Source organism: Electrona antarctica (assembly GCF_951216825.1).
Source record: "Electrona antarctica genome assembly, chromosome: 7".
In the NCBI taxonomy this organism is placed as follows: domain Eukaryota; kingdom Metazoa; phylum Chordata; class Actinopteri; order Myctophiformes; family Myctophidae; genus Electrona; species Electrona antarctica.
Window position 1 is genome coordinate 34,074,910 of NC_136812.1, and position 139,673 is coordinate 34,214,582.

Genomic DNA, 139,673 nt, shown 5'->3' on the forward strand with positions numbered 1-139,673 from the left:
ACTCTGACTCATAAATGTATTGATTTGTACTTTCCAGACATGACCTAAAGCTAAAGTCCCGGGTTAGCGTACTGTATTGTATGCTGAACCTATGGAGGCAGTGATGTGTTAGCCTGGTAAACCACTCCCCCTTGAAAACATTTCATTTCTTCCCCGCAGAATGAAATGAAAGTGTGTTGGTTGGAGTGTGTAGAACTTGATACTGTGGTACACTCTCTCTGCTCTTATACAGCATTTATAGGCCTACAAGATTTGTTATCAGGATTAGGCTGGTTGGCAGATGGAGTGATTGCACACTGACAGTTAATTTGTAACCTGCTTATCAGGAAGAATCGCAGGAGAAAAAATGGTTGAAAGGGGACTTCTCCAAAACCACCCTATTACTAATTGTGATTCCTGTTTTAAGTCATATTTTGTCACAGTAGTGTTTAGTCTACTGCATGTACTGTATGACTTGACTAGCCTTGGCACATTTGTTTAAATCAAATGTTCATCCTGTCTTGAACTAACTGAAATGTATCTTCGGTGTTAATGTCAAGGTGGTGCACCTGGTGATGTTGGCATAATACTATGCCATAATATTTCTGCACATGAGCAGAAATAAACGGGAGTCCCATAGCAGGGAATTCCTCAGGCATGTCCCAACAGCAGCATTTCTATTGTTAGAATAGACTGGGTGTGGGGCAGATTTGCAAGTACCAACATCTGCTACTGTATACGGTACCAAAGAAAAACGTTTAACAGGGTTACTGAGAAGGTGTGTGTTCAAGAGCTGTTGTCTTTCTGGTATGTGTAAATGCAAAGTTTAGTTTCATTGTGCTAAACACCAAACGTTGTAGATTTAACACGTTTATCTCATGCTCTGCCAGTTGTGCTCTTTTATTTGCATACTTAAAATTTCATATCATCACACCGAGTCAATGTTTTCTTTAGCAAAAGAGTCGGAAGGCCTAGTTCTTGACAAATGGCCTACTATTATGCTGATAATAAATAAAATTAAATATAGGCCTACTGACACGCCACAAAATGTAGTAACATTTTAAATAAAGAAATATAGTGGAACAAAAAGTACCATGTTATGAGGCAGGTAATGGTTATATAGGCCTAGATAATTTTACATAGCTATTTGTCCCCATATTGTGTATAATACAATAGGAAAGATTTATCCCCTCTATTGTGTTTAATACAATAGAAGAGATTCATCAAGTTATTGGCAAGTGCACACAATGTTCATGTATATTGAACCTCACATGCAGCTGATTGAATACTTTATTAGCAGTTTGCAGAAATAAAACACAGGAAAGTAAAGTTAAATACAAGGTCTGCTATAAGAGGATTTAAAACCCAAGAAATCCTATGTCTTGTGTCCATTGGGATCCTTCATATTCAATTAATTCTGAATGGGGAGAATACTCCTGGCTAAATTTGAAAAATGTTCCTTTTGTTTTCCTTTTTTTACACCCTGGTTAAGGGGGACCCTCAGGGTTCCTTTTGGGTGTTCCAAAATAGACCTTATAACTTGAGTGTACAAATGAAATGGAATTGGAACCAGGTCCACCCGACCCATTTGGTTCCATTTGTGCAGTGTTATCTCGCCTCGGTATTTGAAATTAAAATGTTTGAGAATCACTGGTTTAGAAAAACAATCTGTTATGTGGACCACATCATAGAGTTAAGCCTGGTCGAGGCGGGGACAGGTTTATCTCCGCCTTTAGACCACAGCATGAGTGTCCATAGAAGGAGACGTTGCCAGACTCCGTAGAATAGTTTTGCGCGTAACAGATTGACCTCAAATCTGTAGCCAAATTATAGCAGCTTCATTAATCAATTTGTAGCCAAATTATAGCAGCTTCATTAATCAAAGCGATGTTTTGAAGTATAAAAACATGAACAAAAATTGCTTTCGGACGTTTTATCGTTTAGCACGTTGAAGTAGGCTATAATAAAAAAGAGGGTAAGTTTCACTTTTCCAATATTATGATGCAATGTAGCCTACTAAATGTAGGTTATGCTCTTGTTATGCCGATACGATTCGATATCTAGACCAAGATAGCCTAATGTTGATCAAGCTGTTTTGTATGGCAATTGTTCGTTTATTCCTCGTCTAGCCTACTCTGTAAATGTTAATAGGCTACTTTCTGTTGCAGCTGCCTGCGGCTCATTGAATTTGAAGACCTCTGGAAAGCTGTCCAGAGATCTAAACCAGGTCTAGTCCATCCGTAGTCCGTGTGTGTTCTCATGCTGGACAAGTTGGACAACATTCTCTGAAAAGTCATCATCTGCCAAGGGGAGGTCTGGTCAGTGCTTGGTGAAGTGCGACCTCCATACACGGTGATTAAGGAGGAGTATAGGTCGTTCGGGGGGGTTGACCAATAATATAATGCACCGCTGAACGGGGCATGGAGATGCTGCGTCGCTCATCAGTGTTTGCGGCTGAAGTGATGGACGTATTCGACCGCTCACCCACCGACAAGGAGCTCGTATCGCAGGCCAAGGCTCTATGCAGGGACTACATCCACTCCAGACTGAACCGTGCTGGGATAGGCTGGTCCAAACCTGAGCACGGACTGTCCGCATCAGGTGGCACCATTGGAGAAATATCGTCGGTGCTTCTTTGGCTGGGTATGTGATCATGATTGGCTTATAGCACTGGTTAGCAGTGAGAATAACTTGATTGTTATTCTGTGTGTGTGTGTGACTGTGTGTGTGTGTGTGTGTGTGTGTGTGTGTGTGTGTGTGTGTGTGTGTGTGTGTGTGTGCGCGTGTGTGTCAGGTTTGGTGTTATAGCCTGCATTTTCAAAATCACACAGTTTTCAAGAGTTTTCTTCTTTTTTGGAAATATCACATCTACAAGCTCACAACATAGGCTACTTGTTGAGCTTGTAGATCAGCTATTAAACAGTGTAAACAGGCTTTGTGTTAACTATGCTGGGTCTGGGAACTCTCTGGGATCTTTGGGGGTCCCTGCCCTCCCTGGACCTTGGCCTATGTAGTGATGGATGGCCTTCATAAGCATATTCGCAACAGTTGACACAATCTTATCCAAGACTATAAGACAGCTTTTTTCAATATATAAAAACGATAACCTAATAAATAAGTTATATAACTCTATAATTTAAATATATGGAGAACTCCAGTACAGTATAGCTAAGAATGATACATTGTTAAATATATTTACTTATTACTTAGAATAATATGTAAACATCTATGAATAAGCTTTATAAAAAGCTTTAAGACCATGTCACCCAGGCAATGTAATATGAATATCACTTATATCAGCTCATAATTGTTTTGTTTTGACCAGGCGATGAGTTGGAGTACCTACGTCCCAACATTTATCGTAATGTGGCACGGCAGCTCAATATCACAGTGGCATCAGAAAGCGTGGTTTCTGATGCCTTCCTGGCAGTGGCTGCAGATATATTCTCCACAGGTATTTTCAAATATGCATGCAGACAGACTGACAAACTGACCAGTCTGGTTAAAACATTGTGCTTTCTGCTTGTGATGTGTAGGCTACATTTTCAAAGTGGCTGTGTGCCAGTGCATTTTTTTGTGTTTTTTTTGCCACTATGCTCATTTCATTTCTGGTTTGCGCACATTTTGAACTTAACAAATGCAGCACAGCCGATTGTGCCCTTAGAAGCTCATTGTTTTGCTTTAATTTAGACAGGAGAAACTGCAATCCTTCACCCAACTCCAGCAACAATACTGAATGTTGAGGCTTTAAGATGGACACAGTAATTCAGACCAACAGTCCTCAGAGTGGACAGCAACACCTCTTTGTTAATCCAACTCGAGAGAGGGGTAACATTTACCACTGTCTAGAGTTGAATTAACACAGAGGAATTTTGTTGTGTTGTTTATACTGTGTACTGTGTATACACAACACAATCCTGTGTTAATCCTGTGCAGTTCTCTTCACATGGACGTACTGTAATTGAGCCTAATGGTGGCTCCAGGGAGACAAACAAAATAGATCCCTTTTCTGTACACAGACAGGTTCAACGTTTGCTTTACATGGAGGAAAAGGAACAAACACATGTGCACACAAAGACACAGCTGAACAACACTTTATCCAAACTAAACCATCGATGTGGAAAGAAAGCTTGCATACTGCAATCCTGTGTGTTTTGCTTAACTATAGCCAATCTACAAACTTACAACACGCATCGTGGTGTTCCACCACGTTGTGTGAACAGATCTCCTATTTTGGGTGTGCGACACAATCATGCGACAAAGCACCAAATCAGGCTTTAGAGGGAAGTTTGTTCTGCTATTGTTCCCTTTGCAGGAAAAGAGCTTGTACAGTGAAGTGAGTGAACATGTCTGTCTTCCCCATATTAGGTTAAATATTCCCGGAGTGTGGTCATTACACACAGTTAAGTCCCCACCCAGTGAGTTCACTCATCAGCACACTCCTTTCCTCAGGGAATACAGTCACAAAGCACTCCTCTCCATGGGCAACTATACCATAAGCCTGGCTTATGGCATAAGGGGTGACTGCAAACCAAAGGGGACAGGCTGGTGTACGATGATACGAAATGCCATACAAAATATGACGTTAGAGTGGTTTTATGCATTTTTCACTGAATTAAACTAACCATAACTGCCTTCCACTTAAACCATATATAATTAGTTGACTGAGCCCCCCAGGCATCTATACTACGTCCGCCCCTTTTTTCTCTCAACACAAAATCTCTTCACAGAAAATAGCTGATCTACAAATTCATAATAAAAATCACACCTGTGTAGAAGTGAGTGGTGCAACTCCGTGTGGGGGTCCCCAGGGGGTCCGCGGAAGTTCCAGACCCACAGGAACACGGCCAGGGTGCCGGCCCGGTTCCGGCGAGCCGCCCCGCGTCCAAACCGGTCGAGAAATGACAGTTACCATGTGGGGGTCCCCGGGGGGTCCACGGAACATCCAGACCACCAGCAACGTGCCCAGGGGGCTGGCCCAGTTCCGGCGAGCCGCTCTGTGTCCGAAACGGTCGAAAAATTACAGAGTTACCGTGTGGGGGTCCTGGGGGGTCCCTGGGGGATCCCTGGCCAAATGACAGGTGTTACCAACCAAGCTATTTTCGTACTTGGACAGACAGACCCAGGGACAGACCCAGGGACACACATAGCTGTGTAATGGAGTGGTTGTACCACTCAACAACAGCTACATTGTGTGTTTGTAGATCGGTTATTTCTGAGCGGTGCTGACCGCTCCAACACGTGACTATGCATTCGTCTATTAGTCTAGCATTTTGTTAGTCTGCACGGTTACTGTGGTCGTCATCATACATTATCATCATGATAAAAAGGTGTCGCTCACTGATTTTTTGAGTGGTGCAAACCACTCCAACAACTGGCTTTGTACCCGTGTACCCGTGTTTGTACCAAAAAAATTAGCATGGTTACTATGGTCACTGACATTACGTCAGACCACAGCTGATCAGTCTATATAAGACCTTGCACCACTCAGTTCACACGGTTGTGATTTTTTATGAATGTTCTCCCCAGAATATAGGGACGCTATAGGGTTCATGTTGTTATATACCCAGCTTACTGACACATTCTTTCAACTATTTATAGTACTCTGTTTTATAGTACATGTTTGTACTATTTTATGCATAATATAGCCTACTGTACAATGGCAGTGGTTTAAATTCATACATTTGGATTGACAGTTTAGCTAAGCATAGAGTTCACCATCTAGAGAGGAAGTCCTGGGCAGGAGTAGATTATATAACCACAGACTTGTTCGATGAGAAAAACAAACAAACGTCAGTGTTTTCTCCACACTGTAATGTGTCCTTATGCATGGGCAACAGCAGAGGATGTCAGTGAATGGGTTATCTGCACCAATGCAGATAGCCTCATTATAACTTTGCAGCAAATTGCTGGTCTACATGCTCACAACATGCTGCATTGTGATGTGTTGTGAGCCTGTAGATCAGCCATTCCGCTGGATTTTCGCCCCCCCCCCAGAGTAGGAATGCTAGGGTTCAAGTGATTATGTTGAAATATGTTGAAAAATATGCGCAGTTGTTACTATGATGATGCCTGCTGTACAATATGTGCTATAATAAGTACTCAAACTTGAAGTTAACTCATCCACGTAGTATCCTGTAATGAGCACAGTGGAACCATCTGGTGTTAGCAAAGCAGAGATACATTTGGTATCAGTTACATACTGGCAGTCCTTGTAACAAAACGTTCAGACGAGGAATCTTTGAGTGAAAAAACATCTTCAAATTACTTTGTAAACAAGTCAGTTGAAGGTTGAAGCACACTAAAACAGAGGCATCACAGGCCATTAAACAAGGAGAAAACTAAGAGAAACAACAGAATCATCATTTATCTAACTTTGTGAACCAAAGGATGACTTCGAGGAGGAGGAGGATTCTAAATTATAGATGGAAATGAGACAATTTGTATGTGATGGACAATATCAGACTTGACCTTAGATGGTGTGTTAGATAAAGGCATTACTAATGTGGGTTCATTCTGGAAAAAATGACCTGATGACTGATCTAACAGAAGAATGCATTCTGGTTACTTCAAGCTTTGTTCCTGAGGTTTCGTCTTTGTCTCTAGAGAAAGGCAGGTTGGCCGCTGCTGGGGGTTATATAACTCTAAGACAGTGCTTTCCAAATCCTTGGAAGGCCAAAAGCTAAGACCCCCCATCATGTGTGCACACACGCACGTTTCTCGGACACGTTTAGATCAAACAATGTTAAGTACTTCACAATGATGTTCCAATAGCTATGTTTTGTTGTATTGACTATAAGTCTTGTAACTTATTGCATCTCTCATCTGTTCCCAGGTGTGACTTGGGGAAAGGTAGTTTCTCTGTATGCCGTGGCAGGAGCCTTGGCAGTGGACTGTGTCCGGCATGGCCACCCAGCCATGGTCCATACCATTGTAGACTGCATGGGGGAGTTTGTCCGCAAGAGTCTGACCTCCTGGTTGAAAAAGAGAGGGGGCTGGGTAAGGGGAAACTTTTCGCTTTCACATTTTCATTATTAGTTTAACTTCTTGAACCCTATAGTAGTGTGCCTATTCTGGGCATGTCATTATAGGTTAATATTAACATTTTCAAACTTCTCAAGCATTTTCAAAATTACAAAAAACATTGAGATTTTTCAAAATACATTTAAAAAAAGATACGTGCAATTTGTACATAAACTATTTACAAATAGCCAAAGTATAAAACAGGGCTTAAATGGCTATCCACACCAACACCATAATGCTAACTATACCATTCACTTTTGTCATTGTAGTTGTGGTGCGGACTTGAATTAGAATTATATTTAAAACAATATATTTTAATTCAAATCCTTGGTGTGAAAGGCACTTAAGAGTTACAGGGTAGTTTGTACAACCAGCTATAATATGTCTTACCCGCCTCCACACATAATCAGTAGGTCTTACCCTCCACACATAAAACAGAGGCTGTCCCCAATTTCAATTATATACAGTATGTGTTCAAATTAATGCCAGCTCATTGATCATCATTACTTTGGGCAATCTATAAGAAAGCAGTGCATGAACACCTGACCTTCATTTAGGTCTATTGGGCATTATAAGCCTAAAAACTTAATAAAACAACAACAACTTTAGTTGTGATCTTCAAAACTCAACCGTGGTAAATGAGAGGCGCAGGAGCTCAGGCAGAAAAGGACTGGAAAAGTGCCTCTCTCTGTCCATGTTCCGCTCTGTTGGCACTGCATAAAAGTGAACAAAAGCTCTTGTACTGATGCTTAAATGGTGCATTTGGGGGGAATGCACAAAATAACTGAAACCATTAGTCCACCGGGTGGACCGGGTGCCCTGTCTCTCTGCCTCATGTTTGTTTACTCTCGCAGATAATTAGGGTGTCACAAAATGGGACACAATGCCTTGTATAACCGACATCCCGGGTGATGAATAAGAGACCTATTTTCTGGGGATAATTATAATGTGTGATCTGTGAGCGCATGTAATGTTTGCACGTAAGAGTTGTGATGGTAGCACGTACCACAGTTACTTAACTAACAACTTGATGAGCTTAAAATGGATCATTTAGATTGGGCAGCTGGACAAAAGTTTTAGCACTTATTTCTCAGTACATTCTTCTTTTATATGGTTGTATCTAAAAGTCTCCCAGCCGTTTAGGTGGTTTTCTGAAATATGCTCTGTTGAGGTTAGAGTCAATACAGTCACTGGGTTACAGTGTTGTCTTTGGCGTTGGAATTGCATATTTGTGGACTAGTTGCATAGCCTTTCACACTGCTGTTAGGATGTTGTCAAAGTATGGATACATTTTGGATGTTTAAGCTCTTCAGACCAATATTTTTTAACATAGCCTACATTTAGTTTGTTTGCTTGGAATCAGGCAAATACAGTTGTGTTTGTCCTGCTGTTTCATTTTAGAGAAGCTATCAATGATGCATGACCTTCTGTACCTCAGTTCCAAAAACCTAGGACTAGAAGTTAGCTTTGAGTCTTGACTATAAAGTTTAGACCCCATATGTCGTTGCAATCTTGAAAATGTTAAGAAAAATATTCACCTATAAAAACATGCCAAGAATACGGAGTGCCGCCCAGGCGGTGGCGTAACCGTCTGGGCACCCGACTGGTAATCCAGTCGCAGTGTGCCGCGGGTTCGACTCCCGAGCCCGACACGGCCTTTACTGCATGTCTTCCCCCATCTCTCTCCCGTTTCCTGTCAGCCTACTGTCTGTCCCTTCAAAAACCAATAAAAGGCGTAAGCCGCAAAAAAATATCTTTAAAAAAAAAAAAGAATATGGAGTGCCAACTTGAAAGTGGTTAAGTCTGTGGGTTTTAATAAAATGTAACCAAAGAAAAGTATTAGCAATAGTGTGTGACTTAGCCGAATGCGAACGAAAATAATAGCCTGGGTACCGAGGCTACTTGTGACTAAATAATAACTATATTGGATCCATTGGAACACACATTGTTTTTTCCATTTCCTGAAAAGTAACAGCTGTTTCTGGCCGACTATATCAAATAATAACTCAATATGTTACCATTAAAATGCTTTGTCCTTGGCTCTGTCTACTGACCCACTTATGAGGTTCCACATGCAAAACTCTGCCATTGTATTATATTATTAATTATTAATAGAGGTGCTAAATGTATGCCTTTCCTTTGCCAACCCAGGTGGATGTAACGAAATGTGTGGTGAATACTGACCCCAGCTTCCATTCCCACTGGTTGGTGTCTGTTGTCTGTGCCTGTGGACACTACTTGAAGGCCATGGTGTTTTATTTCCTCCGGGAAAAGTGAAAGATGTGATTTGATAGGCTACAAACAGATTATTGGCCAGCTGTAGTCTCCTTCACCAGCATAGTACAACCCCGCCCCATTGAAGAAGTAACCACTGCCTTGGCTTGGATATGTTTACACTTGAGGACATTTGCACTGAGCCTACATGAATGATCACCCTTCACAGACAACATGGATTTAGCCTAATCTCCTCGGCTTCACATGCTAGACTAGAGTATGTATTTATTGTTAACAGTAATATTATGACACACTCACTCAATGATATTCAAGCATTAGTTCATTACGTCACATGCTCGGTGTATTGTGTGTCAGAGACTTTTTTAACTAGGCACTGAGAATCTAGGGCTATTCTCTTTTCCAGACTTTATTAAATTGGATACTGGCTGCCTGAAGCTGAGATTTGCTCTCCTAGTGGTAGAAATGGTAATTATGGGGAATGGTAATTAAAGCTTTTACAGCTTAACTTATAAACACAGAAACAATAAAAACAAGATTTCATACAATCTAAAAGTTAAAACAGCAATAATCAAAGCAATGCACAATACCAAATCAGATTAATAAACACACAGATATACCAGTAAGATGCCTAAGGGTTCTGACATATATCCATATATGGAGATCTAAGGGTTTGAGGTTTGAGGTCAGATGTGGAGTTGCTGGCCAATATTGATGACATCAGGGATAACCATATATGGGCTTAATTGCGACAGCAGATCGCATTTACTATGACATCAGATGTCATAGTGATGTCACGAGACCTGGGAACCATATGGGGCTTTCCCATGTACAGGTATGGGGATTTTGAGTGATACACTGACTGACTGACGGGAATTGCATGTTTTCATAGTAAATGTGACCTGTAGTAAGGGCATTTTATCAGGTATTTGACCAATCTGGGAACTAAATCGTTACCAAGAAATTTCTTCACCAATGTGTTTCTAAAGGTGTCTAATAACATGTACTAAAAGTTTGAAATTCAACTCCCGTGGGAAAGTTGAGTTATTAGCATAATATGTGACCATACCCATAACATCCTATATAAGGCAAAACAGTCAAAATTTCATCATTCTTTAAGTAGCATGTGACATATGAAACTAGGGTGATTTCATGATTCTGAATCCATTCCAAGCATTAGTTTTGCACAAAAAACACTCCTTGGGCTAAATTAGGCCATATCCACTTGACCAAATGTGCTGACCTCATCACGTTTGTGTGGCTGTTTTCCTCCCAAGGAGTGTTTTTTGTGCAAAACTAATGCTTGGAATGGATTCAGAATCATGCAAACACCCTAGTTTCATATGTCACATGCTACTTAAAGAATGATAAAATTTGGACTTTTTGCCTTATATAGGATGTTATGGGTATGGTCACATATTATGCTAATAACTCAACTTTCCCACGGGAGTTGAATTTCAAACTTTTAGTACATGTTATTAGACACCTTTAGAAACACATTGGTGAAGAAGTTTCTTGGTAACGATTTAGTTCCCAGATTTTCATAGATTTCTCTTACTACTGCAGTCGCAATAACAGTATAGTAGGAGTTATACTTGTTACTGTCAGGCCTATTGTATATCTGGCCAGAGAGCATACCTCGGTCTGGCACTGGTCTCATTTTGTCAGACACAAATTGATCTAATGAAAAGGAGACCAAGAAAGGTCACGTGCCATATTATTGATTGATTGATTACTTTATTAACAGTTTGCAGAAATAGTAGAGTTCAATACAAGGTTTGCTAAGAGGATTCAACCAAAACCCAAGAAAGCCTGGCTTGTTTCCATGACTTGTTTCCAATTCTTCTGAATCTTTAATGGCATACAAATATACAGTACTATGCAAAAACATCATATAAACGGTTGGAAATATAAAAAAAATAATATGTACAGTATTAAGGAAGGGGGGGTGACTTTTTACTGGGGCAGTTTCGAATTGCAGCCAAGTGCGGTTTTAAATTAAAAAATGATGTCCACAATATACTTAATGAGGTGTGTGTGTGTGTGTGTGTGTGTGTGTGTGTGTGTGTGTGTGTGTGTGTGTGCGCGCGCGTGCGTTCTGCAAAGTGTGTTTTCTGGGCCATTTGTTCATTTCTACGTAATTGTCGCCTTTGTAATTCTTGGGCTTGATGCACTTTTATTGTCTTTGATTTCATTTTACAAATAGAACATAATGTGAATACCGGTAATATCACGTTTTGTTTGGCATGCAGCACTGAGTGTCTTACGAAATAAAATAAAAAAATAGTTTAAAAAATGTGTCGGCCTTGTCGTGTAGCTTTTTGCTTTGTCATTTCGATGTCAAAATACAGAAGCAGCGGCGGGTAAACAAACAGTCATGGGATCATTGGGATGGAAGACACGTTGAAAGGGTTTGTTTACAGATGGTGGTCGCTGCCTGCTTGGCGCGATGCGCTGTCGCTGATCTATAGAACATGTGTGCAGCACAGGGCCCATTGGAGGACACACACTGTCACCGCAGGCATGTACACGTATCGTCTCGTGGAAGTGAACCCGATCACTCCGCCCAAAACAGAACGCCTGATTGGAAGTGACCAGAAAGGTCCCGCCTCCTCTACGAATTCCGCAAGAAAACGGTCTTCCCATTGGACAAGTGGCCAACGGCGGAGTGCATAACAAACAAGATAGGCTGAAGACCGTCGGGATGGATGCAGGTAGGATGCATTTGTTTGTTGGAAATAAGTGTTTTTTTCTCCCCTTTAGCTGCTAAGCTAACGCCCGAACTGTCCCACTATTTCGTATTTGTTGATTCTGTAACGAAAACACCTCCGGCAGCCGCCGGCAGTCCCACAACAGAACAGAACACACAATCCTCCCTGGTGCTTTCTTTAGCCTAGTTGCCATTAGCAGGCTAACGTTTTGGACCAAAGCTAAAGTGTGCTAGCTTGTGCTATAGCCTCTATAAAAGTGTGTCCTGCGGGTTTCTCGCATTGACAGCTAGTCACACAACTTAAATGTCACATATACGATTGACTGCCACATAGCGTCGTTGTTAATAGCCCCGTGGGAAGTTGTTATGCTGCGATTGGCTTTGCTGTGTGCCCTTGGTTGGATGGACTGGTCATGCTAATGTTACGCCCATGATGAGACAGTCAGTGCATTGTCACCATCAGAGTCATTAGGTTCGCACTGAGTCTGACAATAACTCTGACAAACTTCTGACATGTAGATACAAGTCAGGAGAAAGTTGATTTAGAAGTCCATAATAAATAAAGTCACTGACTATTCACCGGTAAGTTTAGACCTAAGCTAAAGCTAAATGGGATCCAAAACAAACTATATTTTGTGTGTTGCAACCTTATGAGCTAATGTTGAGTGCGTGACGTGTTTATGAACCCTCAAAGCACACAATATGTTTATTAACTACTTGTTGCCAAGGATCAAAGTTTATATCAGAGTGACTAGTCTATATTGTGCCAGGTGGTGTTGTTTTTTTGTACGAATTAAGGTTAGACAGCCAAGCATTGCAAAAAATAAGGTCCAGTCTCAAAAGGAATCCATGACAATCAAAACCAAATCAAATCTGTTGCTTAATCATATAATAATGTAACGTTCAAAAGACTCAACTTGTAAAAAGGAATAAGCTAACACTCAAAGGTGTTATTTAATCATATAATGTAATGTTCAAAAGACTCAGTCGTAAAAGCATTGAACACTCTTGTTTGTTTTAATCTTATAATGGTATATTGATTATAGGCCTAACTAAGCATGGTTTAAAAATATTGACATTATGAGACTCTTATGGAGTAATACTATACCCATTAGAGCTATGGACCAGAGCTAACCCAACCAGTATATACGACTATGTGCCTTCTGGCCAATTAACCCTTTCTCGCAAGAACATTATTTTAGTTGTAACATACCAGTAACTCCAAAGAACACAATTTGGTCGGTGCAATGATGCTGAAACAAAAGGATTTCAGACTCCAGTCTGAGCTGTCCTGACAAATGTAAGTTCAAAGGGTTTATGTTTTGGACAAGGGCTGAATAAGATGTGCTCATCGTTTACGTTTAGTGATGCATCATCCAGTGTTCTTTCCCTACTCAATCACGCTTAACCCCCCCCCCCCCCCCCCTCGAACCTCTCATAAAGTTGCCGTGCATGTTATGTCTGCAAAGACTACGGTATCTATAGATGTGTCATGTATTTCCTTACTTGAAACGAGTTCATGTATACCCCTGACACACACAGCCTGCATTCCATTCACTGAAGTGCCAAATTTAAACTGGCGATGAGCCCAGTAATCGTTCTAATTGCATTGAAGAAGTCATGTCAGGTCTACAGTGCTTAATTGTGATTGCAGGATTCCTCTTGCAGATCCATGTTGTTTCTTTATGTTTTGTGAAGCTCTTTGGGGCGTAACTATGAATATTGGACAAGATACATTATACAATATACACACACTGGTGACATTATTAAGGAAATCTAGGATCATACATCTGTAAAGCAGGTACTTAAGGACACTTCATCCTAAAAACTAGAAATGGAAAAAGTGAACAGCACAGCTAGTTGTCAGCTGAAGCTGAGGGCCGATGGGTAAGTAGGGCACTCTTCAAATGTCACTTGCCCTCATTCATGCTTGTGTATGCTTGTTTAATTTCAGCTACCCTGACATACGACACACTTCGCTTTGGAGAGTTCGAAGATTTTCCTGACACCTCAGAACCTGTGTGGATCTTGGGGAAAGAGTTCAGCGCACTCACAGGTAGCATGGCACAACAATTGGTGTACTAGTACTCAGTTAATGTGGTGAAAGGGAGAGAATGAGAATACCAGTACATTTATGACATGAGATGATGAGTGTGAAATAAGTGTGTTAAAGTATGGAAACCAATTCACATACAGTTTATGTGAAACATGAACATAATGCTGCATTCTGATTTATTTTCTTCCCTTTAGAAAAGGATGACATTTTGTCTGATGTTACTTCACGGCTCTGGTTCACATACAGAAAAAACTTCCAGCCAATTGGTAAGTTTTTTTCCCCCCCTTTCTTTCATGTTTCTGTTAAGTTGTAGCTTATATCATATGTGACATACATTGTATTACAGGAGGGACAGGACCAACATCTGATGCAGGCTGGGGTTGTATGTTGCGATGTGGCCAGATGATCCTTGCAGAGGCCTTGGTCTGTAGGCATTTAGGCAGAGGTACGTCTCAATACTGACATTTATTTGTTTTATCTGCTTTTGATACTGTCGGTCTATGCATGGCAGTAATCACCTAAAACCCAAACTATACATAATTACATGCTCGCTGAAAAAAATAAGTTGTTTTCTGTGGCTGACACCGTCATGGATTGAAGTACAAATTAGGCTTAAGTCGAGCTTATTTTTGCCGAGCCATTTAACTAAGTGACTGCACTGTCTGGCACAAAGTACTGTTCTATTCAGAGAATACCACGAGGAGCTTGCTTTAACTGATAACTGTCTGTTTGTCAGACTGGAGATGGGTTAGAGGGCAGAAACAAAGAGAAGAATACATCAGCATTCTCAATGCCTTCATTGACAAGAAGGACAGCTACTATTCCCTCCATCAAATTGGTAAACCCCTAACATATTAGCATGACATAGTCATACACGGATACTACTTGAAATAATGAAATTACACTTTAATGTGCATTTTGTTTTTCTCCATTTGCGCTGCAGCCCAGATGGGAGTTGGAGAAGGAAAGTCCATAGGGCAGTGGTATGGACCAAATACGGTGGCACAGGTTCTAAAGTAAGCACAGCTACATCCCAGACAGGTCACCCAGACATTGCATCAGGCCAGCACTGTGTTGTATCTTTTTTATCTGCCTGTATTATCCACTATCACAGGAAGATAAAGACAGTCATTGTCTATTCATTAAAACTTTAGTGAACTCAACTTAATGAATAATGTTGTCAATGGTGATAAATAATTGCGATGTCATATGTCTTATGTAAATTGTAAGTGTTGATTTTTCATCCATACTCAAATTAATGGAACCCAGTTGCGTTAAAAAGAAAACACTACTGACTACTGTATGCTTTGTGGGAGAAAAAGTGGCCAAAATTACTCATACTGTCTATACTGTATACTCAGGAAACTGGCAATGTTTGACACATGGAGCCGATTAGTAGTACATGTGGCGATGGACAACACAGTGGTGATCGAGGAGATCAGTGAGTATGATCACCTTTCTTTTTTGTTTTGGAGGAGTGGGTGGGTGGGGCATTTCACGCTTTTGATTTAGTTATGTCATTGACACTGTAGTCTAGACACTAGACAGACAGGCAAACCCACTACAGCTGTGGTTAATGTTTCACCCCAGTTATTGCACTGGTAGTAAAACAGTGAATGAATCATGTTGATGTAATGACAGCCATAGAGCATATGTGCCAGGCTACAAAGTGCATAATTGTGTTGTTTCTAATGATGATAATTGTGATAATCAACTAGATGAAAATTAATAGACAGGACAAGGATCTAATCAATTAGATGAAAAGCACATCAAATCAGGAGACATCTTAAGGTGCAGTTTAGAGTTGTAACTTAAAAGCACACCTCTGTACTGCATGCAATTATTTTTACTCGGATGGGCAAGATTTATGAAGAATTAATGAGCGTGTCCTCATGCTAGGGGTCATCCAATCACCAAACGTTCCAAACAAGGCAGGCACACTAAAGCGGATTTGAGCCAATGGCCACACTTTTGACTCAGCTGCATTCAACACCACCTGAGTTGTATACTAGTTAGAATCCAAAATGATACATTGATTGTACAGTAGTTATATTTTTTACATACAAACTCAAAGACAGCCTCCTCAGATAAGCCCTAACAAAAGTCAATATACCAAGACAAACAAATATAGTGTTAGAATGTTGATTTGAATCTTATTTTTGGTTCAGAAACGTCGACATTGTTTTTGTCCCCCACTAAATCAAAATTAAAATGTGATTGGATGACTCCAAACACAAGGTCAAAATGAAAAGCAATGTCATTGGATGGGCTGCCTGGTGACTCAGCCAGTTAGCGCACAGACCATATGCTGATCAAATCCGACCCTTGTCTTGTCTTGCATGTCTCTCATCCAGACAGGTTGCCCTGTCTGTTTAAACTAAATAACCCCCACACACACAGTCACACACACACAATGAAATCCTAGGGGAAAAAAATCCACCGCTATTCTGTCTTTTTTTTGCAGAACGTCTTTGTATGCCTTGGCTGGACTATGGAGGAGCCTGTGCTCAACCAGATGGTGCAGGGGAACTTAACGGTTGCATGGAGGGTGCCTGTGCCCTGGCTGAGGAAGAGACAGCCCTCTGGAAACCCCTTGTCCTGCTCATTCCTCTCAGGCTGGGCTTGAGTGACATAAACGAAGCCTACATCGAAACCCTGAAGGTGACACACAATCAACATATCTGGTTTATCATGAAACTAAATGGTCAACATCTCCATAGCAGTTAGAATCCTCCATGGTGCATCCTCCTTGCTCCCGCGAAAGGAGGATGCACCATGGAGGATTCTAACAAAATTAACTAAACTAAAACTCACAAAATCTAAAAACACAATTTGCACAATTTTCTGCACACATAAGCCAAATTCCAATACCCCAATTTCTGCCGCCTCCATCCTTCAGCATGGCAGTGTTACGGTGAAATTGGTTAATGTGACCATCTCATGGAGACATGGACTACACATAACGTCAATGTCCATTAACAAATCTATGCGGCTAATATTTATGTGGCCTAAATACCACATCTCGGCAGGTCAACAAACTGCAACAACGCCATTTGGAGCACGTCCTGGTGAAACTCCTCACTGTCTCGGAAAAATAAGTGCCTAGCAACTTCATGTGTAGAAACGTGTACACGTGTAGAAAGGGTACAATAACTACAATTCAAAGAAATTACAGGTCAATACAAAATCTGCTAAGAGGATAAAACCAGAAAAAGTACTAAGACTTGTTTACCTGAGGGTCCTCCTTTTCAATTCATCAGAACATTTCTATGTTCTGATGCAAAAAAATATATCCTCATATAGACTGTTGGGAAATGTGTACAGTGTACCTGTGAACAGTAACAGTTAATCTACACAGTCCCAAAGACCAGACAGTAGGGGTTAGCAGTGACCAGGACTATATGCATTTGGGAAATTGGCAATATGACAAAATTGGGAGACAAATGGGAAAGACAAATCGAGTGGTTTGTAACTAACAAATTGTAGCAAGCAACCTCTGCAATGCAGTATATGGAGTGATTCTTCAGCTTTCAGCTACTGGCTGCCAACACACCATTCACCAAAATGTACAAAGAAGGCAATATCATCAGACAAGTATTTTTTGGTTTATGCTTTCCAAATTACATGACTACATTGACTAGTTAACTATAATAACTTTAATGTGACATTTGAATTTACTGTAATTTCTCAGTTGATATGGGTGGACATCTAGTATCAGAGCAAGCTCGCCCACAAGAACTATTATCTGAATTAAAGCAATGCAATGTCAGATAAAACTTGGGTTTCAATACGCTCTTGTTGTCTGTTCACAGCAATGCTTCATGCTGCCTCAGTCCTTGGGTGTTATCGGAGGGAAGCCCAACAGTGCCCATTACTTCATTGGTTATGTCGGTATGTTCTGCTTGTTGGTTAGATTAACTACTGTGGTCACCGGTGGAACTTCCATCACAAGTAGAGCTACCCCTCATTTTTTTCAACCTTACAGGAGAGGAGCTCATCTATTTAGACCCTCACACCACCCAGCCTGCAGTGGAGCCATATGAAGATGGTCAAGTCCCTGACGAGACGTACCACTGTCAGCACCCGCCTTGCCGCATGCACATATGTGAACTGGACCCATCCATTGCAGCGGTAGGGACTCTAGGACGATTCAGATGAAAGGAAAACCTGAATAAAATGAGCTGAGAAATATAATAACCATAGCAGATGGTTCCTTATGGGTGTTAACAATCAAGCAGTTAAATCTATCATGCTGAGCAGGCCCTTGGATCAAGGAGGGAGAAAAAATCTAATTGACTTTGAAAATAAGGTTCATTATTTTGCCACACCAACTCTTCTAAACACTCCTGGTGGGAGTGGTCTCTGCCAGGATTAAAATGCCCCCATCTACAGGACACAAGATGTCACTGAATGCTTTGATGCATATAAATGAAAATCATATGCTGGTCTATGACTTTCATATTCACCAGATCTCAACCCAGTTTAACACCCGATAGATTTTGGACCGACATGTTATGACAGCGCTCTCTTCACTGTCATCAAAATGCCAAATGAGGCGATTACGTTTTGTGAATCGCACCACAAAGCATTGTGAGCTAATACATACATTTTGGAAATATTTAACAAATCTTGTGGGGGTATTTTCTGATGGGGGTCTATGGCCAAATACATAAACTTGGGGAACCACTGTGTTAGATAATGTTGTATCCCTCCAGTACAAGTTCCAGACACTTATACAGGCTGTCAAGGTTAACTGAAGCTGTTCTGTTAGTGTTCGACCTAACACCTAAGAGTAAGACACTTACTTATTCTTTTGTCTATTCTGTGATGCCTAAGCCTGTATACGTTCTTGTTGTCCTTTTCTAGGGTTTCTTCTGCAAAACCGAAGATGAATTTGATGATTGGTGTATGCGCATTCGAAGGGTAGGTCTGTCGTCATCTGCTTTCTATTATTTTTTAACAAAGGTTCAGTAAGAGGATAATTGACAATTAATCTGTTCTGTTTCCTAGCTCTCCTGCAAAAAAGGAGGCTTGCCCATGTTTGAGCTAGTTGACAGCCAACCCTCTCACATGGTCAGCGTGGATGTCCTCAACCTCACACCCGGTACATATTTTCATTTGACTGATTTGTATATTGTTTGTCAGGCAGAAACCTTGTATCTCCATAGTGAAGTTAGTTTTTTTTGTAAATGAATGCCCTACTTAATCGTGCAAGTGCCGTGCAAAGCATATAGACAATCTACAAGCTAACAACGCGCCATGGCATGTTGTGAGCTACATTGGATCTTTTGGAACCGATTTCCTTCCCCATTTCTTGAACAGTAAAGGGTTTGGAACTACAAGGTTTTGTACTGACAGCATCAATATGTCCCTAATACATAGATTATACAAACACATTTTAATGACCCGTTTCATCCCTTCCCAGATTTCTCAGACCCCGACAGGTTGGAACGATTCTTTGACTCGGAGGATGAAGAGTTTGAGATCCTGTCCCTGTGAGGGAAGGAATGAACAAACATTGTACTGTTTAAGTTGTGCCCTTAACAGTATGCAGACAATTCTTTGGATTTCTTCTCTGTATCAGGAGGGAAGCCAAAAAAGGGGAAAATGAAGATGACTGGTGACTCTGTCGAGCCAGTCCAGCACCACCATGGCGTAGTCATGTGTCACAGCGTTCTTCTAAACAGCCCCTGAATGCTCTGTATCAAAACAGAGGCTGCCTTGGTGGGAGGCAGTAGCAGGAGCTCAGGATAAATTCTGTATGCACATCTTCACAATAAGCATCTCCATTTGAGTCTTAACACTTTAAATGTTTATTTTGAAGTGATATGGTGCCTTCCCGTCTCCATAATAATTTGCCATAACAGTTTTGTTTTTAAAAAACAAATGGTTCATGACACATGGCTTTTCGCGGTTTTGTCACTAATATCTCAAGTCTGTAACAGCCTGTAATGAAACCAAATTAGTCGATTTTTCAGACAAAGCTGCATTAATTGTTCATGCAAAGGTATCCTTGTCCTGTCTAAAGATCTGTACACTAGTTAATTTGACAATTATTTATTTACTCAACATGTAGACAGATTAAAGAACTGTAGACGGATGTAATGGAAAAGAGATACAATAAAATGAAAATCTTATAAAATGTGTTTCTCCTGCATTATAAGATTAATCATGTGCGCCCTTGGTTGGTCCAAATGTATTCATTTAACCTGAAAGTGCAAAAAGGAAATCTGATCAAGACTTCCTTTGACTGAAAATACTATAAAATGTATATTTCTAGGTTGATTTCCATAGTTCCCCAAGTGGCTGATTCTCAGCTGTGTTGATGATATTTAAACTGTGGGTCCTGATGTTGGTGTGAACATCTTCAATGCTTTGGGAAGCATCAATTACCTAGAAGGCAACACATGCAATGTTAAATCATTAGATTATTGTTTTGTTTTTTTAGATTGTTCTCTTTTGCCTATATAAATGAATCCACATGTTTAATCGGTCAACCCTGATTCATACCTGCCAGTTGATTTCAGGGTCCTCCATCAGTTTCTCAAACTTCTGCTGGACTGTTCTTTGGAAGACACTGTTCTCATATCTCTCTTCTCCAAACTGCCCCCTGAGTGCTGCATCATTTGGATTAAGCTTTAGGAACATCACCAGGTCTGGCTTTGGCAGTCCCACGTCAGGGTGCTTGCACCAGTCCAGACAGAACCCCTGTAGAGGAGAAGGCAGAGCATCACAATAGCCCCTGTCTCACGAGCTTGTGGATGGATGAATTTGCAAAAAAGCTGAAGCACTCACTGGTTTGGCACTGGTGAATGCAACTCCAGAGAAGGCGTACCGATCTATAATTAGAGTGGTCCCTTGTTCCAACTTTTCCTTCATTAAAGGCCTGGGAATCACAAGGGAATTATACACTGAATAATATTCAGCCTTATCTGATCTACAAGCACAATGTGTTGTGAGTTTGTAGATCAGCTATTTCCAAAAGATTTGGAAGGCTTGTGAAAAAATGTTATGTTCAGAATTCATATGGGGGTCCGCGGCCACATACATACAGTACTAATACAGTAGGCTACTGCATGTATGTGGTCCATAGCCCTAATGCTCTTTAACAGTAGCCGATGAATTTGGTGGTTATTTATTGACACAAATGTTTGAGAACCACTGATTTACACTACGGTTAGTTAGCTAATGTTTTCTTACACGAGTTCCCAGCGATTTGCAGAAAACAATAGGTGCACTGTGTGGTCCTCCAAGTTGCTTTTGTTTTCAAGGTAGGCGCTGATCAGCTGTCCGATCTTAGTGGTTCTATCTGTCATGTCACACAAAACCCAGACGGTGGTATGGTGAGTTCAAGGTCATTTCCAGGTCCACAAAGAGCGAAGTGCATGGTTACATTGTGTTGTCTGAATATATCTTACCGGGAAATCTCATCATCTCAGCTGGCCGTCCACTTTGTTGCAGGGCTTGCACTAACTTGCTACATTGTGTCGTTTTCCCGGCCTTGTCTACTCCTTCCAGCACAATCAGTGCTCCTCGTTTGCATGCCATCGATCCAAGCAGTGTGGAGGATTGCCGTATGGGTATGATTATGCAGGTCTGGTCTATTGACAATCCAAATATATTCTGTAAACCGGCAGATTTTCCACCGATTGCGCGCTCTTTCACTGCAAAATGTCAACAAAGGAAGTGACATATGCACGCTTCCCTTTCCGGTATATTAGATTAGAATGTATTTTGTCCATGATTTTGGCACACATTTACTGTTTTGGTAGTTGAAAATGATGTGTGATCGTAGGGGTTTTCCCCAAAATTAGAATAAATAAATAAATAAAATGAACCAGCAATTTTACTGTAAATGTAAATCATGGACTCAGTCAATGTTTTTTCAAGTGTCAACACTTGTAAGCAGCATGGCTGCCACCTACTGTTGATAAAAGCCTACTGCAATGATTAATACTGGTTGCAAATATATATATATATGGGCTGTCAAACAATTCAACATTTTAATCAGATTAGCTTAAAATGAATTCACCGTGATTTTTTTTATTCAGCATAGAAGAGGGGTAGGCCTATAGACAGGGGAAAATGCAGTACATATGTTATGCTTCTTTTTCTATTTTTGTACATACAATTACATAGACAGAGAACACATTAATCATGATTAATCACCATTCGAACTATGTCCACAATATGCCATGTTTTTCTGGATATTGTTGTGGGAATGGTAAGATAAATGTCAGAAGGTGGATATATACATTTTACATACGTATGTATGTATGTGTGTGTGTGTGTGTGACTGTGACTGTGTGTGTGTGTGTGTGTGTGTGTGTGTGTGTGTGCGTGTGCGTGTGTGTGTGTGCGTGCGTGCGTGCATATGTTTGTTTCATTCTTTATAACAAATCCAGTGTAGCAGGATAGTCTCTCACCCCGATGACGTGCTATGTGATTTGAGCCTAAATTATGCAGCCTTTTATGGCAATAACCAACATATGTTGGACATCCAGATAGGGCTAGATAGTGCAGAGTTGATGGGATTATGGGATGTATGGGGCGGGTCATCCAAGCACAAAACATGTTTAATAGACAAAAAGACAACTAATTTTATTAGACATTGGTGTCTTCTTCACAACATGATAATTCAGGATGATTTTGGCATCATATGACAGTAGGGTTTACACTTTACTCTTATGGCAGTGTTTAAGAGCATCTTTCAATGCTCCAAGTACCATGTCAACATTGGCTTTGCTGCTATTGCAACCCATAAGTCCAACACGCAGCACCTGAGAAGAAGAAAAACATCTTGTTTTAGATAATATAGGATTTTGGACTTAAACTTCAAGTAATAAAATCCACAGTTTATATTTGGTTATCTTATTGTAAAGCCCCTTTTCTTACCAAGCCAACCGATGGTCCAAGTCCTCCAGAGATTTCTACATTGTGTGCTTTCATTATGTAACTTGTAATTTCTTTCCATTCATATCCCGGAGGAGCAACAATAGTTGTGACAGTGGGCAACCTTGCGCTCTGTAGAGAAATTACAATGTTAAAGATAGAATTTAGACAATATAACCAAGATCAAAGGTTGACTATGTATTATAGAGTGAATATTGTTTTTTTTTATTCCTAAATTTTTATCCCATGATTTTGTAACCCGTTTTTCACCCCTGTGTCAATTTTCTATTGTGATCCTGGGCTCTACACACCCTCTGCTAGTCTGGGGAGAGCAATGGACTTGAACTCATGCTTCCTTCATGCCTGAGTGTCCAAGTTGCTCCTTTGCACCTGACAGGGGGGAGTTTCCCTGGTTGGACGTAGCGCGTGGAAGGAACACGTTATTCCAACCAGTTCCTTTCCCCTCCATCAGGCGCCCCGGCTGGCCAGGGGGAGGCAGTTTAGTGACCAGGATTACTGCATGTTTTTTGTGAGGGTACTACCTACCCTATAGGGGACACAGGGAGAACATGCAAACTCCACACAGAAAGGCCCTTTCGCCAACCCCGCCTCGGGTATGTGCACTGATGACGCGGAGGCGAGGACACGCCGCCAGCGCCCACAGCGTCCCGAGCGGGAATCGAACCCAGGACCTTCTAGCTGTGAGGCGACAGCACTACCGACTGTGCCACCGTGCCCCTTTAGAGTGAATATTGTATACTTACTTTGTCCTTGACAAAAAGTTTGAGACCCATGCTCTCTAAGCCATTGTGGAAATACTCTGCTGCTTCTCTGTGTCTCTCCCAGGAGTTTTCCAGACCCTTAGAGCGAGGACAAGACAGAAACATAGTCAAAGCCTGAAAGACTACACACTCTTGTTGCAACATGAACATGTCTGGTTATAATACATTAACCACTTAAACACTATACTTAGTTGACCGGAGTTCCCCAGGGCTCTATACTAGATTAATTATTTTTCCCTCTAGTCTAGACCAATCTCTGTATGGCATAGGGACAATAGGGTTCATGGGGTTAAGAAGATTAAAAACAAAAAGACATACACTTCCCAATGTCCAATACAATGGATGCTGATTTGAGAAGAAAGATCTGCACACCAGCAGATCTTTCTACTCAAATCTACTGGTTATAATACATCTCCCACCTCTTCAGCAAGAATGGACAGGCTCTCCCGTAGCGAGTAAAACGCAGAAACTGGTCCTGTGTGATGGTATCTGTAATACAGAATAACCCGCTAACACACTGTTTTCTTGTCACAGATAATGTTTTGAATGTAACAAATACACACTACTAGTACTAAGTAAAGTGGCACTGATAAATGGTATCCTTTAGGTTGACTTACAGTCTTGTTGCCTTGCCATCACAACCCCAGTAGTTTGCCAGCCAGCTCAAATCCAAGAAGAACGACACTGGCTTTGTCTTTCGGTTGAATACTTTCTGACTGGAGATACACGTACAGTTTTAATTACACGTACAGTTTGATTGATTGATTGATTGATTGATTGATTGAATACTTTAATACTGTAGTCAGAAATATAAAGTTTGTAAACAGCACGTGGTACAGTCAGACATTAAAGCTAAAAGGATAACACAAAAAAGTTTTTTATTTTCACCTGTTGAAAGTGTTCAAGTCTGTCTTTGGGTTTTACAAATATTTACTCAATGAAAAGTATTAATAAGAGCTTATAACTAAATAATAACTATGTTGTATCAATTGGAACACAGTATCTTTTTTCCTGAAAAGTATTGGCCTTAGACATACAAGGTCTCAATTTACAATTTACAATTTAGGCATTTAGCAGACACTCTTAATCCAGAGCGATTTACATTTAAGAGGTCTCCACTTGACAGCGACAGTATGGCAGTAAAGCAGTTCTTGTTTTATCACAATTAATTATTAGATAGTGCAGTAAGGAGAGAAGAAGCTGAGCCTGATGTCATACGTATAACACAGGTCATCAGCAGAATAGGGGACGCAATCCAGTCAGCTACCGGCCCGACCCAAAAGTGTGTGATTTAGCAATCATTTGTATACACATTGCTTACCAGGCCCTTTCACTAAAGGATATAGGTGCTGTTCCAGGAGGAGCGTTCAGAACCTTTTGTGAGCCGGTGTACAGGATGTCAATCCCTGCAAAGTGCAAATCCAGTTATGAGAAATGACGATTGTGCATTGTTTTTGCTGCCATAGTTCAAGTGAAATTGTATGTGTTCACTTAACTCAAAGTCTCAAACTCAGAAGTACAAATGGATATTAATCTGAGGTACAATTGGATAAATTAACAAAGAGGATTTTACCATGCAAATATCCCAAAGTAAGTCTCCGCATAATGGACACACAGCTACCACATGATGACAGTAAAGACATTTGATCTGAATAGCAAATAGCTAATATCAATCATAATAATCAATAGCAAACCTTGCTTGTCCATGAACAGAGGAGCTCCTCCCATTGACGCAACACAGTCCACGAGTAACAAGCAGTCATACCTAACAGGACAGATTCAGGACACATAATCACAACACTGTCTGTCTGTTATCTGTGGCAGCAGTTGAAGCGAACGCAGTATCTTCTTACTTGTGGCAGAGGTCTGCGATGCCGTCTAAAGGATGCAGGACACCTGTGGATGACTCTCCATGGGTGACGAACAACACCACTGGCCTGTGCTTTGACAGAGCCTACAACCAAACAAATCAGAATATACACTGTAGTTCTCTCCATGTCAATAAAACCTTTTGTCTGGGGTAAAAAAAAAAACTAAGAAAAAAAGCGTATGTTCTTTAAAATAGTATTACCTGCTCAATTTCCTCATTATTGAAGTAGCCTCCAGGAGTTGCCACTATAGTATTTACTCTGGCACCTGTTAAAAACAAACACCATTCACTAATACACTAAAGCAGTGATTCTCAGCCTTTTTAATTATGTTTTTTTTTATTGGTAGACATTACTTGGTATGAATTTACTGTAGGCCTATATGTACTGAATACCTAAAGATAACAGTGAAACTCTGTCATCAAAATAGTCATCCTTCAATGTTCTGTAGGCCTAGTTGTACAATGTAATAATTGAATATTGTGTGTGTGTGTGTGTGTGTGTGTGTGTGTGTGTGTGTGTGTGTGTGTGTGTGTGTGTGTGTGTGTGTGTGCGTGCGCGTGTGTGTGTGCGTGGGGGTTGGGGGGGGGGGGGGGGGGGGGGGGGGGGTTGGTAATGTATTACCTATCCTCTCAGCCATGTCTGCTGCTCGTTCTCCCCATATGCCATTGACTGCAGTCAGAACACTCTCCCCCGGCTCCACTGCGTTGAAGATGGCACACTCCATGGCAGTGTGGCCGGTGCCACTCACAGCCAGGGTCATGTTGTTCCGAGTTTGGAAAGCATACTGGATCCCACTCTTGATGTCACTCATTATCTGTGATACGACATCAGAGATTAGATGACTGAAGCTGCTGACCACAAAAATATGGCCATATAGTTTGCAAGCAGACAAAATAATTTGGATTGAATGATTGTTAGGCCTAATGCTTAGCAGGAAATTCTTGCTCAGCGACAAGTGTAGTTAAACATTTACTATTACAAATGACAGTTTCTGTTCTGTTGACATAATACAATTTGGTTGTAGGCCTATAAGTGCAGTGCCAGAGGCTTTAGTTAGGCTACTGCACCACTCTCTATTCTAGCCTACAACTGCAAGACTTGGGAAGACATAACAAAGTGAATGCATTGCTTTCACCAAGAAGCACAGGTCAAAGTCTACATCATCATTCACCGTTTACGAAATCATTTAACCACTTTAACCCTGGCGCCCCCATTTCATCACATCTGGAATTATTCAAATAATTTAGCAGATTTACAAGCTCACGGCTTGTAGAGCATGTAGATGTAGATTAGCTTTTCTATATAATTTATAACATTTAACTACGTGACTATTCACTTAGCTCTAAGTAGCAAATTACCTCAAACATTTCTGGGTGCATATGACCGATGATAGGATTCGCCCCGGCATCCAGAATGCGTTGAGGCACATTGGACGGCCCCGGTCCAAACATGTGGCGGTGAGGAACAACAAACGGTCTCTGAAGGCATTTTGGTGGTGGCACAACGACAGACGACATTGCTGGTGCGGGATGACAGACAGATGAGTCTCGAGTCTCGACACAGTCGCGCAAGTCGCTGAACAGGACAAACTACCACGGTACGGTTGCGCACACTCCTCTGTTTGACAAGTGAGGCCCTTCTGTCCCTAAAGTCCAGTGTTGCTTTTTTGCATCATCAGTCATCATACAATGCCTAATTCCTCCTTTTTCAAAACGTTTGCAAATGTATTGTAGCCTATGTTGTAGTAGGTGTAACCTGAAATGTTTAGGACTTTATACTGGGGTACAATTAATTATTTAAAAGCTTTTGCAAAAAGTATTTAACCAACCAAACCAAATGTTAATTATTGACTATGCAGGCTATAGGCTGGACCGAATTTTGGCCAATCGATCACTTATGAAGTTAGACCTGAGCAGCTAAAAATCACACCCGTGTGAAGTGAGGGGAGCACAATCATCGGATTCGTACATCATGACGTAAAATAGACACTGACGTAAAATGTTCAATTCATTGTCAATGGGAATTTAATGTTTGTGTTAAATTGTGTAGGGATAGGAAGCCTTAGCTATGTGTATAGCATTGTGCGGAAGCGGGGATCGAACCCGGGCCTCCCACTCGCCAGACCAACGCGCAACCTGTCGTGCCAATAGGGCTGAGCCCAATTGGCAGGGCTGTTGCGGACTGGGTCTTGGCTACATAATTATGTTTCACCAGTTTCAATTGAAACGGGCCTCCACCCTCAGGGGGGCCTCCAAGCTCCAACTGAACGTCAGGTGTCAGTCAACCCCCGCCACTCTTGGCCCTCTCTATCTCGCTAAATCACTGCCTTGCTCTCTCCCACAATGTTAAGTTACACCTATTCTATGTTAATAACCTGGGTAAGATGTGCAGCATTGGGAGGTAAAGGGGAGACACTTTAATTGTGAAGGGACGACAGGATGAGGAGAGGTGTTGTTATTGCTAATTGTCGAGAGTAATGGCTGCGTGTGATATTGAACAGTCAAACTATTTGTATCAATACGGCTGTATCAACAAAATAATTATGTCATAGGTATATGGGGGCCTCATATTTGGTCTTGAAACGGGCCTCCAGATTCCTAAGGCCGCCCCTGTGTGTAGGACAAAATTTGTGAACGTGCACTAAAAGCTGGATGAATTTGTGCTTTTTAGATCTGTATTCAGGAGAGTTGATGGTTTTCACTGAAAACGTGCAGTTGTGCAGTGTGCACTGGCACTAATCTGAACTCCCAGAAGTTTTACACTGGAACCAGACCACCCATATAGAACCAGAGACCCAGATGGACAGTATCAATTCACTGCTCAGTCAAGTTGTCAAGAAACCTAAATACTTGCTTTCCTTTCTCCCCCAGCAGCCTCTTGTAAGTTGAGGGAGACATGTCTGTGCAACAGTCACTGACACCCCCCCCAAACACACACACACACACACACACACACACACACACACACACACACACACACACACACACACACACACACACACACACATTTATTACACCAAACAAAAAGCAGGTAAATCTCCATCTGAGCAATGAGCATTCAGTGTTTATTAGACAATATAAACCATGTGTACTGTTGATATCAGCAAAATAGATAGCCAACAAAATTATATTTAAAACTAAATCTCATGAGCTTTGTTGCACTTCAGTAGTGAGTCTCATAATTGTGCGTGCGGCCTCCCTTGGGAGATGAGGAGGTGCTTCCCCAGAGGCTGAGGAGAGAAAGTGCTTTGGCTGTACACCAGCCTTCCTCTCACGATGGTGGCACACACCTCTCCTTTTAAAGTAAGGCCGAGGTAGGGAGTGACCTGTCGATAGAGTCACAGAGAGAGAGAGAGAAAGAGAGAGAGAGAGATCTTTCATTGCAGATATTAATACAAATCACCTCTGTAACAATGTATCCTTTGTCTAAGTGTCAATGATTGTGCTCACTTACCTTGTTTTTGTGATGGATGCTTGCTTCTTTGACCTGACAAGCGTGACAAAAAAGAAAATCAATTATATTTTAATTAGATTGGGGCATCATCTGTGTACTATTCTTTTTTTGAGGGGCTCCTATATACAGGTTTAATGTTTGTTTTTAGTTCAATGTTTGTTTTTAAAACGCCATTGACAATAAAGAGAATTTAATAGCAACATGAGTTAGAATTCCCTCCTCGATGTTATAAGATGATAAGAGCGCCCCTCACTTCACACGGGTGTGATTTTAATATATACTCTCTTTTTATTCTTTTCTCATTCTCATTCAGTCAAATGAGTACCTTTCAGGTGTTTTCAACATTCATTGTGTTACAGGCTATTCAGTCCAGAAGAGAATAATCCTATATTAAAGCATCTTATTCAATACATCTTAACGGCATGTCTGCCAGTGCTTCCATATTGTACAATTGCTGTCAGATGACGATCACAGCTGACTGTGCAGATCAACAATTTTGAGGCATTTTCAAGCGTTGAAGTATGATAGTGATAATGGAGACAAAAATGGCAGGAGAGAGAGATGGGGAAGTACATACAGTAAAGGGCCTTGGGATTCAAACTCGGGTCATCTGCACTCAAAATAGTCAGAAGTAGCCGGAAGATTCACTGTTGATAATATTATGAAACATTACTACTTGCCTCAAATTCCTTCTCTGGGTCCCATATGACCAAATCAGCATCGTAACCAGGCGCAAGGCTGCCCTTCTGGTTGTCAAGGCTACTAAGCTGGGCTGTTTTCTGGCAGAGGAGCCTCACCACATCAGGCAACGTGAAGCCCCTCTTACTGGCTGAGGTCCAGAACAGAGGCAAACCTAAAAATTAATACAGTAGTCAACAGAATATTCCATTCACAAATTCAGAGTTGACAGAGTTGAGATTCTTTAATGTATTTTCCGCTGTGGCTCTGCAGGAGTCTAGCCATCTAGTTCTCAGTTCTTTGAAAGCATAGTCGCATAAAAAATTCACATTATTATTCTTGCCATTTGTAAACGTAGTGCACAGCAATAATAATCATGTTTCTTCTGAAGTGTCATGTTCTGACCGGGTCAGAATGCTATGATCAGACTGCCCTTTAAACTGGCCCTCTGGCATGTGTATTTACTTCCCCCTGGACTTTGTCCAGTGTAGATGAGCGTCGAGGGAGAATGAGTGTGTGAATGGAGGGAGGGGGACTGAGTGTTTGGCATGGCTGTTAAAAGATGGAGTGCCGTGATTCCCGTCCCCCTAAAATATGATCATCAGGTACTATGATTACACTAGGAGGAAGATTTTGTTCAAAAAAGTGTACAGAATGTGTTAAAGTGATGTTTTATGTGGCCACACCCACCAGTTCATAGTTCAAGTACATATATGCACTACAGTTTTCACCTTAGCACCACCCACCTGAACTTAAGCCTGGCCCCCAGCTGTGTGTTGTATGATAATGTGGCAGATGTAGCCTCTAGCTCCCCCAAACCCTCATTTTGTTCATTTAAACAGATATCCCTCTCAACCCTCCAGAACACAATAGCCCACATGAAGTCCACCTCCTGTCCCCTGGATCCCATTCCCACCAGGCTCCTGAAGGAGATCTTACCCACTGTCAGTCCCCATATTTTGTCTATTGTAAACAGCTCCTTATCCTCTGGATCAGTTCCTGCCCTTTTTAAGATTGCGCTTGTCTCCCCCTTGCTCAAAAAGACAAACCTTGACCCCTCCTCCCTGAGCAATTACCGACCCATATCTAAACTACCCTTTCTCTCTATGGTTCTGGAAAGGGTAGTGTTCACTCAGCTCGTGAACCATCTGAGTGGAAACTGCCTTTTTGAGAAATTCCAGTCAGGTTTCCGTGCTCTGCATAGCACGGAAACGGCTCTCCTGAAAGTGGTCAACGACCTTCTTATGGCCGCAGACTCGGGATATTGTTCCATCCTTGTCCTGCTGGACCTGACCGCGGCCTTTGACACTATTGATCATGCGGTCCTTATCAGCCGGCTGGAATACCAGGCACCGCCCTCACCGCCCTGGAGTGGTTTAAATCGTACCTCACTGGCAGACACTTTTCCATCGGGATTGGTGAAGCAACCTCATCTCTAGCCCCCCTACACTGCGGTGTCCCCCAAGGCTCCATCCTAGGCCCCATCCTCTTTTCATTATACATGCTCCCCCTTGGCGACATCATCCGCAGCCATAACATTCAATTTCACTTCTATGCCGACGACACCCAATTGTATCTCCCCATCAATCCTAAAGACCCCTCCAGTATACAAAAACTCCATGCATGCCTCGCAGACATAAAGAACTGGATGTCAATCAATTTTCTACAACTAAACGACTCTAAATCCGAGGTTCTCATTTTTGGTCCACCCCAAGAAAGAGCCATGTTAGCGCAAAACATGGCCTCTCTTACCCCAAATGTAAAGCCCTCCGTGAGGAACCTTGGTGTTATCCTTGACCCCGACCTCAATTTTGAAGGCCATGTAAAAAAGGTCATTCAATTATCATTTTATCACCTCAGAAATATTGTCAAAATCAAGCCCTTCCTATCCACCCCTGACTTAACGAAAGTAATCCACCGCATTCATTTATTCACGTCTCGATTATTGCAACTCCCTGTACTCCTGTCTCTCCAATAAATCCATCCAACGTTTACAACTAGTTCAAAATGCTGCAGCCCGAGTCCTGACCGGTACACGAAAATACGACCACATCTCACCAATCCTGGCATCCCTGCACTGGCTCCCAATATTTTTTAGAGTTGATTTTAAAATCCTACTTTTAACTTTAAAGGCCATTTCTGATCTGGCCCCATCCTACATATCTGACCTACTTAAGCCCTATGTCCCACAGCGCACCTTAAGGTCCTCAGACAAGGCGCTCTTAGAGGTCCCAACATCTAAGTTAAAAACAAAAGGTGACCGGGCCTTTGCACTCAGAGCCCCAACTCTCTGGAATGCCCTCCCCCTCGAGATAAGGCTTGCAGAATCCGTCCCCCGCTTCAAATCCCTCCTAAAAACTCACTTTTATAAAGCTGCTTTTAACACCTAAACGTTTTCTAAACATTCCCTATTGTTCTTATGTCCTACTGCATTTTTGTACATTGCCTGTTCTTTATTTTTATTTTTATTATTATTGTCTCCACCAGGCCGAAGGCATGGGGAGAGAGTATGTTTTGCACTCCGTCCGTGTGTGTGTGTGTCCGTCCGTCCTTCCTTCCGTCCGTCTGTTACCAGCTAATCTCCGGCACCGTTAACCCGGTCGATGCCAAACTTTGCACACACACTCCCTGGATGCCAACGATGAACCTCTGCCCCACATTTTCCAGAACGGCCTGTTATAGCGCCACCATGAGGCAGCTTTTCACATGTTTTACCTAAAACTGCACCGATCTGCGTGAAACGTTGCATGCACACTCCCTAGAGGCCAAGGACAAATCTTTGACCTGCATTTTCCGCATCTGCCTTTTATAGTGCCACCAGGAGGCCGACTTTTGTAAAACACATTTTTTGATATTACTCCTCCAGATTCTGTCCAAAAATCTCACAAATCGTTACACAGTATCTCTATGGTCATGTGCTCAAGTCGGATCTGTCCGATATTTAATATTCCATCCTAATTGGCTATAATTGGCTTTCACAGTTTGCAAGATTGCCCCGTTTTGAACAAAAGCCTCAAATCATGAACGCAGCATGCAATTTACGTGAAATCTTTCACACATTTTCTTACTAGGCTGAGGAACCCTTTTCACATTGGCCTGTTGCAAAACACATTTTTGGAACAAAATGCCTCAAATCATCCAATTGCCATTAAAGGCGTATGAAAAAATGGCACCCTTTTCACATTGGCCTATTATAGTGCCACCAGGCACTCTGCATTTCCTCAACAAAATGAAGAAAATTGCTGCAAAAAACTAACAAACAAAAAAACATGTTTATATTACTCCTAAACATTTTGCCAAACATCTCACACAGTCCTATCCTCCTGGTGGAGACCTGTGCCCAGAAGGGCACTTTTTCTAGTTGTAAACTGATGTTTTTGGTGTGCACTGCATTTGTTCTTATTTTATTTTTTGTAAAGCACTTTGTAACCTTGTTTTGAAAGGTGCTATATAAATAAAGGTTTATTATTATTATTATTATTATTATGTGGGGAAAAAAGTACAAAAATTACGGCATTCCATCTTTAAGAAATCAGTAGCAGACAGGATTATTTGCAAGTCCGCAACGGTAACAAGACAACTCACCCCTAAAGCCACTTTTGGTGAGTTGTCCAGACAACTCACCCCTAAACGTGAAGACATCTCACCCCTGCTTTTTTAGGGGTGAGATGTCTTCACTTTCCGGGGTGAGATGTCTTCACTTTTGGCCACTTTCGGGGTGAGATGTCTTCACGTTTAGGGGTGAGTTGTCAGGACAACTCACCAAAAGTCTGACTGAATATGTAGCCTTTGAGCTATACTTTACTGAATATTTCACAAGAATATAACACAAGAGTCAAATGTACGGTCAAATGTAATGTAGTTTATTTAAATATAGAAACATTGTAAACAAAGTTCAAACAGCAGTGTGTACAAAAAATATAAAAAAAAGGTAAACATCAAAAGTTTAGAAAAACATCAGTTTGTACAAAAAAATATAGAAAAAAGTTAAGTATAGAAAAAATGTAAACTAAAAAATATAGTAAAAAGTTGTCATAAAAAAAAAAAAAACATCAGTTTGCTACAAAAACACTAAAACGTTGTCATATCTACAAAAAGAAAGAAAAAAGTTGTGCTGTGTGCAGTGCAGTGTGCAGTGTGCTGTCCCATTTTGGTCAAAAGTTGTGCACTAAAAAGTTGTCATATCTACAAAAAGAAAGAAAAAAGTTGTGCTGTGTGCAGTGCAGTGTGCTGTCCCATTTTGGTCAAAAGTTGTGCAGTGCAGTGTGCTCATCTCCACACTGGGGCATTCACTTCAGAAGCGAGAGTTAGCATGTCCATGATGGTCAGATCGTTCCTTTCCAAGTCCTTCCACAACTGGGCCAGATTGCCCTGTGTAGCCTTGGTCTGCTTTCGCTGGTAGCGGCGTAGCTTGTTCTCTGACACCATACGCAGCTGGAAGTCGATCAAGGTAGCTTCCTTGTGCAGCAAATCAATGAGCAAATAAATCGGCATGTGGCGGATAAGGAGCTAAACACAGTTGGAGACGGAGAAGGGATATTCATTTTACGCAGTGCAAAGATGTCCCGTTATCATGTGACGTGGTCAAATAAGGAGACCGAATTAAGCCCTCATCGAAATATGAGGACGAGCACATTAATCTATTGCTTAAGGAAACACATAAAAAACACTGCAGTGTACAGAATATTCTGTCTGTCTGTCGTGCGTGTCTGTCTGTCACTGTGTGGGGATCCGAGTGGAGACTTTCTTCATCTTGTTTAAATATAAATACTTCAAAATTAAAACACATGTTTAGCTCAGCATGATCTATAAACTGTATAGCTAACATGGAATATGCATAATAATTGTGATCGGATCATCAATGGGACTCTGGGAGTAGGCTATCTATACTATTGTAAACTTCGGATCATTTTGCGCTCCCGTCTCCGCTGTGCCTCGTTCATGTGCCCAAAAAAAAGAACAGTGGCGCGCACACACACACACACACACACACACACACACACACACACACACACGGTAAGTCTCCGACGACACACTGCATCCGTTACTCTCACTTTACGTGAAAAGTCTATTTTTTAACATCGGCTTCTGAACACATTGATAAAATTCCCTGCTACGTTTCCTTGCTGCGCCTGACACAGCCAGTGTGAAGGCAAACCGCATCAAATTAAATATGCAAGAATCCAAATTCTCCGCCCATACGCATTTGAGTCTACCGAAGTATTAGGTGAGAATGTGACCTAATTAGCAACTTTGTACAGCCGTCAGACTCTGCCTTTGAAGCGCAAACATTATCCACAAACGACCCCCCCCCCCCCCCTCAATGCTGCATAGAGAGAGAGAGAGAGAGACGCTCTACTCCTTACAAGTGTTTCACCGGATTTTACTGTTAAATAAATAAATAATTAGCCGTGACTGCGCACGTCTGTAGGAACCGATAGTTAGATCCGAAATTGAATTATGCCTACTGTAATGGGTGCCACGGAAAGTACAGACAACTCACCCCGCAATGTCAGAAAGTGAAGACAGCTCACCCCGGAAAGTAAAGACATCTCACCGGGGTGAGATGTCTTCACTTTCCGGGGTGAGCTGTCTTCACTTTCCGGGGTGAGCTGTCCGGGGTGAGCTGTCCGGACAACTCGTATTCTCTGCAACAGGGTAAAAACTGAATTTCAGTGATATACAGTAATGTTATGTTATGTTTTAGAATGTTATGTTAAATGCCATGGTCTGTGCCTTAAAAATGGCGTACCAAACCTGATATCTGTCATAGTCCATCTCTCTGTTTTGTTCTCTTGTTGCAACCCTGTCTCTTGTCTCTTGTTGTGTCTCTTATTTAGCAGGAACATTGTTTTGATTATTTCCTGAATTATTTGTTGTACTTTGGTTTTACTTTACAGTTGTATATTTTGTATTATTTATTTTGTAGTAGTTTTGTTTGTTTCCTGTTTTCCTCATTAACTGTCTTGTCTCTCCACCTGGTGCGATTTTTAATTGACTTCATACTGTGTCCTGTTGACTTCTAGCCTGGCGCATCCAGACTTCATCCGCCCCTAATGCATATGCCCCGAGGGCGTATGCATTGACTTCAGCCGTATGACTTCAGCCAGTCATGTGGTGGTTGACTGTTATGTTAGGGGTTCCACTACTACAGAACTACACTATGAATATTGTATGCTATATAGGAATGTCATTGGTCAGTATTTACCAAACTGAAGGGAAGAGATTCCACCCCAAGCCTGAGTAAAGTCTCCACTGTCCAATTTCTTCAGATCAGGGGTGCAGGGAGAGTGATCAGATACGACCATATCAATGAGGCCAGCTTTCAGAGCTGACCATAACTGCTCCTGGTGGGGCAGAAGACTTCAGATGACACTACAATATGGTAACAGAATAAGACTGGTCCTTGTATTCTTTCACAACTGAAAGTTATCTACTTCTACCATATGGATAAAAACCTTTGATGCTTACCTGATTTGCGTGTCCTCTGATGGGAGGGCAGCACTTAAACTGTGTGGCACCTGCAGGGATGTGCTCTGCTGAGAGGCTCAGGTAATGGTGAGTTGTCTCCACCGTCAAAGGAGCTCCGGCCTCCCGCGCTGCCTGGATCAGCTCCAGGGGTTTGGCGGAGGACAGGTGAACTATATGGCATCGCACCCTGTACCAGGGAGAGGTAGGTGACATATCAGACAGGACAAACTCTTACAGTACTCTATATAAGCATCTTGCCACCATAATTCTACTGGTTAACATGGTGATGTGCTCACTGGTACTGGAGACAGAGCTCAGTGACGATGCGAATGGCCTCGACCTCCATGACATCTGGCCTGGACTGCAGAAAGGTGGAGTACTCACAGGGGTCTAACATTGCAGAAAGGTAGAGGCAGATAGAGCATTGGTGCAAAGCAATGTCACTGTAGTACAAAAAAAAAAAGTGATTGGCAATGGAATGATCCAGAATAGGGACTCGGGTTCATATGGTTAAACTATACTTACCTCCTATCGCCTCTGCTGTCTGATTAACCTCCCTCTCAGCATGGAACTGACAAAGACAGGCAGGATGTTTCATTTGCATGTTATTTATTCCCACGATGTAATAATAACGATAATTTTCATGAGATATGGTTCGCGTTATGAAATATATAATCATCATTTATATTTTACCAGCAGAACACTCCCTGTGCCTTGCAGCTGTTTCATGGCTGTGTGGAGGTCACTGTCGCTGACATGGGGAAACTCATCCACCCCACTGTGGATCAGGAAACACTTAAACCCAGCTACTCCGGCCTGGATCAATGGCCGAAGGTCAAGCTGCAGGACAAAGTATGTATAATTGTGCATGAATTTATTGCATTTATAGAGAGTATGCACGTGCATAACGTTTCCACTGGGACACTCCCCCTCATCTAGACTGAGTGGCAAAACATTGAGCAGCATGGAGCATTTGAGTTTGGAAATCACTCAATGGTCCTGCGTACCACATGTTTCTATATATGTCGATATGTCTTAGAAAAAATACCTGGTTTCCAGGTATCACACCTCCCCAGAAAGCTGTGTCCACAAAACACTTCCCCGTGGCTTCCCGTGTCTTCTCATGAAAATGATCAAGCGTGGTGGTTGGAGGTATGCTGTTGCTATGGGGACAACAAAAAACATTTCTAGCATTTTCTGACTTTTCCTTACAGCTTGGCTCCAATAGACCTTATGCAGACTGAGGCCATCTTGCCATTAAGTTAATGGCAGGGTGGCAACTAGCTGCAATTTGCCATTGACAAGTCCTATCTGATTGTATTAAACAATGTCAAACTCATTGCAGCTGTACGAAAAGCTTGAATTATACTCTTTCTCATGCAAAGTGTCTGTTTCATAAAAAATACATGGTAGATGTTATGAGCTACTTTCTGTATTCTGTAAGAAATTCCTTGCAAATGATTATCTTTTTAAGTGTTGCAGTTTGGAATTGCTTGTTGGATATCACTCAATGATCCTGAGTACCACCTATATACAGGAGGCAGGACGTTGACAGAAAGTAGCACATAACATGTCTATGGTGGATTTTTAGATAGAATGAGAATAATTCAAGCTTTTCATACAGCTAGAATGTTGGTGAGTTTGATGTATACAATCATATAGGACTTTTCTGTTTGGATGTATGGGCTACTGTCAATGCCAAATTGTGGCTAGTTGCCATGGCAAGATGGCCACGGAATGTGTGTGTGTGTGTGTGTGTGTGTGTGTGTGTGTGTGTGTGTGTGTGTGTGTGTGCGTGCGTGCGTGCGTGCGTGCGTGCGTGCGTGCGTGCGTGCGTGCGTGCGTGCGTGCGTGCGTGCGTGTTTCTGTCAAACTAAATATTGGTCTCTATGTTGCAAATGTGACCTTTAGCTGTGGACCTTGGGACACTGTTCTAGTGCAAACAGTTTGTTCTGTTCTGTTTATCTAATGTTACCACCTGGGGTGGCTAACATTAGGGCCAGATGGGCCTTCTGCCCCTCAAAAACGAATATGCCCTGAGGCCAGAGTTGGCTTTCTACCAGAAAAGCAGAAAAGGGGGTGCCAAAAACGAGCCCCTAAAATGATTAAATTCCAGGCCCGAGGACAGAATGTTTCCACCTTACAGGGGCATGTCCACTATAGTGGTCACTCCTCCGGCAGCAGCAGCCCGGGTGGCCGTCCAAAAGCCCTCCCATGTTGTCCGGCCCGGTTCGTTCACGTGGACATGGCTGTCCACGATGCCTGGCATCACCACGCTTTCACCCACATCCAACACCTGCACAGTGCACACACACAACCATGTTATAACACTTTAATTGTGTAATACATATGATATACAGTTAATTATAACCACATACAAATCATGATTCATGGCAAATATAAATACTACAGATCAGCGATTCCCAAACCTTTTCAGCTCGAAACCCAAAACATTAATTGCTGTCTACCTGGGACCCAGATTTTCAAAAATACATTATGAATAACAACATAAAACATATTTTAAAAATGTTTATTTTTATTATTATTATTATTTTTGTTATTAGCAATCTACAAGCTCACTTTGTGAGCTTGTTAGGGCAGGACAAATCAGTTCCTTCTTTTATCCAACAGGGGGAGTATTCTGCGCAAAAGGCCATACCATTTCCCCCTGTTTTCATAATGGTCAAGGGCCTACCTCACAGGGCGCATCCCCAGAAAAGTTGCAGTCTGAAACAATTTTATGGATTTTCCCATCCTTGATAATGATCATGGCAGGGCGGATGTCATTGTCAATCACTACCCTCTTACTCCTCACAGCACTAACTGATGATCCAGGCTCCATGACAGTCTATTTCTGTGGTGGTGACAGTACAGAGGAGTCCCTCCAGCTCTGCTTTCTGATCTCAGTTACTACTGCACTGCAGTTGGAGCTCCACCCTCTTAGTTAATGGGTAAATGGTTGCTGGTTTCTTGACCTCGAGAGTAGGATTCATAGGCCAAGCATGGATAGCAATATAAATGTAATTTTAGTTTAGAAGCCATTAAGCCAACCTCCAAAATTGATGCGTACATACAATTAATCCACTCAATTAATCCAAGTTTATTTTATTTCAATCATTTATTACACACTGCCTTGTTTAATGCTCCTTCCAGTGGTTTGAGTCTTAACTCGTTTGAGTGACTCAGCAAGCAGTAGGTTTGAACTGGAAAAACATGACACATTCACATGCGTTTCCAGTTCAAATCTGCTGCTGAGCCAGTCAAACAAATCTATGGGAAAATGATCCATAACAGTCAACAGGTATGGCACCTTCTGGAAACCTGGGATTGCAGTTTTGCACACTTGAACGAATAAGCAGAAAAAACTATTAGAGGCCATTAGTACAGAAACCACCAAATGCCAGTTGAATCCACTATCATTGCATTTCAACACCTGTTGAAGACACTATTTGCAGAGACTAGTTCAATCCATCATAAACAGTAACACCATAAATAACCAATAAAGACGGTAAAGACTGATACACATGTCTCAGTTTCCTTGTACCTCCATTAAGGTGTGTATATGTTTAAAACGATGACCAGTAACCCATCTGTAGGGTGAAATACTCCATGCCTTGAGCTCATACAGAATAAGGTCACAAGAATAATATGTTAATTGCATGTCTTGCATGAATACTGGTACTTTACCGTGCATGTAAATGCAGTTGAATCTGCCACAATGGTGGGGCAATGTGTGTGTCTAGAAAGCTTGTCCCATAATCTTGTCATACCTATGGAAAGGTATGATGTCATTATTTCATCATCATTTCCATCATCTGTTGTTGTCTATTTTAAAACATTTTAAAATAGTACAAATAGCCGATCTACAAGCTAACAACGTGTCGATGTAGATTGGCTAGTTGAACTATTTTTAAATGTTTTAAAATAGTAAAAAATGGCAAATAGGTTTAGGGATAAGGGGTAAGGGGTGGCGCAAGATGGAGCCCTAGATCTTTAAAGTTTAATGTTGATGAATTAAATAAAGCCATTGCTTCAGCAGAGGACCGGAGGATACATATATAGTGCATCAGAGAGAGATGACTCATTGACTCATTGCTTATGAATGAAAGAGTGAAGAGGCTGAATGATTCTACATGAATATGGAGAGAAAGCACCGCCACCTAGCAGTAACATGTCTGGATAGATAGAGGCTGTGTGAAGAGCAAGGTCACAAAACGATTGCATTGTGTTTCACTCAGGCTGAAACCTGATCTGCCCCAGCCAGTCTGACTATTCTACACACTAAAATGTAACTCTGAGAGTTTACATATAGAACCAAATGGACCCGTAAGCTATTTGGTTCCTTTGGATACTTTTGGAGTTAGGTCGGAGTTAGATTAATTTAATACTGATGATTTTACTACCAGAGAAGCCAGATACATGTTAGAGTCTAACTCTAGGCTATTACCTATCTACTGTTTTGCCAGTAAAGCCTGATTTGTAGTTACTATGCTGTACGACCATATGTTATGTTGGCCGCAAATACGATTTTCAAGTGAAAAGTGCATTGCCTCACAATGGACTTTCACTTTTCATATGCCATATGCCCACAGTATAGGCATATGACATCAACGTGCCACCTATTTTGCCCATTAGGACAACTCTACGCAACGTCATTTTAGTTTAGTGTGACTGCACCCTTACCCACTTTAGCTCTAATTTTCATCTGGTTTATTTATTCATGTTTGAGCGGTGCCTAACTGCTCCAACTAACAGCCATGTGTGTCTGTCTGTCCGTCCGTCCCAATGTATGTATGTTCTTTGGAGTACCGCTGGGTGACCTGTGGTGGCACTGTTGTCGGTGTGGCCTTGTGAACCTCCTGATTACGACGCACACACACACACACACACACACACACACACACACACACACATACACACACACACACACACACACACACACACACACACACACACACACACACACACAGAAACTAGTGTGAAGTGTCGTTGCACCTCTCAGTTCAGATGGGTCTGATTTTTATTTAATATTTTATTGACATTTTTAAAGGAATAGTAGCAACTTCCCTCTATTTACATAAAACAATACTCATCATTTCCCTCTACCAGCAGTTAGTTATCAGCCACTTGACGAGTGTGGTGGTGTTTGCCTGCAGAAACACGTTGCCCTCTTGCTGTATTTTGGTTCCCCCAAAATGTCCCGTCTACCAAAACAATCAGTAAAAACACCAGTAAAAGCCACAGGTCAATGTGCTTATTTTGATGATATTTTTGGACTTATTTTGCCTTTATTGATAGATTACAGTAGGTAGACAGGAAACGGGGGGGGGGAGACACACAGCAAAATTCACCGGGATCGGCACTTGAATCCGCGACACACTTGTCAAGATAGATTACCAGCCAAGGTGCCTGGACCGATAAGCCGGCCCAGGCCGTCAATGTGCTTCTGCAGGTAAACACCACCACACTATTCCAGTAGTTGGTATAAAGGGAATTATTGGCAAAATAAATCAATATGCATTGTTTTGTTATGTAAAAACAGGGTATACCTTAAAGCAGGGGTTCTCAACCCGTGGGTCGCGACCCCTCGGGGGGTCGCCAAATTACTTTGGGGGGTCCCCAAATTATTTTCAAAAAAAAAAAAAATGTTTTTTTTATTTTTTTATTTTTTGCAACTGAATGGCTGGAAAATGGAAATGAAGCGTTTACATAGTACACTTAGTACATGCATAAACTTTCCTTAATGATTATATCTGGTTTCAGTATTAATTTATGATATATTTTCTCTATTATTAAGGTCAGTTTGTATTGGCGGTGTGGGGAGGGGGGGCGGGGAGGGGGTCGCGAGACATGGCCAAAGCATTTCCGGGGGTCCCCGGCCAAAAAGGTTGAGAACCCCTGCCTTAAAGGAGCATTCAGTGATTTGGGTGATTTGGAAAAAAAACACGGCCCGCCCGGTAACAAGATGTGCACATGCACGCACTACAGTGGGGGGAAACGCGACAGGCCAACAGCACACACACCAAGGCCCGCCCCCGCTCGATCATGATAGCATATCAGTGAGCTGGATGCAATCCTGCCTGGAGGGGAGAGAACAGATGGTGGAGGTGAATGGAACGCTGTCCCCCCCCTCCCAGTGAGCTGTGGCGTTCCACAAGGAAGCATACTAGGGCCTCTACGTTCCTAATATATGTTAACGACATGACTTCAGCTTGTGACTGCAACTTGTTCCTGTTCGCAGATGACTCGGCACTGCTAGTCTCGGACAGGAACAAACTGCAGGTTGAAAAGGCCCTCAGCTCTGAACTCGGTAGAATCTGCACCTGGCTCGCTGATAACAAGCTATCTTTACACCTGGGAAAAACTGAATCCATTCTCTTTGGCTCTAATTGTAATCTCAGCAAGGCAAATGGCTTCTTGGTTAGAGTGGGTGACAATGTTATCACACGTAAAGATGAAATTACCTACCTAGGTTCCATCCTGGAGGCTAATCTTTCCGGTGATAAAAAGGTTTTTTTTACCCCCAGGGGTTAACTGGGGACAGGGAGGAACTCCTTATATGGTCAGCACACTCTATAGTAGGGGGGATTATCACAACAAAACAAAAAAGAAGTGATATTTGAATTAAGTGAATTCAAATCACTGAATATATACCTTTAAAAGTACAATGAATAGAATTAAAAATACAAAATAGATGCATGAGACAAAAAATAGGCAGGCTTGCTGTTTCCATTGTGGTCCATTAAACATACAACACTCAAACAACAGTACAAAATATACAATTTAAAACGGTTCATGATAACAACATGAAAGGGGACCAGTGATACATGAACAAGTGGAGGATGCCACTCACAAGAGACATACTGTATATCAGAACTCACCAAAGGAGTTTTACTTTATACACTCTCAGAAAGGTTTGTATTTCTGTCAAAGGTGTGGCATTAACCTAGCCTGGAATGGCCAGACTAATATCATTGTGTAGATATTAGTTTGGAATTGTGGGAGATTTATTTCCAAGGGGCGGTTACAAACAGATTCCAACGTTACAGCAAAAAAGTCTCACTTTGAATAGTGGGCTCTGATTGGTCACCCACAACTCTGGGGTGAGTAAAATGTAATTCAAACTGAGGAGTGCCAGACCAATCTCCCCAGGGATTTCTGGTTTCCAGACTATAGCATTAATAACCTTCTGGGCTTTAGACAAAAGATTGGATTCCATGTCCCAGCATCTGCCTAATATATAATATTTCAAGAGCAGATCATTTTTTGACAAAAATGTGAAAATCCTTGCCTTATTTGCTAGCATTATAGCCAGCCAACATTTTAATAAACCTTCTACACAGATGCTTTAGCAAAAAGGTCAAGGTTATGTTATTTGCATAAATACAGACATTACATGAATGAAGATGCAGTACACAGCTTTATTCTTCAAAATATACTTAAAATCCTTATTCAACACTTTAGGCTCAGCCACAGTTGAATCAATAAGGAGGCATGCAGTGAAATCCCTATTGGGTGCATTACATGGTTGGTCTTGCAATAGGATTTGCCGAAAAGAGAGCAGAGGGAGATTTTCACCCATATTTTGAAAAGAGAATAATTCTCCAAATCCCCAATAACCTCATAGCGCAACATAAAATTACATTCTTTCTGCATGAGAGGCCTACGCAGCTATATCAAAACACAAACAATAAATAAATAAAATACATTTGTGGCTAATGACCAACGCCACTGATAGTCCAATAATAGTGTTTCAAAAGCAATCTCTCCTCCCAGTAATGTCTTTGTGTTCTCCATGCATTGTGTGCTTAACTTCATGGTAATGATATGCATTGTCCCTGGGTCTCCTCAGAGCATTTACAGTCTACTGTATATGCTCACAGCTTGATCACCAGCTTGACCTACTAATCTTTAATTCACAACAAGCCTATTGTTGCAAAAATCATACCCGTGTGAAGTGAGGGGCGCTCTTATCATCTTACAACATCGAGGAGGAAATTCTATTGCTATGATAAGGTGATGTAATGATGATATAAACAAACGGTGTCAAAACAAATAAACAAAACAAAACAAATAAATTATCTTTATTGTTAATGGGATTTAATGGTTGTGTTAGGGACGAAACAAACATTAATTTCTCTTTATTGTCAATGGCGTTTTTAAAACAAACATTGAACTAAAAACAAACATTAAACCTATAGGAGGGGCTAGTGCCCCTCAAACATATCTGTAGGCTATTATGTGCTACTGAAGGCTATACTCAAAAATTACACTATTCATCAGTCCCTTCTCTATATGATTCCAAGCAAAGCTATACAATGTCTTTCCTCTCTAAGTTCAATTCAAATGGGCTTTACTGTCATATGCAATGGAAATAAAAATGAATAAATACATAAATATATAATGTCATTATAATTAAAGATATTGGCCTAAAGGATAGGCCTATATACTGTGTGTGTGTGTGTGTGTGTGTGTGTGTGTGTGTGTGTGTGTGTGTGTGTGTGTGTGTGTGTGTGTGTGTGTGTGTGTGTGTGTGTGTGTGTGTGTGTGTGTGTCAAACTCATTGCAGCTGTACGAAAAGCTTGAATTATACTCTTTCTCATGCAAAGTGTCTGTTTCATAAAAATACATGGTAGATGTTATGAGCTACTTTCTGTATTCTGTAAGAAATTCCTTGCAAATGATTATCTTTTTAAGTGTTGCAGTTTGGAATTGCTTGTTGGATATCACTCAATGATCCTGCGTACCACCTATATACAGGAGGCAGGACGTTGACAGAAAGTAGCACATAACATGTCTATGGTGGATTTTTAGATAGAATGAGAATAATTCAAGCTTTTCATACAGCTAGAATGTTGGTGAGTTTGACGTATACAATCATATAGGACTTTTCTGTTTGGATGTATGGGCTACTGTCAATGCCAAATTGTGGCTAGTTGCCATGGCAAGATGGCCACGGAATGTGTGTGTGTGTGTGTGTGTGTGTGTGTGTGTGTGTGTGTGTGTGTGTGTGTGTGTGTGTGTGTGCGTGCGTGCGTGCGTGCGTGCGTGCGTGCGTGCGTGCGTGCGTGCGTGCGTGCGTGCGTGCGTGCGTGCGTGCGTGCGTGCGTGTTTCTGTCAAACAAAATATTGGTCTCTATGTTGCAAATGTGACCTTTAGCTGTGGACCTTGGGACACTGTTCTAGTGCAAACAGTTTGTTCTGTTCTGTTTATCTAATGTTACCACCTAGGGTGGCTAACATTAGGGCCAGATGGGCCTTCTGCCCCTCAAAAACGAATATGCCCTGAGGCCAGAGTTGGCTTTCTACCAGAAAAGCAGAAAAGGGGGTGCCAAAAACGAGCCCCTAAAATGATTACATTCCAGGCCCGAGGACAGAATGTTTCCACCTTACAGGGGCATGTCCACTATAGTGGTCACTCCTCCGGCGGCAGCAGCCCGGGTGGCCGTCCAAAAGCCCTCCCATGTTGTCCGGCCCGGTTCGTTCACGTGGACATGGCTGTCCACGATGCCTGGCATCACCACGCTTTCACCCACATCCAACACCTGCACAGTGCACACACACAACCATGTTATAACACTTTAATTGTGTAATACATATGATATACAGTTAATTATAACCACATACAAATCGTGATTCATGGCAAATATAAATACTATAGATCAGCGATTCCCAAACCTTTTCAGCTCGAAACCCAAAACATTAATTGCTGTCTACCTGGGACCCAGATTTTCAAAAATACATTATGAATAACAACATAAAACATATTTTAAAAATGTTTATTTTTACTATTATTATTATTTTTGTTATTAGCAATCTACAAGCTCACTTTGTGAGCTTGTTAGGGCAGGACAAATCAGTTCCTCCTTTTATCCAACAGGGGGAGTATTCTGCTCATAAGACCATACCATTTCCCCCTGTTTTCATAATGGTCAAGGGCCTACCTCACAGGGCGCATCCCCAGAAAAGTTGCAGTCTGAAACAATTTTATGGATTTTCCCATCCTTGATAATGATCATGGCAGGGCGGATGTCATTGTCAATCACTACCCTCTTACTCCTCACAGCACTAACTGATGATCCAGGCTCCATGACAGTCTATTTCTGTGGTGGTGACAGTACAGAGGACTGAGAGGAGTCCCCCCAGCTCTGCTTTCTGATCTCAGTTACTACTGCACTGCAGTTGGAGCTCCACCCTCTTAGTTAATGGGTAAATGGTTGCTGGTTTCTTGACCTCGAGAGTAGGATTCATAGGCCAAGCATGGATAGCAATATAAATGTAAGTTTAGTTTAGAAGCCATTAAGCCAACCTCCAAAATTGATGCGTACATACAATGAATCCACTTTTGTACACCTGTAAAACTGTGATGTGACATTAAAGTATTGGATATTATCCTGCAATGGTTAAGGTTACATTGATTTCTCACAATGACTGCACGATGGGATGAATTTACCACAAATATGAATTTAGAATACAGGACGAATAACATATTTAGGTTAGGTTTAGTTGAAATGCAGTTCAGTGACAGTACAATTGTGTTTGTGCCTTGCAGCAGACAAAGAGATGAAATATATCAGTGGAAAAACACCCTACACTGAGGTGAGTTTGGAGAGGTTGACAATACCATCACACTGCCAGATTATGACATTAGGGGGCAGCATTGTGCTTGTCTACGCCAGCAAGCATACTTCAGTGGTTCTGTCAACTTCACAGTGCAGTTCAGTAGTAGTAAGCCATACCTTCTGAGCAACAGAGCAATAAAAGTTTATTTTATTTCAATAATTTATTACACACTGCCTTGTTTAATGCTCCTTCCAGTGGTTTGAGTCTTAACTCGTTTGAGTGACTCAGCAGTAGGTTTGAACTGGAAACACATGACACATTCACATGCGTTTCCAGTTCAAATCTGCTGCTGAGCCAGTCAAACAAATCTATGGGAAAATGATCCATAACAGTCAACAGGTATGGCAACTTCTGGAAACCTGGGATTGCAGTTTTTCACACTTGAACGAATAAGCAGAAAAAACTATCGGAGGCCATTAGTACAGAAACCACCAAATGCCAGTTGAATCCACTATCATTGCATTTCAACACACATTTGAAGACACTATTTGCAGAGACTAGTTCAATCCATCATAAACAGTAACACCATAAATAACCAATAAAGACTGATACACGTGTCTCAGTTTCCTTGTACCTCCATTAAGGTGTGTATATGTTTAAAACGATGACCAGTAACCCATCTGTAGGGTGAAATACTCCATGCCTTGAGCTCATACAGAATAAGGTCACAAGAATAATATGTTAATTGCATGTCTTGCATGAATACTGGTACTTTACCGTGCATGTAAATGAAGTTGAATCTGCCACAATGGTGGGGCAATGTGTGTGTCTAGAAAGCTTGTCCCATAATCTTGTCATACCTATGGAAAGGTATGATGTCATTATTTCATCATCATTTCCATCATCTGTTTGCCATTTTTTACTATTTTAAAACATTTTAAAATATAGCCGATCTACAAGCTAACAACGTGTTGATGTAGATTGGCTAGTTGAACTATTTTTAAATGTTTTAAAATAGTAAAAAATGTCAAATAAGTTTAGGGATAAGGGGTAAGGGGTGGCGCAAGATGGAGCCCTAGATCTTTAAAGTTTAATGTTGATGAATTAAATAAAGCCATTGCTTCAGCAGAGGACCGGAGGATACATATATAGTGCATCAGAGAGAGATGACTCATTGACACATTGCTTATGAATGAAAGAGCGAAGAGGCTGAATGATTCTACATGAATATGGAGAGAAAGCACCGCCACCTAGCAGTAACATGTCTGGATAGATAGAGGCTGGGTGAAGAATAAGGTCACAAAACGATTGCATTCACTCAGGCTGAAACCTGATCTGCCCCAGCCAGTCTGACTATTCTACACACTAAAATGTAACTCTGAGAGTTTACATATAGAACCAAATGGACCCGTAAGCTATTTGGTTCCTTTGGATACTTTTGGAGTTAGGTCGGAGTTAGATTAACACTCATGATTTTACTACCAGAGAAGCCAGATACATGTTACCTATCTAGTCTAAGCCTAAAATGTATTTGATTGATTCTGACATTTTCAATCTATGTCAGAATCGATAAAATACGAGAGTCTAACTCTATTACCTATTTACTGTTTTGCCAGTAAAGCCTGATTTACTATGCTGTACGACCATATGTTATGTTGGCCGCAAATACGATTTTCAAGTGAAAAGTGCATTGCCTCACAATGGACTTTCACTTTTCATATGCCATATGCCCACAGTATAGGCATATGACATCAACGTGCGACGTGCCACCTCTTTTGCCCATTAGGACAACTCTACGCAACGTCATCAAACAGCGACGCACACCTATGGTAACATCATTCTACATTGGGATGCACACACACACACACACACACACAGAAACTATAACAATAAAAGTGTCGTTGCACCTCTCAGTTCAGATGGGTCTGATTTTTATTTATTTATTTTATTGACATTTTTAAAGGAATAGTAGCAACTTCCCTCTATTTACATAAAACAATACTTATAATTTCCCTCTACCAGCAGTTAGTTATCAGCCACTTGATGAGTGTGGTGGTGTTTGCCTGCAGAAACACATTGCCCTCTTGCTGTATTTTGGTTCCCCCAAAATGTCCCGTCTACCAAAACAATCAGTAAAAACACCAGTAAAAGCCACAGGTCAATGTGCTTATTTTGATGATATTTTTGGGCTTATTTAGCCTTTATTGATAGATTACAGTAGGTAGACAGGAAATGGGGGGGGGGGGGGGACAGCAAAGTTCACCGGGATCGGCACACCGCGACACACTGTCATGCTAGATTACCAGCCAACTTGAGCCAAGGTGCCTGGACCGATAAACCGGGCCAGGCCGTCAATGTGCTTCTGCAGGTAAACACCACCACACTATTCCAGTAGCTCATAATTGTTGGTATAAAGGGAATTATTGGCAAAATAAATTTCAATATGCATTGTTTTTTTATGTAAAAACAGGGTATACCTTAAAGGAGCATTCAGTGATTTGGGTGATTTGGAAAAAAAACACGGCCCGCCCGGTAACAAGATGTGCACATGCACGCACTACAGTGGGGGGACACGCGACAGGCCAACAGCACACACACCAAGGCCCGCCCCCGCTCGATCATGATAGCACATCAGTGAGCTGGATGCAATCCTGCCTGGAGGGGAGAGAACAGATGGTGGAGGTGAATGGAACACTGCCCCCCCCCCCTCCCAGTGAGCTGTGGCGTTCCACAAGGAAGCATACTAGGGCCTCTACTGTTCCTAATATATGTTAACGACATGACTTCAGCTTGTGACTGCAACTTGTTCCTGTTCGCAGATGACTCGGCACTGCTAGTCTCGGACAGGAACAAACTGCAGGTTGAAAAGGCCCTCAGCTCTGAACTCGGTAGAATCTGCACCTGGCTCGCTGATAACAAGCTATCTTTACACCTGGGAAAAACTGAATCCATTCTCTTTGGCTCTAATCTCAGCAAGGCAAATGGCTTCTTGGTTAGAGTGGGTGACAATGTTATCACACGTAAAGATGAAATGACCTACCTAGGTTCCATCCTGGAGGCTAATCTTTCCGGTGATAAAAAGGTTTTTTTTTACCCCCAGGGGTTAACTGGGGACAGGGAGGAACTCCTTATATAGTCACAGCCCTGGCCACAGTCTGTGCCACACCCACTCATCCACTGCCCTGATGACTACCTGGCCCCACCTGTGTGTCTCACTTCACCTGCTCCCTAATGAACCTAGTCTATATATAGCCCTTGATGCTCTCATGTGATTGTTGGTTGCTCTGCCTTGTGTGTTCCTTATTTCTTGCCTTGTAAGGTGTACCTATTTTCTAAGTAAAGACTTTAAAGTTTAGTCCTTGTGTCTGAGTTCTGCATTTTGGATCCATACCTGGGATAGAAGCCTGACAGTATAAACCAACCAAAAAGATGGACCCAGCGGAACTCGCCCAGCTTCGAGGTGCTGTCACTTCACAAGGACAACTTTTGGGCCAGCACGAAACTATTCTTGTTGAGATGAATGACCTGCTCGCTCAGCTGGTCACCGCCATTCAGGCGCTCACCGTTGCGCCTCTCCCCCCCGCCGCTCCAGGGGGGGTACAGGTAACCGATGGCCAGGCTGCCGCCGGGGGTCCCCAGCCCCCCGTTATCACTCCCAGGGAACCTAACGTTCAGCACCCAGAGAGGTACAGTGGAGATCCCGGCTCCTGCCGTTTTTTGGGCCAGCACGAAACTATTCTTGTTGAGATGAATGACCGGCTCGCTCAGCTGGTCACCGCCATTCAGGCGCTCACCGTTGCGCCTCTCCCCCCCGCCGCTCCAGGGGGGGTACAGGTAACCGATGGCCAGGCTGCCGCCGGGGGTCCCCAGCCCCCCGTTATCACTCCCAGGGAACCTAACGTTCAGCACCCAGAGAGGTACAGTGGATATCCCGGCTCCTGCCGTGGTTTGTCACACTAGTCGATACATAGCAGGGATTTTTGTCCAGCGTCCACTTTAGTCTAGAAATGGGATATTTTTTTATCTTTCACCTCGCTGTATGGTGTGCCAATTTAATTTTTACACCTCTGCTGCTTAGCGGACAGTGTGGTGTTGTAGAGGAGGTCTCCCCGGACATGTGCATATGTCACACTAGTCGATACATAGCAGGGATTTTTGTCCAGTGTCCACTTTAGTTCGCTTTAGTCTGGAAATGGGATGGTTTTTGACCTTTCACCTCGCTGTATGGTGTGCCAATTTAATTTTTACACCTCTGCTGCTTAGCGGACAGTGTGGTGTTGTAGAGGAGGTCTCCCCGGACATGTGCGTATGTCACACTAGTCGATACATAGCAGAGATTTTTGTCCAGCGTCCACTTTAGTTCACTTTAGTCTGGAAATGGGATATTTTTGTATCTTTCACCTCGCTGTATGGCGTGCCAATTTTTGTTTTACACCTCTGCTGCTTAGCGGACAGTGTGGTGTTGTAGAGGAGGTCTCCCCGGACATGTGCATATGTCACACTAGTCGATACATAGCAGGGATTTTTGTCCAGTGTCCACTTTAGTTCGCTTTAGTCTGGAAATGGGATGGTTTTTGACCTTTCACCTCGCTGTATGGCGTGCCAATTTTTGTTTTACACCTCTGCTGCTTAGCGGACAGTGTGGTGTTGTAGAGGAGGTCTCCCCGGACATGTGCATATGTCACACTAGTCGATACATAGAAGGGATTTTTGTCCAGCATCCACTTTATAAAGTCCATGCACTCCAGTGAATGGACTTGGGCACTCCAGTGCATAGACTTGGGCATTTATCCATTTAGATAACTTTTTTACGTTATTTCATTACTTATTTTTACACAGAAACATAATGTGTGTCTTCACAATAACTGTAATGTAATAATAATACTAATAATGTAATGTAATAATAATTTAATTAATGACGCTTTTATTCTGAAAGCAACCGGATGTCTTAAATTTGCTAGCTCTCAAACAGGAAGTTCTAGATTTGCGAAAAAGACGGAGCCCAGTGTAGCCAATTATTCCATCGACTTCCGCGTCGGAGAGTGAGTGGACCGAGGATCCGAGGCAGCATTAATTCCTACCTTTCTGCGCGGCCTCTCGGATGAAGTTAAAGATGAGCTTGTTTCCCGTGAGATGAGTGAGGGGCTAGATTCGCTCATTACACTCATAGATATATATAAACACTAGATGGCTCAAGGCGGAGTTTCTGACGTCGTTCACCCGGCAGCCATCTTACTTCGGGGCTACAGTACAGTATGTTCAATGGCAGCTCAAACATAAACAGTCATAACTCGCTCAAATCTTGACGGATTTACAAACGGGTTGGTTTATTACAAACGTTGTCAACGTGGCTATGATTCAGGACGCTTATCTGCTTAATTTATGTTTTTTATATGAACGTCGTATAAAAGCATATAAGTATGTGGACGTCTCTGACGTTTATAACAAACCAAACCGTTTGAAAATCGGTTGAAAATTGAGCAAGTTATGGTCATTTAAGAGTACATGCCCCATAGACACAATGTTATGTGTCCCGAGGTAAGATGGCCGCCACGTAACGACGTCGCTCTCCATTGGCCAACAGCGCGGGTGAGCTATCTAGAGTTTATATATATCTATGATTACACTTGCCACCCAGGTTGACAATCGCATCCGCGAGCATACTGAGCCAGACAGCTGACCAAAGCGCCGGCTCCAGCCGAACGTTTCCGAGGGGGGCCGAATGCCCCCGACTATTCCCGAATGGTCCCGACGTCACCGGAGACAGCCGAGCCTCCTCCCACTGAGGAATCTATGCAACTAGGACGCACCAAGCTGTCTATCAGAGAGAGAGAGAGAAGGATAGCCGAGAGACTGTGCATGTATTGTGGCAAGCCTGGCCATTTCCGGATTTCATGTCCAGAGAGAGAGGGAAAAGAGGAGGCTCAGCAGTCATTGGGGAATTCCTGGTGAGCCATAGTGTTTCTTCCTCCCCATCGTCTTCTTGCTTTAAAATCCCTGCCGTTCTGTCCTGGGAGAGCCAAAGGCAGCCTGTCACAGCGCTTATTGACTCTGGGGCAGCAGGATGTTTTTTGGGCGTGGTCAATTACCTCACTGAACCACTAGGCCTACGCTTGTCTGGGAACCACTGTGAGCATATTCAGCTCCACCTGATTGATTCTCCTGAATTGTCTCTCATTCTGGGACATCCTTGACTGGTGCACCACAACCCCCACATAGACTGGCCATCCGGGACCATATTAGAGTGGGGCCGTTCCTGTCACTCCCAGTGTCTACGCTCTGCCTCTGGGGCCCCTAAGCCTCCTGGCCCTGGCTCCGCCCCTGACTCCGCCCCTGAGGGGCCTGAACCCCCAGCACCCGCCAATGTTCCACCAGAGTACTCTGACCTCAGTCTGGTCTTCTCCAAGCAACGTGTGACGTCCACCTTGCCCCCTCATAGGCCCTATGACTGTGGCATTGACTTGCTGCCGGGGACGTCTCCACCCCGTGGGAGGCTCTATTCACTCTCCGGCCCGGAGGTGGCTGCCATGGAGAGCTACATTGACGAGGCCCTTTCTGCAGGGTTCATCAGACCGTCCACTTCTCCAGCAGGTGCTGGTTTCTTCTTCGTCGGGAAGAAGGATGGCGGCTTGAGGCCCTGCATTGACTACAGAGGTCTCAATCGTATTACGGTGAGAAACCGTTACCCCTTACCTCTTATGTCATCCTCTTTTGATTGTTTGCGAGGGGCTACGATATTCTCTAAGCTTGACCTCAGGAATGCTTACAACCTCATACGCATAAGGGAAGGGGACGAATGGAAGACGGCCTTCAACACTCCTAATGGTCATTATGAGTATTTAGTCATGCCGTTCGGCCTCACTAATGCCCCTGCCGTCTTCCAGGCGCTTGTGAATGATGTTCTGAGGGACATGTTGAATTGTTTTGTCTTCATTTATCTTGACGACATTTTGATTTTCTCCAGAACACTCGACGAACATGTCCAACATGTCCAGCTGGTTCTAGGCCGCCTCCTGGAGAACCAGCTCTACGTCAAGGCGGAGAAGTGCGACTTCCATGTGTCCACCATTGCCTTCCTAGGGTACATCATCACCACTAATGGTGTTACCATGGACCCGGTCAAAGTCAACGCAGTGGCTGACTGGCCCCGCCCCTCCACCCCTAAACAACTGCAGAGGTTCCTGGGCTTTGCAAACTTCTACAGATGTTTTATCCGGGACTACAGCAAGGTGACGTCGCCACTCCATGCTCTCACTTCCTGTTCGGTCAACCGTTTCCACTGGACCCCCGAGGCGGACCGGGCCTTCAGGGAGCTTAAGCGACGCTTCTCTTCTGCCCCAATTCTGACCCACCCAGACCCTTCGTTACCTTTTGTGGTAGAGGTTGACGCGTCTGATGTGGGCATTGGTGCGGTGCTCTCCCAGGCTTCCCCCAAGGATGAGAAGCTCCATCCTTGCGCCTTTTTCTCTAAGAAGCTCGACTCGGCGGAGCGCAACTATGACATTGGCAACCGTGAGCTGTTGGCAGTCAAGGTGGCGCTAGAGGAGTGGCGACACTGGTTAGAGGGGGCGGAGCATCCTTTTGTGATCTGGACTGATCACAAAAATTTGGCCTATATCCAGTCGGCCAAGAGACTCAATTCCAGACAGGCCCGGTGGGCTCTGTTCTTTGACCGTTTCAGCTTCAACCTTTCCTACCGTCCGGGGTCCAAGAATCTGAAACCAGACGCACTTTCCCGCCAGTTTGACCCCTCGGAGAAGGACCCTGACCCAGGCCCCATTATCCCTGGTGCCCTTGTCATAGCACCCGTGACATGGGGTATAGAGGCCATTGTTAAGCAGGCTCTTCAGCAGGACCCTGACCCGGGCGGTGGCCCACCTTCCTGCCTGTTCGTGCCCGTCAACGCTCGCTCTGAGGTCCTCCAGTGGGCCCACTCTTCCAACCTTGCCTGCCACCCCAGCGTTCGACGCACCCTTGCTCTCCTTCGGCAACGCTTCTGGTGGTCTTCCGTGGAGGCTGACACTCGCTCTTTTGTCCGGGCGTGCTCGGTCTGTGCTCGTAACAAGACCCCCAACCTGAGACCTTCTGGGCTACTCCGACCCCTGCCAGTACCACACCGCCCCTGGTCCCATATCTCGATTGACTTTGTCATGGGACTGCCCCCCTCTGAAGGAAAGACTGTCATCCTGACCATCGTGGATCGCTTCTCGAAGAAGCTCCTAAGCTCCCCTCCGCCAAGGAGACGGCCCAGCTCATGATCGACCATGTCTTCCGGTTGCATGGTCTGCCTCTGGATGTGGTTAGTGACAGGGGACCCCAGTTCTCCTCCAGATTTTGGAGGGCGTTCTGTTCTCTGCTGGGGGCTTCCGCCAGCCTCTCATCAGGCTTCCACCCCCAGTCTAATGGCCAGACAGAGCGTGTAAATCAGGACCTGGAAGTCGCGCTTTGCTGTCTGGTGTCGGATAACCCCTCCGCTTGGTGTAGCCAGCTCGCATGGGTGGAGTACTCCCACAACTCTCTTCCCAGCTCCTCTACTGGCCTGTCCCCGTTTGAGTGTGCGCTGGGCTATCAACCTCCGCTGTTTCCGGAGCAGGAGAGAGAAGTGGAGGTTCCTTCTGTTCAAGACTTTATCCGCCGGTGCCGACGCACCTGGAAGAAGGCCCGGACCTCCCTCTTGCGTACGGCTACGAGGAACCGGAAACAGGCTGACCAACACAGACGGCCTGCCCCTGACTATCAACTAGGACAGGAAGTTTGGCTTTCTACCCGAGACCTGCCCTTGAAGGTCGAATCCCGGAAACTGTCCCCGCGCTACATTGGCCCGTTCAAGATCATACGCATCATCAACCCAGTGGCAGTGCGGCTCGAGCTCCCCAGGTTCCTTCGGGTGCACCCCACCTTCCATGTCTCTCAGCTCAAGCCGGTGTCTTCCTCCCCGCTGGTGCCCCCTGCTAAGCCCCCCCCCCTCGTCTTCTGGACGGCCACCCCACCTACACTGTCCGGCGCCTATTAAAGATGCGTCGCTGGGGCAGGGGTCGTCAATACCTCGTGGACTGGGAGGGATATGGTCCAGAGGAACGCTGCTGGGTCTCGGCCCGGAACATCCTCGACCCCTCTCTGATCGCCGACTTCAACCGTCGGGCCCCTGGGGCGGCTAGGGGGACGTCAGGAGCCGTCCCTAGGAGGGGGGGTCCTGTCACAGCCCTGGCCACAGTCTGTGCCACACCCACTCATCCACTGCCCTGATGACTACCTGGCCCCACCTGTGTGTCTCACCTCACCTGCTCCCTAATGAACCTAGTCTATATATAGCCCTTGATGCTCTCATGTGATTGTTGGTTTATCAGTTTGCTCTGCCTTGTGTGTTCCTTATTTCTTGCCTTGTAAGGTGTACCTATTTTCTAAGTAAAGACTTTAAAGTTTAGTCCTTGTGTCTGAGTTCTGCATTTTGGATCCATACCTGGGATAGAAGCCTGACATATATGGTCAGCACGCTCTATAGTAGGGGGGATTATCACAACAAAACAAAAAAGAAGTGATATTTGAATTAAGTGAAATCACTGAATATATATATACCTTTAAAAGTACAGCAGTACAATGAATATAATTAAAATGCAAAATAGATGCATGAGACAAAAAATAGGCAGGCTTGTCCATTATGGTCCATTAAACATACAACAGTACAAAATATACAATTTAAAACGGTTCATGAAAACAACATGAAAAGGGACCAGTGATACATGAACAAGTGGAGGATGCCACTCACAAGAGACATACTGTATATCAGAACTCACCAAAGGAGTTTTACTTTATACACTCTCAGAAAGGTTTGTATTTCTGTCAGGTGTGGCATTAACCTAGCCTGGAATGGCCAGACTAATATCATTGCGTAGATATTAGTTTGGAACTTCAGTGTGGAAGATTTATTTCCAAGGGGCGGTTACAAACAGATTCCAACGTTACGGCAAAAAAGTCTCACTTTGAATAGTGGGCTCTGATTGGTCACCCACGACTCTGGGGTGAGTGAAATGTAATTCAAACTGAGGAGTGCCAGACCAATCTCCCCCGGGATTTCTGGTTTCCAGACTATAGCATTAATAACCTTCTGGGCTTTAGACAAAAGATTGGATTCCATGTCCCAGCATCTGCCTAATATATAATATTTCAAGAGCAGATCATTTTTTGCCAAAAATGTGAAAATCTTTGCCTTATTTGCTAGCATTATAGCCAGCCAACATTTTAATAAACCTTCTCCACAGATGCTTTAGCAAAAAGGTCAAGGTTATGTTATTTGCATAAATACAGACATTACATGAATGAAGATGAAGTACACAGCTTTATTCTTCAAAATATACTTAAAATCCTTATTCAACACTTTAGGCTCAGCCACAGTTGAATCAATAAGGAGGCACGCAGTGAAATCCCTATTGAGTGCATTACATGGTTGGTCTTGCAATAGGATTTGCCGAAAAGAGAGCAGAGGGAGATTTTCACCCATATTTTGAAAAGAGAATAATTCTCCAAATCCCCAATAACCTCATAGCGCCACATAAAATTACATTCGTTCTGCATGAGAGGCCTACACAGCTATATCAAAACACAAAACAAATACAAAATAAAATACATTTGTGGCTAATGAGTCAATGACCAATGCCACTGATAGTCCAATAATAGTGTTTCAAAAGCAATCTCTCCTCCCAGTAATGTCTTTGTGTTCTCCATGCATTGTGTGCTTAACTTCATGGTAATGATATGCATTGTCCCTGGGTCTCCTCCGCATTTACAGTCTACTCATTTACAGTCTACTCACAGCTTGATCACCAGCTTGACCTACTAATCTTTAATTCACAACAAGGCAAGCCTATTGTTGTAAAAATCATACCCGTGTGTAGTGAGGGGCGCTCTTATCATCTTACATCGAGGAGGGAATTCTATTGCTATGATAAGGTGATGTAATGATGATATAAAACAAACCGTGTCAAAACAAATAAACAAAACAAAACAAATAAATTATCTTTATTGTTAATGGGATTTAACGTTTGTGTTAGGGACAAAACAAACATTAATTTCTCTTCATTGTCAATGGCGTTTTTAAAACAAACATTGAACTAAAAACAAACATTAAACCTATAGGAGGGGCTAGTGCCCCTCAAAAATATCTGTAGGCTATTATGTGCTACTGAAGGCTAAAAAATTACACTATTCATCAGTCCCTTCTCTATATGATTCCAAGCAAAGCTATATTATTATCAATGTCTTTCCTCTCTCAGTTCAATTCAAATGGGTTTACTGTCATATAACATTTACAATGCCAAATCAATGGAAATAAAAATGAATAAATACATAAATATATAATGTCATTACAATTAAAGATATTGGCCTAAAGGATAGGCCTATATACTGTGTGTGTGTGTGTGTGTGTGTGTGTGTGTGTGTGTGTGTGTGTGTGTGTGTGTGTGTGTGTGTGTGTGTGTGTGTGTGTGTGTGTGTGTGTGTGTGTGTGTGTGTGTGTGTGTGTGTGTGTGTGTGTGTGTGTGTGTGTGTGTGTGTGTGTGTGGGGCTCGATTCCTGATAGCTCATACCCCCCCCCCTCTCTCTTTCTCCACTGCATTGATGCTGTGTTACCTCCTCCCTCAGTGATGATGTCACTGGCTCGCTCCGACTCAGCATCCTTGCCGAAGGCAGGGAGACAGACAGCAGAGCCATTTTGGCTTCTAGGTAGGAGTCACACAAACAAACAAACAAACCGATTCCAGAGGCTCGCACTGTATACCTCCCGTGCACATCTAGAACTATAGGAGGGCATAATAACAGGACGGTTCTTTTACCTCGGGAGTCGGGACCACCTTTAGCAGCTTTGATGGGAGAAGGGAGAAGGGAAACGGGACGCTGCTAGCCGGGCCGGGCAAGGATACCGACCTGTCAGGAGAAACCCCGTGGAGGTGGAGGGAGCTGCTGCTGCAAATAAGAGCAAAGAACACAAATAGTCTTCTGCACATACGGGATTGGAGCATTGCAGACATCGCAGAGGTAGGTTTCCTCGTTTTTTTCCATTGTCCTACTCCTGGCGATGATGCAGTTTTAATGAGCGTATTTATTTACTAAGTGGTGAATCTCCAGGGATAGGATTGACATAGGGTGCGGCCATTGAAGAGCACTCAACACTCCGACGAGGTTTACATTAATTGATAAGCAGGATAAATCTAAATGTAATTTGAGACAATTGGCTCTAAAGAACAGGAATATATGACACGACGCGTAGATTGTTTTGAAAATATAGGCCGGTCAAATTATAGATGCAGCCTTGCAGGATGACATGAATGCCTTGTCATTGAGCGCAAGGCAGCCTAGTCTAAACAAATGTAAATACGGCAATTGTCATTCTCTCATTTCTATCAAGTTATTTGTAAAACGGTGATGTACATTTCCTTTCATTCATTCATTGTAAATTATTCGTTTATGTACGGCATGGTTATGCTGCTCATTCGTGACGGCACTGACTTGATATGAAGCAGAAGCAATTAAGCTATAGGTTACACACAGGCCTATCCATGTATGGGGGCCGGAGCAGTAACAGTAATATAGTAATAGGCTAACAAAAAACATTGTTTACCCTGAACAACACGGAAGCTTTTTTGTTTTTAATTATTGATTAGTAGGCTATTTGTCACCGGTGTCAAAATGGTGGCTCCCCTGCCCAGGCCAGCTGCATCCGATTCCTCATGACAGGTCCGTCTGAGCATCCTTATGTTGGACCTCAGCTTCCCCAATTAATATTATATTATTATTCATTATAATGTTAGGTTATTTTCTTTCTTCGGCATGTTACATGATGTGAAGAGAGAGGGCCACAGTAGCACAATTTAAATGTTGACATGAAAGTATGGGAAAATCAGAATTACAATCAGATATTTTAAGGGTGCTTCAAGTGTTGTGAACTATTACTATGATATAATAACTATTGTTATAATTGTGTGATAGGCCTATAGTAGCCTAGTTGTTGCTGATCATGTCACACTATATAACCATTAGTGAAATGGATGCACACTTTTCAATTTAATTTCTTTATCATTTGTAAAGAGAAGCAGTCATTTCAGCATTATTATCAGGAGAAATCAGAAACGGGCCACACTTTGCCTAAGGGATCGTTAATAACAAAACTACCACCCATGCACCCACTAAACTCTGTAGGCCATAGTCCCAATCATATGACAGCTGGGCTACCATATTCCCAAATCATTTTCTCAATTTCCATTTAAATTTGAACTCGGGTATTGTGACAATAATATAGGATATGAATCTTGTGTCATTATTATATCTTATATCTTATATTGCATGAGCTGAACATCTTGCTGTCCTCTCAGACACATTATTTATATTTTCCACATGGTCTAGAAGTCTTTCAATGCTTTGTCAGACTCTTCATCTCAGATTTGAAGTCAGATGTGTGGGCAGTCTTCCAGGAAGCGCAGCGTGACACAGCAGTTTTGTTTAATCAAATATAAATGTGATCAACCCTCCATAAAAATCTATCTAATGAACATCATTTTCATGTTAAATCTGAAGGATACAGTCGGGTACATTGCAGATGGTTTTAAAAAGGTCACGGAGTACACCACACCCTTGATGAACAATGACATACTACGGTAGTGGAGTCGGTCACCAGGCAGAGACAGGGACTAATTGCGTCTGGTTTTGTTCTCTGTTGTGCTCGATGACCAAGACTGAAAAACGATTGCGATGTCACCACCATAGATGATGAGTCATACCCCTGAATCTCAGTACCTCCATTATAATCATACAGCAATAAATGCTGATGCACTGTGCTTGGATCAGAAATGGCAAGCGTCTGATTCTCTCCACGTGATCCATATATCTGAGCTCCTGAATTCCGTCAGAGTTGAGGCACGTTGTCCCTGGCCGGTTTCAGTGTTATTAGGCCACTGTAATCCTAGGAAATAGTCCGACATTTAGCTGTGGCTGCACTTCCTTTGTTGTAGGCAGGCCTGGTTATCCATCTCCCCCGACTGCAGCTGACCAGGCATGGTTCTTTCATGGTCCAGCCATGCACGCGGCCCTGCCCTCTTCTATTGTACTGGCCACCTCAGCCAGGAGGTGCAATAAACTGCTCATTCAAATTTTAACATACCATTTGTCCCATAGTACTTCAAGGCTCTCTCTTGGTTCAATGGTGCTGTCTGTGTCCAGGTATCTTATCCTGAAGCCTAATTTAGAACTTTCTCGTGCGACTGTGGCACTCACCGAAAAGTAAAAAAAAAAAGAAAGCAAGTGTTTTTACTTCAATCAGATATTTGCATTAAACATCAAAAGACCTTCCGCAGGCCTCGGTCGCGGTCGAGCGGTCCAGGCACCTAGGATGGTAATCCAGCCTGACGGCGTGTTGTGGGTTCGAGTTCCAATCCCGATGACGATTGCCGCATGTCTTCCCCCCCCATCTCTCTCCCCCTTTCCTGTCGTAATACTGAAAAATCTATCAATAAAGGCAAAAAGCCAAAAAGATATCTTAAAAAAATGTCAATATCTTTATCTTATGTACCCTAAATGAAAATAACATTATGCCTCGCAGAAAGGCATAAAGATACACTATACTGAACATAAAGGTATTAACCGTTGCTGTCTATTTCCTTCTATAGATCTCCAGCTGGGAGGCCCGAAACCAAGGCATTGAAGAGGGCACCTCAAGGTGCTAGGCAGGCGGCACCATGGCAGGGGCCTCTGTGAAGGTGGCGGTGCGTGTCCGCCCCTTCAACTCAAGGGAGACCGGAAAAGATAGTAAATGCATCATTCAGATGACCGGAAACACAACCAGTAAGTACTCCAACGAGACTTGATTTAACACCACTTTCAGTGGCCTCTCTATTTTGGGCAAATCGTTATTGGTGAAAAAATAACACATCTATAAACTTACAACTCATCAAACAGATTGTCTGTTTTCATTGTACAATCAGGTAGAAAATAGGGCTTAATATCTAATGAATAGATGATTGATTGAATTCTTTATTGACAGCATAATATACTAACATGGTATTGCACACATTGGTCAAAAAGGATACAAACATTGTTCACACAGGAAACACTTAGCAAAGCTAATGTAGGTTCAGGTTCAGTTTGGTCCAACTACACAGTTTTCTCATTTGCTGCCAATCAATATAATTCAGTGTAAGTATTGTATAAGTATAGTATATAAATATCACAGTACTATGGACAACAAAAGGATCAAGAGCAAATGGATAGCAAATGCGAAGGGCTGATATATAAGTAATACAGTAATTACTGATGGTGATATAATATTGTCAAAACTCTGAGAATCATAATGGTGCCATCCCTGTGGTTGAAATTAGCAAGGCCTGTTCCGGGAAATGTGAGCCAAGTTGCTTGGCATCACGTTTCAATCAGGCTGCTTAAGAAATAGGAGGTGCCTACTGTCAACAACATGATGGCAACACCAAACCTTTATACCTCAGATAATACAGTATAATCTTACTACAGTATCTGTCTATTTGCTGGGGGAAAATGATTCATGAGCTGTTTGTTTGTTGTTTTAAAAAACTTTAGTCTTGAATTGCTTTATAGTAAACATACACAAGTAAAACACAAACATAACATCAAAACATAAAGATGCAGAGAGGAGGTTGCAGTTTACAACTAGTAATGCAGTTTACAGTATTTGCTTATTTAAACATTTATACAGCGTTTTACTTTATTGTCAATACAATTCTACAGGATTGTCTTTATTTCTATCCACTTTGTGTCAAACTCAACTTCTTTCATTTTTTCCAACACAACTATTTCTTGTACTATATCTTCAGTATACGAGTACAATATTGAAACTCTATCTGTGACCATTTCAATCAGTGGTGGATACAGAACAGGTCTAATGACTTACTTACTTATGCCTGACACCCATACCAGGGTATAGGCCGTCGACAAGGGACCTCCAGTTCTCGGTCACTGCATGGCGTTCTTTTCTACTGCGACCAGGTGCATCCCAGTCTCTTGGTGGTGCATCCCAGTCTCTTGGTGGTGCATCCCAGTCTCTTGGTGGTGCATCCCAGTCTCTTGGTGTCTGCCTGGAGATCACGCCACTAGGTGTTTTTGGGCCAGCCTCTGTTTCTCTTTCCTTGAGGGTTCCAAGTCAGAGCCTGTCTGGTGGTATTTGACACTTAGTGTGTGCCCGATCCATCTCCATCTTCTTCGCCCAATTTCGTCTGCAGCTGGTAGTTGTTTGGTCTTTGTCCATAGGTCCTTATTGTCTGGCCAGTGTATATTCAGGATTCTTCTGAGACATTTATTGATGAAGGTTTGTTGTGGTCTTTGTGTTGTTCTCCTGTTATGTCTAATGACTGGGCCTGGGTCCAGGAAAAACGGAGTTTTTTAATATCGGTATTATAATAATGATGGTAGATATGAAATGTTTCTTTCACTGTCTATTTGGCTGCTCTCCACAAACGGCACATGAAAAAGAAAGACTGGGGTGTTTAGTTATTTCAGAGCACACACACTCGCTGCTGGAATGTGTCTGAAATGCGTCTGGTAGAATCACTAGCATTGTCTATCAGGTGTGGCTGCCGTGTTGTGGCCGGAATGCAGTGCTACGGTGCCCAGTGGAATCCAATGTTTTCATGGATCTCATATGGTGGGAAAAGCTGTCAATTTGGGTGGGACCACATTCATTCTGACTGTAACTGGGCCCACCCAGGTCCACCCGTAGATTCACTCCTGGTTTCAAGCCAGGCTCTTTAATGGCCTTTCTGTATAGCTTTGAGTAGAATCTTGACCAAAGTAATTAATTATGTTCTTTCTAGTATTTCTAGTATTGCCCAGGTATAAAGTGAAACTGCTTGCAGATTGTATCCTAATAACTCCTTACTGGACTCACTCCATCCATCTGTTTTAGGAAAGCTGCAGCCTGGGTCAGTTAGCATGCAAGAATGGCATAATGTGTTACTTTTTTCAACCTCTCTACAAGATGTCACCGAGCAGCAGCTCTTATCTTAGCAACAACTGACTATTGTATTAAAATGCTATTAATTCACTTACTTTATGCTACTATCCTCATCTTCTTACACCCTGTTGGGTGAAACTCAGCTTAGTCTTTCCCAGGTGTGTTCATTTTAAATGTTCCAGAATAAACGGCTAGTCCACCAAGTGTATAACGACATCACAAAGCCCATGGAAGGTTTTTATCTATTAAACTTCAATTTCATCAACTTCATCAGTACTGGCTCATTATCAAATTATTACCGATCTCTGAAGCATACGTAGTATGGTTATAATGATCTATTGAGAAGTTCTTCTGACATAATCATGTTGTTACTGAAGCGTTAGGAAACTGCAGCTAATTTGACCACACATTCATGTAGGGTTATTCAAGTCATTTATTAACCACTTAGCCTATACCCAATATGGCCAAAATTATTTTACAAAAGTATTGTAATCAAAATATACTTACAGTACCAGGTGTCAAATGTTGGAGAACTTAGAAGTACGTATAAAGTATCGACATTTTTAAACACTCAAGCAGGCGCGTCACCACCATTCACAGTGAGTACGTCTACTCTCACACTGATTTCATCCCTCTCACTTTTGACCGCACCCGACTGACTGTTTTTTGGCATCGTCCCATCCTCACGCTCATCCCCCCACCTTCAGATACCCTGTAAAACCCCTGCACTCAAGTAAAAGTACCTAAAGAATGTATTTAAGTACACAGTAATTGCAAGGTACTTAGTTCCTTCCCACCACTGATTACTTAGCTGTCAATTAAACAGCACATGAATACAAATGCGGACAGCCTGTCATATACACATTGGTTATGTTAACCATTTAATATACTTCATGGACTGGGGTCTCCCAGAGGTCTATACTTACTATACCTTTCTCGATCTCTTCATTAACAATAGCCGATCTACAAGCTCACACCGTGTTGCGTTGTGACGCATATTGTAATATGGACGGCAGGGTTCATGGAGTTAAAAACATAAGTTGTATCATAACAGAGAGTAAATATTAAGTCCCACTTTTATAACTATGTTAGTACTACACATCTGTGTAGCCTTTATTTTCTTTTGTCACAGTTTTGTACATAGTTTTGTATGCATGCAACTAGAGGCGTAACAATGTGCTGCAGTGCAGACTGCTCTGCATTCCTTAGGATCCCAGCGTGTGGAGAGAGGTCCCTCCCATGTTCAACGTGGTGGCCATATTTTTTAGGCATGTCATTCCAGGTGAAAATTACCCCAACAATAAATAAATAAATCACAACCGTGTGAAGTGAGGGGCGCTCTTATCATCATACATCATCTCATTCCGGCCAATCACAATTTGCATCCTCACTTTTGTCTTCAATGTTTGTGTTTACGCAATGTTTGTGTTACTCAAAGCTGACCATTCATTGTCAACGGCATTCAATGTTCGTGTTTGCACAAACACTCAAAACTAGCCATTCATTGTCAATGCCTGGATTTCAATGTTTGTGTTAGGACAAACACTCAAAACTGGCCATTCATTGTCAATGCCTGGATGTCAATGTTTGTGTTAGGACAAACACTCAAAACTGGCCATTTATTGTCAATGGCATTCAATGTTTGTGTTAGGACAATGTTTGTGTTTACACAAACCCTCAAAGCTGGACATAGGCGCCCCTCAAAATACACAGTGGTTTGAAGTGAGGGGCGTCCACTGTATTTATATCGGCCTCATGACGTCTTATGTTGTCATTTAGTGCCCTAAACAAACATAAAGTCCATAGACCTGGCTGCCATATGACGTAATCTTTAAAATCCATGCACCCTCAAAAATAGCAGACCGACAAGCTCACAACGCATCGCCGCTGTGAGCTTGTAGATCTATTATTCTCGTCATTCGTCGCACAACGAAGAATATAGGGCTCCGTTAAGAGGAGACTGGAGAGATATGTGATATCTAGTCCGTTCAGCAAGGTAAAGCCATTCATCAATAATGAATGAGACTTCCTGAAATATTTACAGTTCGGCCTAATTTAGCCATCGTACCCCCCCATGTCATGGGTGACTGGGGACAACAAGCTGAACGGCTTTTTCGCAGATTCAATGTTGACAAATGCCCATTGTTGCATATTCAATGCACAGGGGGCTTCATAGTGGGCCCCCACCGTCTATTAGTCTATTAATACATATCAGGCGTCTCAGTTGGATTCAAAGAAAAACAAACTGTTATTATTTTCTCTAAAATGGGCACCCTCCTGTGAGTTTGCAATGGATTTCTGTGATTGCGCCCACAAATGGCTGACGTCTGCCACTGCATTCATCTTCTTCCTCTGTCTCCAGAGCAGTGGATGATGGGTGTTTTGTTGCCAATGTTGTCTCTTTCAGGGATGTAATCTTAGATCAGAGGCCGTCCAGTGGGAATGCATCGACAGCATGTGTACTGTACCTTTGCAATGTCCTTGGAGGCTTCCGGTTCGAATTAGTCGCCGAATTGGATTTCTAAACCTGCAAGGCTGAGGCTACAGTTTTAATTACACCCCAAGCATATTATTTAATGCTATCTAACTTGGAAAGATAGGCGACTTGCAGTATGCTGAATTCACACCAGCAAAACCCACATCACTTTAATTTGAACTATGACCTCGTCGTCCACGCCTATTTCAGCAGCAAGCTTCTGGTCAAATTTCACAGCACGTTTCTGTTTGGCTGCTGCTCTGTCTCGCCACACTGTGGCAGCGGAAAAGTTGAACTTTGATGTTGTGCTTTTTTCTGCCCCGCCTCCTGTCGTGGCAGTAAAAGTGTTTTTGTTGGACAAATATTTTCCCTTCATTTTCGTTCGGAGATCCTATAATAAAACTGAACTGAATTGAACTATTTCAGAGAGGTCAACAAGGGATCAATAGGGGTTGTGCAAGTATGTGTTTTGATCAGGACTGTGCGGTGTGCATATTGAACCTCACTGAACATGATGCAACCAAAACATTTCAGCTTTTTTCAGCAAGTTGATTTGTAGTACCATTCTACTTAGTTTTTTTGGGGCTTTTCAAGTTTTTGTGTTAATACAAATGGTTGAATGATTTTGTATTATTATTGACACATTAAGGGAAAATCCTACAATATCATGAGAGGCAAATGTAACATCTGTACAATCAGAATGTGTCTGTCCATTAGTGGTGATAAGGTTTGAGTTCCATCTCAGAGATGAAAGTGTGTGTACCATAAAAGCAACCAATATTACAAAATCTTTTCTTTTGAGACATCTTTTACAGCTGCTTTAAGCCTTGCTCGGCACAGACACACAAAGCCACTCTTAGGCAGCTAGTGCTTTTCAGCCCAACAGACTGTGCTTTTCCGTGGAGAGTCAATGGCTTGGCTGTAGACGCTGAGATGTGAGCGGAGTGATGTCATGAAAGAGCCCACTGGTAGCAGTGTCTGGAGGCGGTATAGAGAAGGGGTATAAATGGCCCTCTTGTCCTTTTGTAGCTCGAAGCTACAGTAGCAGCTTTGCTCTGGGGAAGGAAGAAGAGGGACTGTGGGGATTTCTCCCGTCTGTTTTGTGCTTCATGACACCCATGCATGGGTCAATAGCCTAGTTCCCACAAAGCAGGAGAATGGCTGCAATCTTGTTAGTGACAAGCCTGGCAGAAATATCTTCCCCGCCGCCATGCCAACCTGGATTAAGATTCAGGAGGCAGACCTTTGGGATTGAGGGGCCTTTTTTCAAGGGGATAGGGAATAGGTCCTTGCCTAATAATGGTTCTTATACCTTGTAATAGGGATTAATGAAATTGTGAAAGACATTGACATGAATTTCCCTTCCTTTTGCTGTACATTCTTCTTATGGACGGAGTGGAAATGATCACTTTATCACAGCAAGCTGTTATTGGCTAACTTACTTACATACTATCCGAGGGAAAGTTTAAAGTTTGAGGATTAAAGACAAGCTCGAAACCAAATGATTAGAAACGCAACAGTGTTGTTAACCACTGAAGTCTGAAACCCTATAGTTGACTGGAGCCCTACAGAGATCTATACATTATGCAAGGCGTTTTTGTTCCACACCAAATCTCTTTGCTAAAAATAGCTAAATGTTTGACACCTGAGGGGTCAAGGGATTGTCTGATACAGGTGTGTCTAGTTGTTGTTTATTGTGATCATAGAAGACAACAGCATTACCACAAGCGTTATGTTCGCTTATGTTTCTGACGTTAAAGCCCAAAGTGGGTGACCGTCAAATTGTTTTAATTATGTTATAATTTAGCTATTGAAAAATAGCAGATCTACAAGCTCATAGCGCGGCACTCGGTGCCGCGCTATGAGCTTGTAGATCTGCTATTTTAGAAAAATCGTTAAAATGTGCGTCAAATCTTTCGGAAAATTGTCATGATTTTTTAAAATTTTGACGTCAGGCCTGAATGGGTTAATGTGAAGGGGGGAAAAGAAGGTGCCCAGTAGGCTATAGACCCCTAGGGACCCTGGTCAATGAAGTCTATAGGGTATAGGCATACAGTGCAGTGCTGCGCGCAGTCCTCATCTGAACCCCTTCCCAGTGCTAGGCAGTGTGTGATAAGCAGCTACAGGCTACAGACTCTTGTCAATGGGTTTACATGCCGTCTGCCAGACCTGCTGATACAGCTATTTCCTCTGCTATTGACTGGGGCAGGTCACCCGTAACAGAGCCATCAGCATCACCTACAGTAGTTAAAACAACCACCAGCTGTGTGGAAAACAAACAACCTAAAATGCTATCGTAACATAGAATCTAAATGAGGGATTAAAAAAATGCAACCTGGCAATCAAACCGCAGGAGAAAATCATGACTGTAGTTGCAGTAAATTATGTGCTGGTGGCGTGTGCGTTTACCGTGCACTGTAGACAACAGTGATGAGACGCACGCACGCACGCACGCACGCACGCACGCACGCACGCACGCACGCACGCACGCACGCACGCACGCACGCACGCACGCACGCACGCACGCACGCACACATACACACACACACACACACACACACACAGTCACACACACACACACACACAGTCACACACACACACACACACCCACACACACCCACACGGCAGACGACACCTCCTGCTGTCACCATGCAGACAAGCTGTTAAGACAACCTGTCTAATTACGAGCCATCCAGAGCCGGTGTCATCCATAAACTCAACACCTAGCTATTAAGGAGGTTCGCTGTCATAAAACGCAGCGGGCTGACAGGAACCAGGAGCGCGTTCGGGGCTGGAGGAGGAGACGTTCTCTGTGAGTCTGAGAAAGCGTCATCCCTGCTTACCGAATGTGATTAAAGCACACAAGCCCTGCCTGGTCACTCATCGTGGTGCCCTCATCTGCCCCACCAATCGGCGCTGCTCTCTGGTAATTGCTTTGTCCGGAAACAGGACACTCCTCCTTCTGGAGGTCCGGTTACGGTATATGAATCATAGTGTGAGAGGACATGAGGAGCAGTAGAGGATATGTCAGTCATACTGTTGAGAGAAACACTGGCTCTGCATGGCAAAGAATGCAGACATAATATTATATAATTTATATTGTTACTTTCTGTGTCATTTGGGTTATCCAATTTTTCTGTTGGACTGGGTTTACCTGGTGTTCACTGGTCCTCCACTGTGCAATAAAGCTCTCGTTCTGCATAGAGCTTCTAGTTATAATAGAGGCAAACTCAAGATACTCAGCAGTTGTATGGACAACCAATTTGAACCAAACCATGTGATGATCGGTCTCTACACTCATTATTATATATCATTGCGACCAAAGGTCAGTTAACTATGAAATCTTCTGTTTGTCCTTATACATGGGTGTTTTTTGTCACTCAAAATCCCCATACATGGGGAAAGCCCCCATATTTGTGCCCAGGTCTCGTGACATCACTATGACATCATCAGGGATGATCACTCAAACTCCCCATACATGGGGAAAGCCCCCATATATTGTGCCCAGGTCTCGTGACATCACTATGACATCATCAGGGATGATAGTAAATCAGGGATCATATCATAGTAAATGCGACCTGCTGTCGCAATTAAGCCCATAATATGATGTCATCAATATTAGTATATGGATATATGTCAGAACCTGTTCTGACATTCCATATGTTGATCCGTCCCCATCCATCCTTCCTCCTCGATGTCTCGATGATTTTGTTTTCTTTTGGCTTTAGCCTTTTTTCTTTTTATTGATAGAGGGATAGATGAAAGTAGGCTGACAGGAAATGGGGAGAGAGATGGGGGGTGACACGCAGTAAAGGCCGTCGGGATCGGGAGTCGAACCCGCGGCACACTGCCAGACTGGATTTCCAGCCAAGGTGCCCAGACAGCTACGCCAGCCGCCCGGGCCGATGTCTCCCTTTTGACTGATACCTGTCCATTTAAACTCTGTTCAAAAGTTATTAGTGTGGCCGCGGTGCCCGGCAGCCGGCGAAAACTAGAGTTCTCAACAGGACGGAAAATTAAAGCCCGGCCCTACCTGGGTCCTCATCAAACCCTGTACACTCAAGACAATGCCACCGCTGCCACCCTTAGATCTATATGGAGCTGACCTGTTCTGACATTCCAATGATTCCATATGTTGATCTGACCTAATCAAACCCTATATACACTGAAGACACGCTCCATATATGGCCAGTGAAAGCTTCTCGCCCTCAGGCGTCTTACTGGTATTATATTAAGTATTGTATAATAATTATAACTGAGAAAATTCAATGTAATTATTCTCGTACATTATACTTGTGGGGTTTATTAAGAGAAGCTGTTAATGCCACCACTTATCATTTCTCAACTCCAGTATTTAAATAATGCTTCTGTGGAAAAAAATCAATAGGCCTAAACAAAGTTTAAAAAAGAATAATTATAACTGAAATACATTAGAAACAAAGAAAGTGCGCTTTTCACTGCCAATTACAAAGAACAAATTGCTAATGAAATTACTAATCAAAATGAAGGATTATAAAATTATTTATGGGGTAAATACACACGTGTTATTTAAAACATTTACTTTTATAGCCTATCTACATTGAATTATAGTACTAATTACAATTATAAGAAGACATCTGAAATCTGTAGCAATTCATCCCAGCCCTGCTTCTATAGGAGGGCTAAGTCATATTGCCTAGCCCTATTTTCTACATATCATATATGTACTGTATGTTATGTTGTATTTCTACATGCACATTTGGCTGTGTTCCAGGGATAGTACCAGGATACATCACGTGCAGGGCCTCATCCATTTGTCATGATGAGGAATGGGCCTGAAACCCTAAACCGTAGTCAGCAACCCTGGCCTATATTCCACAATCTGAAACTAGAGAGAGGGGGGCAATAACTGTGTGTGCTCTCGCTCAAGCATGTACTTAGCCCGGGGCTTTTTCTTGTGCTATCAACCCTATCTCTGCATTAGGAGACAAAATGGTGTCTGCTGGGGCTCTGGGATAAGGGGAAGAGAGTTTTTCATCCTTGGCACAATCAGGCTACACAAGCTGCTTAACGCTGAAGTAATCATAAAATGCACCTCTGGGTTATTTATTCATATCGGCACACTTTGTACTGAGTTAGCTCACACTGTGAGCTAGGCCCTAGGCCTGCAACTATCCATTATTTTCTTAGCGATTATTCTATCGATACTTTTTGAGTGGTGTAAACCACTCCTACGACTGGCTTTGTTAGTTTACGTCTGTCTGTCTGTCTGTCTGTTCGTACCAAAAAATGAGCATGGTTGCTACCGTCACCCAGTTCACCCGGGTGTGATTTCATTACGTCAGACATTACGTCAGATCAGAGCTGATCAGGCTATATAAGACCTTACACCACTCAGTTCACACGGGTGTGATTTTTTTTTTTACTATTAATCAAATCATTGAGAAGTGTGTTTTGTTTGATATTGGATAATGTTTATGTATCGAAAAATTCAGATAGCAGATCTACAAGCTAGTTTTGGATGCGTGACACAGGATATATGTGTCCTCAGAGAAACAAGAGCCAACTGAATTGATGCATCCGTGATTGCAGCACTAACTGCCCGGTTTTACCGTGTGTGCAATGCATGGTCGTAAAATGAATCGTAAAAATGACATGAGGTTTATTACGATGCTATCGCTTTAGGATATGCTTGCAGTTGTTTGTGTGTTTTTCTGTGAAAGCTGTATTGATTTTCTAAGGATATGGGTCTTTATGCTCGTGCAAACAAATAGACTTGATGTTCTCTGGCTTTCCTTGGTCCACTGGGCCATTATTTCAGATCACACATATTTATTAGCGTCAGCATTGATATACATTGATATATGTCTTTCATATGTCTTTCATACATCTTCTATTTTACATCCAGTTAGCTTATACAAGTTCAGGGGATAGTCAGAGCCTGCTCTGCTTTATAAAATATATGTAATTTTCATAAAATGTGCGCCATTAGCTCTATTCTTGTAAATGCAGTGTATGCTTCCTTGGTGCCAAGTGCTCAATGTTGGGAGGTGAGGTGACTCATATTGTTAGTCAGAGCAGATTGAGTGTAGAGGAGATTGAGTGTAGAGGAAACCGTCATTGTCAGAGACGGAATGATAAATTGCGAAGGGGTTGAGTCATTTCTTTACAACCTTTAAGGTGGAATTCAGACATTCGGTAGTCTCAAAGAGAATGTAATGTTCGTCATTTCGAGTGTAATAATGCAGCAGTGCTGCATTATCATTTAAAAAAAGGATTCCTGTTGTTGAGATAAAACAGAAACCAGACTGTAATTGGCTTGTAAACTCTTATCAGATAAATAAAAATCTGGCTCCCACTCCCATCTGCAGACACTTTACTAACAAATCAATATCTCACTTAAGGTCACAGATACATAGAGTGGGGACACTATCTCCTTGTGCCGGTGGTAGCCTATGAAAGCCTATTAAAGTCAATCGGGCCCCTGAAAAGGATGCTTGCAATCTACAGTATGAATTAATCATTGTTATTTTCATGTCTTGTCTTAAGACCTGTCCCTTACAGGATTAAAGACAACAAAAGCATAATTATACGATATGACATTTTTTGCACATCTTTTTTTTAAACAATATATTTATTGACATTCTTTTTCAATTATATAAAACATTACAGTTATAGCTCTCTTGTAACACAAGAGCCAAAAGAAATCTCCTTCGCTTAACCCAAGCTCTCTAATATTCAGTAAATACAAAATTCTTGTGTGTTAAAAATAAGCCATTTAAGTCTTCCTGCATCACTGAACCATATCAACTCTGAGTTGTGTCAGAGACAATTCCCTAAGAACACTAAGTAATAGGTCTATACACCTCTTTATCTCTCACATTAATATAGGCTGTCAGTCACATCTCTTTCTCTCTCACATTCGTAGCAGGGAAGTCTTGTCTGCTTGCTGAATGTCCCACGCCAACACTTCCCAACCTGCGGGCCATGGCCCACTGGTGTTCCGTGAGGATATTGCAAGTGGGCCCCCCAAATAATTGACAAAACTCAAAGACTTTATTGATACAAAATGTTGTGGTATTTTTTCATAATTTAATTGTGATACAGATAAATAGGAACTTGAAATATACTACGTTGGTTCCATTGATCCAAGCCAGAATACAATCGATTGATTGTTCAGTGTACATGCTCCGAAAATTTAGAGAGGTTCAGAGATGATGAAGATGAGAAGATGAGAAGATGAGAAGCACATTTAACACAATGGGAAAATCTGTGTACTATTGAACGTCTCCCTACAAATAGCCTGTACTAATAATAGCCTGTACGAATCCCCAGAGGCACCACGTTTAATTTAATGTGTTTAGTTTTAATTGTATTACTTTTATTGCGTTTATTTTTTATTTTTTTGTGATTGTAAAGTTGATGTAATTCATGTTTTTGTTAAAATGTTTGTCTGTGTCGGACCCCAGGAAGAGTAGCTTTTGTCATGGCAAAAGCTAACGGGGATCCTAATGAACAATAAACTAAAGGATAATAAGAAGAATCTGCCCAGATTATCATACAATGATTATTTCTCCCAGGATTCTTCCTGCGTCATCTTCCTGATGACTCTAATGGGCTTAGATCATGCCGATCTGTCCTGCTGTATTGACTGGTCATTGTGCTCTTGTACAGAGAGGTCTCAGGGCTAAGCATCTCTAATAGTGCAGAGAGGAGAGGTGACTCTGGCCTTTCTGGGCCCATTAGCACATCGTGATGTTGGAGCCACTCTCTCAGATCCAGTTTCACATGGGCAGCCCTCAGCCTCGCTCTGACCTGTGTTCTCTGTCCTGTCTTTCAGCCATCATGAACCCCAAGAGCCAAGAGAACAAGAGCTTCAGCTTTGATTACTCATACTGGTCGCACACCTCGGTAAGCACTGCTGCACCCCCACAGCGGACACGTGCACGCACGCACGCACGCACGCACGCACGCACGCACGCACGCACACACACACACACACACACACACACACACACATATGTAACCACCTGGATTCAAACCCAGGTCTCCGACATGGCAAACCAAACATCTCCTACTACTTTCCCTAAGGGGACCCCTCCTCCCGGCTTCAATGCTACAGGCAGGGCTAATCTGCTACACATGTACGTATACAGTACACACAGTACAAAACACAGATGAAATGGTTTAACAACGTACATTAAGTATGCATGTAACGATACACTCAACTCACGATACGATACGTATCACGATATGAGGTTCACGATATGATTTTTCACGATATTTTATACACAAAATTATTTTCCAGACAAATGACCGAAAAATCTTTTTTTTAATGATTTATCTTCCCCCAAGCTTTTTTCACATTTTTTTATTTAACTACATTGCAAAAGTAGCAGTACAGTAGGTTGACAGGAAACGGGGAGAGAGATGGGGGGGAAGACACGCAGCAAAGGTGTCGGGATCTGGAACCCTGTCGCTGTCGGGCTGGATTACCAGCTATATAAAATGTGCTTTTATATAGCACATTTTTCTATATAAAAAATATTATATATATATATCAACGCATGGATTAACCACCTAAGCGTTAAGTTATACTTCTATGCACAACAGTGTAGCGCAAACATTGTGAAATTAGCAAATATACAAGCGTTGTGAGCTTGTAAGTTGTAGATTGTCTTTTTTCAGTATTTTTGTATTTTTCTTTTGCTTTTCATGACATGTCTAACATTTGGATAAATTAGTGATCGATCATTTTATTTATAATTATTTTGGATTAAATCGATTAGTTCGATTAACTGTTGCACCCTTGTAACAACATCATAGGTACAGCAGAACAAATGGATTTTTGGTGTTTTGTGAAATGACTGAGTTAAATACTTTCCTTACTGTCCTTACCCTCTGTCCACAGCCCGAGGACATCAACTATGCCTCTCAGGTGCAGGTCTACAAAGACATCGGCGAAGAGATGCTTCTGCATGCCTTCGAGGGCTACAACGTCTGCATCTTCGCTTACGGTCAGACCGGCGCTGGCAAGTCTTACACCATGATGGGCAAACAGGATGTCAAGGACCAGCAGGGAATCATTCCTCTGGTAGAGATTACACCTTATTTATCATGTCTCTTAAGCCTGAGTTATTCTTAGTTGCGCTTGTATCGTGCACTGAATAGCCGATCTACAAGACACTGGAGCAGCACGGACAATTCAAGCCTTTTATTTAAGTACAAAAGGAAATGACTAACTTTCGACCTACACGGTCTTCACAGTCATGACTGTGATGAAGACCGTGTAGGTCCAAACGTTAGGTCATTTCTTTTTTCAGCGTCTTCTCCTATCTCTGCAACTGTTGTCCTTGCTCCTGTGATGTACCGGACTAGCCGATCGAGGCTTGAGGCGCGTTGGTAGATTCCCTTTGTTAGCCAATCTACAAGCTTGCAGCGCGTCACATGCCCGTCACGCCGCAAGCTTGCTGATCGACTATATATTTTTGGTATGCGACACAAGTGCAGCTAATTATTATAGATCAAGTTTGAAAATCTTGCATAACCAAAGAATGAATGAATTAAATAGTGTGAAAAGATTATAACGTTTGTCTTGGTTTTGTCCTACCAGATGTGTGAAGATCTTTTCTTAAAGATCCACAGCAACAATGACAACAACATGTCCTACTCCGTCGAGGTACGCTTCCATCACCACCTTCCCCTCAAGAAATGTATACCCGAAAACTTTTTTGTCCACTCTAACGTTATGATTTCCGTTGACAAATCCGTCCAGGTGAGCTACATGGAAATCTACTGTGAGCGCGTGCGTGACCTACTGAACCCCAAGAACAAGGGCAACCTACGTGTGCGAGAGCATCCTCTGATGGGACCTTACGTGGAGGACCTGTCCAAGCTGGCCGTCACCTCGTACAATGACATCTCGGACCTGATGGACTCTGGGAACAAGGCTAGGTGTTGCTTCTTTTCTTGCTTTTCACGGAGCGAGTTGTGTCAAAGGCTGTGGTGAAGCGCAGGCGGTGTACACTACACTAGCGACTGTGCCATGCTGCTTGCGTGGCCGTGATTGAAGAACAAATGGAGTTCAGTGCTTAATACATCAAAGACATCCTGTTTTTTGGGAGGAGGAAAAATGTAGGGCACTGCTTAAATTAAGGGATGAACAAAAGCCAATGAAAGTCTGACATGCAAACGCGATATGCCATATGTAAGGGATAATGCATGGCTAGTTGGTCATTGTTGATATATCAACAATGACCATTGACCACCTACCTAGCCATGCATTATCCCGCTTACACGGCTACTTAATACATACATCATGTTGGATACAGCAGTAAATCGAGCAGCACAGGCTGCGCAGCATCTGGCGCTCTGAGGCTTTGCTTAGACAGCGGTCTGTTATACAGCGGAGCAGTCTGTTATCCAGAAATAACACACTACTGAATTAGTACTCAATCAAGCCTAATTCTCAAACCACCACATCCCAGCCTTGACAGCTGTATTGATTGGCATTGACAATACACTGTATTGTAAATACACACAGACTATAGACTATAAACCATAGTCTCCATTGATTACTGTATTGACTACAGTAATCAATGATCAATTGATTGATTGATTGATCAATCAATCAATTGTCATTGCACTGCCACTAAAGCCGCCTCCCTTCCACACTCACAAACAATATCAATATCAATAATAAACAAACAATCGGCACAAGCACCCACACCCCCGCACGCACACATTCGCACGGGCCACGGAACACTGTAGCCAGGTCTATAAAAACAAGCCCAGAAAAAATGCCATTCAACACGCTACTTACACACACTACAACTCGCTTAAAACCCGCGGACCTGGCAACACTGCATCCTGTTTTCCCATTGGCTACTGTTGCTAATTTGTTGCCACGTCTAAGAAAACAAGCCCGTAAACCGTGACTTCCTACAGCCTACTTACACACACTACCACTCGCTTACAATACGTGGACCTGGCAACACTACATTACATCTTCCCATTGGCCCAAACGCCACCACGTCACCCACGAGTTTTCATGTTACGTTTCTCACATCCGACAGCACCACCGGACGTTACACACTACACACACACACATTAGAATAAGAACAAGACGAACGCTTGCCAGCCACACACACACACACACCCACACACACACACAACAGCCAATGCAAACTAATAGGCGAGTGTGCTCCGGTGCGGTATTTCCGAACGTGCCCATCTCATCGCCACAACGCGCGCAGTCGGATGAAAAGTTCTTCCGCGCATTATTTCTTTCCCAGTCTCACCACACCACGGACTCATTGTAACCTCGCATCAGTGTCACTGCAGACACGTATTCACACTGGAGGATTTGTGACTGAGTGACTGTGTGTGTGTGTGTGTGTGTGTGTGTGTGTGTGTGTGTGTGTAGTTTTACACTGCACAGTTGCGCAGTGCACACCATGGGACAAATCAGCTTTTCACCCCCTGCCACTGTGCCCACAAACGCATGTCCAAGAGGAAAACAATCTAAACATTATATACTAACGTCAGCATCGGGCACATTAACACACACAAGCGTTATTAGTTGAGTTTTCTTATTGAAGTGCCTCTGAATTGTAACGGTGTGTTTATGTCAGTCAGCGATGCGATCCGTTGTTATTCAGCCACCACCAGCACCATACGCACGGACTGGAGAGAGGCAAAGTGTTTCTCTCCCTTCGGCTCATGTAGCCCTCATTGTAACTACAAATATTGTTCCCGAAGAAACAATGTGGGGTCACTGCAATCCAAAAGATTGTAGGCCTACTATAATGCAGTCAAGGTCCCCCCAAAAATATACTACAGTATTTTCTGCTCCATTCTCAACATATTTTGGTTTCCAAAAACAGTAATTTATTGTAAGTAAACAAAAACAGTAACAAGCAGCATGTGTGCTTATTTTAATTTCATTGAATTTGCTTTGATGTGAAAATACAACAAATAATAATAATACCCATCCGTTACTACATGTGAAGGGCACAATACTGGGTTTAAAAACACAGCTGAAACATGAAGTGGAGTCTGTCAAATCCCGCAATTTCCTTCTTCCCATTGCGCTGCAACGGAACTAGGATGAGCCGCCCGAAGGGCGGCGAAATTCTAGTACTATAACATGTCAAAAATAGATATAGAAAGTGGTTAAGTGGTTAAATGTAAAATGGGATTGCGAAATTCTTTGATTTTCAAAGTATTCCTGAGTGGGGTGTACACTGTACAGTCATTTCACTGTAGTTCCATCAAGCGTTGTTGAAAGTGTATACTTCTCTACAGAACTGTGGCCGCCACCAACATGAACGAGACCAGCAGTCGCTCACATGCCGTCTTCAACATCATCTTCACCCAGAAACGCCACGACAATGATTCTGAAAACACTTCCGAGAAGGTACAGGTTTTTTCTTAGCCTTAGCCTTTTCTTAGTTTTTTTCCTATTCAAATTGAATAGAAAAGCTCTATATAAATTTCAGTAGGCATGTAACGATTCATTCAACTCACGATATGATCCGAATCACGATATGATTTTTCACGATTTTCTTTAAATACAAACGTTTTTTCCAGGAAAATGACAGAATTATATAATTATTTTATTATTTTTCTTACACCAGTATTTTCTTTCTCTTTAAATTTTCTTCTCTAATCCTCTTTTCAATACAATAGCAAATGACTGAATCGATTTTAATCGATTCATGATATATCGTTTCAAAATCGTTTTAAAATGTAGATATTATTATTATTACAGTTGTCGAACCATTGTTGTTGCCAAACAATGGTTCGGGGATCCATTTTTATGGGTCACGAGTAAATATCTTATTTTGTTTCGTGACAACCCTATTCATACTGAAGTTTTTCTTTTGCAGGTCAGCAAAATCAGCCTGGTGGATTTGGCTGGGAGTGAGAGGGCTGATTCCACAGGAGCCAAAGGGACCAGACTCAAGGTGATTGTCAGCAACTTGTAACGCTAAAAGCTTAGTTTGGATACTGGACAAACAGTGATGCACCATGAATACTACAGTGTCTGGTGGAAACCTTGTATGTCTGAAACGGTTATTTTTCAGGAAAGGGAAAAAAGATGGCAGCTATATATATCTTGCGCCATCCCTTACCCCTTATCCCTAAACTTATTTGCCATTTTTTACTATTTTAAAACATTTTAAAATAGTGTTGATGTAGATTGGCTTGTTGAACTATTTTAAAATATTATTTAAATATTTCCAATGGATGCAGTGTTGGTGTTTATTTATAAAACCCACAGACAGATGTAACGACTTTCACAAGGAACAAAATAAAAATACAGCCCATCTAAGTTCACAATGTGACACTTTAGTATGACAAAGAAGGGCATACATTTACAAAAATAAAAAATGAAAGCGTTGAAATATGGAGATACAAGGTTTCTGCACGACAATGACTATGTTTAGTTTCAGCAGAAATGACTTCTGCCTCTCATCCTGATACAGGAAGGAGCAAATATCAATAAATCTCTGACCACGCTGGGTAAAGTCATCTCTGCACTGGCAGAAGTGGTGGCACTGGTACGACACTATATATTTTCCCCCAAGTGTTTTTATGTTTCACATTAAGTAAATTGTAAAATGTAATGAACAAACAAATAATATTTTTACTATGAATTACTTCCCTTTCCTAGGACACTGGACCAAACAAGGTAATTTTCTACAAGCATCAGATACATCAAGAATGTCATCTTTTTACCTTTGTTGATAAACTGACTGTTGTCCTTATCTGTGCATGTGATGTGTTCGTTAACAGAATAAGAAGAAGAAAAAAGTGGAGAACCACATCCCATACAGAGACTCTGTGCTGACCTGGCTGCTGAGAGAAAATTTGGGTATGAGTAGTATTTGTGTACTGTATTTGTCAGTACAACAAAGTATGTGTCAGCATGTTCCAAATAACCTCTCCTCTCCTCTCTACCCCTACAGGGGGTAATTCGCGCACGGCCATGGTGGCTGCCCTCAGTCCCGCGGACATCAACTATGATGAGACTCTAAGCACACTCAGGTACAACACAGAGTACAGGTACAGTCACACACGTCCTCCCACAGTGCAGAGGACGGTGGACGTTGAAGGGCATTGAAGACGCTGAGAGGAATACGCTTCACTCTTTGAATGCCCTTCAAAGGTCTGCTGCAGTGACAAGGGACAGATTTGACGCTATACTGTATAGAGGAGGCCATGAAGTTTTGTTTTTTGCAAGTGCTTGGCTCTCTCAGCACTCACATTGGAGTGGAAATTCTCCCGTGTAGAAGTGCAACAGATGCTGGAAATAATTTTTTTAATAAAATAATTAATTCATAATCAATCCCTATTTTGGGCATGTAAAAAAATAAGCCAAAGAATTTAAGAGTGGGGGAGAGAGAGGACAGCAGCCTGCCATCTAGATCTTTAATTAGCAGTATTTACAACAACGGACTGCTTACTTTACACTTGGGGTGTATAAAATAACACTTAAGTGGTTCATCGATTTGTTGATACATACAGTAAATATAGGTCTTAATAAATGTATTAAAAACCCGCTTCTCGATTATTTGATTAATCGGAAAAGCAATCGACAGAATTTATCACTAAGGAAATAATGGATAGTAACAGCCCTACTTCCGTGTTGTTGCAGGTACGCCGACCGCGCCAAGCAGATCCGCTGCAACGCCGTCATCAACGAAGACCCCAACCACCGTCTGGTGCGCAACCTCAAGGATGAGGTGTCTCGTCTGAAGGAGCTCCTCTATGCCCAGGGACTGGGTGACATCATTGACAGTAAGGGATTTTCTTCTGAGTGTCTCTGCGTTATATCAAGTTTAGCCTTGTGCCAAGACTGGCAGAGATTTATTTTTATGGAGAAGCACGGTCACGGAACACAGAATTCCAAACACTATTTGGGGAAGTGGCCAAGACAGATACATAAATGTCAGAATCGATAAAATAAATCTCTGACAGTCTTGGTGGTCCAAGGCTATGTTAAAGTTTGTTTTAATGCAGTGCTTCTCTACTCTGGTCCTGCTAGCCAGTTTTCCAGTTTAATGAACTCATGTGGCGACTGTAGCTGGGAGGGTAGAGAGGACATCTGGTAATCAGAAGGTCGCCGATTCGACCCATGGCATGGACCCTTCAAGTGTCTCTGAGCAATACACTTCTAAGACACTTCTAAGACAACAGAACAGTCATTAAAAGCCATCTGCTGGGTGCATGCAGAAAAGTAATGTCCCCTCCCTGAGGACGATACAATACTCCCCTTCCCTTTCCTTTCATATACTGTCCCAGATCTAAGTTAGTCCCCTGGTAATAACCGGCAGTATACTCAGGGTCCTCTCGACTGCCGAGTGAAGTCTGCTGGTGGCCCAGATTGTCACTGTTGGGCAGAAACCTTGCATATAGGACATTTCATCTCATTTATTTTCACAAGTGTCACGCAAAAGCAGTAAAAAAAAAACAGCTAATCTACAAGCCCAATACACTATTGCTATTTTTGAGTGTCTGTGGGTTTCAATTTGGAATCCAGGTTCTTTTTCCCATTTCCTGAAAAGTAGCTGGTTTTGGAATTTGGACATACAGGTTTCTGCCTGACAGCGACGAGCTCTAACTCAGTTCCTCTGGGGATACGTGTCAATACTCAGGGTCCTCTACACTGGAGCTGAGGGCCACTTATATATATACCTTTATTGAAAGGATAAACCCCTTGAGATGTCACATCTCATTTTCGAGGGGGTCCTTGCTTTATTGGCTCTGCCCAGGGACCACTTTCTCCACAGTAATGCACACACACACAACCCCCCCCCCCCACCTCCTCCTGTCCACACAGCACATCTCACAGGCACACTAGTTTGTTTTCATGCACGTCACGTGTGTGCAACACTATCGCAAGAATGTGGTATTTTTCGCCCCCATTGTCCTGAACCTTGTGATTCATTCATTGGCAAGAGAAAAGTCGCCAGGCTGTGTAGCAGTCGAGTGTGCTCACTGCTCATCAGCTAATTCACTGAGCAATGCCCTTAAGACTGACTTGTACTTCCTGGGACGTATTTCCAGCGGAAAAAAGTGGCATTTATTTTGTGTGATGAATAATACATTTGCTTTTCATCTAATACTTGCTCGCAGTAATATCCTCTGTTTGTAACTCTGAGCGTTTCAATTTGGTTAGGGCTGCAACTATTTCAAACATTTTCAAAAATGTCACAATTTACCAAGTAGCGAAAATAGTTGACCTTGTAGATTGGCTATTTTTGCTATTCATGGTAGTATACAGTATAGGCCTTTAAATGGTTAAAATAACACGAGGATTGTTTTGTACATAACTCCATCTTAAAGTGTTGCCTTGTCTGTTTTTCCTGTCTCTCTGTCTATATCTTTTTCCATCGTTGTCTCTCTTTCCTTCCTCTCTCTCAGCATATCGGGGGTCGGGCACTGAGATAGAGGGTTTGAAATGTGTGTTTCTATGGCTCTGTGGCTTTGCACTACCGTCATCCTGGCTTGCCGGCCCTCTCTTGACGGCTCCAGTACAATAGCAGCTTTCACTTTGTTCTCTGCAGCACCATGTAATCATGAGGAATGATCAGTCAAAGAGATGGGGTGAATGATTAGTCAACATTGATTTCTATCCCACCTGGAGTTGCTAATGCTAATGCAAAGTGGAAAACAACCGGGGCCCATTTCGGCTTGATGCTGATTTATGGCCGTTGTTATAGCCCTGGGCGATATGACTTCACTTCGATGTCACGATTATTTATTTATTTTTGCGATTTTTGTACACAACAACGTATAATACAGGGTGGGTAATCAAAGTGGGTAATCAAACTAATGCATTTAGTTGATTATAAAAAAATATGTTAGAATTGTCTGTGTCTATTAATTGATAAATAAGAACAAAAACTGCTTCTTGATTATTTGATAAATAATATTATATATATTATATATATATTATATATTCTAAATATCGGTTTCGATCGGTTAAATCGCCCAGCCTCAGTCATTGTCCTCTTGGTGATCTTGTGAGTTCTTGGCTATCGGTGCCAATTCAGTGGTGCTGTAGAGATTCTGTGTGCATTTGGCTTTGTAGCTTTTTGGCATCAGTGAATGAGCTTAGGCAATGCTAATGAAGTGCACACACGCAAGAAATGCAATTTGTTCTGATCAGCTGAGATATATATTATAATTTAGTTAATGTGTCCGCTTCCTTGATGACTGTGCGAGAAGGGCTTGTACTGTTGCTGGCTCAGATTGCCAGAGAATGCTGAGCCCTTCCTCTGGCAGAGGCAGAGCGTTCCTCTCTGTGATACCATCATACCACTCTGTACTGTCTCCTATTGGCTACTGGCAATCAAGCAAGTCCAGGTTCAAAAACCCTCCTACCAGTGACGTTTTTACATTTGACACATTTGACGTTTTCACATTTGTTTTTGTATTAATGCGAGAACAATGGCTTCCATTATAGCATGCTAATATTCCAGGAATAGAAAGCCTGCGGTTTCTATTAGCTTGGATTGCTGAACTGTCCACAGCCCTCCTCTGAGACACAAACAATAGACAATAATGGTACCATTTTATCATGAGCATTAGTGAGGACCAATTATGTGAAGATACCGGTACGTTGAAAATGGGTGAAGTCGTCCTTTAAGATCTGAGTCCGATTCTACAAATACCTTCTAAATCAGTGGTTCTCTCAAACCTTTTCGTGCCAAGGACCCCCAAAAGGATGTATGTTTGTTTTGGCCAGAGAGACCACCAGGAGAGAAGATTTGTGCAAAACAAATCTAAATTAACACAATTTTGGGCATGACGTCTATATTAGAATTGGTGTATGGGTGGTGGGTGGATGGTGGGTCACAAACGTAACATCCAGATTTGATTGGCCAAGCTTCATGTGATGTGCTCTGATTCAGCTAGATTTTCATCTAGCGGATCTACAAGCTCACAACATGTCATGATGTGACACCTTGTGAGCTTAAGTGGTTAATTAAATGGCTCTTTTACAAAATATGTGGGAAAAACACCGGAGAGTCCTAAATTAGCCTACAGATGTAGGCTAATTTAGGACTCTCTACTCAAATGCTACTCAAATGCTGTCATGCCAGGGACCGCCATAAGATCTTTCACAAATTCTTCGCAAGACTTTTCTAAATCGTTCAAAAATAGACGATCTGTAGTGAGCTTGTAGGTTGGCTATTTTCAAGTATAGCTGAAGTATAAAATGTGGTTAAAGTGGTAAAACTAATTCTTATGCTATATTAGAGAAATTTAGCTGGGGATCTGCTGGGAAACAACATACATGTAACAATGCTATGGCCTTCAATGCCCAGCGCCATCGGTACATTGTGAGGTCATCTCCAGTGAGCTTATCTCATCAATGTTTATTTTTTTCTCCATAATATAGGACATCATTAATGGACTTTAATTAGATGCTGCCTTTTGGCAGACAGCAGAGATTGTCCAGACTGTGATACACTGTCCCTCTTTACTGCTGTCTGTTGCCATGGAAGCTGCATGGCAGCGCCAGCATGCCGTCCGTGTCTTGGAGGCGTTGCTTCTCAACGTAGGGTCCAGGGACCCAAAAGGTGTCTGAATGGGTCTGTAACTCTGAGAGTGTGTACAAATGGAACCAAATGGACCCGTAGTTAAATAAACTCTGAGGATTTTACAGTGTAGATTGCGGTGCCAGACCAAAAATAAATACATAAAGCAAACTGTGGGGAGGGGGGTCCTTGAAATTAAAAAGGTTGAGAATCACTAACCTATTCTGGGACTCCAATCGCTCTGTGTAAAGGGTCCATTTGGACCCCCCTGTTGGTCCCTGGAACCTGACATTGAAAACCAGTGTCTAGGAGAATGAAACATAAGACTCGGTGAAGAGAGGAGAAAAATGTGTTGGTGGGATTCAGTTGAGCAAGCAGCTACTGTACGCTTAAAGCAGCTGATTAGCTGCTTTAAGCGTACAGTAGCTTGCTCAACTGAATATATTTGAAGAAGAATCAGTTATATACCCGTGATCATAATCGTATCATTTTTCAACGCATCTAAAGGTCTTTGTCTCGCAGTTTCCCTCCTGTGAGCCTTCTACTCTGCCACAAAAATGGATTTCCTGGTAATTTAACGGTTGCCCATGGAGCAGTAAATGAATTGAGCAAGGCTTTTAGATGTAATCTGACCGCCATGTGCAGTCTTTTTAGTGATCTGAGCCGGAAATGCCCAGCTGCAGGGATCCGTCTACCCTTGTGGTCGAGCTAGTGCACGCACAAAAAGGGAAAACATGAAATGTTTTGAAGTGGCGTTCGGCGATTCATTTTAGGGGAGCAAAAATTCATCAAAGTAGGCTAACTGATTTAATCGTTCTAAGCGAACAGTTTAAAAAGGAAATTAAATAGTTGATCTACAAGTTCACAACACTCCATTGACAATGGCAAGTTGGCAGCAGAGTTTTAATAAAGTGGTTCTCAATGGTTTTCATGTCAAGGACCCTGCAATTAATATGTATTAGAGGCGAGCCCCATCTGAAAAGATGTTATGCCAGGTACTCCATACTGATTAGTGTTGTTAAAATGTTTCAAGATTGTATATTGGCTATTTTGTATGTTTCAGGGGGGTCCCTGGACCCCACTTTGAGAGCCACTGCTTTAATCCACTTGTAGAGCTTCTGTCCGGAGTGACAGATATGCGTCGTAAACTTGCCGTGTTATTGAATGGTCCTTGCAGAGGTTGCATGGTCCTGCAGTTGGTTCCGCGGGAAACCCTTTGCTCGATGTTTGACGACATGCACCCTAAAAAAAATCAGAAGTGTTGGTTTGATTCCGTCAGAGTTAACCACTTTCAACCTGGCTGGCGTCCCTATTTTGAGCATATCATAATAGGCAAAAATGTTCAAAGGTCAATGTTAAGAAATCTTTCAAAAATAGCAGATCTACAAGCTCACAATACGTTGTGAGCTTCGTTTGGCTGTTGTCACCACGCCTACTCAGGTATAATTGGTTAACTGAACACTCCTTTCCTCAGTCCCGCTTTAGTTGGATGTTTGCATCTTTGAAGCTGCTCCTGTGGCTGTGCATCGCAATGCTGTGTGGCTTCTATCCCCCTGGTCTTGCTCTGTGTCACAATACTGTCGCAGTGTAACATCTATATGTCTCAGTGTAACGTCTATATTTGTTTCAAGCCACTTCTCTTCTTTCTTCCTCTTTTCCGTCTCCACCCCCTTCTCCCTTTCCTCCTTATCTTTCCGCTTCCTCCTGTTGTTCCTCTTGCCTCCCTCCCCGCCCGCTTTCCCGTACACAGCCAAATTGCGCCCCTTACCTCACCCCGACGTACCCCTTGACTTCCTGACAGACCTGTCCGATTCCAATAACAATAAACGCCCACCACCTGTCAATCAAAGGGATGATCTCTCCACAGTGACCAATGCCATGACGGGGATGAGTCCGTCTCCGTCCCTGTCGGCTCTGACCAGCCGCGCCGGGTCCATCGCCAGCCTCCATGACCGCATCATGTTCAGCCCCGGCAGCGAGGAGGCCATCGAGAGGCTGAAGGTGAAAAACTCTTTTAACATCCTTCACCTACAGGTATGATACTGTGGCATATCATTTGTATGATATCATGCTAAAGCTGTGATGTGATTGTCCAATCACATTCAAGTATCAGGTTAGCCACCAGTGCCACCACGACCGTGGTCTTTCAGAAGAGTTGGGTTTAACTTTAAATATCCCATTAACTGCATACATGGATTTGTTCATATTGTAAAATATAATCAGTAGCCTCTTGCCTTACGACATCTCAGTTTTGATTGGAATGTTTCCCTTTAAAACATTAGGAAACTGAGAAAATCATCGCTGAACTCAATGAAACTTGGGAAGAGAAGCTTCGCCGCACAGAGGCCATTAGAATGGAAAGGTGAGTATAGGACTTATTTAGGATTTATACTTTAACAGCATTGCAGGCCGAAAATAGCTGATCTGTAAGCTCACAACACATTGCGGATGTGATGCAATGTGAGCTTATAGATCTGTTATTTTTTATCTGCAACGCCATCAGATGACGAAGCATAAAGTATTAGCATTAGCCAGGAAGTGAGTTTAGTAGAATAGAATATACTATCAGTGAGCCTGGTTGTATTGTGCTGTACAGAGAGGCGTTGCTGGCAGAGATGGGCGTGGCGATGCGAGAGGATGGTGGAACAGTCGGAGTCTTCTCCCCAAAGAAGGTACGATTGTAGACCCTCGAGTGTCATGCGTGGTGTACTCAAGCAACATGAGTGAAATTCGTGTTGAATATGAGAGGATACTGTAAACTCAAAATGAAGGCATACTTTACTTACTGAATATTTGACTGTCCGTTTGTTCCGAAGCCTTCGGACAACCCCAGAAAGCCTGAGGCCGTGTTTATTGACACGGTGGGGCTGTTCTCCCCCAATGAGGTTTGTAGTTGTGGAGTGTGTCAAACCTATCTCCTCCTGAACTCATCTGTACACAGTGTATTCCTCAGCGTTTGTTTACGGGTCCATCTCTGCACTCGCAGAGGAAAACCAACACTGACTATTTGACTGTGTACTTCTTTACTGTTATTGAATGCAGAACATCCCTGACAATAGACAGACACAGACAGAGAGACAGACAGGCAGGCAGGCAGGCAGACACAGACAAACACATCACATTTAACCACTTAAACCCCTATTTTAGACTTCAGCTATTGAAAATAGCTGATCCATAAGCAAAAAACTTGCAGCATCACGATTTGACAAATTTAGACACATCTAGAACATTTTTTTAACGATTTCGGGTTAATATGGTTACGATTATTTGTGTTAATTGTCTCCCTGCTTAGACACAGACCATACTGTAGTGTAGCCTCTGAACGTTGCCATGCACGTGAACCAGGGCTGTCCAGTCAAGGGTTTCTCCTTTTCACTGAGTGCTGTGTTAAATACACTTCATTATTCACTGCAAACACTTCCACTGCAGCCAGGCAGCAATGGATGTAAACACGATGTGGTGAAGAGATAGCGGTGGTGCCCCTATTGTAGCGATGAATGGATGTTTGCCAAGAGGCACATGTTATTTGATGGAGACGATGTTACAGTCATTAGCTCATGGGGAGGCGATACTGTCTGCATGGTTTTAAGTATTGCTAATGATCCTACTGATCTGTTTTTCTTGTTCTCGGCTGTGAGGGGTTGCTGTGAAAATGTGTTTTTGTCCATTGTATCCACACAGCAAAAACCTGAGTGTTAATTAAAAAATCACACCCGTGTGATCATCGTACGTCATCCAATAAAATGAATTCATTTGTCAACATGCCCTAGTTCTTTCACGTCACTGAGATAAGGCAACAATGCCCCACACTATACCACTTCTCGGTCATGTTATACCGACGCAAATAATATTAACGAGAATCACATATCATTGTCATTTGGCATTTAATGTTCGTGTTAGCCCAAAAAGCCGATTTGCTCAGACACATGACGTAAATTCTCTTTCCTTATCAACGGCAAATGTGACACGAGTTACAGACAAAAAGCTGTATATAGGAGGGGCTATAGCGCCCCTCAAACATCTGGGAGTTATTTAAAAAATCACACCCGTGTGAACTGAGTGGTGCAGTGACGTCACACACTAACCATAGCAACCATGCTCACCTGTGCGTGGGGCCACGTACAGGTACCACGTACAGGTACACGGGTACACGTACAGGTACACGGGTACAGACAAAGCTGGTTGTTGGAGTGGTTTGCACCACTCAAAAGTATAAAGCACATGTGGACTTTTTTTGTTGTTGCTACGAGCATAGTGGAGGTCTACTGGCAGAATGCTGATCGGTCCAGCAGTTTGCTATAGGGTCCAGACACACAGACACACACAGACCTTCTCATAGACGGCCTTTACACCCTGAGAGTTCAATTCACATTCAGGATTTTGCAGTGTGTGTCTTATATTGAAAATACTGTATAACAACAAAAGTCAATGCATTTGAATGGCTAAAGTGGTACTTACACTAAATCATACCTTCTGTATTAGACTCCTCATCTGGTGAACCTCAATGAAGATCCTCTGATGTCAGAGTGCCTGTTGTACTATATCAAAGATGGGATGACCAGGTAAGACCTCAAAACCTGAAAACCTGCGCAGGCGCCCCCTGCTGGAACATTGTTACCACAGCACTAATCTCTCAAGACAGATTCACTCTGCAGCCAATTCAAAGGGGGAAAAAAATAAAGTTTTGCCGATGGGATTATTCAATTACTACAGTATATTATCACAGCAAATGCCTTGGTTTTCAACATACAGTAGTAGTATTTGGGCTACTTGGGGTATTTGGGTTCTCGTGTGGCTCAAGGGTAAAAGGGTAGGCTATAGGGTTCGAATCGACTACGGTGCATGCGTCTGGCAGAGCGTCTATGAACACAATTGCTGTGTTTAGGGCAGGGAAGCCAGGCAGGGATGGTGATGTTTGTCCCTGCACTGGCCCAACTCATACGGGCTAGGGTGGTACCTGCGGTCAGCAGGGGTTGAATGGGAGTAGTAGGACGGAGGCTCCTCACTGGGGTAATAACAATTGGCTACTCTAAATAACAAAACATAGCAGTATTTATTGTAGCAGGCACATGCGTCAATGTGTGTGATGCTATAATGTGGTATTCACACTTCACAGGGGTGTCATTTGGGGCATCAGAGGATGGCAATTGCCACCCCCTAGTGTTCACATTTAACCTCAAATTCAGTTACAGTTGGGTGCCACCGATATTGTCCCTTATCATTTGACCCATTTAGGCCTGACCTCAAAATTAAAAAAAAAATCCTTCTAAATCCTCCAGTTTTCTGAAATATTTTCACGATTTTTCAAAAATAGCAGACCTACAAGCTCGTAGCGCGCCACTCGGTGGCGCGCTATGAGCTTGTAGATCTGCTATTTTTCAATAGCTAAATTATAACATAATGTTTAAAACACCAAAAGGGGCCCAGGCGGTGGCGTAACCGTCTGGGCACCCGACTGGTAATCCAGTCGCAGTGTGCCGCGGGTTCGACTCCCGAGCCCGACACGGCCTTTACTGCATGTCTTCCCCCATCTCTCTCCCGTTTCCTGTCAGCCTACTGTCTGTCCCTTCAAAAAACCAATAAAAGGCGTAAGCCGCAAAAAATATCTTAAAAAAAAAAAAAAAAACACCAAAAGGGGTTCCCGCCCAAAATGGGTTAACTGTCCTTTTGCGCAGATCACGCAAACCTCAGCAAAAAGAAAAGGACAATATCGATGGCCTCCAACTGTATGTTATGTATATTGTCCTCAATTCTGAATTGTTTTTGCAGATTAATATGATTTCATCATAATCGATGCCTGGCCATTTACATGTGTTATAATGTAGCGTTTATTGTAGGCAACCATAAATGTATTAACGACTTTCAATGTGGCATCCCTATTTTGGGAATGTCATTCTAGGCAAACATGTTCTCTTTTCGCCATCCCAAACAAGTATAGTTGATCTACCCGAAACACAAATTGTTTGTTTCGCTATTTTAGAAGGAGGACTTATTTTGTAACTTAATTTTGCCACCCCCTATTTCTTTCTGAAATGACACCTCTGGAGTATTAATATCTTCTTTTGTCAGGGTGGGTCGTGTTGATGCCACCAGCCGTCAGGACATAGTCCTCAGTGGACATTTCATAAAGGACGAACACTGCACCTTCACCAGTAGTACTGGTCCCATGGGAGAGAGTAAGCTACTGCTCACATCTGCAGCACATTGGAGGTTAGTGTTGGTTGGTGTGGAAGTGTGGTCTCATCATCCTCATGTCATCCACCTGTGTTCCTAAGCAGTCATCCTGGAGCCCTGCGAGGACGCTGAGACCTACGTCAATGGGAAGAGAGTCACAGAGCCCACAGTCCTCAAATCAGGTCAATTACTGTTCTGTGCTGTTCTGTGATCTAGTCAGTAACAAGTGTAGTGTAGTGATAGTGCCCTCTTTCCTTTTCACGAGCTCAAATTCCTTTTTTTGTCTCACAAGGCGTGGCATCATTTTCTGTAATTTATGTATATTTAATCTCGTTTTGATGTTTGACCATTTCTGGGCTTCAACCTGCAGGAAATCGCATCATCCTGGGGAAGAGCCACGTGTTCCGCTTCAACCATCCCGAGCAGGCCAGGGCTGAGAGGGAGAGAGCCCCCTGTCCCGAAACCCCCGTGGAGCCTGTGGACTGGGCCTTCGCCCAGCGAGAGCTGCTGGACAAACAAGGCATTGACATGAAACAAGAGATGGACCAGAGGTGCCTCCATTTTTACACTCTGAGTCAACAACACATACTGTAAGTAGGTATTTTTTAACGTCCGACACGGTCGGCAGACAAGTATAAAACAGACTTGTCATTAAGTAGAACAGAACCACATAATGGAGGTACAGACGGTGGGGAGGAGAAAACGAAACCAGCACAGTCATCACTACCCGAGTACCCAAGGCTTAATAGCTGTCACACCATACAAATAATCCACTGCACTGGGATTGGAAACCAGTTTGAAATGGAAGACAAGAATCCATGCAGAAGCCTCAGGGCACTGGAATGCAAGCCAAACATAATGTAAACTTTGAGATGCCATGCCATGTCTCATCTCATCATCCGTGATTCTAAATGTCTTCAGGCTGCAGGAACTGGAGGACACGTATCGCAAAGAGAGAGAAGAGACCCACAGCCTACTGGAGAAGCAAAGACTGGTAAACAAAACTGAACAGACAAACAAACAAACATATTTATAGACTTTCACATACAGTAAGGTTATCGTCTTTAAGTTACAGTGGTGTTTCTCTGCATTGTTAAAGATGGTGCAGTGTCCACTTTTAGACAGAATCTGTGTGTGTGCACAAACAGCAGATCACCTTTGTTCTGCTGCTTAATGTTGTAGTCACGTCTGGAGCTAAATACAAAAGAGATTACTGGTTACTCAGGTGAAGTGATCCTGTCCCAGTTACTGTACATCACCTGTTTTGGTGGTCAGTGGTGCATCACAGTTACACATGGATCAACCCTGTTTGCCAGTCCTCGTTAGTGATTGCATGATTGATTGTCAATAGGATTATGAGAGCAAGCTGGAGGCTCTTCAGAAGCAGGTGGACAGAAGCTGTAACGCAGAGCCTACTGAGGACGAGCTGGAGCCTGAAGAGGAAGGTAGAGTATTCAAAAAAAGGACCTTGATAATGGGATATATCTACACTAAAAACGTGGATGAATAGGTCATCTTGTATATTCTTCTTTGGCCCACAGTTCAGTGGACAGAGAGGGAAATGGAGCTTGCGGTTTGGGGCTTCAGGAAGTGGAGGTGCTATCAGTTCACGTCTCTGCGGGACCTGTTATGGGGCAATGCCATCTTCCTTAAGGAGGCCAACGCCATCAGTGTGGAACTCAAAAAGAAGGCAAGTTACTGACCTACTAGTACTACTAGTTCCTACTAGTGACCAAGACACAGTCTCTGATTAGACCGCTAGAACAGTGGTGGTCCAGGAACCCTCAAGGTTCCTTTAGAGTAGGCAGTTGTAAATTGACCCTTAAAGGTCTGTAACGCTGACAGTTATTTGGGTCTTTGAAATTCAAATATTTTAGAACCACTGCACTAGAAAGATGACAACACAGGATCGCTCCACAGGCATTAGCTCTCTGACGCCACACCTTGTCCTCTGTCGCCTCACTGCAGGTTCAGTTCCAGTTTGTACTGCTCACTGATACGCTGTACTCGCCGCTGCCCCCGGACATGCTGCCCCCGGAGGCAGCCAAGGACAGAGAGATGAGACACTTCCCACGGACCATAGTGGCTGTGGAGGTGCAGGACCAGAAGAACGGAGCCACCCACTACTGGACGTTAGACAAATTGAGGTACTTTGAGCATCTACTGTGATCCAGGTGTTTAAAGACATCTTTTATTTACACACACACACACACACACACACACACACACTACACACACACACACACACACACACACACACACACACACACACACACACACACACACACACACACACACACACACACACACACACACACTACACTCACTGTGTGAGTTCTTCATACAAACACTGTTCACATTCATGGTGTCCTGCATGCATGTTCCCCTCGCGTGGTGACATTTGCGTCTTGCTCCTCTCAGGCATCGTCTGGACTTGATGAGAGAGATGTACGACCGCGCGGCCGAGGTTCCCGGCAACGCCGCTGAGGACAGTGACAGCGCGATGACTGGAGGGGACCCCTTCTACGACCGCTTCCCCTGGTTCCGTCTGGTTGGCAGGTAAATGCTGACCGAGGCCAGTGGCCGCACTGTACACCACTGTACACCACTGTACACCACTGTACACTGGTGGTTCTCAACCCTGAGAGTCCCTGAACCTCACTTTGATACACAAATCCTCTCAGGCCCCTTTTCCACCAGGGTTGAACCGGCCGGTTCTTAGTCTGTGAGCCAGAGCTCCAAAATTGGAACGTTAACTATGAATTGAGTGGGCAAAACTATACCTATATTAACTTAACTTACTTACTTTTATAGGGTCAATATACCGGTAAGTAAATTAATATATAACTCTTCCACAGTAGAATGTACAATTTCAGAAAACTTAATACAATAAATCATTGTCTTTGTGTAAGTAATCAACTGGGGAATTAAGTTTCATGTTGATAACTATTAATTACATTTTTACCTATTCACCTATCACGTATACTGTAGGTGAAAATAACAAAATGTGTGATAAATATGAAAAAGCTACTCCTGTGGAAGGGTTATCATATATTAATTTACTTATATTGATCCTATAAACAATTTAATATAGGTATGTTTTTTCCCCACTCAATTCGTAATTAACGTTCCAATTTTGGGGCTCTTCATGGACTAAGAACCGGGCCGGTTCAACCCTGGTGGAAAAGGGGCCTCAGTGAACTCTGAGCCTCCTCTGAGTTAAAAATGGATACGTTTTAGTATTTTTACTGGGAAACATCTAAACAGGTCCACACAGCTTCCCAGCATCATTCATGCTAATCCAGGCTGATTGATTGATTTCCACTGTGGTCCTGTAATTTACGACATGCTAAAAATATGCAGACTTTTTAGAATGCAACCCATTGGTGATGTTGCTGTTGTGGAACGGCTGTGCAGCCAAATTACCCAGTGTGGCGTTAAGGAATGCTGAAGAATTATAATGAATTTAACATGAATTGTGGTCTTGAAGGAAGCTGTTCTGTGTGTTCTCCTGAATTGATTCTCATATCTTTAACCCATGCTGGGACCATTGCACTTCCTACCTATCCCCTTGCCTCACCAATTTTCAGCACATTTGAAAAGCACTGCCATTTGTATTAAGGGCTCACTCGGCATCATTTATCAAGCAACAACAATTGTATTAAGTATAATCAGCTGTCAAGCATATAATGTGAGTTTCATCTATCATTTCACTCATACAGAGATGTTGCTAAATGACCCCACTAAAAGAAAATTGTTATTGTTTGTTATTTGTCTTCTGAAAGCCAGGGTGGATTGTACACTCTTTCAGAATAAAGGTGTTACAGTGCCATTCAGATGAGAGAGATTTTACTCTGAAATCTTCCATTACTACATTGCCAGCGTAAGTCTGATCTCTCTTTAGAAGCGTTAATATTCTAACAGAGATCCATGAAGAAGTCAGAAATTAGGTGTTCTGATCAAAACTACGGACAGCGCCGTAGATTCAGAGAAAATAGGGAGGTTTGTCGGGCTGTAAAGTAAAGTAATGGCTGCGCGGAAACAGGTCCGGGTCAAAAAAAATATTTTAGCCATTGCGTTTTATATCATTAAAAAGGACCTGAAATGTGTCCACAACACGTCTTCGGCCTCCTACGGGTGTAATGGGTGCAGAAGTGTTAACACAATCAACATGTACTGTACATACATTCAAAGATAACATGGCTCCATTGGTAATGGTAAGTAAATATAATTGACCTCTTGGGAAGGATGTATGTTTACCATGGGATAGCCCTACCCTACCAGCTGCAAGGGCAAGCAGCCTGACAGAAGGGCATCATGTTGCTGGGCAGGTTGCAGCTTGTCTCCCACTCAACACTGTATGACCAATACTTTTCCATACTAAGGAAGGACCCCCAAATAAGACACATTTGGAAGTCCCCTATTGCAAAATGGTTTTAAAAGAAAGAAAGAAAGAAAGAAAGAAAGAAAGAAAGAAAGAAAGAAAGAAAGAAAGATCTCTGTATGAGTGAAATGATAGATGAAACACACATTGTCACTGTCACAACGTCACTCACGACCGATATGAGCTTATAGATCATCTATTATAGAAACATTTTGACAATAACGACATGCACAGAATAGGGATGTCAGGTTGAAAGTGGTTTTACAATATATATATAATTGGTGCCCCACTTAACCTGTGCCATATGCTGCAAAAGCACGTTTATTTTAAAAGAAAACCTGACAGTTTTGGTTCAAAGGGAGCAAGATATTATCCAGAGGCCCTGTAAATCTGGTCCCATCCACCCCCTCTTGATTCAAGTGTATGCTTCTATGGAACTGTACTAATCGAGTTCCCATCATGTCTCTGGCTGCACCAGCAACCCAATATTCAACACATGCATGAGCGAGCGCATGAGTGACCCTACCCCTTCCCCGACCCTGTCCAACTCTGAAATTACTGAGCTGGTCGATTTGCGTCGGGAGGGGCGTGGGGAGGAGGAGGAGTTGGAGGAGTTGGAGGACCTGGACGATGATATCTTTTTGGACGACCCGTACTCGGAGCTCGGGGCAGAGGATGATGATGATGATGATGATGATGAGCGAGAGCTCTGCCGTGGTTCCAGCGAAGGCCAGGACCCCTTTTACGACCGCTCGCCAATATTCAGTGTAGTGGGAAGGTTGGTGAGGTTTCAGGAGCGCGCTGGTGGAGGAAACTAGCTCTTTCACGCTGAGACACAGTCTCTGAGACACCTCCTGTATTAGACTTTACATGCAATCTCACACACGGGGAAACCCCAGAGGATGCATTGCAGGTTCAGAAATGTCTTCAGACTCACCTTAATGCATGGAGATAATAATCAATCTCACAGGAGAACCTGGAGTGGAGAAAGCACATGGAACGGCAGGCTACTCCAATGCTGGATTTTGATTTCATTACTGCTGCCACTGCCACGTCTGTTATGTCTCAGCTGGCTTGCCTGATTACCTTTTGGCTTTTAGCATTTTCCCTGTTTTGTTGGGGCCCTCAAACTGTGGCCTTAACTGCAGTACAGAGGCGTTTTTGTTTTTGAGTTGACATTATTTTAGCTGGGTAGATCTAATGGAGATGTGAGAAACACCATCTACGTTATTAATAAAAAACAGTACTCCAGCACACACCAGTAATCATACAGTATTTATTAAATAATGACATTGAAAACCGAGAGTGAACAATGCATTATGCATTTCAACAAATCTCTGCTTCATCAGGTTCGATCTACGTAATGTCGAACGTTCCCCATCTACAGAATTCATTTTGTAAACGCTTCGACATTAATGGACCATACTTCTGGTCTGTCATGTTTAGTCCATATGACTATGACTCACAGACATTACTCCTGACCATTTTCCAAAGCACAATTGTGTTTTGTTTGATTTTCGAGGAAGCCATTGGCTTGATCATGCAAACAAACGCAAAATCTAAAAATTAAGACATTAAAAGGAAAATGGTCTATATTTTGTGTATGGCTAAAGCTGTGAATAGACAATTACATGTATTGATGCTGGTATGGTCCTTTAAAGTCACGCAGGCCCTCGATCCATTCCCACTAGCTGCTCTAGATAACCATTCCTCACATTACTGTCAAACGTTCTCATAATGTTGAGGAATGAATGTCATGTCAACAACTTGTGAATTCATGGATCAATCTCCCACATTGTTTCTGGACTCTGGACTGTAATGAGTTGAAGCTGGTAGACATTTCAGGACTTTTATGACCATGTTTTATCTTATCGTATTTTTGTACTTGAAGAAAGGTCCCCTTGCCTTTCACACAACTTCTCAATCATGCTGTGGGTGGAATGGGTCAATTCATATCACTTTCTTTGATAGAATTCCAAGCAATGTTGATGCTCAACGGCTGCTTGAGATGTGTGTCTCACTTTTGTGTATATATACTGCATGTCTAGATGCAGAATAGTGTCTTTTTTATTTTTAAAGGAGACACTTTGCTAGCCAAGGCACTGACATGTCTCATGGAGTAGATTCAGGTTTTACGTAACACAGCAAACCCATGGCCAAATGTTCTCGCCATGCCTTGGCCATCAACTGATGTATGTATGAAAGAGTCTGAAAATGATTTCTGTGAAAAGCGGTGATGAAGGAAGACTCAAAATACCAAGATGAAAGAGCTGGTTTCCACCGCAGCTGTCTCTTTTAGGCATGCCAGAGCACAGTTCTTTTTATTTTGATCTTTTTTTTTGTCAAATTTTACTTGAATACATCTGATGAACTAGCACCCGTCCTTTGCACAAACTAAACCCAGGAGATGGGCTTTGATTTCTGGTGTCATCCTTTGGTTTTTTTGTCGTTGTTTTCTTTTTAGTTTGGTGTAGCATACAGTATGTCCAGCTGTTGGCAGTGTTGGTTCAAGCTGAGCCATGTTTCGTATGATGATTTATGTTTCTTTTGCATTGATTCCTTTGAGTCAAGATGCCCAGAGCATTTACGTTCACCTTTTTGTCCTGAGCATGCCTTCTTTGCACCTCACCAATCTTGTCATAAGCTGTTACCTTTTTTTTAACCACTCCTGTACCCTTAAATGTTACCCCAATCCCATTGGCTCTTGAGAAATGTGGTATGTGACTGCAAGAACAAATATTTTATAACGGTTTTCACAAACAAAGAAAGGTGACAGTTCTAAGAAAGACTAGCCCACATTCATTGGCTACAACAGCAAGTCATTACTAATTCTCAATTTATTACCAGGATTAGGATAAGCATTTGGTGAAGTATTTTCAATTACAGCCCAAGAACAGAGTACAGACATGTCTACAGGTGTGAAGTGTGAACTAGTGTCCGTTGTACAACTCTACTACACAGTAGAGGCTAGTTCCCATGATGTGAACACAAGCAGTGTTATTTGTCAATCAGTCAACACGAGACATGAATCGACCTCTAAGCCTTTATTCTTAGGCAAATTACTGAGTTAATGTCCCGTCTTCTCGTTCCAGGTAGACCCCACGCCACCGCCCTCATGCCCCCACCTGCAACTTTGCACACTGCTCTTCCTTAGCCCCAACTGTGACCTCACTCTTTGCTGTAGCATCTGCTGTCACATACTGTAGCGTTACCATCCAGAATTGGGGTTGTCAGGCAAAACATCCAGAATTGGGGTTGTCAGGCAAAACATAACATTTTGATCTATTTTCCAAAATCAGATCAGAAAATGTAATGTATTTAACACGGAAGCCAGTTACATCAGTAGCCGGTCCCAAACACGCTTCTGTGTTAAATTCTGCACAGGCAGTTAAAACCCTAATTTAAACAGTGGTTTCACAGGAGAATATCATTTTACCACCATGTTATTACAACAGACATACTACAGAACATTTCACTAACTTGATGGAAAATTGGCTAAAAATACAACGCAAATATAAATATAACCCTTGCCCAGCAGACCCAACTCTGGATGGCAATGCTACTGTAGGTGACCAAATCCCAGAGCTACAGCAAAGAGGGATGTCACAGATGGAGCTAGCTCCTCCTTAGCCTCACCAAGCTTTCATCAGCAAAAACACATTAACCACTACATTAATGCATTGTCCTAATCATAATACCTCCTCCCAATACACAAGCACAGCAAGCTATAGTAAAGGGCAGCCATGGCCGTCGCGAGAGCAGTCCCAGCTTCTGTTTGGTTGCTTTGCGGCTCTGTGTTCCGTTTGTTCAGTCCACCGACCTTCTGTCAGTCTTGTCCGTCCCCACGCCTGTGGTGTCTCTAATCCTTCTCCTATCTCGCTCTCTCTCGCTCTCCCCTCCTTTCTCTCTCTGTCTTTCAAGGGCCTTTGTTTACCTGAGTAACCTGCTGTACCCAGTGCCTCTGGTTCATCGAGTGGCCATCGTCAGCGAGAAAGGCGAGGTGAAGGGCTTCCTCCGGGTGGCAGTGCAGGCCATATCAGGTAAGGCCCGGAGTGGCAATCTTGTTGAATCTTGTGAGAGAGATCCAGACTGTGTGTGACTTCTTGAGGAAGTGAAGTGAAGGTGCTTTGTGTTTCCCTCCAGCCGATGAGGAGGCACCAGACTACGGCTCAGGGGTCAGGCAGTCGGGCACGGCCAAGATCACATTCGAGGACCAGCAGTTTGAGAAGGTGAGGGGGCAGTGATGGACAAAGTACTCAACCCCAGTAAATACTCCTTCTCAAATTGTACCTCAACTACAAGTGGTGTAGTTGCTAAGTCAAACTTGCACTTGAGTTAAAGTACTGGAGTACTTGCTTTTAGTATTCAAAAGGGCATGTTAAAAAATATATATATATTCAAAAAGTGCAAACTACTTTTTTGTCAATGCATTGCTATACTGCTGTAGTCAAAATTACAATTTCAGTCTTTGAAATGTAGTAGAGTGAAAGTCAAGCAAAATACAAATACTCAAGTAAAGTACATGTATATTACAAAAGAGTGGCATTAAAAGGTCCTAAAAGGTCTTGAATTGAACTTGCCTAAATGAGCCGAAACCCTGCACTCTAACTTGGCCTACCTTTACAAACGTTCCATGGCACTTTGACCTTCCAGTTCCAAGCAGAGTCGTCCCCCGTTGGCATGTCCCGTATGGGCGTGTCTCAGGAGGAGCTTCGCTTCGTGGAGGGCGAGGGGCAGAGCGCAGAGATGGGACCATCGGCCGATGAGGTTAACAACAACACATGTGCGGGTAACTTTATTCTGTGTGTATCTTGGGCTCGTTTTAATATGCCATGTGGGGTTTTGTTATTTAATGGTGTACAATTATGTACCCATTATTGGTCCCCAATTAAGGTCTACACCAAGCTAGGTAAAACAGCCTTCGGTTTTAGCGATCCCTTTACCTGGAATGAATTACAGTGCACTTAAAAAACAATTCTCCAGGATCTCACAAACTTTTAGCCTTGATTGCGATTACTGACCGATTATTTAATGGGGAAAAATATTGAAAATAGGAGATCTATAAGCTCACAACACGTCGCGATGTGACATGTTGTGAGCTTAAAGATTGTGGTTAATCAGACTAATCAATTTAATTGATTAAATATATATAAAACCTGCTTCTCAATTATTTGATTAACCTACATGAGTTATTGGTACTAATTAAATGTCGGTTTTGATATAATGTCGGTTAATCGCCCATTCCTAGTGGCTACCTATACGAGTGTGAGCATTTGTGCGAGCATGTACAGGTTTTGTACTAGTATTGTGTAGTATCTGTTTTTAACCCCTCTAATCCCTCACAGCTGGTGCAGAAGAGGCAGAGATGCCACTGAAGGCTAGTTTGGAAGGTCCTCTAGATGGCGCCATTGATCACCTGAGGATCGGCAATGTTTTCACCTTCAGAGTCACTGTGCTGCAGGCGTCCAGCATCTCTGCAGAATACGCAGACATATTCTGCCAGTTCAAGTAAGTAGGTGCCAATTGCACCACTATAACAATTTTAGTTGACTAAATTGAGATTTACACATCACTAAATGCCATAACACCAGTGCTGCCAACTCTCACGCTTTGAGAGTGACAGTCACGCAATTTGACCTTTTACCACGCACCACGCCACACCTCCCATTTCTCACGCACGCACAATACGCACGCAGAGGGGAAATATAATGTGCCAAAAAAGCCAAGCCGGCTCTCATAATAACAATTTTCTCTGCGGCTCCGCCGCGTAATAACGTGTGTCGCACGCCCATGTGTGCGTCCTCACAAACGGCAAAGTAGCCGATCTGCATGAGATAATGCAGCGCTGTTATATGCAGTAGTGTCTGGCTGGGTCTGAGCACTACAGTATGTGTGTGGCTAACACTAACTATAGTATGTCCCTATATATTGTTATTGACCATTGTGATGCTACATTACTTTTTGATGTGGTCATTATTTTAAGTCATCTCTCTTTCTCTGAATTTAGTTTCATCCACCGCCACGATGAAGCCTTCTCCACCGAACCCTTGAAAAACACAGGCCGTGGCCCGCCTCTCGGCTTCTACCATGTGCAGAATGTAAGCGCTACTAAACTACATTAAACTACATTCATATAATACACAGTGTGTGGTATTTGGCAGTACTTGAACCACTCCTTCCTTCCTTGGTTTCCTAGATCTCTGTGGAAGTCACTAAATCCTTCGTTGAGTACATCAGGACCCAGCCCATTGTGTTCGAGGTGTTTGGTCACTACCAGAAACAGCCCTTCCCTCAGCTCTGTAAAGACGTCATGAGGTACGAGGACGGCTGAGACATCCAGGATGTCATTGCTGTCGGGCAGAAACCTTGTATCTCCAGATTTAACCTTGTTATGTTTAGTTTTTTCATAAATGAATGCCCTACTTGTAACGTTTTGATGACATGTTGCTTCAATGTTGTTTGTCCAAACAGCCCCCTACGTCCCTGCAGAAGACAATTCCCAAAAGTGATGCCCCTGTCAAAACCTGGTAAATATATTAACATTAGCAGAGTGAACAAAATCCCATTAGTTAAAAATGATGCTCCATGCTTATTCTGTAGTGGCACTTCAGGACAGGTTTTCACCTTTGCCTTGCATGCCACGGTGAGTTGTTTGTAGCCATGTGTCTGTAATAAAAAGCCTAATTTATACTTTGTTTCCGTGCCAGTGTCATACGCCAAAATTTGCCAATCTAGAATACAGCCTATCTAGAACAGTGATTATTTTAATAATAATAATGCACAGGGCTCACCGATCTGACCACTTAACTCTTAACAGTTTAATGACTGTTAAGTGGTCAGATGGATGGGCCGCCATCCCCTTTAACATTTTCAAGTGGGCCCTGATCCAAAGAAGGTTGGGAACCACATCAAGCTGATCTAGAAAATAGCAGATCTATAGCCCTTCAATTTTCTGCGTGCTACACTGGCTCGCAACGGGTATAAATCTAAGTCTAAGTCATGTCATGTGTGTCTGTAAGTCCATGTCATCATAACTTCATGTTGTTGGCTGTGAATCAGCGGACTCTGACAGCCTGCCGGAGCAGGACAAAGCACTGGATCTGATCCGGTACCTGGTCCCGGACGTGTTCAACGGGGCACTGGTGGACTCGCTGTCAGGCCACGCCCTGTCTGCCGCTGGCCTGGCCGCCTCCTTCCTGGAGGAGCAGGCACAGCTCACGGCTCCGCCCATCTCTATCTGTTCCGTTATTAAAGCCCAGAAGCCGGGTTGGTTGACTAGGGCTAAATCCACACGAATCCCCCCACAACGGAAAGCTCTTTTTATATCAGGCTGTGCAAGTCGGACAGTGGTTCTCACCCCCCCCCCCCCCCCCAGTGTGCTATGCAGCATTAGGACCACAGACCACCGTAACTCTGTGAGTGTACAAAATTGGTTACATTTTTACACTCTCTGAGTTAAGGACCTGTAATGGTCCATTTGGGTCCTGACTTTTTATCATTAACTGATCATTAAATTAGCTGGGGACCCCCTGGAACCCCCTCACCAGAACCCCACTTTAAGAACCACTACAATAGGGTAGAACACCTGCCCTGACGCACAACAATAGCACAGACCCACTGACTTATTTAGAAAATTTGCTTTACAACTTAAAGTTTTCAATTTTAATATCTGTAAATTTCACTTACTGACCAATGTAGATCAGAAATGTGATGGATCTATTCCAGAAGGAAGCTGATATAAAAAGAAGAAGCTTGGCTTTGGGGGATTCTAACGTTGGATTGGTTCTCTTGTGTACTTGTGTGCCCACTCCTACTTGTGTGGTTAAGTTTCCCTGCAGTTCCACCTGGTTTTTCTGCTAGTGGTCACAATGAATATTATGTAGTACAGGAAGCACTGGTTAAGTTATTGTATTATGTGTGAGTTCTACCTTTTTTTTGCTTAAGGGGCCATGTCCACCAAAGCTCTTTTTCCTGAACACAGCGTATGTTTTCAATTGTTTTCAATGGGAGCGCCATGTGTTTACGCCACACATGCGTTCATGTGGTAGCTTATTTTTTATCTGCTCACTGAGAGTTTAAGTATTCTCAGCTGGGGTGTTTGGAAGTGTTTTTTTGGGTGAGCACCTTGGCGTTTAGAGCTGGGAAGAAACGCTTTGGTGGACTAGCTGGACACACAGCCTTAGCACCATGTCTACATGGGAGTGTTTTTATCTCAGTCACACTGACTCTCGCTTTGACTCCTGTAGAGAAATGGTTCTTAATATCAAGTAGTTTGATCATGCATTAGGACATGCGTGTCTTTAATGACTTTCACTGTATCTCTAGGACCTCAATCTACATGAACTGTAAAAAAGTGTTAATTTAACTCTGTGACTGTAGAAATGGAACAAAAGAGTCCATTTGGTTCCATTTGGAGTCACAGACAGACCCATAAAGGTCCAATTGGTTCCTATCTATTGATCAGTTAGCTGGGGACCCCCTGGAACCCACTCAAGGTCATCTAGGGGTCCCCAGACTCTAGGTTGAGAACTAGTATCTCCATAGTTCTATGGAGATACTGTGTAGTGTGTCCATCTTGTTGTCACGGTGTGTTTGCAGAACCGTGCTGTTACTGTGCAAACTGTGAAGATATTCAAGGGAAATACCATTCCTTCAAAACTCTACTGTTGTATCAAAACAACCCTGAAACCCTCGTAGAATAAGGGGGGGGGGGGGAATAAATCAACCAAAATTCACCACACATTCCATGGTGTATTTCATTTTTAACAGAAATCATAAGCCTATTTCCACAGGAAACAGTGACATACAGTACTGTATCAACCTGCATGGTATTTTCCTTTGACTGATGTTAAACCAGCTGGTAGAGAGTTCCTCCTTCCACAGGTCTGAGTGCTTCCTCTCTCCCTTCATCTCTCTGGTCTTCGGCCTTTTCTCTGTCCTTTGTCTGGCCAGAGCTGGTCTCAACCTTCCCCCTGTTCTAGCCAGCCAGTAGCCTATAGCAGTGGTTCTCAAACAATTTACTTTCAAGGACCCCCCTAACTCTGAGAGTGTACAAATGGAACCAACTGTACACTCTGAGTTACAAAATCTCAAGGATTAATTTGGTTCCTAATTATCAATAATTTAGCTTGGGACCCCCTGGAACCCTCTCAAGGACCCCTGGGGTCCCTGGGTCCCGCTTTGAGAACCAGTGGCCTATAGTCTGTAGTACTTTCCTCAACCATACTGTATATCTTGACATCTAACCATTTCCGTCTCCTTCTGAAACCCAGTACCCGCCACCAAGCTAACAACGTTGACCCGCCCCTCGTCTGGTCCGTGCCACTGCAAGTACGACCTCATGGTCCTCTTCGAGATCTGCGAGCTGGAGGCCAATGGAGAGTGAGTATCCCATGTCACCCCCTAGCTAAATCCAGGGAAAGGATTAATATATCGCTCATCCAATGGCACAGTTCAGTTTCATTAAGCAGATGTTTGGAATCGATTGGCTTAAGAGTAGTTTTCTCCATTAAATTGAATATTTCATGAACAGCTATCACATTACATGTTGTCTCAGGAGGATATTGATAACGTTCATAAATGCACTGGGCGTGTGATCAATGAGAGATGTGTGTGTGTCCTTCCACAGCTATATCCCTGCAGCAGTGGACCACAGGGCAGGCATGCCCTGCCATGGCACATTTCTACTGCACCAGGTAGGCAGACAAACACTGTGAGTGGACTGCTGCTGGATTAAAACAATATAAGTCAATGCTCTCAGTTGATCCCCATCCATCCATCTATCTATCACACTCCATAGGGCCTCCAGAGAAGAATCGCTGTCACTATTGTACATGAGTCAGGAGGTGACATTGAATGGAAGGATGTCCGCGAGCTCGTCGTGGGTATGTTTGTTTTGATTATTTTCCATGAAAAACTAGGTTCCATGCAGTGGTATAGCTTTAAAGGTTAAAAGCTCTGTTGGGGCTCGGACGGCTTGTGTAGCCGTCAGGGGAATAGGCTGCTAATGCCGCCTGACAGTGTGTCGTGGGTTTGACTCTTTGCTTCGTGTCACTCCCCATTTCCTGTCAGTCTACTGTCTCTATCAATAACAGCAGAAAAAGCCCCAAAAATATTTAAAAAAAAACATCTAAAAGCTCTGTTGTTCCTTTTGGCAGGGCGTCTCCGCAGCACCCCGGAGGCTGACGAGACGATCATCGACCCCAACATCTTGTCTCTAAACATCCACTCTGTCGGGTATGTCAGGCCCACGCAAGACGACAGGTACGTACTGCTAGGAAACAGTGAGCTACAACTGAAGAACACTCTGTATGGTGACCTTCCTATTGCTTTTGAATTTATCCGGTTGCTAGACGGAATTCAAAGCAGCGATGGCCACAGAGATGTTTGGTCATTCTATCTACGCCTACAGCAGCTGTGCTGAATTTGAAAGAGAGCATGCCGTGCTAAATCATTCAACGGTCACAGAAACCCCACCCTAGCATTTCTCTGAGTGACAGCTCCTGCACTGGACCGTGGCACCCATGCAGATGCATGGTTTAGTGAAAACAGCTACAGTATGTATGGGTCAGAAGATTGCATGCCCAGAAAGAAGTGCATATTGAACGTTATATATAACAAACCACAGCCAATACATTTTTTTCATGTGTATTACTTTGGCTTAACCATCTTTTAACGACCCATCCCTCATCACCGAAACATTAGCTGCTTTGCAAAAATGCAATCTACTTTGATCTGTCGAGAGAGGTTAAGACGGCATATGTGAGACGACCAAGATCAAAGCCCCTGTGAATTAGAATACTTCAGCTGAGTATTGTCATAAGTCTTTGTACTTAAAGGCTGTTTAATTGTTTGTTAAGATGCTATACCCTTATACTGGCTGTTTGGACCCTCCTGTGCTTTGAGTGTTTAAATGTCACTGCACCTTCCTGTTGCATCTCATCCTGTTCACCAACTCAGCAGCCTGATTAACCCTACTAAGCCATGGACTGACCAGCACCATGCCACAAACTTCACCTGAGGAAACTCTCACTCACTGCATGCTGTATAGTAGTTGCACATAATTACATATCCTGAACTGGACTTCATTACTGTGCAGTATATAACCAACAAATGCATGTTTAATTTGATTTATCCTAATAAATAGTGAATATAAGTGCAAGTAGTATTATAAACGCACCAACTTGAAAGTAGCTGCAGTACTGTATATATGAGGTCCCGTTGAGCACGAATAGGACATAATCATCACCGTAATGAGAAGTGCCTGTAGGATTTTGCTTTATAATACTGTAAATATATAATACATTATTAAGTTTACATATAGTATAGCTCATTTCTAAACCACCGTTCACAGTACACTGGCATACTGTATGTTACTAATATTAACCTTACCTAGAATAGCCACGTATCATTAACATGATCATAATACACTGGCACCATGAATGCATTTACTGCATTGCAATGCATTGTTTTAGCATTTTACATTTAATGAATCTTAGGTTTTAACATATTACATTTTATTACTTGTTGTGTGTTGCTCTTTTGCTGTCATCAAAAGGGAATCACAGTATTTTCAGGAATCATTCACAGTAGTGTATGGAAAGCTAAACCTGCTTGTATTAAGTTCCCCCTTGTTCCTATTTTTTGTTTGTTTTTAATTTACATTTAATTTTGTGACCTGCTGTTATTATGTCATTGCTTTAATTATGCTGTTTTGCTGATAACCTTCCCCTCTCTAAAATAAAGCCTAATAATTACATTTTAACCCAGAGTCAGGTAAATGCGGATTGCTGACGTTCTTTTCCTCCCTCCAGTCCACTAACTAACAGTCCACATGTTGTTTTGTGTTTTTGCAGACAGTTTCTTGATTCGGACATGCCTAGGTATATATTATTTCCCCTTTGCTCCGATTCTGTTGATTTAGACACATTCTCATTTCATATTCAGTGTGCCCTGTACCCTGTCACTCATTCTCTGTAAACCCCCTGTTGCTTTCTTCTCCCCCTCGCCTTGTACTTTTCACTTCCGTTGCTGCTATTCTCTCGCTTGTCTGTCCGTCTGTCTGTTTCCTCCTCCTCGCCAGAAGCGTGGGATGTCGTTACGCATGCCCCCCCCCCTCCTCCTACTGAGCTGGATGTGTGTTTGAGTGTTTGTTGTTGTTGTAGTTGTAAGGGCTTGAGGCTGAGGGTGGACAGGTACTGCATGGCTGGCTTTACTTGGTGACAGTGGAGTATGTTGGGCTGTGTCACTGCTGGAGGTGTCGCTGGGCCAGTATCACGCTCATCAGTAGCTGCTGACGGGTCTATCCATAACACAGACTAGGACTGGGCAATTAAATATATATACCGATTTTTAGAATGTGTAACCGATTTAATCTGGCCCATGTAAGTTCATTGAATAATCGAGAAGCAGGATTCTTTGTGATAATGTTTCAAATTTCTCATGTACTACTAAATTGATTAGTCTGATTAACCGCTTAAGCCCTGTAATATAGAGTACTTTGTCATACAATGGTGCCGTGGAGACAAGAAAGCTGGTCTACAAGCTGACAACGTGTTGTATCGTGGCACGTTGTGAACTTATAGTTCGAAAATAGATTACATTTTGGGATCTCTTCACCATTCCTACTGGCTAACACCTTACCAATTCATTATTCTGCCTGAGTTGACCTTGGTTTTCACAGATGTTAATTTACGCACAGAGGGAATACATTTATTACTTTATTATAAGTACACTAATACTACATTAACAACGTCATAGAGAAATGTATACAGTAAAATATCTTAAAACAAGAATTGTTTTTAGAGTAATAGCTGCCTGGAACTAAGCTCTGAGTTAAGGAATGAGCACTGCTTCCCACTAGAGGGCAGTGGTGGTTCGTTCTTCACAATGTATCTTTAGTTTATTTGACACAAGGGGACAGAGGTGCCTTTAGCCAAAGCATTGATTCATCCTGAAATCTAAAAAAAAAGAAAGAAAAAACTCTACCAATTTTGAGTAGGAAAAGATGTTCCAAAGTTATTCCACCATTCTAAAACATTAAAAGATGATTGTCCAGGCAAAGTGACATTGATATTTCCCTGCAATCTCTAATGTAATTGATTTTTCATGTCAGGCAAGGTCCAGTGATTGGTTTCTCCCCTCCCATGGGCCCATGACACAATGTTCTTCCCATCACAGATATCTGGAACATCTCTGGGGAACAGGAACACCAGTTGTCCGCTATTAACTCAAGTGATGTTCTGAGAGAACGCGTCATTTACAGTATCCGCTGGCAAGGTGTCCCTAGTCCCAAACATTAAAATGTAATCCATGAAACCATTACGTCAGCAGTAGCATTTTCCCTAAACCCCAAACCTGCTGCTATGCTGTGAACATTTTTAAATCTCATTTATGCCTTGGTGAAACGGGGCCAAACGGCAGAAACAAATGTTTCCTCACATGCTCTGCCAGCAAGCATGACTTCAAACCTGGCTTTTACACTTTAAAAGGAGCTCATAAAAAGAAAAGAGGAGAATCATGTAAGTGTGGGGAAAAGGGGAAAAAATTGCTTCCTAGTGTAGTGTGAGCGAACAGGCCTCTGCTGCCGAGTGTGTGTATGTGTGTACGCACATGTGTGCCCGGGTCATGTGTGTGCATGTGTAAAGCACCTAGTTGAAAAGCAGAGACTGAAGTTTCCCCTGTTACAGGTCACTCTGCCACGGAGCAGCCCTGAGCTGCCTTCACTATGGGTTCCAGTCAGTACCTCCTTACCGCAGTTACCACACTTGTTCTCAACGTGGGGCCTGGGGACCACCAGCGGTCTAAATGGACCCTTGCGGGTCTGTAACTCTGAAAGTGCACAAATGCACATTCTGTCAAAGGAAAAGCAGGATATGAAGGAAAAACAAATACTGTAATATTCTAGTAAATATTACACTTTCGGTATTCAGTGTCCACATTTGTACACATTTAAATTAACACTGAGGATCCTTCAGTGTAGATTGGGGTTTATAGTTTACTTCAGTGATTCTCAATCTTTTTTTTTACTTTATTTCAAGCACCCCCAGTTTTATCTCTGACCCCGATCTACACTGTAAAATGATGTATCCATTTGGTTCCATTTGTACACTCTCAGAGTTACACACCCGTTAGGGTCCATTTGGTTCCATTTGTACACTCAGAGTTACACACCCGTTAGGGTCCATTTGGTTCCATTTGTACACTCAGAGTTACACACCCGTTAGGGTCCATTTGGTTCCATTTGTACACTCAGAGTTACACACCCGTTAGGGTCCATTTGGTTCCTTTTGTGCACTCTCAGAGTTACACACCCGTTAGGGTCCATTTGGTTCCATTTGTACACTCTCAGAGTTACACACCCGTTAGGGTCCATTTGGAACCCTGATGGTCCCCAGACCCCACGTTGAGAAGTAGTGCCTTACCGTACTCCTCCCTCTGGGCAGCACATTGTTTGCTTTCCCACAAGGTCACTTCAGGCCAAGGCCAGCGGGCTTCAACATCTGAACCTCATGAGCACTCCTTTTTTTTCAGCCTCTTTTTTATGACTTACAGAAACATGAGGTTCCTTTCATATTCGCTGCATGATTATCCTTATTTTTCATGTCAGACTCAGATGTAAGGCCAGAGCTGGTTTCAGGGTGTGATTGCTCGTTCAGGGGGGAAAATACATGTGTCTATCAATGTATGCAGTGAGCGAGAAGAGAGAGAAGTGCCAGAAAGGTGCATTGTGTGTCTAGCTATACTGTAGGATTTAGGCCTGCATAAGATATCTTTACAATGCACCAGCCACAACATGTGGAAAGAAAAGGAGAGTTGACCGCTGTTTCCACCAAGCACGATATAAGGATAACTATAACTACTTTAAAAATGGTTGTAACCGAACTATGATGACAACGATAGGCGTAACGATATTGTTTGGATCACTTTTATGAACGCTAGAAACATTGACAGCCAATCAAAATCCGCCAGAAGGCCATCTGGGAGGTAATCGGTTTCACCAGGTATCTGGTAGGCTAGCTGGCATTACCTCAGGTAGGCTACAACTATCTCCTAATAATTAATAATCAGATTATCCATTTATCCTATTGCATGCATCTTTCAGCACCGCAGAGGCGGAAATATATCTCTCCCTCAGTGTGGGCTCTGACACAGCTGGACTGCGTTATTGGTGTTCTAGCCACTGTTAACAGATTGTTTTCGTTCTTCAGTGTGGTTGCTCACATAATTATAATTACAGTTATACAGTAGTTGTCGTGTTTGGTTTGAATGGCTCTTGGCCTTTATGAATGACCGATCCAAAAATAAACTGAACCGTCCCAGCCACAAAGCTCACAACCACAACACACTTCCTTCCCACAGCTCACTTATTTTATTCTTTTGCCGAGTTCTACCTTGTCATAGTATTTCCTTGGGAGTTGACCATAGGTTAACCCTATCCCTCGGTGTCTCATCTCCCTTTTGTCTTCTACTAAAGTCAACTCAACTCATCTCTTCTAACTGTTTTCTGTGGCGTTTTGTCCATGCATCGACTCTCGAGCAGTGATTCTCAAACAGTTTCATTTTTAGGACTAGCCTGGAAAGCAGACAAATCTGGCAGAGCTAAAACAAAATAGATATATGCAGTGATATTAGTCTGGCCATGTCAGGCTAGTTGAGGACCACCAAATGTAATTGGCTGCGAAAGATTTTGTACCAGGGACCCTGATATAAGATTTGTGTTTTTAAAACATTTCAAAAATATTCCAAATTTAGATTCTACTTTTTTTTTTTATAGCAGACCAATCTTCTAGAATCTAGAAGACCAGAGGGTCCATCATTGGCTATTTGAAAATAGACGATCTAGCCAATGATGGACCCCCTGGAACCCTCCTCAGGACCCCGGGGAGTCCCCGGACCTCCTGGAACCCTTCTCAGGACCCCGGGGAGTCCCCGGACCCCACTTTCAGAACCACTGCTCTAGAGTGATCTGTTGCATGCCGAACATTTCATCGTCGCCCCTTTTGTCACACTGACAATTTCAGGAATGTATGCCACATGTTTAACATACTGTACATCGTTTTAATTTGTGGGACCCACAGTTTGACATGCATTAGGCCACGGATCCCCATTTGATACAGGGTGCAGGCATTCATTTTGTTCCGATATAGAGTCCGACAGTCATTAGTCCGACACCCTACCCAAACACTAACCGCACTAACCCTAACCGCACGTGGACGCCACGGGTGATTTGTAACCCGCAGCACGGTTGATTTGTAACCGGCAAACGCATGTCGGGAGCCACGGGTGATTTGTAACGGGTAACGCATGTCGGGAGCGACGGTGTTGTCGGACTAATGTCGGACCCTTTGATACAATGTTTATCTCTGGGACACCAATCTGAGAGCTTTCATTGTTTTTATTTAGAACCCAGCATTAAGGAGAACCACTACTGTACAGTATGGCTGCCTAAGTTGACTCTAATGACAATCGCTAACTTATCTTATTATACATCTTACAACACATGTTGTGAGATTGTAGATTTTTTGTACACCACCATTGTACAATAAAGTATAATACAGGTTTAAGTGGTTGATCCGACTAATCAATTTAGTTGATTATAAAAGGTCTATTAAGGGTGCTCGGGTGGTGCAGTGGTAAAGTACTTGCCCACCACCGCCGAGTCTAGGTGTTCAAATCCCTTATCTGGCTTTATCCGAGTATTTTTGTCTTTTAATTGAGTGTGCTTGCCTGCTCCCTCATTGGACAACTCCAGGACCTTCTACCGCTTTGAGGCGGCGTGGGACAGCTCCATGCACAACTCCCTGCTGCTGAACCGTGTCACTCCGGGCGGGGAGAAGATCTACATGACCCTCTCGGCCTACCTAGAGGTAACATGCTCACAGATATGGGCGGAGGAGGACAGGGGCTGAGCCCCTTTTTTGTTGGTGGGGGGCACATGAATGTGTTAAATAATCCTCGCTTTTTGTATTCATCACTTTCAGATGGAGAAGTGCACACAGCCGGCAGTTATAACCAAAGATGTCTGCATGGTGTTTTACTCCCGAGATGCTAAACTCACCGCCTCGCGTTCCATCCGCAACCTCTTTGGCACCGGAAGCCTGCGGGGAGCGGAAGGGTGAGTTTGAAGTTTCCAATCCTGAAGACATTTTTTTAAACGCTAACATTTTGTGTTCTACTGCATGTTTCTCTCTCTGTAACTGAGATGGGGCTAAATTATGTTTTCGCCCTGTGTGTCTGCCTTTCCGTGCCTAATCCCACAAACCACTGGACCCATCAGCTCCAAATTTCTTCTCTGATTTAAAAAAAAGAAAAATGTGTGTAGAAATGTGTACACGAGTTAAATGAACACTGAGGACATTACAGAGTAGATTGGGGTTTGAGATAGCCTGGGCAGCATTCCATTTCGGGTTTATGATCCGGTCAGGAGCGGATGTAAACTTTCGTCATGTTGTAGTCAATTAATTGTAGTCATCTGGCAGGAAACCATAAGGACGAATCAGTACTATGAATGGGTACTTCTTATTCCGCCTTGGGGTTTCCTGCCTGATGACTACAAATCAGTGACACAGAGATTTCGGAACACAGACCAGGCTTTCCTCTGAGGTGGAAAGCCTGGTGATGCGAGGTTAGGTTTGAGAACCACTGGTTTATGGAAATGTTGTTCTTCTTTCAGAAACCGTGTGACAGGAGTATATGAGGTCAGCCTTTCTCACCTGGCAGAAGCAGGAAGCCCAGGTAGGAACAAAAAAGATGCTTGTAGAAATCGATGCATTAAAGGACTAGGTCACTTAATTACACACCCCATGAAGCCTCTGAGATGTTTTTGTTTTTGTCGCATTCCAGTAGGAATGCCAGAAGGAGACCAGAGAGTCTGCCAGTCTTCAAATTACTGGCTTAGGAATGCGACAAAAACAAAAAAATCTCCATGAATTCAAGGCTTCATGCGGTGTGTAGCCTATTTGAAGAAATCACACCCATGTGAAGTGAGGGGCGCTCTTGTCATCGTACAAATTTACGTCATATTTGGCGGACATTTGACCTAATTTCTCCTTTCATTGTCAATGGCAAATATTGAGACGTGTGGGGACAATGACGTGTGGGGACAAAAGCTGTATAAAGTCATTATTTGGATGAACTACTACTTGAAAGGGGCACTTCACCGATTTTGCACCCAAATCCTGTTTTAATGGGAACTCAAGGACGTAACCACAGACTTGCCCGTCTGGCTGGAACCACAGGAATCACAGGCCGTTAGTGTTCCACTGATCCAGTGTGTGGTGTCACAGAGTTGGAGGAAAAACACAAAACACACCCCAACATCATGTTTATTATGTCCTCAACTTCAACAAAACGGGATCCGGCTGCAAAATCGGTGAAGTGCCCATTCAAGATACTATGGCTATTTGAGATACTCATCCTCTGGCCATCCTGTCCTGATCCCAGGTATGCAGAGGAGACGCAGGCGGGTGCTGGACACCTCTGTGGCCTACGTTCGCGGCGAGGAGAACCTGGCAGGTTGGAGGCCTCGCAGTGACAGCCTCATTCTGGACCACCAGTGGGATCTGGAGAAACTGAGCCTCCTGCAAGAGGTGAGACAACCAGGCAATGATATCAACCAAAATGACGTACATTTTCCCTTCATTGTCAATGGCGTTTTTAAAACAAACATTGAACTAAAAACAAACATTAAACCTCTCTTCATTGTCAATGGCGTTTTTAAAACAAACATTGAACTTAAAACAAACATTAAACCTGTATATAGGAGGGCCCTCAAAAATAGCGAAAATAGAGACCATGCATTTGGTAATGTAGGAAAGTGAAGATTTGTATTTTATTTTTATTGACCACTGTCTATGATGCTCCAGTGCTTCGTTGCTTTTGTCCTTTTGTGATGCACAGGACCTGAAATTGTTTGATGCACTAAGGAACTCCCTCTCTTCTAGCCCTAAACATGACCCCCTATTCTCCCAGGTGGAGAAGACCAGACATTACCTCCTGCTTAGGGAGAAGCTAGAGTCCACACTGCTGTTGAGCCAGGAGTCCATGCTGACCAGTGTGGAGGAGGAGAGAAACGATTCTCCTCAGCCCCTGGCTGACGGCAGCCAGGACCTCAGCCCTGAAACCATCACCGACAGACAGAGGGAGTTAGCTACCAAGGTGATCACATCACTTTTGTTGAAAAACAGTTTTTAACACGATCATGTTCTAAGGTAGGGTTTCGTCACTGTCGGGTGGAAACCTTGTATGTCCAAAACCGTTACATTTCAGGAAAGGAGAAACAATGGATTCAGTGTAGTTATAATTTAGTCACTTAACCTCTTTCACTTTTATGTGTGATACCACACGTTGTGAGCCTGTAGCTACTTTTGTGTAACACTCTTGTTCAACGAAATGGGGCATTCATTCATGAAAACAAAAACATAAAAAATTCTGCCCGACAACAACAGCATTATCTGTATACATTTCATATACATCTGTACATATGATATGTCTAAAATTATGGGTGTGTTAAAGGGGTGTGTTATTATTGTTAAATGTCTGTTAAAGCTCTGTCTTCTGTACCTTTAGTGTCTCCGTCTGCTCACACACTCCTTCACCAGAGAATACAGCCATGTGTGTGCCAGCGCCAGCGAGAGCAAGGTATAGTACCCCCAACACCTTCCCAAAACCTTTCCTTCTCTAGTCTTTCCAGAAAGTTTGAACCTGTGTGTGTGTGTGTGTGTGTGTGTGTGTGTGTGTGTGTGTGTGTGTGTGTGTGTGTGTGTGTGTGTGTGTGTGTGTGTGTGTGTGTCTGTTTGCGCATGTGTGTTATAGCTCTCAGAAATGTCTGTCACATCGCTGAAGGACTCCACCTCATCTTCTGCCCTGAACACAATGATACCCTCCTCGACATGCCCCTCACTGGTTGAGGGTTGCTATGATGACACTGAACTCAGGTAAGTTGCCCTCATCTTGACACAAAATTATAAATAAATACAAAATGTCAAAAGTAGTGAGAAAAGCAGATCTACATACAAGCTCACAACGTGTCATGCCATGACGTGGAAAAAAACGAACTAATGTCCCTTTGTACCCCAGACCCCCTACACCCCGCTCTCGTGCCCCCAGCCCCTGCCCTGAATCCCTGCAGGACAGCGAGGCCAAGAAGTCCTCCAACGGAGCCCTTGAAACCAAACCTCGGATCCGCAAATATGTCCCCGATATCCAGGAGATCCGAGTCAGGTGAGAAAACACACACACATAATGCGCGCGTGTGCGTACACATGAGTTATGTGGCTCCGTCTGATGAATACCAAAATGGAGGTCCTTGAAATAAAAAGGTTTGAGAACCACCGCAACTTAAAGCGACAGCAGAGCAGAAAGTGGGCAGAATGTGACAACGAATCGAGACGTAGGCTACGTACGGACATCGACGGTAACATTCTGACCCCCTGTGGTGACATTCTGACCCCACTCTTCTCCTCTTCTTTTCTCTCCGCAGCCCCATCGTGTCGAAGAAGGGCTACCTGCACTTCCTGGAGCCGCACACCAACGGCTGGGTGAAGCGCTACGTGGTGGTGAGGCGACCCTACGTCTACATCTACAACTCAGAGAGGGACACAGTGGAAAGAGCCATCCTCAACCTCTCCACCGCCCACGTGGAGTACAGCGAGGACCAGCAGGCCATGCTGAAGGTGGGCAATGGAGTTGCTTCCGGAAAAATGGCAGTGGTCGAAGAAGTACTCTGATTGTGTATTTAAGTAAAAGTATCAATACAGCAGTGTACTTCATGGGAGCACGGTGGCACAGCCGGTAGTGCTGTCCTCACAGCTAGAAGGTCCTGGGTTCGAGGCGGGGTTGGCGAAAGGGCCTTTCTGTGTGGAGTTTGCATGTTCTCCCCGTGTCCCCTAGGACCCTCACAAAAAACATGCAGTAATCCTGGTCTCTACTCCTGGTCTCTATGCCCTTGCTGACCAGGGGGACCTGGTCAGCAAGGGCGCCTGATTGAAGGGAAAGGATCTGGTTGGAATAACACGTTCCTTCCACGCGCTACGTCCTACCGGGGAAACAACCCCCTGTCAGGTGAAGAAGTGGCCTGCTCACTCCTCATGCATTGGAGCTCAGTTCGGGGCTCTCCCTATGCCAGCAGAGGGAGAGTAGTGCCTTGGAATACAGCTTAGGCAATTGACACTGGGTGAAAAATGGGTTACAAAACCGTAGGATAAAAAAAATAGACCTTCGGTCGCAATTATTAAATTAACTCTCCGGGTATTAATCCTATTTTTCTTCTTTCTTCTTTTTTTAATAGACCCCGAACACATTTGCCGTGTGTACGGAACACCGCGGAATCCTGCTTCAGGCCAACACTGACAAAGAGATGCACGATTGGCTGTATGCCTTTAACCCTCTCCTTGCTGGAACTATCAGGTAACTTACTGACGCCAAATAATTGACAAAACACAAAGATTTTATTGATAATATATCAATATACATGTTTTAGGTGGTCAGATGGAAGAACCACCGAACTAGTTAACATTAGCAGCAGTTGTCGTGTTTACAGCAATGTTTCCTGACTGAAACCCTAAATTGGAGTAAATGTTGTGTGCTTTTCTGTGATTTTTGTTGTTGGTAAATTAGTCTTTTATTCTGAGTAGCATTAAATATTTTAAAAGTTTAAAATCTGACTACCTACAGTTAACCTGCAGAAACCCTGGATAATCAGCAATAGGAGAAGCGTCACATCCCGCATCATCAATGCATGTATCTATCTTCTCCTATCCTGTAGGTCAAAGCTCTCCAGGAGACGAGCTGGACAGATGAGGATGTAAGATGACACTCTGAACAAAACGTCGTGGACGGGGGAAAAAAATTATAATAAGACAAAGACTAATGTGTATATAGTTCCCTGTCTTTGTACCTTACTCCTGTGCTGAAGCCTCCCCTCCCACCAAACACCACCGACCCACCCCTTGCACAACCTCCGTCAATCACAAACTGACCACTAGTGTTCTCCAGACCCCCTTCCCACCCACCCCACCACACCCCCTGTTGTGTTGTCAGGGCTTTGCTGCTGTGTGAGTCTCCTAGTTCCAGTGGTTCTCAAAGTGGGGGTCTAGGGACCCTCAGGGTTCCTTGAGGGGGTTTCAAATGGACACTTACAGGTCTGTGACTCTGAAGGGGTTACCAGATCAATGATTTGCAACGGACAAGTTGGATCACTTGCGACTCAATGAGCCGGCATGCGCCGACCCGCTACAGGGTAATTCAGGCCGCTGCAAATTTTCTCTGCAGCGTTCAGCAATGGTTTCGTTTCATTGCATCACAAATCATTGGTCTGGACTGAGCCTGAGAGTATATAGCTGGAACTCAATGAACCTTGAAATTAAAAAGTTTGAGAACCACTAGTCCGAAGAACCTCTTCACCTCGTTCACGCAGTACTGTACTGGAATAATATTCATAGATGGAGGAGATACGTACAACCTTGACCACATGAACCCTAGCATATTCTTTCTGAGTGCGAACATTCAGTGAAAATAGCCGATCTACAAGCTCACCTGAGGGTTAGTTAAATATATAATATAGGGGTTTAAGTGGTCAAGGGAGTAGCAACCACTTCTCTATCTCAGATTACATATGTCTGGTAATGTAGTTGTTTGTCAGTGACACATTGAGCTTTACGCGTTTATTCCTCAAATAAGAAAGAAAGCAAAAAAGAAAAAGAAAAGCTGTGACATTAATCGTTGCGTAGAAGCTGCCGTGTCAGTTGGGATCAGATGACATTTTGCATCTCAGCTGTCATGTAAAATACATGAACCTGCAGATTCTCTCTTATTAAATACAACTATATTAAGTACAACTGGTTTGCATTCAGAGTAAAATAAGGAAAAAACAATACGAATAAATAATGTTGCTGCTCTGTAGATCCATTCGCTATTCTTTACGATTCCGCCGTGGGAATGCATAGCATCCTTGTGAATTCGGATACTGTACAATCTTCTAATTTCTCTGAATGTTTAGCGCACACAGTCTGGCAAGGGAAGAGGACTGACTCTGAGCAAACAATAATTGATCCTCAGCTGTTTTGATTTCAAAAGTAAATGATGGGGAAATGGAAACGTGTTGTTTTAGCTCGCGAGAGCCTCGAGTATCTACTGTCGGCCATTTAATAATCAACCATTGTTAAATTAATCCTCCAAAATTTTACCTTAACCTGAATTTTATTTGTATCAAGATGTGATATATTTAGATATTTAACAGCTTTAATATTTATTTCCGCATGTATTTATTTACAAAGACATTTATATTTCTAAAGTAGTAATACAGTGCAATTTCTGCACACCGCACTTTTTAATTATGAGTTCCTTCAAACGTTTTGATAGCATAACCTTGTCCCCCCACAGTTATGGCTACTTAAACACTGACATTATAATAAACATGGGCCAGTTTCCTTGTGCTGAAGACTACTTGAATTATGCTATCCCTGCAACGAAATCGGATAGTCATGTGCGACCTTTGACCCAATTTACATACAGTACAAGGTCAATTAGACTATTAGAGCACTGTTTTTCAAGTCTGGTCCGAGGCCCACCAGGTGTCAAAATGAACCCTTATAGGTCTGAAAATCTGAGAGCGTGTACACCTACAAATGGGACCCCAGTCTACACTGTACACTTCTCAGTGTTAATTTAACAGTTACAGACCCGTAAGGGTCCATTTGGACCCCCTGGTGGGCCCCAGACCCGATGTCGAGGACCAGTAAAAAAGAGGGTATGGATTAAGGTGCTCTGTGCACAAAGTTCCCTTAGAGAGCAAAAAAGTATGTAAACCGTTCCTTGTTTTTAGGGAACAAATGGGGTTTGTGAATGATGTGTGTATATTTATTATGTAGTGCCTCTCTTTTCAACCATACGCCGTACTTATACGTAGCTGTGTGCTGGTGTCGCACACCGAAAATGGCAGATCTCCAAGCTCAGTTTGCGTTGTTGCACCTTGACAGGTTGTAGAACGGTTATGTTCAGTGCACGGCCGGCACCTGCACGCAACTAGGTATAACTCAGGCTATACTGTACAGTACAGTACATCCAGTTGCTTTTACTCTACAGCCTTCATGCTGCTGCTGCATTGCTAACAGTCTTATCTAAACTGTCATATCCTCAACATAACTGTAACTGTCCTACTTATCATTATCATCATCTATTAATGTATTCAGAAAGATATGCAAAGGTTTAATTTATGTTAATGTGACATTCGTAATGTGGCAACTGGCAATGAGGCAACATTGTTATATAGTTCTGATTTTTCTTAAAATACAGTATACCACATATTTATACATAAAAACTCATGCTGATGTTTGATTATCATAAAAGCCTTAGAAAAGTATGCCCATATCTGGTACGCAAATTAATATGCTTGAAAAGCAACCATAAGCCCAAATAATAAATAGGTTTCATTTGTTTCAAGTTTAAATATCACTCACTAGAATTACTTACAAGGACTCCAGTCTAACTGATAAGGATCTGTTCTGCAGTGAAACTGCACTCGTTGCATACTTAGGGTTCTGACTTATTAAACACGACCACAGTCCATGTTTTCAAGAGAGCATTAATCCACGACAACAATACTTCACAGCTCAACAAACAACAGAATGAAGATTCAAGTGTACAGTTGATCTTTAATTGCCTCATGCCATAGGTCAGCCAACCTACAGAGCATGTGCAGAGCGATGACACAGCACTTAAGCGAATGTAAGCACTCTCCAATCTACAAACAAAAACAAGCGTATCCGCACAAAATCCAAGTGTGCATAGTTGAACTCTATGCCTCACGAAAGCGCACATAGAAACAAAATTTTCGATGTGCTCTCTAAAAATAAATCTTGAAGGCCACATGCATTTTATGCAGCACATGGTATGTTGTTCTTGTCGATGCTGATGTCTTCAGATTATAAGGTATTCTGTTTGTGTGTGTTATGTGCTGTGCACCTCTGATAAATTGATTCAAGTTGTCCTTCAGCTAGCCCTGTGCCTATAAATCTAACTGCGGGTTATGAAGGAGCAAAATGCGATGCATGTCGAAAATGTCTCTTTATTTTGGCATTTCACAGAAACCCAGTAAAGTTCATGCAATCAATAGAATGATCAAAGTCCAGCAGAGGCTTTTGGCTGATATTGTGTGCACCCTTGAAGAGCATCAGCATTGTCAGGCTTGATCTATTTAGTCTTGCACATGCATGGTCGCGCACCACAAATAACAGATCTACAAGCTCACAAAGCATCACTCACTGCGACACGTGGGCTTGTAGATTCGCTATTTTTGGTGTGCCACGACTGCACACAACTAAGCATAAATTAGGCCTTACTGTACTGTGAGCGTTGCCGAGTAAAACTCTGTCTGATTGTGACCCAATGTGTTATCAAACGACCACCACCTGTGCTAAAGTTTTACTTTTGAGTTTAACTTTTATGTTATTAAAGTTGTTGATGTCGTTGTTTTTTATCTGGATTGGGGCTTTGATATTTGTCACTGTTAGTTTGGCTAAACCAGCCAACCAAAGTTTTGTTGGTGCAACACAGGAGTATATCACACTGAATGTAAAGGACTATTTTAAATTAATTATTTTACCGGATTGATGTGTTGGCCTATTCTACTGGTGTTGTTGCCTGGTTCCTTACTGATTGTAGGTTTTTATGAAGGAACTATACTGTAGGCGTCAGACATCCCTGTATAGATCCATCCAACAGTGTGTCAGATATGGTCACTTTCGGCCCAACTAGACGTCACATCCTGTAGTGTATAGACAAAGATGCTATAGGATATATTACTGTCACTCAATGTCACTTTTATTTTAATATCTGACCATATCCAGCTTCAACATTATAGTCTGTCAGCCTTTGCAACACCCCCACAAAACAATCCTCCCATTTATGACCATATCTTCATTTTGTTGTGCTTCCACTCCACATCTAAAAGTTTTCTCTTGCTTTGTCAAACTGCACCAGTAAGGTTCCCTTTTCTTTCTCTTCATGTGATTTTGCATTGTATATAAACCCGATTGCTGTGAACTGTGTATTATAAGGGTGTACCCATTTATACAATCTTAAATGGGCAGTAGTTAAAAAGTCATTGTCTATTTGAGTGTGTTGGAGTTGAGCGTCAAATGTTTGTGTACACTAAACACATTGTCTTATATGAAATAAACATGAAGATTATGCAACACAACCTGATGTATACTCTTCTTTCTATGGTGGAAAGTAACTAAGTACATTTACTCTCAAGTACTGTACATAAGTGCAATTCTTATAGGTGCTTTTACTTTTTAATTTGTATTAATTGTATTCATTAATTAATTACAATTAATTAATTTGATTAGTTGGATACTTAGTTCCACTCCACTACATCTCAGAATTAAATATTGTTATTTGTATTTCACTACAATTGTTTGTCAGGTTACTTCGCAGATTTAGATTATTATTGCAAAACAAATACTAACCACCCTATTTTATACTTCGGCTATTCGAAAAATAACTTTTACTCAAGTCAGAATACAAGCTTTTACCTAACAGTGTATTTTTAGGTTGTGCTAAAAAATAATGCTTTAGTTCCACCACATCCCGACACTTCCTCATAATTGGATCAAATTGGTGTTCTGTTTACTGAGTGTTCTGATGTCCTGTTTACCCTGTGTACACGAGGACGGCTCGGGCTGTCGGGCTGTTGAGACAGCTAGCCAAACACTGTAATGAAATTTACTATCATAGCTCTATTAAAGGAGCATTCAGTGATTTGGAAAAAGATCCGGTCCACCCGGTAACAAGATGTGCACATGCACACGCTCTACAGTGGGGGAAGTACAACAGACCAACAGCACGTGCACCAATGCCCGCCCCACTCGATCATGATTGGAGGAAGGCCCCTCTCATCCTGATTGGATGAAGGCTTTGCCACCCAAAGCCCAAACCGAAACTAGGGTTTTTTGTAGATCCAGGCTAGGTTTTTTGACCCCAGGGGCTCACTGGGGACAGGGAGGAACTCCTTATATGGTCAGCACACTTTATAGTAGGGAGGATTATCCAAAAAATAAGAAAAAATAAGTGATATTTGAATTAAGTGAAATCACTGAATATACCTTTAAACACTACTGCACCTTTAAATTATAAAATATCAGCAACTTGTGTATTGATAATGCTCTACCGACACTTATTCCTTGCAAGAAACTATTCTCAATTTATTTTATACAGTTAGTAGTGTTAGTGTAGCTGTGATGATGGTCCAGTGCTTACAGCGAGGGTCCCTTTTTAGAGCTCTGGCGCAGTTGCCATGTCTGCTTAATATAAGCGATTTTTGAGTGGTGCTAGCCACTCCTATGTGTGTGTGTGTGTGTGTGTGTGTGTGTGCAGTACAGTACAGTACAGTACAGTACAGTACAGTACAGTACAGTACAGTACAGTACAGTACAGTACAGTACAGTACAGTACAGCATCTGGTCCACAAGATTCGCTACACCACCAAGATACCCATGATGTACCTGTCTAAATACTTCCTTAATGTCAACGAAGTCCACACCCACAACACCAGAGGGAGTTCAACAAACCATGTGCAACCCAGATTCGGCACAAACAAGGGACTAAATTTATTTCGCTCCTATGCCACCAAAATGTGGAAACGCCCTACCAACAGTCGTTAAGACATGTGAAGTGAATCCCTTGACTCCTTCAAAACCACTCTCAAGGGGCACCTACGGATGGCTGCAATTCAAAACTGGCCCCCGTAAAATCTGAATCCCCCCCCACCCCTCTTCCCCCAGTCCATACCCAGTCCATACTCACTCCAGAGGGGCCACATTGCATGCATGTCGTAGCAAAAATAGCCGATCTACAAGTTCAACTACAAGTTCAACTTGTAGATCTGCTATTTTTTGCTCTATTTGAATTGAAATCCGGCACAAACAAGGGACTACATTTATTTCGCTCCTATGCCACCAAAATGTGGAAACGCCCTACCAACAGTCGTTAAGACATGTGAAGTGAATCCCTTGACTCCTTCAAAACCACTCTCAAGGGGCACCTACGGATGGCTGCAATTCGAAACTGGCCCCCGTAAAATCTGAATCCCCCCCACCCCTCTTCCCCCAGTTTACCTCCTTTTATGATGATTTCCTGTTCCTGGTAGAAGTTATATATTATTTGTAACGTCTCTAAATGTTCTGATGAATTGAAAATAGGCCTATCTCACAGCATTTCCCCGCCCCCTTTCCACGCCCCCTTTTGGAGCTAGTTATTTTTTCTGCGGTCCATAGGCTTCCATGTTAAAATAGGTATTTTCACAAGCCACAAACTACTGTTTTGTAAAGGTAAGGTTTATTCTACTTATTTGAGTTGTTATACCATTGTGTTTTCTTCATATTATTATCAGTCTTTGACATTTTAACATTAGGAAATGTGTTTAGATTCTCCAGAGAAAAAAAGTGTAAATGCTAATGGTTAAATGATACCACTAGCTCCGGAAGGGGGCGTGGAAAGGGGGCTGTGAGATGAGGCCTATGGTGGACCCTATTGTAAACAAGTGTAATGCTTTATGGTGTCGTCCACAGTTAACAGTTTTTGTGTTGAGTTGTGCTTGAAATGTACTGTAATTCTTCACCCTCTTCAACGTTTTTCAGGTATACGAAGTGAAGCAGGGATTCACTGCATATTGTGTGCAGCATAACTGCATAACATGTTGCAGGTTAAACTTTTTCATAGATAGCTTAGACCTGTGTGACAGCACTATATTATATAATCAGTACACGATGGAATGATACGTAGCTTGCGGAGTTAGTTCAGTCAGATATACTCAAGGGGTTTCATGCCGTGCATACATATACTCAAGGGGTTAATATGCTGCATTACTATGTGGGTGTATAAGACAAGTGTGTGCAAAACCCACATGTCATTCACTGATGTGGCAGTCAGAAGCTCACTAGACTGCATGCTCTTCCTGCCTTCCTCTGCATTTGGTTCCTGGTTGTTATGTGATGTTTGCTCCCACCACCACCGGTGGGCTCTGTTATTTATGTTCCCCATGGGGTTTTTATTGTATATCTATCTTCCTGCTCTTAAAAGACAACTTTAGTTTTTTTCAACCAAGGTTCATGTTTTAGGTTGTTATTAGAGAAAGTAAAAGATGACTGTTAATTTTCTTTCATTTGCTGATTTCTTTCGTTTTAGGGATTTTAGCGGTTTTTGACACGGGGGCGAGGACATTTGAGCATGGGGCTAAATATGTAGGCCTATTTGTTTACTAAATTTTATAGCGATTTCTTTTTTTTATTATTTACTATAGTCCTACTAGACCCCAAGAAATTACATCTGACCACAAAAGATCACAGGATCTACTGAATGTGAAGGTAGCTTACTGGGCGGAAGCCACACTATGTGTCATAGGCTCAAAATGTCAGTTCGACACATTCAGTAGATCCAGTGATCTTTTGTGGCCAGATGTAATTTCTTGGGGTCTAGTAGGACTATAGTAAATAATAAAAAAATAAAATAAAAATCGCTATAAAATACACATTTAGCCCCATGTTCGAATGCCCCCGCCCCCTGTCAAAAACAACTAAAATCCCTAAAACGAAAGAAAGCAGCAAATGAAAAGAAATTAACTTTTACTTTCTCTAATAACAACCTAAAACAAAAACTAAAGTTGTCCTTTAATGTTTTATGATGGTGTTTAATCGTGCCGAGCAGGGAGAAAATGCAGCAGAGCCGAACGCCAAGATAAATATCATATGCACACTTGTATTCTCATTCTATAATAAATATTGGTTAAATCTATTCGTGAGTTGTCTGACTGAATTCATGTTAATGTGTATTTTCAGACTTTTAACCACTTAAACCTTTCACTCTGTCTTGATCTGCTCTTTTTTCCCTCTCCACCAAACAAAATTTAGAGACGTACAAATATACACATCTAAATTAAAACATCACACCCGTGTGAAGTGAGTGGTGCAACTCCATGTGGGGGTCCCCGGAAGTTCCAGACCCACAGGAACGCACGTGCCGAGGGTGCCGGCCCGGTTCCAGTGAGCCACCCCACGTTCAAAACGGTGGAGAAATGACAGTTACGTGTGGGGGTCCCCGGAAGTTATAGACCCACAGGAACCCACCCAGGGTGCCGGCCCGGGTTCTGGCGAGCCGCCCCGCGTCCAAAATGGTTGAGAAATGACAGAGTTTCCATGTGGGGGTCCCCAGGAGGTCCCTCTACTGTACTGTACTGTACTGTACTGTACTGTACTGTACTGTACTGTACTGTACTGTACTGTACTGTACTGTCACATATATATTGTATCTTATATGAAAAAGGGGAAGAGAATGCTGTTTGTTGTTGAACCCCCTATTTTTTAAGGCATCTGATTTGAGAATCATTTTCGAACTTTTCGTCGCCTCACCACCAGACATCAAAACCAACATTTACAATCTAAATGTACAATCTAAATCTTTAAGAAAAAAAGCTTGTAGGCCTATCGCTTGTTTCCTTTGCGTTATTTGGCAACCCAGAGGAGTCGCACTGACTCGCACAGACGCACACGTTGACAGCTGCTTCGTAGCTGATCATTACCCATACTGTATTGTACAACTGATAGCTGATCCATTTCAGAACGATCGTAACGCCGTTTTACAAGGTCAGCGACTTCTAGTTCACACACACACACCAATAAAACTGACGCAGAAAAGCAGAATTCCACCCGTGTCATAACTGAGATTAAAGATGACAGCACTAGTGTTTACATCTGTGTGTGCTGCCTGTGTATGACAGTGTACGACACTGCTGCTTGCTAGCTTATTAGCATTGGAGCTAATTGTCACTGGTGCTGTTAACGCTAAACAAAACATGACCAAGAGTCAGTTTGTTTTTTGTTCAATCAGACAGACATTGTAAGTTGCTCATGTGTCTTGATCTGATGATATGAAGCCAAATTAAACGGGCAACTAGTTAGTTTAGGTCGGATATCTCCTCAGTCCTCATGGAGGGAACATACCTGCCAATGTTGCCATTAATGTGACGTGGAGTAATGCCGAGTCTTTCCGACTGCTTCTGGCACTCAGGCACTCTCTGGTCGTCAGTGTGGTTGAATAGACAGTGTGTATGTAAAGTAACTAAGTACATTTAGTACATAGTACTACTGGCTACTGTACTTAAGTACTAGTACTTAAGTACACTTTTTAAGATTTTTGAGTGGTGCAACCGCTCCAATTAAGGAACAGCAATGTCCCTATGTCCAATATGTCTCCCTATGTCCCACTCACTTCAGACAGGTCTGATTTTTTACTTTACTGGAGTGTGTAGTGGCAAAAGGTAAAAGTGCATCACACAAGTGTGATTTTTAAAAATCTCTATGGTAAAAATTAATGGCAGACTTTTCAGTTGTGCCAGAAAACCACGCCCACTGCTATGCCTATATAGGCTAGATCAGGGGTGGGCAACTTTGACGATGGAGAGGGCCATTATATTTCCATACTCACTCCAGAGGGGCCACATTGCATGCATGTCGTAGCAAAAATAGCCGATCTACAAGTTCAAAACGCGTCGCTATTTTTTTTTGCTCTATTGAATTGAAATCCTGAATAATTTTTCGCAATTTTTAATTGGGATCCTGAAAAGTCATTTTAACTAAATACAAATATATTGGACATAAAAACGATAAACATTATTTGTAATACTACTCAGCAAGCTACAGTACTAATTTCGACTAAGTAATTAAAGCGGGTCATGTTTGGAATTGTAACAGCTGAAATCAATAACATATCAGTATTCCGAAATTAATCTGAGGGCCACATTAAGTGAAGGTGGGGGCTGCGGGCCGCCAGTTGCCCATGTATGGGCTATAGATACATACTGTATATCTGCTTTTTTCAAAGCATTGTTATAGATTTATAGTAGGCATATCCAGGAATTACATTTGGGTAGGTGAATGTCCCCTGACAAAAAAATGATAAACAACCTATAGAAGGCAAAAAAATCATCATGCTTTATGTAGCATGTGACGTGTCCAACTAGGGAGTTTTCATGATGCTGAATCCATTCCAAGCATTAGTTTCGCACAAAAAAACACTCCTTGGGCTAAAAACGGTTATGGCTATGGCAAAAAAATGGCTATGGCTGTTTTTAGCCCAATGAGTGTTTTTCCCATTTTATTGTATTATGTAAACTGTAACATTTGTTATGGAAGGTGCTACACAGCTACAGTATCTGAATGTATTATAATATGATTTGCACTAGGTTACTATGGCTGACCAACAGGAGGACATCACATTCTTTGGCCATAGCTTATCTCTGCATTCAGAGACCAATGTGGACAGGTATGTACCACCCACACCACTGTACAAAGTCATGTAGTAGTCTTGTAGTCTTCAGTGGTTGCAGACCTATTTTTATGGATCGCGTGTGATTTTTTTGGTACGGACAGACACGTAAACGGACAGACACGTAAACTAACAAAGCCAGTCGTAGGAGTGGTTTACACCACTCAAAAATGAGCATGGTTGCTATGGTCATCCAGTTCACACGGGTGTGATTTCATCATTGTTAGTTTACGTGTCTGTTCGTACCGAAAAATGAGCATGGTTGCTATGGTCACCCAGTTCACACGGGTGTGATTTCATCAGGTATGTACCACCCACACCACTGTACAAAGTCATGTAGTAGTCTTGTAGTCTTCAGTGGTTGCAGACCTATTTTTATGGATCGCGTCTTCTGAGTCCTGAGTAAATATATCTTCTTTTTTATTTTTTTTGCATTTGCATTTCTTACATTGCATTGCTTTGTCATGTGCCGCATTGTGAATTTGTACATCTGCTATTTTTGCCGAAACATTGAGACGCCAGGGCTCATGTGTGGTTATTGATTAACATGATGCTATTGCTAATTGCATCTTTGTGCGGAACAGAATCTACATGGACTATAACGCCACCACGCCTCTGGATCCAGAGGTGATCAAAGCCGTTACCGAGGCCCTTCAGGAAGCATGGGGAAACCCCAGTAGTAACTACATTGCAGGTAAAAGTTTGAATACTGCATCAAAAATGTTACAATGATGTCATTTATAGCCATACCGTGTAACCATTTCAGTTAAACAAAAGTTATTTTCACTTATCTTTTTATATAATCATTCACTGTTATAGTTAAACACATTAAACACTTTCAGCATTCCAAAAAGATTACAAAAACCAATGTTAACTTACGCAGTATAACTTTGAAAGTTATTTTTCAGAATCACATCATGGAAATTCATTATTTGATACTAGTATGATTTTGGCTACATACATTAGAAGTGTCTTCTTGTGCCCTCTCACGTAATGTTATATCAGCTATTATATCAGTTCATACTGTTATATCAGTTCATACAGTTGGTGCCAAACAAACGTGTGATATAATGCTTTATAAGGTGTCAAGGCCAAAGCCATCATAAACCAGTCCAGGGAGAATGTAGCAAGAATGGTTGGAGGGAAAGCAGAAGACATCATTTTCACTTCAGGTGGAACTGAGGTATGCTACTAACCTCAGTGTTACATTATCATACCCTCATTTGGAAAAGCATTTTCCAAAATTTGGAAAAGCAGGTGTATGAGCGAGCGAGAGAGTCTGAGTACGAATGCGTATGCATATGTCACTGCTAAAATTGAAACGCATAATATATTGAGAAACCAATCGTGTCCCTCCTTGATTTTTGTCTGATGACTACATGTATGTATGGTTTGAATTGTCAATAAGCATGTTGTACCTTGTACTCATTCACACATTAAAAAAAAGTGAGGGGGGCTCCATTCATTGTCAATGGGAATTTAATGTTTGTGCAAGACAAATATAGAAACTAAGCCGATTTGCTCAGACACTATGACGTAAAATTCTCCATTCATTGTCAATGGGAATTTAATGTTTGTGTAAGACGAAAATCTACACTAATAGCTGAATATAGGAGGGGCTGGTGCCCCTCAAAAATTAGAAAATAAGAAGCTATAATATACTTATATACGTATATAAATTTTCTGGGATACACAGGCAGACATACGTACAGTACTGTACATACACAGGTGTTGTTGGTTCATAGATATAGATCATTTCATTCCTAATTACTTGCGCAAGCAGAGCGCGCAAGTAAAGTTGTTTGTCCGGTGCTCCGATGCGTATACCGTAGCTGCATGATTTGCTTTACAGAGCAATGTAGAAAGAAAGCAAAGAAAAGAAAGGCATAAATACATGTATGTAATCTGAAACCTACCTTTATTACGTCACCATCGAGAGCCAGTTATACCCTGGCATTGGTACATATCTTCATTACGTCACTCTCAAATCATGATTTTCTCCATTGCTCTGTAAAGCAAATCATGCAGCTACAGCATACGCATAAAACAACCCAAGTAACCACAGTATACTACCCATCAACTTACAAATTACATATACATATATAGGCATTCATATATAGGCTTTCAGTGTCGGGTGGATTAAAGGTAATGCCTCTATGTATACATGTATGTAATCTGAAACCTACCTTTATTACGTCACCATCGAGCCAGTTATACCCTTTAGATCATGTATATTTTAACAAATATGAAAATACCATTACAAACATTGAAGTTAGAGACACCTATTACTCAGACCATGATTTAGTATTGATATCACTAAAATCATCAAGGTCATTGAAGGTTTATATATAACATATATATTTATTTCAATAAATTGATATAGATTTTTTTTCATCTGATATCCATGTTTTATTTTTCTTTGAGAAACTGCAAGTGGATCCTGGACACTTCTAAACCGATGGGACTGTATTTCATTTATAGATAGAAGCTTTTACCATACTTCAAAATACTATTTTTTTTACCTCCAATGACTAGGTACTCTGTCGAGTGCGCAGTTCTAGTTAACACTGTCTTTGTTGTTTATTTTTTACAAAATGTTCATGGAACTTTGCTACTCTGACCTTAAGCATCTGCTAACGTGTATGTTTTACTTAATTTGTAATAGGCTAATAACCTGGTGTTCCACACTGCCATGGAGCATTACAAAATAAGCTGTGAGGCTGCAGAGCAGACTGAAGGGCTCAGACGTCAGCACAATGGAAGTGTTGACCCTCCTCACATCATCATCTCCAACGTGGAACACGACTCAGTCAAACTGACAGCCCAACACCTTGTGAAAGATGGCAGGGCCGGTAGGAGAAGCTGCAATACATGCATTATGTACTGTTTAAAGGGATATTTCATTTTAAAAAAAACTTCATTTTATTGTCTACTCAGGCTTATGTGAACACCATGCACAGACACTGACAGCCAGGCAGGGACCAGGCCCCACCCCCTGGGTCCCCTGCCCGGCCGAGAGCGCCCTCACACAGCCACGGACCACCGGCAGTCTCCGGGGGACCTCTGCCGGTGCCTCGCACATCGCTGGTCCCCGAGTACCAATGCACCCTTAGTTGCTTGATTCAGTATTTAGATATTGGATATTCATTTTCGCTGCCCCACCCCTTCCTATACAAACCCATTGTAGCTTCAAACTCCATAAAAATCACACCCATGTGAAGTGAGGGGCGCTCTTATCATCGTACATCAACGATTTTAACCATGATTAAAAAAAAATGCAATGTATTTAATGTTAATATAATCGTATATATACAGTGTATATATTATATATATCTGGGCTTATATATATATATAAGCCCAGCCCAGAGATAAATTAAAACAGAAAAGTCGATTTGCTCGTCTACATAAATTATCCTTTCATTGTCAATGGTATTTAATGTTTCTTTTGCCACAAAAAGCCGATTTGTTCAGACACATATGAAGTAAATTCTCCTTTCATTGTCAATGGCAAATGTGACACGTGTTGTGACAAAAAGCTGTATATAGAGGGTATGCGTGTGACATCATCATCATACCCGGAAGTTATGCTGGAACGCCTACTGAGTGGCAAAAAACTACTTTCTGGCCTTGACAGCTCATACATCCAAACAGAAAAGTCCTATTTGATTGCATTAAATAACTTTGCATTTTACAACATTAAATTCACTTTGTCACTCACTTTGCCACTGGATTTGCCATTCACTTTATGCATGCGCATACCCTCAAACAAATATAGTGTCCCCCGGCCCCCTCCTACTACTCATTCTTTTCCAAAACAATTGTTAAAAAGAAATGAATACAGTAAATGAAAAACACTGCAAACGAGTCACGTATTAGGAGGACACAAGTCACCAGAAAAAAGGATGGGTGTTTTTCATGAATCTATCATCGTTAGAATTGAGTTTGAAGTTACAAATGGGTTTGCATAGGAAGGGGGTGGGGCAGTTAAAATGAATATCAAATATCTAAATACTGAATCAAGCAACTTAAAAACTATCCGGGGTGTTCACATAAGCCTGAATAGACAATGAAATGACCAAAAAAATATCTTTACTGTGAAGGATATACAGGATAAACATACATAACAACTACGATTCAAATAATTATGAAGTGCTAACCTATTTTCCTTTTTTCAAAAGCAAACAGATACAGTATACACACAAAATTAAAAGGTACAATGAAATCAAGACAAAAGACAAACTGTACATACTGGTATGGGGTGATGCCCAAAATATACAACTGATTAATAATTGATTATTTTATAAAATACGCTAGCCCCTCCTATGCTCAGTTTTGTGTGTAATTGTGTGAATTTTAGCAATGATTTGATTGGCTGAGCAAAGTACATATTTCGGATAAAAAGTCAGGGCAGTGAGGATGCAAATTGTGATTGGCCAGAATGTGATGATGTATGTATGTATGTGGAGGTTCTTTAGGTATGGTCAGACCTTCCTGTTCTTCAGCTGGTTGGTGAACCAGTCCAGACCCTCGTACAGGCCTTGGCCGCTGGTGGCGCAGGTGGCCTGGATATACCAGTGGCGCTGACGCCCCAGCGCCTGCAGGGCCAGCATGTCCGTGACCTCGGCGACCGGCATGGCGTTGGGCAGGTCCTGCTTGTTGGCCAGCACCAGCAGCACGGCATCGCGCAGCTCGTCCTCGGCCAGCATGCGCTGCAGCTCGTCACGCGCCTCTGCCAGCCGCGTGTGGTCGTTGCTGTCCACCACGAAGATGAGGCCCTGCGTGTTTTGGAAGTAGTGGCGCCACAGCGGGCGGATCTTGTCCTGGCCGCCCACGTCCCACATGACGAAGCTGACGTTGCGGTGCTCCACTGTCTCCACGTTGAAGCCAATGGTGGGGATGGTGGTGACGATCTCACCCAGCTTCAGCTTGTACAGGATGGTGGTCTTGCCGGCTGCGTCCAGGCCCACCAGCAGAATCCTCATTTCCTTCTTGCCAAACAGGCCTTTGAAGAGGTTCGAAAAGACGTTGCCCATGGTCGGCGGTTTCCGGCCCGTCTGGTTCTTGGAAAGACGACAGGCGTATCCCCGGGGGGTTGTTTCTTCCGCTCTGCTGCTGTCGCTCCGAAATGGCGCTTTGCGCGAGCCTGTGGTACCCTAATTACTATTCACTTTGTTTAAATCGCTGTTAGTGGGTTGTCGTACTACTGACGATGTCTGCTGCTCTACTGACTCACTGGGTTCTCCTCTGACTGCTCTTGACCACCTTGAACGCCTGTTATATAGTTGTCAGTGACATATGGTGGACCTCATGATGCGATGCCTCTGCCCAAATATGGGCATGCCCATACATGGACATAATACTGATGATGACATCGGGAAATTCCATAATGTCGTTCCCGACTTGCATGTGAATCACGTGGGAAAGGGGAGATATTTTGTGAAGGGTGCTAGTCCCTCCTATGCCCAGCTTTGTGTGTTTGTGTGTACCACATTTTTGATGATTTGATTGGCCAGTTTTGTGTGTTTGTGTGTACGACATAGTGATGATTTAATTGGCTGAGCACGGAATGTGTACCACATTTGTGATGATTTGATTGGCTGAGCCCGGAATGTGATGTATAATGATTTTAATGATATATGATGATAAGAGCGCCACACAAGTGTGATTTTTATGAGATATAAACACAGAATCGTGTTCCTGATCATTTGCTGATTGGGTTCATGCTTCAGTGTTAATTCATGCACAGGCTGTCTACCTATTCAAATAGCTCTGATCCATAGCTCTAATACCTTCCTTAAAGCTATGGTACTCTTCTCTTCCTGCACTCGCATGAAATGCAGGCCAGCCTCTCGTCTGTAGCGAAAATATGAAGAACGTTTTCACTACTCACCAATACAAAGGCAGCTTATGTTATCAGAAAGCCTCTGAGCCCCACCACACGTATAAATTGCACTTTTTGGCCAGAAAGGGACTTTTTTCCCCGGAAGGAAAAATCTTGTCTATGGAGTTCCCTTGGAAATATCGGTAGAGGGCGCAGTGGAGTAACTAAAAGTTATTTCCTGGGCCTGGCGTCGTCATGAAAGGGGGCGGGACTGCGACGCTCTATAGAGCAGGGACACTAGCATTAGCGTCCTAAATGCGTAAGTCTTGCAATACCAGATTTGACCACCAGGCTTTGGTGGCTTCAATGATTCTCCGTGGTTCTGGGGGTTCGAGTCACAGCAGCTAATATTTGTTTTTTTTCCCTCAGATGTGACCTGTGTGCCTGTTTCCAAGGTGACAGGCCGGGTGGAGGTGGAGGACATAATGGCTGCGGTGCGCCCCACCACCTGTCTGGTCTCCATCATGATGGCTAATAATGAGACAGGAGTCCTTATGGTAAAGTGTGCTTCATACTTGGGTGATCTGAAGCATCTGATATATTAAATGTATTCTACCAGTGGTTCCCAAAGTGGGGTCCGGGGACCCCCAGGGGTGCTTGAGGGAGTTCCAGGGGGTCCCCAGCTAAATGATAGTTTGGAACCAAAGATGTGACCTGTGTCACACTGGTGTGATTTTCTTTTTTTCTAACCATTTTTAATTCCGCACCTGACAAATACCCTATATTACTAATGAGACATTAGACCATAACTTAAATTAAGGGAAAAAAATCACACCTGTGTGAAGTGAGGGGTGCTCTTATCATCGTACATCATCATGCATCATCTCATACTGGCCAATCAGAATGCCTGTTGCCTGTGATTGGTTAACTGATTTGCTCGTTTACATATGACGTACATTTTCCCTTCAATGTCAATGGCGTTTAATGTTTTGATGTTTAATTTACGTAGCGGAATTCTGACGTCATTTCTCCGTTCGTCGTTCGTCAATGGCAAAGCTTGAGATGGGCGGGGACAAAAGCTGTTTATAGAAAAACATTGAAAAACCACCTTAAAAACAAAATAAAAATAATGAATTAAAAACTATAACAACCAGATCGTTACTGAATTGCTGCTAGCTTGCATAACGTCTTTATAGTATGACTTAAGTCTAGTAGTCAGATGTGATGGGTCCTCCTAAGAGGGTGATACAATCTCCCAACAGCACATCCTATACGTATACATATACGTTCATCCTTCTTCCAGGAGAAGGCTTTTTTCACAGCTCATTGAAGAACTGGTTCCAGCGGTTGTACAGCTCTCCATTGTAGACAAAGCTTAAGGCCACCAGCATACTTCTGGAAGAAGCTGTACTCAGACAGCAGTTGGTCTGTGTCAAACACACTGAGGTTGTTGTACTAGTGGTCCTCGACCTGTGCCCCTTGGCCCCCAAATACAAACATCTTTCTCCCGAGGATGGTGTGAGAGGGACCTACATTTGGGCCTATTCCATATCATGTGTCAATAATTATGGTCATTGCAAGAAGAAATCTTGAGCAAAGAAATATTTATTTAGAGTAGCCTATTATTATTATCTTAATAATTCATTTATTGATTGATTGATATTTTACACCAAAGCATTCATTAATGATCTCAAATGATTTTTTTCAGATTAACATTAGCCTAATGCCCCTCCCCTCCAAATTGAGATTTATTTGTGTCTTTCTCCGTCCCTCTATTGGTGAGGTTCTGCAAACCTAATGTTACAAAGATATATAGGCCTACTGGACAAATGGGCAGTCTGTGTAGTCAACCAGCTAGAATGTCATCAGCCTCATATCTACTGTATTGACTGAATTCCTATTCAGAGATTCCATACAATATCTGACATTAAAATTAGGAAAGGAAGACAAATAAACAAAAAGAGCAGATAAATCCAATCCAGAAAGTAACAAAAGAATCAGAGACCAGCTGTTAACATCCTTTATGCCATGTGTAATCTGTGACCAGGATACATTTTCAGCAGCCAGCCTCTTGTGCATGTGTGGATATGCATCTTCTGAGCGCTCTGGGGATGTGGACATAATTGCAGGTACAAGGCAAGCACTGGCTCCCATGGCATCATGTCTGTGTTTGTTTAGGGTTTTCACACATCCAGTAGAGTGCCATGGGACGATGTTATCTTTTCACAACTAGCTTGCAACTGCTGGCAACTGAGCCACGGGTGTGACAGACACTGGGCGGCCGTGGCCCTACTCTCAGGCACCTGGTCCAGCATGGGTAGCAGGAAGCTGCTGAAGCACTGGGCTTCCTCCTCAGTCCACTCATACTTCTCCACCAGAACATCTTGCAGACCCCAATGCTTCGGCTTGGGGATGTGTCGCAGGTCACCTTTCTTGTTGAAGAACTCGTTGGCGTAATTGCCTGACAATATCAGCTCACTGGGAACTTTACCTAGCAGCTCAATGATCATTGCTATGTGGTCTTGATCTTTAGAGTAGTCCTGTCCAGTACGGGGCTCAAACAGGTAGTCACCTGTAGCCAGTTCAAAGGCCATGCATGCTGTGCTCCATATGTCTGCTGGTGTGCTGTAACTAGCTCCCATTATCACCTCCGGCGAACGATATTGCCGCGTCTGGATGTCCTCTGTAAAGTGCTTGTGCACCCAGCAGGCGTTGCCCAGGTCAGCAATCTTGACCTGCAATTTGTCAGCATTTAGAGGATCCAGAGGGTTTACCAACAGACTACCTGATGCCTTATTCTGACGCTCTTCTTCAGCACATCCCGTGCTCCCTGGTCCTTCTATTTCCATTACCTCTTCCTCCTCTCCTTCCTCCGTTTCTCTGAACCTCTTCTCAAGCCGCTCTGCCTGCTTTTTTTGCTTTTTCAAAATCTTCTTTTTGTTCTTGGATATCTTGGCCATTGCTTTGGATGCCAGGGCTGTGCTGACTGCACAAGCAGAGGGTGGCAGGGCACCAGTCCTCTGCCATTGAGCCGCCTCTGCAGCTATCTTCTTGATGTAGGGCTCATCGACAGTCAGAAGGATGTTCTCAGGCTTGATATCCGTGTGTATGATCTTACATTTGGTGTGGAGGTAGTCCAAACCGTGCAGAACCTGTCTTATGATGCTCTTGACACAGGGCACAGGTAGGCCTTGATAATTGGACTTGATGATCCACTTGAGCAGGTTGGAACCCAACACCTCAAACACCATGCACACATGTGTGCCGTTCATGCCAGAGATCTTGAAGTTATCCAGAAGCTGTACTACTTTCTCTCTGCTGTGGACACCTGGGTCTGTTTCTCCCACTGATTTCAGGAGTTGGATCTCGTCAAGTGCCGTCTCGGTGTAGTGGTCAGCACTCTTCACCACCTTCATTGCCACAAAGCGTTTTCCCTGTATGTCCCAGGCCAGCCACACGGTGGAGAAGTGCCCCCAGCCCAGCTTCCTTATCACATGGTATCGCTCGTTGAACAAGTCTCCGATCTTCACCTGGTGATATCCACCCCTGCAGTAGTCATCTGGGTCCTCTTGCTCTTCCTCATCAGAACTTAGAATGTCCTCATCCTCCTCCGGTAGAGGGGAGTCTGCCTGGCATGCCTGCGAGCCTACTCCATGACCACAACCTGACGAGGACTTTTTGCCATTTTTCTTAGGCTTGGTCCTTTTGTTTCTCACCTGCATCACAAGTACGTTTCTGTCCATATAAAGGCAGTTATTGAGCAGGGAAGCCTCCCTCTTCTGCATGCCCTGAGAGTCTAGGCCAGATTTAATGACTGCTGTCTAAAGAATGTAATATAGTGCTTTGAGCTATCACTTATATTGGTTCGGCGGTACAAACATCATGCAAAGTATGGCAAACAGATCACTAGCCTAATGCAATCCCAGGTAGGCTCAGAACAAAAATTGCACCTGTGTGAAGTGAGGGGTGCTCTTATCATCGTACATCATCATGACGTAACATGTCGATTTGCTCAGACACATATGATGTAAATTCTCCATTCATTGTCAATGTCATTAATGTTTGTGTTAGGACAGAATTGCCGATTTGCACGTCTACATAATGATGTAAATTATCCATTCATTGTCAATGGCAAGTAAAGAAAGACCGATTTTTACGTTCTGGCACGGGCGGCGGGGGAGGGGGAGAATAAAACGGAATTCCACGTTCTTGGCATACTTTGTTAACAGGAGGGGTAACAGGTAACAGGTTGTTACAAGCTTAACAGGAGGGGTAACAGCTTGCATTGTTCCCGACCTGCATCGTCCCAAGTAGTTTTTGTGAATTCATAATCTCGGATCCACTGTCTTACATCAGAGTTGCAACGCCCTTATTAGGCCTTGTTTTTAAATGAGCATACTTTATTTTTGAGGGGCGCTAGCCCCTCCTATGCCCATCTTTGTGTGTGCGTGTGTACCCCATAGTAATGATTTGATTGGCTGAGGGCTTAAAAAGTGAGGACAGAAAAGTGAGGACGCCAAAAGTGATTGGCCGGAATGTGATGATGTATGATGATGTATGTTGATAAGAGCGCCCCTCACGTCACACAAGTGTGATTTTTCACGTTTATAATGTTTAACATACCAGTAGTTACACATTTGTTGGCCCACTAGTGTGAGCGCAAGCTAAGGGTTTCAGGATGGCAATGTGGTCCAGTTCAAACCACTGCTGTTAGACTCTAGGCGTGATGAAGAGGACTTGTAGTGACTTAAGTGTTTTCTTACCCCATGGAAAATACTCCGTCATGCCATATTTACGATTCACTGCTGTCCTCATACATACTGTATGAAAATGACTCAACGTTGTAGAATATGCAACCGGATGACGTTAGTTCACGCTTACATCAATAAGACATGACATATATTTCTGTTATGTTGCTAGGATATTCGCAATAAACGTATTAAGCTTGTTGATGTTCAATAATCAAGTTCATGTCATTTTGGGTGGGAATAATTGTTCCTGATGCACAGCACAGTGTGCATGTAATTATGCATGTTCTCCGTAACGCAGCCTCATTTGTCAGACAAATCCTCCCGTTGTGTAACAAAAGGTCTTCCAATCACTTTCGTTTAAAAAAGTTCTTTACTGTAATACAACTCCTAAGAAGCGCTTTGTTCCTCTTTGTAGCCCGTTCGAGACATCTGCCAGAGGATAAAGGCTCTTAACAAGCAACGACAGTATCTCAGAATCCTCCTCCACACTGATGCTGCCCAGGCTCTGGGAAAGATCCAAGTAGACTCCTGTGACCTGGAAGTAGACTACCTTACCATTGTAGGACACAAGGTCAGAGCCTATATACTTCAGTTGACGTGGGTCCCCCAGGGGTCTATACTTATAGTCCCTTCCTTTGTAGGACACAAGGTCAGAGCCTATATACTTCAGTTGACGTAGGTCCCCCAGGGGTCTATACTTATAGTCCCTTCCTTTGTAGATCGGCTATTTTGCCTATTATGACATGCCCAGAATAGGAACACTAGGGTTCATGTGGTTAAAACTTAAATTATTAATAATTTGCTTCACCAGAATAGAGAGGAAAAGTGCTACCTAACATTTTTGTTTATAGTTCTATGCACCACGGATCGGTGCCTTGTACGTGAATGGCCCTGGAACCAAAACACCAGTGTATCCCATGCTGTTTGGAGGAGGACAAGAGAGGAATTTAAGACCAGGGTAATTTCCTTGTCTGTTTCTTTGGAATCCTAGTCAATCAACTACCAGTGTATGCATGAAATCTGAAATGTGTATGAATTGAAGATTTTAACATTTGAGCCTTTCTCATTGAATGTTGCAGTACTGAAAACACGCCAATGATCGCTGGTTTGGGAAAGGTATGTACAGTATTTGATCAGATTTCAAAATTATTACTTTATTCAGTGTATTATTTTCAATGTGATAAATGTATGTATAATTGCCTAGTGTACCACAAACTCAAAAAGACAAGGGCATGTACTTTATATCTTACTTAAAGGAGAATTCCATGCTAGAAGGCTTTCTTACCTATATTTGTAGTTGTTACGTCCCCACCAAAGAGGTCCAGGTGTTATTTTGTGCAAAAGTGCATTATTGGCTATTTCCCCTAATATAAGCCCTCAATGGGGGTTGGGTTTTTGTGCTAATTCGCTTATTTCCATCTAAATAAGTAGTCAAGTGTGCCGCTTGGGATACTATTTACATTATGAAGAGAGGATATATAGAAAAACAATTGATTTTTGAGCGATGGAAATAAGCGAATTAGCACAACACCCAAT

At 42.6% G+C, this 139,673-nt stretch overlaps 10 protein-coding genes across 16 annotated transcripts in view; 5 read left to right on the forward strand and 5 right to left on the reverse strand.

The window, feature by feature from the left end:
• The window catches only part of farp2 (FERM, RhoGEF and pleckstrin domain protein 2), a 51,571-nt gene extending 51,570 nt beyond the window's left edge, over position 1 (forward strand). For both annotated transcript variants that reach the window (XM_079506446.1, XM_079506447.1), the window contains one exon: position 1. This exon is cut by the window's left edge and continues 2,380 nt beyond it. The gene's annotated coding sequence lies outside the window, so the exon portion shown is untranslated.
• Positions 2-1,917: 1,916 nt separating this feature from the next.
• boka (BCL2 family apoptosis regulator BOK a) lies at positions 1,918-11,534 on the forward strand. Of its 2 annotated transcripts, XR_013790400.1 has the most exons (6): positions 1,918-1,954; positions 2,148-2,622; positions 3,305-3,433; positions 6,815-6,978; positions 9,154-10,159; positions 10,824-11,534. XR_013790400.1 is itself a non-coding variant. In XM_079505915.1 (5 exons), exons 2-5 carry the CDS (start codon positions 2,400-2,402, stop codon positions 9,277-9,279), a joined length of 642 nt encoding a protein of 213 aa, XP_079362041.1. In that variant the 5' UTR covers positions 1,918-1,954; positions 2,148-2,399; the 3' UTR covers positions 9,280-11,534. The 2 variants fall into 2 exon arrangements, 1 of the variants encoding a protein (XP_079362041.1); XM_079505915.1 differs by having other exon boundaries at positions 9,154-11,534.
• A 274-nt stretch (positions 11,535-11,808) lies between these two features.
• Positions 11,809-19,607, forward strand: atg4b (autophagy related 4B, cysteine peptidase). 2 transcript variants are annotated; one of them, XM_079506658.1, is made up of 13 exons: positions 11,809-11,948; positions 13,899-14,000; positions 14,195-14,266; positions 14,347-14,445; positions 14,737-14,838; positions 14,944-15,016; positions 15,362-15,441; positions 16,465-16,661; positions 17,813-17,891; positions 17,986-18,131; positions 18,867-18,923; positions 19,011-19,104; positions 19,426-19,607. In XM_079506658.1, exons 1-13 carry the CDS (start codon positions 11,939-11,941, stop codon positions 19,497-19,499), a joined length of 1,185 nt encoding a protein of 394 aa, XP_079362784.1. In that variant the 5' UTR covers positions 11,809-11,938; the 3' UTR covers positions 19,500-19,607. The 2 variants fall into 2 exon arrangements, with proteins under 2 accessions (XP_079362784.1, XP_079362785.1); XM_079506659.1 differs by lacking the exon at positions 11,809-11,948 and adding an exon at positions 12,939-13,244.
• Positions 19,608-20,253: 646 nt separating this feature from the next.
• Positions 20,254-21,679, reverse strand: dtymk (deoxythymidylate kinase (thymidylate kinase)). The gene is made up of 5 exons (XM_079506660.1): positions 21,419-21,679; positions 21,201-21,309; positions 20,796-20,886; positions 20,511-20,708; positions 20,254-20,393 (listed from the first exon to the last, which is right to left on the reverse strand). Exons 1-5 carry the CDS (start codon positions 21,546-21,548, stop codon positions 20,277-20,279), a joined length of 645 nt encoding a protein of 214 aa, XP_079362786.1. The 5' UTR covers positions 21,549-21,679; the 3' UTR covers positions 20,254-20,276.
• Positions 21,680-22,641: 962 nt separating this feature from the next.
• agxta (alanine--glyoxylate and serine--pyruvate aminotransferase a) lies at positions 22,642-27,062 on the reverse strand (the record flags this gene model as incomplete). The annotated part of the gene is made up of 11 exons (XM_079505974.1): positions 22,642-22,780; positions 22,896-23,024; positions 23,657-23,752; positions 24,094-24,163; positions 24,292-24,390; positions 24,996-25,080; positions 25,369-25,439; positions 25,528-25,628; positions 25,746-25,810; positions 26,167-26,359; positions 26,904-27,062. The coding sequence occupies 11 exons, from the start codon at positions 27,060-27,062 to the stop codon at positions 22,673-22,675; spliced, it is 1,176 nt and encodes a 391-aa protein (XP_079362100.1). The 3' UTR covers positions 22,642-22,672.
• A 1,658-nt stretch (positions 27,063-28,720) lies between these two features.
• LOC306926095 (allantoinase, mitochondrial) lies at positions 28,721-38,989 on the reverse strand (the record flags this gene model as incomplete). The annotated part of the gene is made up of 11 exons (XM_079505355.1): positions 28,721-28,870; positions 28,999-29,031; positions 29,679-29,851; positions 35,885-36,023; positions 36,148-36,334; positions 36,444-36,537; positions 36,673-36,718; positions 36,841-36,987; positions 37,196-37,310; positions 38,292-38,443; positions 38,843-38,989. 11 exons carry the CDS (start codon positions 38,987-38,989, stop codon positions 28,721-28,723), a joined length of 1,383 nt encoding a protein of 460 aa, XP_079361481.1.
• A 19,428-nt stretch (positions 38,990-58,417) lies between these two features.
• On the forward strand, positions 58,418-121,430 carry kif1aa (kinesin family member 1Aa). Of its 4 annotated transcripts, none has more exons than XM_079506582.1 (49): positions 58,418-58,740; positions 61,365-61,539; positions 73,972-74,042; positions 75,043-75,225; positions 75,745-75,810; positions 75,907-76,085; positions 78,438-78,549; positions 79,022-79,099; positions 79,622-79,696; positions 79,810-79,827; positions 79,932-80,010; positions 80,105-80,183; positions 80,794-80,936; positions 86,553-86,686; positions 86,968-87,047; positions 87,282-87,357; positions 89,168-89,247; positions 90,755-90,861; positions 90,961-91,041; positions 91,230-91,410; positions 91,781-91,853; positions 92,211-92,304; positions 92,401-92,549; positions 92,828-93,006; positions 93,281-93,418; positions 99,165-99,283; positions 99,387-99,472; positions 99,897-100,026; positions 100,589-100,751; positions 101,251-101,341; positions 101,440-101,558; positions 101,715-101,770; positions 102,303-102,509; positions 104,516-104,624; positions 104,872-104,938; positions 105,043-105,127; positions 105,401-105,506; positions 107,099-107,125; positions 111,997-112,111; positions 112,226-112,359; positions 112,918-112,979; positions 113,688-113,833; positions 114,216-114,401; positions 114,813-114,884; positions 115,059-115,180; positions 115,323-115,466; positions 115,726-115,918; positions 116,533-116,651; positions 117,010-121,430. In XM_079506582.1, exons 2-49 carry the CDS (start codon positions 61,434-61,436, stop codon positions 117,050-117,052), a joined length of 5,262 nt encoding a protein of 1,753 aa, XP_079362708.1. In that variant the 5' UTR covers positions 58,418-58,740; positions 61,365-61,433; the 3' UTR covers positions 117,053-121,430. The 4 variants fall into 4 exon arrangements, with proteins under 4 accessions (XP_079362708.1, XP_079362709.1, XP_079362710.1 ...); XM_079506583.1 differs by having other exon boundaries at positions 90,964-91,041; XM_079506584.1 differs by lacking the exon at positions 102,303-102,509.
• A 4,359-nt stretch (positions 121,431-125,789) lies between these two features.
• scly (selenocysteine lyase) overlaps positions 125,790-139,673 on the forward strand; it is a 15,448-nt gene continuing 1,564 nt past the window's right edge. Inside the window, exons 1-9 of the mRNA XM_079506836.1 lie at positions 125,790-125,884; positions 127,483-127,562; positions 128,150-128,259; positions 128,648-128,748; positions 130,231-130,417; positions 133,816-133,943; positions 138,553-138,708; positions 138,989-139,095; positions 139,217-139,253. Of these exons, the coding sequence (XP_079362962.1) occupies positions 127,489-127,562; positions 128,150-128,259; positions 128,648-128,748; positions 130,231-130,417; positions 133,816-133,943; positions 138,553-138,708; positions 138,989-139,095; positions 139,217-139,253 (900 nt within the window). The 5' untranslated portion in view covers positions 125,790-125,884; positions 127,483-127,488. The remainder of the gene's footprint in view (positions 125,885-127,482; positions 127,563-128,149; positions 128,260-128,647; positions 128,749-130,230; positions 130,418-133,815; positions 133,944-138,552; positions 138,709-138,988; positions 139,096-139,216; positions 139,254-139,673) is intronic.
• LOC306927270 (ADP-ribosylation factor 1-like) lies at positions 132,047-132,598 on the reverse strand (the record flags this gene model as incomplete). Its single annotated transcript, XM_079506979.1, has 1 exon — positions 132,047-132,598. The coding sequence occupies one exon, from the start codon at positions 132,596-132,598 to the stop codon at positions 132,047-132,049; it is 552 nt and encodes a 183-aa protein (XP_079363105.1).
• LOC306927272 (SRSF protein kinase 1-like) lies at positions 135,570-137,129 on the reverse strand (the record flags this gene model as incomplete). The annotated part of the gene is made up of 1 exon (XM_079506981.1): positions 135,570-137,129. One exon carries the CDS (start codon positions 137,127-137,129, stop codon positions 135,570-135,572), a length of 1,560 nt encoding a protein of 519 aa, XP_079363107.1.

Coding starts and splice junctions, on each gene's coding strand:
- boka (XM_079505915.1), top strand. CDS start 2,400: ATGGAGATGCTGCGTCGCTCATCAGTGTTTGCGGCTGAAGTGATGGAC. Junction 2,623..3,304: donor GTCGGTGCTTCTTTGGCTGG/GTATGTGATCAT, acceptor TGTTTTGACCAG/GCGATGAGTTGGAGTACCTA. Junction 6,979..9,153: donor TGAAAAAGAGAGGGGGCTGG/GTAAGGGGAAAC, acceptor TTGCCAACCCAG/GTGGATGTAACGAAATGTGT.
- atg4b (XM_079506658.1), top strand. Junction 14,446..14,736: donor CTGTAGGCATTTAGGCAGAG/GTACGTCTCAAT, acceptor TCTGTTTGTCAG/ACTGGAGATGGGTTAGAGGG. Junction 18,132..18,866: donor TGGACCCATCCATTGCAGCG/GTAGGGACTCTA, acceptor GTCCTTTTCTAG/GGTTTCTTCTGCAAAACCGA.
- dtymk (XM_079506660.1), bottom strand. CDS start 21,548: ATGGCATGCAAACGAGGAGCACTGATTGTGCTGGAAGGAGTAGACAAG. Junction 21,310..21,418: donor TGAGATGATGAGATTTCCCG/GTAAGATATATT, acceptor GTGACATGACAG/ATAGAACCACTAAGATCGGA. Junction 20,709..20,795: donor CATTCACCAGTGCCAAACCA/GTGAGTGCTTCA, acceptor TCTCCTCTACAG/GGGTTCTGTCTGGACTGGTG.
- kif1aa (XM_079506582.1), top strand. CDS start 61,434: ATGGCAGGGGCCTCTGTGAAGGTGGCGGTGCGTGTCCGCCCCTTCAAC. Junction 93,007..93,280: donor TGGACGTTAGACAAATTGAG/GTACTTTGAGCA, acceptor TGCTCCTCTCAG/GCATCGTCTGGACTTGATGA. Junction 104,939..105,042: donor GCACATTTCTACTGCACCAG/GTAGGCAGACAA, acceptor CACACTCCATAG/GGCCTCCAGAGAAGAATCGC.